The sequence below is a fragment of the Sturnus vulgaris genome, chromosome 1, assembly GCF_052056855.1.
Source record: "Sturnus vulgaris isolate bStuVul1 chromosome 1, bStuVul1.hap1, whole genome shotgun sequence".
NCBI classification, from domain to species: domain Eukaryota; kingdom Metazoa; phylum Chordata; class Aves; order Passeriformes; family Sturnidae; genus Sturnus; species Sturnus vulgaris.
In genome coordinates, this window is record NC_142243.1 from 29158523 (window position 1) to 29302701 (window position 144179).

General features: G+C 38.9%; 4 protein-coding genes across 14 annotated transcripts in view; 3 read left to right on the forward strand and 1 right to left on the reverse strand.

Moving 5' to 3' along the window:
• Window positions 1–7191: 7191 nt before the first annotated feature.
• Window positions 7192–26152, forward strand: LRRC72 (leucine rich repeat containing 72). 6 transcript variants are annotated; one of them, XM_014894408.2, is made up of 9 exons: window positions 7192–8339; window positions 9834–9907; window positions 13144–13213; window positions 15266–15347; window positions 16588–16701; window positions 20900–20989; window positions 22918–23082; window positions 24286–24313; window positions 25774–26152. In XM_014894408.2, exons 1-9 carry the CDS (start codon window positions 8310–8312, stop codon window positions 25937–25939), a joined length of 819 nt encoding a protein of 272 aa, XP_014749894.1. In that variant the 5' UTR covers window positions 7192–8309; the 3' UTR covers window positions 25940–26152. The 6 variants fall into 6 exon arrangements, with proteins under 6 accessions (XP_014749894.1, XP_088018698.1, XP_088018678.1 ...); XM_088162552.1 differs by lacking the exon at window positions 7192–8339 and adding an exon at window positions 8728–9029 and having other exon boundaries at window positions 22921–23082; XM_088162545.1 differs by lacking the exon at window positions 7192–8339 and adding an exon at window positions 8735–9029.
• Window positions 26153–26200: 48 nt separating this feature from the next.
• ANKMY2 (ankyrin repeat and MYND domain containing 2) lies at window positions 26201–51339 on the reverse strand. Of its 4 annotated transcripts, none has more exons than XM_014894402.2 (11): window positions 51165–51339; window positions 47934–47998; window positions 39511–39649; window positions 37646–37744; window positions 35430–35590; window positions 34087–34301; window positions 32828–32963; window positions 31033–31161; window positions 30475–30616; window positions 28127–28346; window positions 26201–26457 (listed from the first exon to the last, which is right to left on the reverse strand). In XM_014894402.2, the coding sequence occupies exons 1-11, from the start codon at window positions 51229–51231 to the stop codon at window positions 26406–26408; spliced, it is 1425 nt and encodes a 474-aa protein (XP_014749888.1). In that variant the 5' UTR covers window positions 51232–51339; the 3' UTR covers window positions 26201–26405. The 4 variants fall into 4 exon arrangements, with proteins under 4 accessions (XP_014749888.1, XP_014749890.1, XP_014749889.1 ...); XM_014894404.2 differs by having other exon boundaries at window positions 28116–28346; XM_014894403.2 differs by having other exon boundaries at window positions 28089–28346.
• A 238-nt stretch (window positions 51340–51577) lies between these two features.
• BZW2 (basic leucine zipper and W2 domains 2) lies at window positions 51578–108559 on the forward strand. Of its 3 annotated transcripts, XM_088162529.1 has the most exons (13): window positions 62858–62912; window positions 64893–64943; window positions 71473–71537; window positions 77664–77840; window positions 78909–79012; window positions 82144–82209; window positions 88742–88877; window positions 92790–92899; window positions 94723–94893; window positions 95282–95428; window positions 99534–99672; window positions 106330–106452; window positions 108103–108559. In XM_088162529.1, the coding sequence occupies exons 2-13, from the start codon at window positions 64918–64920 to the stop codon at window positions 108129–108131; spliced, it is 1293 nt and encodes a 430-aa protein (XP_088018655.1). In that variant the 5' UTR covers window positions 62858–62912; window positions 64893–64917; the 3' UTR covers window positions 108132–108559. The 3 variants fall into 3 exon arrangements, with proteins under 3 accessions (XP_014749891.1, XP_014749892.1, XP_088018655.1); XM_014894405.2 differs by lacking the exons at window positions 62858–62912; window positions 64893–64943 and adding an exon at window positions 51578–51703; XM_014894406.2 differs by lacking the exons at window positions 62858–62912; window positions 64893–64943 and adding an exon at window positions 53309–53371.
• Window positions 108560–126708: 18149 nt separating this feature from the next.
• Window positions 126709–144179, forward strand: part of TSPAN13 (tetraspanin 13) — a 17477-nt gene continuing 6 nt past the window's right edge. Inside the window, exons 1-6 of the mRNA XM_014894401.2 lie at window positions 126709–126903; window positions 138637–138804; window positions 139841–139921; window positions 140758–140871; window positions 141212–141322; window positions 142467–144179. The exon at window positions 142467–144179 is cut by the window's right edge and continues 6 nt beyond it. Coding sequence (XP_014749887.1) covers window positions 126841–126903; window positions 138637–138804; window positions 139841–139921; window positions 140758–140871; window positions 141212–141322; window positions 142467–142541 — 612 coding nt within the window. The 5' untranslated portion in view covers window positions 126709–126840 and the 3' untranslated portion in view covers window positions 142542–144179. The remainder of the gene's footprint in view (window positions 126904–138636; window positions 138805–139840; window positions 139922–140757; window positions 140872–141211; window positions 141323–142466) is intronic.

Below are 144179 nucleotides of genomic sequence, written 5' to 3' on the forward strand. Positions count from 1 at the left end.
ATCCTTGTGATACAAAATAACATGGGCTATACAACATAAGTGATAATGGATCGCTGATGAAAATGTATTGCTGAGAGTCAGGGAATAATGAGAAGCTGCACAATTAAGAATTTTAAAGCCCAGCAGTGAAGTTCTGAAGGCCATCAGAGCACTGAAGATAGAGATGTCACACTGTGTGCTATCAGGAAGGCTGCAAAGGCACTTTTCCATGCTGGCTGTTCTGTGAGGGCCATGAGGTCTGACAGCCTTGATGAGGGAGATGAGGATGCTTTGAGGTCATGGAACACCCATTTATTTTACCATGGGTGCCAGTTACAAATATTAATTTGTATAATTTTTGAAATGTGAGAATTCTGCAGAACTGCTTTCTACCTTTGTTGACACTGTTTCCAAAACATTAATTGGGGCTCCTTTGGTTCTTTCAGGCAGTATGAGAAAAGATCACAGAAAATTGTTCAGGATGTACTGTTTAATTTTAGCACACACATTGTATGCCAGAGTTGTTTATGTATGTGGTTAGCACAGCAACAGAGAGGGGGAAAAAAGAATCAAAACCCCAACAAAAACCTCAAACCAGAAAGTCAGTTGCAATGAATGGCAGTTCAGCTTGTTCTTATTTGTAGTGGATTTTTTTGCTGGTAATTATTTTGGAAAAACCCAGTCTTTAACTACAATTCCATCTACTCTGGACTTAAATATTCAGCACTGCTTACTAGTGACCTAACTTTAGCACTAAAATGCGTTGTGTTACTGGCAGTTAATAATGTTCTAATAGTATATGGTTTTTCCTGTTCTGAGAGTTAAGATGATACTGTGTAAAATGCTTGCAGATATATATCCAACTCAAGCAAATTCCCAGCAGAGCACTGAAGATACAGGAAATCCTGTAGAAAACTATCAGAGTATAGACTAGGCAATATTTTATTCCTGCCCCATTGAACAAAGTATTTTAAACATGTGAAATTATTTTTTTCAAATGAGCATTTTTGAAATCTGAAAGTTCTGCTATTACAATTCTCCTTTCCATTCTGAAGTTACATGTTTCCTGGATCTCTAGGACTTTCTAAAAATGTTCTGTTTTAACAAAACAATATATTTGGGTAGCGTTCTTTAGGTAAAAATCTTATCACCTTGAATGAGCTAAAATAACAAGAGTCAATGCTGTGGCTGTGTGTGTGTGTGTGTGTGTGTGTGTGTGTGCACACGTGACTAGAATTCTTTTTATTGCATGAGACATATACTTTTTAATGGAGAGATATTCCTAATCCTCAATCCACACAAAACAAGGAGCTCCCTTGTATCAATAACCTTTAACTAACAGCAAACCTTCTGGTCCCTCAAGGCAAATAATCAGGTAGCTCTGGCACCTGCAGCTACTGTAAACATTCATCTAAGAAGGAATCAAGCTAGGCTAGCAAGAGCCTGGGGAAATATAAATACAGTAATTGCATTAAAAATACTTCAGCTGGTGCTTAGAGATTGTGCAATCATGAATAACTACTCTTTTCTAATAAAACAAACCCCTAGAACTCAGGGGTTTAAAAGTTAGCCTACTGTGGGGCTGGAGCAATTATCAGATACACTTAGGAGAGGAGGCGTAATATGGATTAAAGCCATGTTCATACACCAAACTATTTGAAGGTAGAAAAAAAGTCTAAGATAACAATTCCTTTTAAGGTCTGCTGGCAACTTTACAGAACACATCTAGCACATTAAAAAAAAAAACATAGATTTTTCTGTAGAAGTGGAAACGGGCTCTATCCATATGTGACTTTATAACTCATGCCAGTCTTTTTAAAAAGAAATTAAAAATTCATGCTGACAGACAAAAAGTAAAATTCTCAAAGGTACCAGTGTACTTAGAATTCCAATTCTCTAAATGTTCTTTATAATTAATGTTTTTTCAGCAATTCCTCTATGCTTAACAAGTTTCCAAGGGGTCCATACTGGATTCAAATTGTGTTCTGCTACACAGACTCTTACTTGCTCAATTTCCCTACCACTTTTACAGAAATACTCTCAATATTTTTCTTCCCAGTGCAGTTTTGCAAACTTAAATATGTATCTTTGTTAGTCATGGGCCTAAAAAATGCCAATACATATCAATATACACACCATACCCTTAGCATCATTACACAAAATCACTGTAAAAAATAAGAATATGGGCAAAAGAAAATTTTAATCAAAATTTATTAAACTGTTCCTCTGTGACAGGGAAATTATCATGCCTACCAGATGTAGAAAAACGTCTGAAATCAGTAACCATTGTTGGAGTTTGTGAAAATCTTGAAGTTCATGGAACTGCTCTTCAAGCATCTCTTCCAGCTTTTCACCATTCAATGTTACCTGCTCCCATCTTCTCCAACATGAATGCAAGAAAGAAGGAACAAAATCAGAAACGGTTGTGAAACATAATTATGGTATTTTCATTGTGCTGCTAATTGACAAAAATAGGAAAAATTTATGAATGTGGTTACATGAACTTAAGAGGAAATCGGTGGACTTGATCTAGAAGATCTGTTCCAAGTCTAGATCCTATTTTCTGTGCCAGACACTGCAATAGGGGCTTTTGCCATGTACAAACATTTAAGAGACAAATGAGAATTAATCCATTACTTGCCTTTGATGCACTGCTCTGGTGTCCAGAAGTCATTTGACCCTAACGTTTTTACTAGGTTTAGCTACATTTTCGTAGCTTTAGCTTAGGTACAGTACTGAGTATATGGCAAGAATTATAGAATAAGAACAGTAGTAGTAACACAGTGTGTAAGTAATTCATTCACACTGTTCAGGTCAGTAGAACTTTGATAGACTAAACAACAGTTACAGGATACCAAAATATCAAATCATTGAGAAAGATGAGTCAGAGTTTCTCCCAAGGCAAAATTCATGAAGAATCAATTTCAGTGCCAGGTAGCCAAGAGACATAATGTAACCCATATTTAGATTAGGATGTATTATCAGTATTATAAATAAAGATTTTTTTAATAATTCAGATAATAATTTTAAGAGCCCTGGTATTAAGATTGCACTCCTTTTCCCTTGAATGAATGTACATGCAAGTTCTTACATGTATAAGTTCAAACTCTTCTTCAGACTTTGGTTTTATTTTGCATTGCATATAATCATTTTTATGTATTTAATATTACAGTATCAATTCAGCATAGGACATGTATTATCTCTGGCATTAACTGACAAATTATTACACTTGTTATTGGGAATGCTTATGCTCTCTGAGCACTTTCTCTAAACCCTCCTGGCTCCATAGAGAGTGTTTAGGGGTTGGCAATGGATATGGACCCTCCAGCTCCCAAGGAAATTGATTCAGAATTGCTTTTATACATCTCTGTGTGGTACAGTCTTGCACCATATCAGCACAGTCTCACTGTCAACATATTAAAAAGACAGAATAGTGAAAGTTTACATCTGATAGTTACATTGGCAGATATCACTATTAAATATTATTTGAAAATGAAAAGTTAAGGGCTTTTTTCAATATCTGCAGGTTACAAAACAGCTCACTGACAGAGAAATCTCTGAATTAACAGGGACACTGGATCAATCATCAGTAAGAACAGTATTGACTTCTACTCGCAGATAGCTCTGCAGAAATTCTTCTAGAAAACAGTTATTACTTAAAGGTTAAGGTAGTCAACTTTGTTAGAAAGCAATATTAAAAGTTTTAAACATGCATAATATGTATTTTTATGAAAAATACCGTGAATATTAGTGTGTATATATATATTAGAATAGCTATAAGCCATTGTGGAAGTGCATATACAACATTTTGAAAGATTAGGATGTAAATTTCTGAGACTAGAGTAATGGGATCATTTGCCATATGGATGTTGTTTGCAGAATGTTGTTTACATACCCATGAAAGAGCTGCAGCAGACAATAATTTCTTTCCTGACTGTTGGTCAGACTTGGAAGCCAAACTGCAGGAACACTCCAGCATGCAGAATGGCCAGGGAACAAAGTTTAGAGTTGGCTATATTGAAATGAAAGATATGTCCAAATTGTGTTGATAGAAAAATAAGACAGAGTATTTTTAAAACTGTTGGACCTCCTTTCAGCAGGTTTGTCATATTAGTGGTGGTGGTCTTTATTCTCTAGAGTAGTATTCAGTTGTCAAGTCAGAGTGAATCTGGATTCAAACAAGGTGATTCATCCATATGATGCAGTCTGCTGGGACAATTTTGCTATAGGCTGCATCTGGACTGTTTTATCTTCTTTCCTTTCACTCACCATTGTGTACAGTATATTAATTTATATTATGCATAATACTAGAAAAATTAAATAATCGTTCCCAGGCAGCAGCCTAGCCATTCCAGTTAATCATTACCTTAAAACTGAAAATAGTCTGAACTGTTTAGATATAGGATCAACACTGTATTATTTATTTAAAAAAAAACTAACAACCACCTCCCAAAATTCTGCTCCTGAACCTGCTAAAGGGTTGCTGGGATGTTATCAGTGCCATCAGCAAGATTAATAGCATGAGTGAGAGAAGTGATTCAAATTCCACAATACTTTAGACAGCTCTGAGTATTTGAAACATCTGCACAGGACTTGCAGCTACTGGACTTATGAGAGAACTGCACTCTTCTGGAGCAATAGCTGGAATGCAGGTGGGATATCCTACTGATCTTTCCTCAGGCTTCTGGCTGATAACATATTTCCGGTTACAAGACAAAAAAAGGAAATATGCATTTATCTGCAATATTTTGCATTTCACTTTCCAGCTGAAATGTATTTAATAACCTCAAAAACAAGTTAATTGCACTAATTTTTATGTATCATTAGTATAACATAAGTAATTTTACATTCATCCCAGATAGTGCTTTTGTTCTTTGATGGATGTTCTATAAGTAGCAGAACTGCACAAACATGTGAGATGGAAAATAATTCTGTAGTTGAATCTACTTTGTTTGGGGGGGTTGGACTAGATGACCTCCAGAAATCCATTCCAATGTAAATTAAGTGAGTCTATAAAATATAGATGCAGTTTTTAAAAATACCCTTGTGGAAAAGCCATTCAGCACAGTACCTAATATCACAGGCAAAGAATAACTGTATTCTGAAGATTATAAACTTTGGTGATTAAAAATATCACATATTAGGCATTGGTTTTAGTATATTACATCTTTCACAGCCATTGAACAACAGGTTAAGTCACAAAGACCTATTGTGCTATTGGTTTTTCAGTAAAGTACTGTTAAAATCATTGGGAAATAAAACAATGGCAGAATGATTCAGCAAATCATTATTGTCCAAGTGTCAGTAGCTAGACTGTGATAAAACTCTTCCACAGAAGAGTTTTCCCCAGAGATGCTGAAGCATGTGAGTGACGGAACAACAAGAAACAGAGACATGTTACACTTTACATCAGGTTTAATCTGAATTTTATTGTCCCTAGAAAATCGGCTTTTCTATAATGTGGTCTCTAAAGCAATACAATTACAATCTCCTATATCCTTGATGTGTGGCTGAATCATGGACATACCAGGAGGCCTCTGAAGTAGAGGAGAAAAGGTGTCACTTCCCAAGGCACCTGTAGCCTGATGATGAATCAGTAACTTCCTGTTCTGCCCTATCACCTTTGTCAGTAAAAGCACATCTGTCTGTGCTTTCCCCTATTTCTGTGTCCTGTTATCATATACTATAAGGTCACGTTGTCTTGTTGCAACTGCTTATCCATGCATAATATCCATTAAGTATTTTTACTATACAAATATGAGAAGTTTTTTCAAAAATATGTATAGCAAGTCAGTAATTATTCTGAATAACTCAGAGGAAAAATGATCATTTGTTCACTTATGGACAGCAATTCAGGAATAGTAATAAATAAGCGATAGGCTACCTATTTTGGAAAAAAATCCAATACCAAGAGAGTGTAAAATATGGTGACAGTTCAGTCTGAATAAAAAAATATTAATTTTCTGCCCAAGTTTCTTTAAACTCATTGGAGATTTTAAGCATCAGCTTGTAAATGCAGAAAGAAATAGATATTAACTTAAATTAATTTGAGACAGTCTCTATTTAATCATACAGATTAAGTCTGTAGCTACCAGTTGCTAATAGAGACAAGCCCTTCAAAACCCCAAAACATATTAAAAAAAACCCTCCCTCACCTCCTGTACATCACATCTCTGTGAGGGAATATAACAAAAAAATGCCTTCCAGAGGTTCTCTCTCTCTCTCTCTCTCCCCCATACTCAATTACTGAATTTTCTTGTCCTATCATGTTAATTGGACTAGTTGAAATTCACTTTTATTATTAAACATGACTTTAATAACTACTTTGCCCTTCACAATTCTAAACTGGTAGCTCTATCTTGTTGATTGAAAACACTGAACTTGAATGTAGAATGAAAAAATACAGAATTCGGTACCAGTTTCTTCTTCTCCATTACAGTTCCTCTTTTCATGATTTTAAATACCCTAGAGATATTTTTAGAAGCTAAAATTAGGGATTAAAGGAATTTCTCTTGTCAGTTTTAGATCTTTAACATGTCTAGTTTTCTTATTTGAGGTCTCTGTTTATTTAAAGCTACCTTGCTGAAATGGAAGCCACCCACAGAATTTTTTCCATGAAAATTAGATATTTGCAATATAATATTTGTACTGTAGTTCCATTCCTCCATCATACACACTACATCTAGCTTCAGTGGTCTGAACAAGCAAAGGCATGCACATAATTAATTCCATGAGGGACAGCTTATTCATATATTTGCACACACAACTCTTGTTCTTTGTATATCAGTTACACATAATTTACAATGACTATTTCTGCTAACTTGAGTACTCCACGTAAATTAAATTCTAAATAAAGCTCCAAGTTTTCAGACATATTTTTGTTGTAGCTTGATCAAACATTTTCTATTGTCCTACTTGAGCATGAGTGCGTGCACACACACACACTGGAAATGGCTTTTTCTATTCTTTAGCTTGTGCTATGCAGTAAAATGGTTATAAAAATAGCAACATGGCAACAGTTGCTTGCACATGTGGATGTCATAAACATTTTGTGTTCCTTTACAACCAAACTCAATCCAAAGCACTGTCGCAGCAGTGGGCCCACTCCAGGAGCCAGCACGGGGCTCTCAGGCACCAAGGTGATTTGCAAGTTGCAAGGGAGTAATACATACGGTGTGAATTAGCTGTAAATTAAATGCACAAGTGTTTTCTTTATAAGTGACATGTATTTCGGTGGAATTTCTTCACAGAAAGGGTGATTAGGCACTGGAATGGACTACCCAGGGAGATGGTGGAGTCTCAATCCCTGAAGGTTTTTAAGGAAAGACAGGATGTGGTACTTAGTGCTGTGGTCTAGTGGGCATAGTGGGTTTTGGTCATTGGTTGGACTCAGTGATCTGAGAGATCTGTTCCAACCTAATTAATTCTGTGATTTTGTGATATACATACATGGCCATAGGACCCATGCTTAAGAAACTACAGGAATATAGTTAAAAACAACAACAACAGCAACAACAAAGCAAACAAGCACACTTTTTTCTGGGTTGTGAGTGAATATGATCCAAGAGACAGCCCAGAGGTATCAGAGGTCTCTCCCAGTTCCCTTTAGCCATTGCCCACCGGGGTCTTTCGCTGGCCGACCCAGGATCCCTCCCCGAGTCCTGGCTCCAGGTGTGGGTACCCCTCGCTCGCCACTGAGCTCCTTCCCCAGCACGAAGCCCTGTCTTGAATCACGCCCAGGCTGGGGCTCCCATTTCAGTGTTACACCATTCCTACTTTGTCCAGTTTTGGGACTGTCAGTTCAGGAAGGACGCCGAGGTGCAAGTGAGGTGGTGAAGGGTCTGGAGCACAAGTCCGATGAGAAGTTACTGAAGTAGCTGTGGATGTTTAGCATGGAGGAAAGGAGGCTCACAGGACAACTTACTGCTCTCTACACTGCCTGAAAGGAGGCTGTGGCCAGGTGGGGGTCAGGCTCTTCTCCCAGGCAACCAGCGACAGGACCACAGGACACAGAATCAAACTGTGCCAGAGGAAGAAATAATTTCTTCACAAAAACGGCGATTAGACATTGGAATGAGCTGCCCGGGGAGGAGGCGGAGTCACCGTCCTTGGAGATGTTTAAGGAAAGACTGGATGTGGCACTCAGTGGCGTGATTTAGTTGAGGTGGTGGTGATCAGTCATAGATTGGACTTGATGATCCCAGAAGTACTTTCTTAAACTGACTCGGTGATTATAAGGGCGCGCTGGGGACACTGACCCCGAAAGCCCAGCCCGGCCCGGGCCGTGTCTCGCGATCCCGCCCTGCGGCCGCCCACAGCGGGGCTCTAAGATGGCGGCGGCCGCCACGGCCGGCGGGCAGGTGAGCGGGCGCGGCCCCTCCTGTCCCCTCGGCCCGCCCCGGCCGCTCCCCGCCCCGCTCCGGCCCGGCCCCAGCGGCCCGAGCCTCGTCCCCTCGCTGTGGTCGGCACGGCCACCGCACCCCGAGGCGAGGCGGGCTCCGTACTCTCGCGGCGGAAGGCTCGGCTCCCCCGCCCGGCCCAGGGGCTGCAGCGAGCGGCTCGGATCCTCCGAGAGAGCCGGAGCAGGCCTTGCTGTCGTTCCTAGGCAGCAGCTGAGCACGCCTGAGCCGTGCGGACCCCGCCGGGGCCGACAGGAACGGGGCTCCAGGGTGGGGAGAGGATGAGATCTCGCATGCGAAATGCGAATGTTTGAGCACAGCCTTCCTGACTGTGACACCCGGGATTGGTGCTCTCTGCCGTAGGTGTGCCTTCCCCGCCGTCACTTCGGCACTCCCCATCGGTGTGTCCCGCTGTGCCGGGCCTGACATCCGCACACTCAGGGTGTCTCACAGCTGCTTTTCTCCAGAATTCTCTTGGTCATCCGTGGGCAGATTTTGCACGTGTAGAAACAAAACGATGGCCATTTATGGCAGATCTTTCCCCTACCCGACAGCTGCAGCTGACAGCTGGCCGTGCCGAATTCTGGGCAAATGGCAGGGCCCACACAGCCGCTGTGGAACAAGAGGCCTGCGAGTGCCTGCCTGCCTCTGGTCAGTGTGCCACAGGTCCCACACATTGGCAAGTTATTTTGTGTAGCTTTAGTACACCCAGAACACGCTGGAGTGGTTGTGCAGCCAATACAGGCCACTCTCAACGTGCCTGTCAATGCTTCCAAGCCATTTTGTACTTGTAAAGTTGTATCAACTTTAAATAATAGTGATCATAATGATGTTGGTCACAATAGCTCATGTATTAAACCCATTTTTTCTGATACACAGTTTTTATCAACCACTAGTAAGAGAGATCCATCATTCTTATATTAATGGGTTTTGTTGCTTTTGCAAGTTATCACACATCAGTAATGTACTCTGAAAATAAAAATCATGTCTGCATTTTTTAATGTTAAATTTACAAGCAGAGTTTTCTAGATGCATAGTTTTAAAAGGTCATGTGCACAGTTTTAAAGTAAAGCTGCATAAAATAAAGTTGCATTACAGTACAGTAAGCAGTTTCCTTATTTCTGCTAAGTACTGGTTAACTGAGCTGAGTGAGAAGCCCATTCTCCAGTTAGCATGTTAATTTCTCACTTCGTGTCTACCAATTACCATTCTCCACTGGAAAAGAAAATTAGTGTAGCCAAATCACCACAGTATTCTTATCAATTTAAAATAGAGACTGGAATTTTGATACTTCTTTATCTCTCTTTGACTACGTTACAGTTTGCAAGGTGCTGTGATACATGTATTAATTTTGGTCTGCACATTACTTTAAGCACAGAGTTCACATATGTTACAATGTAATGAATCCATAGTGATGCAGCATATTATACTGACAAAGGTACTGTATACTGTCAGGCAATAGAAAACCAGCTGAAGATCTGTGGCTATAGGAGCAATGTGGATGTCGTAGCACTGTATCTGGCTAGACAGTAAGTAAAATATTTCTTGTTTTGACTTTTACCAAAAGTAGAGCACACAGTAAATTGTAATCTTTCATAGTGCTTTCTGTATCAGGAACTCTCTGAACACCATTTATATGTGAAATACCAGTAAATCGTATTCTTACATTATCTATACATATTGTGAATGAAGTGGTGAAGGTGCACTGACACACAGCAGCGCTGAGCTCACAGCTAACAGCCTCATCCCTAGATGCACAGTCTGTCTCCAGCAATCCAGAGTTGCTTGAGGGTCTGTGAATTCACAGAGTTGTACATTAATTTCTGCCATGGGGAGCAGAGGAATGAGACCTGATGGGCTGATCCCTGCCTGTTCTAACAGGCTTGTAAGGCTGGGTGGAAGGAGTATCAAGAAGGCAAATGAAAGAACACGGGGCCTGCCCAGTCTAAGAACTGCCAAATTTCTGACCTCCCTGAAGAAATGTGTTACTGCAATGGCAAAACTCACTGGTACCACCTTTGAGATTACCTGCATCTGTACTGCTAAGAACTGAAGGAAGGGCAGGGCAACATGAAGTGAATACAAGCACAAGAATACTTATTTCATGCAGGCATTACTGATGAGAGAGCTGATCTCCTCTGAGAGTTTTATGAAACAGCTTGAGATGTAGGGCAGATGAGGAGATGACATGCTCAGTGAAGGAAGGCAAAGCTTTCATGAACCTGTGGGTGATCTAGGTTGATAGAGGTGTATGTTGTAATATGAACATGCTGAGAGGCTGCCATAGAGGGATGGATACATGACAGGACATACTTCAAAGTTTTGGGAAAGCATGCTTTGAATTTCTGGCCAGGGCACAATTCCAAGTGTTGCATACCTGTCTGCAGCCTCACAACTGCATCCACTGCTCACATGGTTGATAGCATATAGAAAAACTAACATAGTTTAATACTTCAGGGACAAGGTTTTCAAGGTCTCTTGGTCCAATGAGTAGTGCTCACTAATATGTTTAAATTCCTTATCACATCTCCTAATTTACACTGAGAAAGTATTTTATGTTTTGTGAAGTAAAACATATAGTTACTGTCAATTTTTTAAAAAAATTGCATTTTAGAAAGAAGAAAAAAGGTAAAATTTAAGTCAGAAGTTTAAATAATGAGAAAATTACAAGGTGCATACTTACTAAACAATACAATTATTATACCACACATGTAAAGAATTAAGACTGTGCATACAGTCTTAATTCGCATATTTTCTATTTTTAAATGCTTAAATGTGTGCCCTCACTGACTTTCAAGTATTTTTTTTTTTGGTATAGAATAAAAAAAATGGCAGATACAGGAGTGATCTGTCTTCCCATTAAACGATTTTGGTAAAGATGGTGCAAGATGGATTCTTTAATGATTGGATAGAAGTGAATTCCTTTTATTCTGTATCAGTTTATATGAACTTGAACCTCAGCCAAGCTCAGTATCAGATCATGCCTCCTTTACTGTTGGTTTGACATATTTTTCTGCTAGCTGAAATAAGGAAATGAAAAAAAAATAATTAAAGTCAATCAAATAGAAGGGAGTGAGTTTATATTTTTAAACCACTGCTATTAAACAATGTATTTTGGACACTGAAGCTGTCATCCCTGGAAAACTGATTAACTTAGCAGTAGGTAGAAAAATAGTGCTGCAGGCCAAAATGGATCCGTTTAAAAAAGACATACAGAGTCTGGAAATATCTAGAAAAGGACAGGCTCTTTTAAAATGTTAGAAGAATTAAGCTCTACCTGGGGCAAATTAAATGCCTTAATATGAAAAAAAACAAAAACCAAAATCAAAAAACCAACAGATTGAGGCTTGGAGATAGTCAAGATGAGGCTGTTACTAGACAGGGAGTAAAGCCAATTAAATGTGAAGCTGTAAACTGGTTATAGAGTGGCAGTGACCAAGAATATAAGAAATTTTGGCTTTGCTACCTGAAATGTAGTTCAGGGATGCACAGAAGAATTAGATAGGAGCTCTGTATGTCCTGTCAACAGCCATCTGCTTGTCCCTGCTACTTGCAGTAATGTCATTTTCTGTTATTTGTGACAGTAGACGTTAAGCTGCAGGGTTAGTTTTTATGGCTTATCTGAGGAAGCCAAATAAACAGTTTAAAGTGACAACATGAGAGGATAATCTGATTTTCAGTAATACAAGGGACTAAAAGTACAGCACCTTAACTTTGTAGGGTTTGCTCTTGACAGACTTTTCATTTGCGAAAGCAAGATGAGAAAAGGCATCCACCCTCCCTTTGTCTGTACCTGGAGGGTGTGTTGGAAAAATAACAACCCAACAAATAAAAAGACAACATGGAAAGATAGAGACCAGACTTCACAGTTGGAAAACAAACACACCTTTAGCCTGGTGATGTGAGGTTAATTTTTATTGGTCCTGTTACTTTCTGAAACACTGGCCTTCATCTTGCAACACATTAAAATCCACAGGGAAATTTTTATTATGGCAATTAAAGAATGTAAAAGTAATCTATAATTTTTCTAGTGGAAATTAAGAACATTTATTTATAGCAATGAAATAAAGAAGAGCAATTAGTTAAAGTCACTTGGCAGCTCACTAATATTTTGGTGATGGTCAGTAGGTAATTTTTTATTTATAGTACACTAGCAAGCTCAAAGTGCTAGATACACAATGAAACATAAAAACATACTAATGTGTGGGAGATCATTTCAACCTCAGTGGATGTGCTAAGTTTCTATGATAATAGGACAGGAGTGGAAAAAAGGCAAAATATTTCACAATATACGCTAATATGAAAAATAATAAAAAATGCACAGTGCTGTGCTTGATATCTGTCTTCTGTTGGCTTCTCTGGCACTGTGGCTGGACCATTCCTGCTGCACCTTCAAAGGAGTTTTGCTTTTAGCTTCATGTCCCCAGGGTGCCAAACTTCTCGTCCTGTGTTCTGAGCAGGATTTCTACACACTGCAAAGTACATGTCACTCAGACTCATAACTCATGCTGTTATGGAAAAGCAATTAATGTATCACCTATTTTGTTCCTGTTTCTTTACCACCTGCTGCCTTGTTATGTTTGCAGGTGTGCAGGGTGCTTACACTGTCTCTGCCATCTTTTCTTTGTGTCTTTCTCTGCTATATATTCTAAGGAAGTGTGCCTTTCTAGTTCTTGTGTATCATTTATGGAAAATTAAAATATTCATAGAATTAGTAAGCACACAATGTTAAGAAATTTGTTAATCTTTTCTTTTCTTCCACCAGAGGACTAAGAAGTATTCCAAGTCTATCACAGTTCCGCAGATTAAGATATTTGTGGATTAACAACAATAAGGTAATAAGATATTCCTTTAAAGAGCAGAACAATGCTCAATCTATACTCCCCGATTATTATTTTATGTTTTTGTCTAGCATAAAGTATTATGTAATTGTCAAACAAATAAATTATTCTTAATTTCCAGGCTAATTTAACTGTCAAATCTAACAGATTTGAAGAAAGCTTTTTTAAAAATTTACATTACAGAGTATAAGCTAGTGTATTTTCCTTTAGATTCACATCAGATTTATTAATTTTGTTTATTTAAGAAGATGAGGTTTTGTTCTAATTCCTGAGCTCCCAGTGTAACTAGAGCAGACAGTTTTTGGAACAGACTGAGGGGTGATGTGAATGTAGGACAGGATTGCAGGAAATGCATCGCTCTTCTTTTACATCCTTGCAGAAATGTATAGTTTATTTCCTGGCAGGCTGTGGTCGAGGTGAGGCTCCTTTTTGATGTCAAGCACACAAGAGTGACATAAAACTCTGTGAAATGAGCTTCTCCCTGTGCACAGGAAGCAGCACTGCAGTTCTAGGGATGACAGGGTAGGAATATTTTACTGTACAGTAGTTTTGCATGATTTTCACAGTGAGCCCAAATTGTTAAATCTCCAGAATTGCTTGCTTAGCTACATAAGTAGATCTGTGAGCAGCAGAAAAAATAAATTTACATTTCCTGTCACTTCAGAGCACATGTATATCTGCTGCCCCAGGCCAGCATCAGTTATATGGCACCTTATGTCCAATTCATCAAAAGATCTCTACTTTACTGACTATTGAAAAGAGCTAATGTATAGATATATTAAAATGTTGAAATAAAATCACAGATATAATAAGGCTTTTCCTCACATAGCTAAATGCCATTAAAAAAAGAAGGAATGGCTGTTGACTAAGCAGAACTGATCTTGCTGATCAAAAAAGAGAAATAAATTGGAGTTTTGCACAACTCTCACTTTTCTACCTAAGCAATAACAAAGAACATTATTTTGTTGCTCTATCTAACTTGTGTGGAAAGGTCACTCAGTGGCTTTTCATAGGAAAAGTCTCACTTAAATGCCTCAATAGGAGGAGCATATTTTTCTGTACTCAATAATTTTATCAGAAAAAAAGAAAACTTTGGATGATTCTGAAAACAAAACTTGCCACAAAATAGGGAAAACCACTGTACAGGGGAGTGAAAAAACTTCTGTCTTACGCTCTTCCTTCCAGCTTTCAGATACTGTTAATGCATGGAGCAAAGCCCATTTATTTTGGAGTCAGTGGAAAAATTCAAGGACTGAAATAATTCCTTTCCTAACAAATTACTTTTCATCACGGAATTCAAAGAGTCAGGAATGAAATTCTGTTTGTCGTTCTCATTTTAACTGTAGGGTACAAACTTCACCATTAGTACTCCCAGTTTCCGTGACTATCAAGGTCAGCTTGCTATCCCACTGCAGATCCTTTGCCTTGCACTGGAGTCTAAAGTGTATTGGAATTGAGCTTCTCAAAACAAGAAGGTGTGATTCCATAGGGACTGAAGATAACTCTTTATTGGGAATGCACCCATACACGTGCTGATATTTTTTTCTGTAACTCTAATTGATTCTCTAAATATGATTAGATGACATTTCTGGTAAATTAGAACAAATTTGTACTCTTTGAACCTACTGGTGAAAATATAATTTCAGAACAAGATGCTGTGTTTATTCCAATGATATATTTCAGGAATATTCTTAAACCAACATCGAATTATTATGCTCTTCAAGGGTCTTTTCTTAATAAAAATGATTTCAAATATGAAAAGAAGTAAGAGAAAATGTAGAGACCAGTCATCCAAGGAATTATGTTTCCAAATACAGCGTTAAATCTGTGGTTCCAAAAATTAGTTAAGGCTGTACTGCTTGTATTTGATTTGCAATTAGTATTTCTAATGAATGCTCAACTGTCAAGAGAATCCTTAAACCAAGAGTCTTAAACAGAAATATAAGAAACTACCTGTGGTTAAACAGTTTTCTAGAGGCCACATTTATAATTCTCCAACACTGCATTCAGAGTGACGTATAACAGTTTGCCTAACTCTAATTTCAGATCCAAGATTTAAACTTCTTGATCAAAAACTATTACTTGACTGAACTCTATCTCAACAATAATGAGCTGACAGATATATCAGGTACCAATCTTCCCTTTTTAGGTTGAGCTGAGGCCTATGCTTTCTTTTTTCTGTATTGGCATTCAAATTTATAAAACTGGATGACAGCACGTAACTTATTGGTAGAAAGCTCCCATGTATGCATAATTAATATACATTAATTATTAGATATTAAATTTTTCCAGCATACTTGAGTGGCAATAAGGTGATGTGTTCATTCTGGTCTAAGGGATGAAATGTAATTCACTTTATGTCAGGAAATTGTGAAATATTTTTGATCTTATGTGACCATATTTAATGCTGAGAATTTATAACCAAAAGTATTTTGCAAAGTTACTGCCAAACTTGTTTTATTTTAAAAATGCATGTCTTATACTTCAATTTTAGTTTTGCTTGCCCTTGTAGATTAAAATGGCTTTACCAGACTTGTGAATTTGTGAATGAACAGGCCAAAGCATAACACATTTCTAAATATTTTAGACATTTTAAATGTTAATATTTTATTTTTTCTGTCCCTATAAAATGCTGAGATGAGAAATGGTGTTGATTAGTTTCCGTGACATTTCAAGCAAACTTTATCTTTGAAAGACATAAAAAGACACAACTGTTGTTGGATACAACAGACAATACAGATGATAACAAAATATGGGTAAACAGAAAGGTATCATTAATAGAGAAATTTGGATAAAATACTGTATATAATTTAGAAAATGAGATTTCTAATCTTGATGTTGTGTGAGGGTGTGAACACAGTCTGGATCAAAATAATACTTTGTAATACCTTTTTAATACATCAATAATTACTTGACATGGAACTATTTTCTAAGGAATTCACTATTTATTACTTGTGAGACAAAGGTAGTATTAGGGATATACTATTGTTTGTGAGGCAAAAGTGATACTAGGTCAAAGGAAGTGAATTAACCAAACATTACAGGATTATGGTAGAAATGAAGGGAGGTAGAAGAGAAGTTGCAGTTGAGGCTGATTGGTTGATGCAAGGGTGATGTGGACAAATGGAAAAAACTGGAATGAAAAAATTTAGGCATGTGTTTAAAGGATGTGACTAAAAAGGTGAAAAGGATATTGAAATATCTTTCATTTATAGTTTTAATTAACATCTCATGCAATATGTTACCAAAAGACAGGCATAGATAGATAACTAACTAAAATACCAAATTCAGTGTACAACACAGCAAAATAATGTTCTAATAAAAGCAGCTACGGTGAAAATGATTAATTATTTTTCATTTTATTTCAGGTGCTCTGAAACACTTATGCTCATTACAGATTCTGTTTCTTCACAACAACGAGTTAAAAAAACTTGGCAAAACAGTGAAGGAATTGAAAGGAATGATAAGCTTGCAGACTCTAAGTAATCCCTTATTTTTATTTTGCAGAACAACAAGTAGTAGCTTTTTAGTTTCTTATCAGGACATTTCTTGTCTATTTCTGCATCATTTGCCAATAGCTTTTGAAGCTAATTAGCAATTTCAGCCAAATTTGACAGAAGAAAGAGATCTATAAGACATGAAAATTCCACTAAGAGTACCTCAACTGAGGAAAAACTGCTAAGTGAGTTCAGAAGTTAACTTTTTGGCTGCTGGCTAGCCAGTAGCTTGGATGAGTAGCTTGGAGGGTGTCTAAGCAGTTTACAGCTGCCTCTTTGTAATGGAACACAGGAGTATGGTGAGATTATCATAGAGGTGAAAGAGTTGGAAAATGGCTGTTATTGCTCTTGAGAGTGAGAGTGATAGATTATAGAACCCAAATTCCTGCCTCATTAATTCTCTTGCTTATAGAACTTCCTTTCTGCATCTTTTTGGCAGACTGTGGATTTCTAGAGTCTAGGAATAAATGTACTTTAGGTATTATTCATAACAATAGCTGTTAAGGAGCATACTTTCTGATACACTGGCTGAAGATAAAAATAGCACCATCTCTGAAATTTCAAATGAAATGATACAAAACAGTGTTGGTGCCACTAAGTTACAATGTAAGAAGTAGCCCCCAGGGAAGGTAGGATTATGTGCTATTAAGATATTGAAAGTGAAAATATAAGCAGTCTTTTTCCATGATTCCTAAAAGAATGTCAACATAGGTCATGCTAAATGCTTAGTACTTGGAGAAGACAGTAAACAAGTTTTGTGCCTTGGTGACATGGTAAAGGTGGTGAATGTCAGAATCTTACCAGGCTATCAAAGCTCCTTAAGCATTCAGAAAACTGAATGTCTGATTGTGGGAAAGGAAAATATGAATGAAAAATTAAACTTTTAATTGAACTTGACCCTGGACTAAAACTAAGAAAAACAAATCAAGTGTTTAGGAAGACAACATGCCAGCCTAACTATTGAAATTATTTTCATTATATGCAAGAAAGAAAAATTAGTCCATTTAAGAATGCAGTTGTTTGAAGTGATTAGGCAGCATCTGGAGAGACATCCTATGTATGAATGGTGCAGTCACTTGAGTTTAATGTTAGCTCTAAAAATTAATAAGGAGCTTCAACAAGCACAGAAAGTTCGTTGTACTTGTTGCAACCGTCTGTGGGAAATACATAGGAGATAGTTAAAGTGCTGCTGAGTTATCATAAATGGCAGTTTAAAAGGCACAGTGAAAATTTGATGTAAATTGGACAGGCTACCACCATAGAAAAGGAAATGTTTGAAAGAACAATCAAACAATATATATAATATAGTGATCTACCATAATTAAAAAAAAAAATAGTTGTTTAGTTCAAAGATTTTTACAAAAGTAAATAGTAATCAGTGAAAGAAGCTTAACAACCTAATAACCATAACTTTAAAGTCATTTCTTCTTGACCTTTGCAGTCATGAAAAAAATTGTCAATGTGTTTGCTTCAAGATTTCATAATAATGAATTCTCTAATTAACAGGTCTCTATGGGTTTAATAAAATGCCTTGTCATATTTGAAGTAAATTAAATCAGTAAATTAACAAAATTTATTTAAAAAGTCATATCCTATATATTGTATTACTATATAATTTATCTGCCTTCTTGCAATATTAATAAATATTAAATGGGTCCAGAATTTGCACTGTGTAGCTTTGAAAAGAGCTGTGCCCATAACTCACTTTTATAAAACAAAACCAGTGAGACTTCTCACTGTTATAACGTAGATCTTTTTTATTGCCAATCCTAATTAAAAAAAAAATTACTTGCTAGCCATCAGTAGAGCTCCTGGATGCTTAACAACATTTTATTATTTTGTAGCTCTTGGAGACAATAGAACAATATTAAAACACACTATTATTGTTCAATTCAGGAGTAGCATCGAGCTGCCAAAATGTTGCATTTCTCTTCCTGAAGGCTCTCTCGTGATTTTAGCCACTGCCCTGCACTGGATGTGTAGCATACCATCCTTCATCAGGTGTCTAGGGAAGACACTCAGCTTCAAAAGATTTACTGCACATGCTGCTTACAACTGCCTTTTGGGAGATTCAGAGTGTTTCTTTATGGGCTCACCTTGTGCTCACATCTCCCTTTTGGAATCCAAGATTTTAGTTACGTACTCTGTAAATTGCCTCAACTGATTTATTGTCCGCAGCTGATTTATTGTCCTGCTCAGAAAACTCAGACCTCAGAAAACTCTCTTGTTCACTATGTTTCTGCCCCATGTGGCAGAGGCACACTGTTTTCCTATACTCCAAATAGAGAAAACAGACAAAACTGTGGAGGAAGAAAGCATTATCCTAATTTGTAGAACTAAAATTGCATGACCTTGACAAGAAAGTAGATAGCTCAGCCAGGAATTGATCCCAGATGTTTTGTAAAACAAAACCATCTTGATCTGTACAATGGTTGAATTTATTGTAAAAATGAGTAGTAGAAAAATGTACATTCTCTAAAACAAACCTACAAATCAGTGTTGTTGAGCAGGGATGTAGTCCAAGCAGCATCCAGATTCACAACTGTTTAATATCAGACCTGGTTTGTGCCTTGGAAAAATCTCTCTTGAACCTTTATTCTGTTCCACTACCAAACATACCTGCTTTTAGAGAGCTTTCAGAAACATTTTTCTCTTTGGAGTGCTATAGTATATTTTCTGGACTCAAGAACAGACTTAACGGGTATATACATAATATTCCTTCTGATTAACACTTTCTAGGAAAAATTTGTTCAGTTAAAATAGAACTTTCTTTTGCTGCCACCTTGTGGGTGTCTTACTAATTTTAAGTGCAGCGATTTAAAAAGAGTTGTTAAAGAATTAAAATAAAAAGTTATCCTCTGAATGCATGAACAGGTGTTTTCTATGTAGGAGAGGACAAATGCTCATTCTAGCCTTGAAGTTGCATCTTCAAAATACCTGCTAAATCAAGCACTGAGCCCTCACGGGAGTCATTTTTGTCCTGAAGAACATGAAATTGCATCTTGTAGTTTACAAATCTGTGTGGAATATTTTCAGACTTTTTTCTTCTACTATCTCTTACTTGCTTCTGTAATACCATCTTCCTCTCTCTAACTGCTAAAATGACGTAATTATTTTACCCTAGAACAAGTATTAGCCACAGTAGACAGTAGTTGTAAAAATTACTAATTTAAGATTTTTTCCCCTGCTCTGGTCTCAAGGTGACAGCCTCCTGATTATTTATACTGTCTTAGAGGAACAGCATTTGTGTAAGGAGATAAAAAGCATTATTATGTTTTTTATTTAGAAAAGTGTTATAGAAAAGAGTAATAAACATTTTTTTATTGGCTCATCTGTGAGTAAGCCAGTTTCTATTTTAATCAGCCTCTGGTATCCCTGTCACTAAACAAACTAATTTGGCTAGGCTAACGTTCCACACCTGGCAAAGCAGCAGCACAGGGTTGATACCTGTCTCTGTGTTGCACAGGTTTGGTTATACAGGTAATGTGAACATGAACATAAACATTTCAGCCAAGTTGCTAATGGGCTTTTGGAGCTTGGTATCTCCAGTCTCAAGGAAAGCAACTGGGACCCAGGTCCTTAGGAGTTTAGGCCCTCTGAAAGATTTTTCTCTTACATTTCTTGAGTTTTCAAACTCATCATCTTTCAAAATATCAGAAGGCTGTGTATTTGCATTTCATATTGTATCTGTGGGATATAGCCTTTTATCAGCTCTGATAAAGTCTTAGGTGTCCTAAAGCTCATCTGATATTAATAACTCCATCCTCCTACAAATTTTGTGTCTTACATTTAAGCTGTCACACCTTAAAGACCATTGCTATTTAAAATAGGCATTGCCTAACAATACATAAGAAAATCAAAGCAAACACTTATGTTTTTTTTCTGTAGATCTTAAAAAATAAACAAAAACTAAAGGTTTGGAGTGCATGATGACACCTTTACTCAGTTCTTGCCTGTGGTATTTTGCACACTCTGCAGTAAGTCAGTTCCATGTTTAGATGAGTAACTTCACGTGTGTAAAGAGACTACTTTGTTTACCCAGCCGAAGAACAATTTGAATTTGGTATTTTGTACAAAACCTATGGCTCCTAGTCACCTTTAATTTTCCTGCCTTGCAAAGTTGTTGTTTTGCTGGGCTTGGGTTTTTGTAACATTGTTTTTCTTTTCTGTGTACGTTTTGCAGGCCTATTCCAAAACCCTCTGGCATATGATCCAGACTACCGGCTTTATGTGATATACTTTCTTCCTTCAGTTCAGCTCCTTGACAGGAAGTGTAAGGATTGCTTTCCTCTCTCACAAAGCATTGACAGTTGCTTTTCATTCTAACCAGTTTGGAAAAATAGGTGAAATTATCATATCTGTTCTTTTACATACATTTGTTGATAGAGAAAGAGAACTAATGAACAAGATACCTGTTTTCTGTAAGATTTATAAAGCAAAAAGAGTTTACGTGGTATAAACACTTTGTCAAATGTTTTTGATTTATTTTTCTTTTAAAACTGTGTTGGTTTTTCTTGTGTCTTGGTCTATTTGGGCAAAGATAAAAGCTTGTGCTTAGAAACATGTGCCTACCTCAGTGCATTCAGACTGTATATTCACATGGGTGAGTGGGCTTACTTAGGTTTAGATAATAACCTGAGCTATCTACATATTTATGTACATTTTAAGTATATATATACATATTTCTTGATAAAGTAAATGCAGACCGAGGTTTTGAATATAATAAATATTCACAAATTATCAAGAGATCTTTCACAACTTGTCTACTGTAAATTCTACAGAAAAAAAATTGTCTTAAGAATAGTCAGATTTTAAATCAGTGAATCTATAAACATGCCACAGTGCACCCAGAAAATCACCTTTGGTGATTTTTGTCTCTGGTATTTGGAGAACTGTGTGACTGACACAGTTCTGAACTGAAAATTACTGGAGAGTAATGAGAGTAGCTGATTCCTACCTCAGCTCTGTAAGAAAGTAGCAAGGAAAAACCAGCACCTTTTTGGAAGGGGACTGAGCAAGGCAGATGCAAGACATCTGCAGATGCTGGGAAGCTTGTGCAGCTGCCGTGAAGGAAAGCTGGTGGATAGGCCCCAGCAGGTGCCAGAGGTTGATGAGGAGTTGCTGGATCTGACCAGATGCCCATTTGCTCACACAGTCATTTTGCACAGGTACCTCCACTCTCCTGAGCACTTGTTCTTGTGTTACACTTGTGCTTAACACATCTGTCAGGCTGTTACTAAATATCACTTTTTGACTGGGGAGTGATGACTGAAGCTTAATGTGCTGAAAAATACGTGTTGCATTTACATGTCTAGAAACACTTCCATAAAACTTCCTGGATTTCATCTCCTAAATACAGTTCTACTGTACTCAGTCCTGGATTAAGATTTGAGGCAGTAATTTGTATCAAGCTATATCCTGGACTTTCTATTTAGTGAACTATTTCTCTAAAACATTACAAAGCTTTTTCACCATCTGTAGAACATTACCAGCATAGTCCTGGCTGTCTCCTTCACACAAGACATGTGCTCATGTTCCGTTACCTTCAGGCATGACTACTGCAGTTCCTTCCTAATTAGTCCTCTAGACACCATGACTCCAAAACTTCCCTGAACTGAACATGCTTCTGCCAGTTTCTTGTTCTAAAAATTTAGCTGACTTCTGTTCCATAGCTGAAGTACTAAATTAGTAATAGGTTCATAAAATTGAAGCTACCATCCCCAATTTAACAGTCTCAAACTATTTGTTCAAAAATTAGTTATTTCTCTTGAAGTGCAAAACAGGAAAACACTAAACTTTTCTATTGATTGCACTCTTAGGGTTTTCTCTGTAATTGACCAATGGGAATTGAATTGGCCTTAAACCAATTGACTTGTTTTTGCTATTAATAAAGACACTTCCAAATATTTACTGGCTTTTGCAAGAGATCTCATTTAAGCAGCATGGAAAGTCTTGCTTTCTAGCATCTTCATTTAAAACTTCTGATCCTACTGCACTCAGAAGAAAATACTTTATTGTACAGGGCTTCACCCTAAAGCCTTAGAAAGTATCCTACATGTTCCCATTTTGAACTGCCATGAAATTGTGTAATAAACATCATTATTGTTAAAAACTGCAGAGAAAAATATATGAATCAACTTTTGTATGCTGCCTTTTCAACTGATAGAAATAAAATTAAATTTTTTATATTCCTTTTAACAGTAGTTACACAAAGAGAAAGGGAGTTAGCGCTTCATCTCTATAACCCCAAAAGGACTTGGGTGATGCAGTCAATAGGTTTTGGGAGGAGAGTGGATACATCCCTGGAGACTATGGCAGGATCTAGCAGATGCACTCAACCAGCCAGAAGACCAATAATGACCTCAGGTATTTATAATACTCAAAGGAAGACATACATTTTTAGGTAATTTGAATTAGAAACTTTTTTTTTCACTCATCTGATAAAACATTATTGGTTTTAGTAATAAATTATAAATGCATCAAGAACTCAGCTGGTTTGCTTCATAAAGTAAATAGTTGTAGCAGCAGCAGGCAACATATGAATCCTACTGAGAGTATTGTGGCAGGTAAATTCTAGTCACACCCCATAGTTACAGAATTACATAGTTAAAGATAGCTGAAACATTTTTTGTCAATATTAGTCTTGTGTTTAGTTTTACTTATATTTAAAACATCTCAATACACTTCTGACTCTCAGTGCTCAGCATAATAGAGTTTTGATGCCCTCTAGTGCTTTTACAAGATAATCACCTGAGGAAAATATTTTCTTCTAATGTTCTAAATTTTATGAATCATGTCTGGTTTTGTAAGCAGATTCATCTTTACGCTTTCTAAGCTGAGAAAATTTTAATCATGTCTTATAATAGCATATAAAGCAATTTCTAGAGTTCTTAAAACATTCAGATCTGGAAGACAGCATGATCCTGGCACAAGAAAGTAGGCAAATACCACCTGAGACCATGAGACTTGTATCACAATCCAGAACCAACTTCAAAATCCCACACAATCTTGTCAGCTTTTTCGATGTTTCAAAAATAAAAAATCACCACTCTGCATAGATAACTGAAATTGTAGCATTTTAAATAGTGTGGATGGAAGTTTGCAAAGTAATCAAATTCCTGCAAGTTTTTTAAAATGTACGTATCACAATAGTAAAACTGGAAGCACCGCATTTAACAATGATTTTGAAGAGGTTGGGAAAAGGAGGAGAGTTTAAGCATATGTAATAATTTGTTTTGCTGATGATTATGAAAGAAGGCAGACAGCTGTCTTTGTCCCTACCCTGCAACCATACACATACACAGTGGCATCGTTTTCTGTGAAAGAAAAAAAAAGCCAGGGTGTATGTCTATAGGAAATAAAATACAAGAAACTTAAACCTACATACACTTAAAACCCAGCAAATACTTGCTTCGGTAGTAATTTAATAAAATGTTATCTTAAACATTTCAAATCACACAAGTTTTCAATAATTTGAACAAGCAATTTAGGATCAGAATAGCGATCAATTCTCAGCTACTCAAATTGCTGTACAGCCACTAATGTCATAACTTGAACTTTCTGTTATAGGTCATGAATTTGGAAATAACACAAATAAGTAAGTAATGTTTTCAGTGTCTTCTTCCTTTTGCATCTCTGAAGCATTTAAGTTCCTCTTCCTATGCCTAAAAAATACCCTAACTAGAGAAAATGTCCAGTAAAAATGAGCTTTTGAAGCCATTTCAGGTCTTTGTATTCAATGTAGCTGCAACTCTACACTAGGTTTGTTGTCTAAAATTTAGTATTGAAAGGTATTCCACATTTGGAAATGGGCAGATAAAAATGCCATTTATTTGTAAGATCAAACACTGATCACTAGAAAAAGCATGCTCAAAGTATTAGAGCATCAGAATAACTGTTGTGTATTATGTCCCAGAAAACGTTCTCCTGACTGGCTGTTCAAAAATACACTCTCTGGAAAATATTATGATTTGTAGAATGAAACTTTTTTAGTCTGTACATGCTATTACTTTTATTCTGTTCAGTTTAAAATCATAGAAATAAATGTAAAACTTTTATCTCTGTGTCTGGATTGAGACAGGAGAAAGGTTGGATTTTAATGTAATGACATTTCAGATGCAAAATTTTTAAGAGTAGATTTACAAACTTTGGGTATCAGGCTTGACTTTTTAGCTTTACACATGAAAAGATCTGAAAAATGCATTGAAGGAAATAAGGAGAGCCTACTTATAATATCTTTAACAGTACTCTGAGCACAGCTCTTTAAATATCAAGCTAATTTATGTTGAAAAATAAATTCTTACCTGCCTTCAGAGCAGTTAGCTGTCCTCATTGACAGAATGGATGCACAGCTGCCTCAAGTCTTATTATGTAAATGCTGAGGCTTTTGCAAGGTGATAAAAGTGCATTATACTCAGTGGAGATAGTCCTGTGGCTAATATGAGGTGTATTACTACAGGGACATCTTTAAGAAATAAGTTCTTACAAGAGAAAGTTTTAATACTCTGTGTGAGTTGGAAGGTTTTGGTTCCTTGTCAGTGTTGCTTTGATGTTTTGAATCTGCTGCTTTTCTCTCCCAGACTGCAGCTGTGGCAGGATACATGAACACAAGTCCACAATGATCTGGACTCAGAGATTGGAGAATGGAGATTTGCCTATGGGCTAGTTAAGAGATCCACAGTAGAATAAATGTGCATTTCCATTAACGGGTACCAAATCACTTGAATCATGTCCATTGAATCAGTGTTAAAAGTATACAACTATAACTTTTGTAGGAGAAAAAACTGAAAACAAAGAAACATTTTTAAATACTATGTTTTTTAAATAATTTATCATGATTTTTTCAAATAGAATCCCATTATTCTGACCTCTTCTCATTTTGTTTTGCTTTCCTAAATTTGGTAGAAGAAAACCTTCCAAAAATTTTAAATTTTTAAATCCTCCTTCTTAGTGTCATCATCACTGCTACTTTCACTTTCCAGAGAGTGTGTGTTGTAAATTAGTTCTGGAGTGGTTTGGAAATGTTCAGTTAATTGACTTGCTTTGTTCTTTTTGCAGAGTACCATTTGAGAACCCCGAAGATGCAGTTTTAGTAAGGGCAATGACAAGATCTCTAATGGAATTTTCCTCTCTGGACTGGAACAAAGTAGCCACCTGTCAAGAAAGACGGCTTGAAAACAAAGCAGAAGAGCCCTTTCAGAAGCTGACAGTCCAGTTTAGATGAGAAAAACATTTTCTCTCTCTAATGTTTACCCCATAAGTAGGTTAACAGCTCAGTAAAACAAGTACACAACAACACACATCTAATTAAGCGAATTTCCAGAAAAAAAAGTTAGTGTAACATTTCTTTTATCATATGTAGTATAGAGAGTGAAGAAATTAAGATAACAAATGATAAATAGTGGCAATGTTATAATAAAAGTTGTTTGAAATGCAATTCTTACCATAATTTTGTTATCCGAAAGTATTAAACCTTTTAGGAAACTAAGGATAAATACTTTTATTTCTTATAATACACTTCCTCACATATTTCTCCTTCCATTCTGTCAACCCTTAAAGTCAATGATGCTTTCTAAACGTATCAAAGCCCTTCTTTCAGGTTGTAGCTTGTCTTCTGAGTTCCTTCCTTCTCTCCTAAGTTAGCACAGAGCCACAGGACAGTCTGTGTTGGCAGGATCTCTGGAGCTTATTTAGTCCAACCTTCCTGTTGGAAGCAGGTCGGAGATGAGGTTGTCCGGTGGCCTGTCAGGGGAAATCAAAGATTTCCAATGAGCAAGGCAGCACTACTGAGAGAATGAAAGCAGGATTGGTGCTGGGAATTTTAGCAGACTTCCAAAACCCTGACTCTTTTGCCCTGAAGAGATGGCATTTTCAGAGAATCCTTGAAGAGCAAGACAACCCTGGGAGCCCCAAACGCTATGAATGGAACAGGCAGGCAGCAGCACTTCTAGTATTCCTAGATCTCAGAGTGGAAGGTGACTACAGATCTGAGTTCCAGGCAGGCATCTCTTGCTTGCCAATTGTCATGAAATTAAACTTGTATACTCAAACTACAGGAGACCCTGCATGTCACATGAGAAATTCACCGTGTTACAGACGCAGGAAACAGAATTACCACATAGCCCCCTTCTTTTAAAAAAATTCCCTTTATTCTTCACAACACACTAATCCTTGAAATTTAAACACAGGTACATTCCCTGCACAGGTGCATTTATGTATCCTCACCCCTACAGTTTTCAGAATAGTAAACAAAAACTTTCAACATATTAAAGAGTAAAAAATTTAATAGTGTTTTCCCTCTGTTTTGAGGATGGTCCTTACTCCTCTAATTAGAAGAATACTGCCATGTTTAAAACACCAATGATTCAGCTGACAATAAGACAGGCTCCAATTTTGCCATCCTTATGCAGCAAGTGGTATTTTCATTTGTGGCATTCCCACTGATTTCATGAGACACAGAAATAAATCTGAGTGAAAAACAAAATTGCTATTTTCTAGATCTGGTATTTAGCTGAAAGCCAATGTAAAATCCCAGTTGTATCAATGCACACACGAATTTTCTCATCTAATTCACTGTGACCAGTTCAGCATGAAAAATATTAAGCATTTTTTGTTTATGAAATAATTCATAACCAACATCCCACTGTGTTCTAAGGCATCTCTACCTGAAAAATGATTTAGAATGCATTATTCTTGTCAGTCAAAATATCTTCAGATGTTCTGATCTTCCCTTCATTAGACTTTGGAATATTTCTGACCAAACCAATAGTGAAATACACATTTCACCATCAGCTTGAGACACCTGAAACAACAGTTTCATTTACTACAATCGCCGCAAAATATACATTATTGTTGGGCTCTCACTAGTCAAAAATATTTACAGTAATGTCATGAAAAGTTGAGAGTTCAGATGATTATCTTCAGAAACTTAATTGCTATTGAATTCCTTCAGATAAAGCTTCATAAAGTGCTGAAAAAAAGGCAGTTTAACAGTTGGCCTTCCAGTGTTTTTAACTACAGGTTTTTTGTATTTGCAGAAAAAAAATTAATTATGATTAAAATAAGTTTTAAGTTTGGAAAACATGAATAATCCAAATCAAATGCTGTTCATTTTTCACTAAGTGGTTCATTAACCACAGAAATTCAGAGTTTCACTAGGTTTATTATTGGTATACATACAGATGGATCTATGCCACTAATTTTTAGCAGATAATAAATACCTATCTTGACAATTTACAACAAAACCTGGAGTATTTATAGACAAAGTAGCCAGTATTCTCTCTCTTGATGAACAGAGACACTCTGTCTTAAAAGAAAATCTTTCACAAGCCATGCTCCATAAGACATGGTCAGCATAAAAAATTCTTTAGTACCCTTGAGAACTCTCAGTCCCTTCCTACCCTCTTCTTACTCCTCAGAATCTTGAATTTTTTGAGGATCAATGTCATCTAAAGCGGTTTCACTTTCCGGTGGACTTTCAGGTTGCAGGGCTAGTGCCTCCATCTCTTTGGAAAATTCAGGTTCTTCTGTTCCATCAGTAGGATGATTTGGATCCACTTCTTTTGTAGGATCTGGACCAGAATCTGACTGTTGTTCACTTGTAGAACTACCCTCTACTAGCTGCATTTCATCTAAACAAAAGAGAAATCACAATTAATAAACACTGAACTCCTTTGCAAGCAAATATTTTTATTGTTGAAGAACAATAACACTAGGATACTTTGCATCAACTACAGAAGTAATTAATTTAGAAAATCTTCATTTAAAAAAAACCCAAAACACTAAAGCTTTGCTTAAGTTGGTATAAGGTTACACTGGAACTAATCTTATACAAAGCTCTCATTAATTTTTCTTCCATTTTTGCCAGACTTTTTTTTTATAAGAAAGAAGAGCAGAGTAGGACACTACAGTTATTTTAACTTTCAATTCAAACATGCTTTATTGACACTATTCTTATCACCAGCTTTTCAAAGAATAGCTGAGTACAGGTGGGGTTTGTTTTAAATCAAAAAGGCATGGACATGACTACATAGGAAGTATTTCTGCATAAAACAGACTGAAGAAATTATGTGCTTAAAAACAATGAACTTTGGTTGAAATGAGGAATTCTAAAATTTGTAACTTGACTGCATGGAACAGAATCAGCTATTTCACGTTTACTCTTCAAATAATGTTTTCTGAGAAAAAAAAAGTTGTTAAATAACTTTTTTCCCCTGATTCTACCAAGTATGGCTTGCATGCTAGGAATTCTGAAAAGAAGGAGGGGAAACCCTAATTGGGAGCAGCAGTTAAATCTTGGTTTCTTGTTCTCTGTTGTGATTGATAGCCAGCCAAAAACAGTCACAGCTAGCTAGCCACAGCCCTGCCAAGGTCTCAGGTGGCAGTGAGCTAACAGCCTTCAGCTCAGGCTGAAGTGTGAACTTCCTTGACACTCACCCTTGTACAGTGGAAATGCTTCAACTCTTGGGTTTGCTTGTAGTTGCAGCTGTCACATTTGTTTTTTTAGTTATTACTTTCTTGATGTACAGGATTTGTAGGGGTATTACTAACTTTCTGATATGAAATGCTCTGATACAACACCATTCACAAGATGACCTGAAGCTCAGATGACTTCAGTGTCTTGCTAGCAGTGCATAAACTGATAAGGTCTATAGTGTGCTGGCCGTGTACCTGAATCAGTTAATGGAGATTAATATGTAGATAGTGGAGTAGAAACATAACAAAAAATGTCAATTTCCCTTTTAAGCAGGGAGGGAGAAGAGGCATCCATCAAGATCCTGCCCTTCCCTCTGAAAAGGACAACACCTGGCCACTGACTCCTTCAGGAAATATGAACCTGCAAGGGCGTGTGCTTGGCACCAGTGTGAGGCATCACTGCTCACAGCTCATTGTTTTGTTGTACTGGTATGCAATATATCCAGGGATTTCTAACATCCTTGCCTCCAACTTCCAGTCATCCTGATCCCATGTAACAGCAGCTCTTGTAACAGGATCCACAGAGGAAACTGTTGAAAACTTCAATTATTACTGATTTATATCCTGCTATTTTAAGCTGAAGTGAACAACATTACCATTGTAAGGCAACCATGATTTGTGCAGTGCACTTCTGCAATCCTTAAAACAAAGGAAGGGAAATCCAGTAAGTTGTAAAAGAGAAAAAGTGATTTCATCCCCTACTTTCCTATTATTTCACTTGGAGAAACATGGGAAGGGGCAATACAGCGTTTATTCAGTTATGTTTTAATTACTTGCTTTTTAAAGGGAGAAAACCACCGTGAGCAGTTTAAAGGCTACAGCTTGCTTTCTGCACGTTCAAAGCACACAACACAATTAACTTGATACTGTGATTATGAAGAGAAGTATTATGGGAGATTTAACATCAACATTAACCTTTGCAACTGGAAGGAGCAGGCTGCTTGCTTATTATCCGACTTGTCCTAACACCTCCAACAAAACATAGAGCAGCATTAAAGTTCTACACCAGCTTGATTAAAGATCTGGATTTTGAAACAGTGCAGTGTAAATCAGAATGCTTTCATTGTAGAAATCTGTGTAACTGCATCATTAAAAAACACATTTGGAAACCATACAGCATTTGTAAATTCAAAGGCCAGAATCCCACCAAACTCAGCTTTGCTGTTACGTTTCATCAAAGATTTTTCTCCCGACCTTAGCTGTTACAAGTTTTAAGACCTGTGAAATCGCTCTTTGTGATGCAGTTGACACAGCATTGGTTTCAGCAAGGGAACAGATTCTAACCTTTCTTTTGCTTCTTTTCTTGTTTCCTTTTTTCTTTGGCAGCTTCTAGTTCTTGTTTCTCGTGAATTTCCTTCAGAGTCTTGCAGACTTTTTTGTGGGTAAACCAGTGTATTTTCTGGCAGTTCTGGTCACAGTACATCACCTGAAAGTTACCAGAGTTATCCATTCATTTTCATGTACTAAAAGAATAGACAATTTCCTTGAGTTTCCTACTGCAGCAAGTTAAATGTCTATGCATAGCACTTAATGGCATTTTAAAGCAATTTGTAAGGTCATATGGAGTGATTCTAATCTATATAAGAATCTATAAAGAACAGTTTTTTAATTAACTCTAAAAATACAGATACTTTACTCTTTTTTTTCATTCTTAAGTGTACACACTTGGAAATCCAAGTACTCCTTCCTACTTGTGAATTTCAGGCACCTTTCCCAGAAGTAGAAACATCTTGAACATCTTCAGTGCAGGCATGCCTGCCATTCTTCCTAAGTCTACACAGTAAATAGGGAAGCATTTAAAGCCCTCAGCACCTCAGTGAAACTATTTTCTTTGATTCTTACCATTTTACATACTGAGCATCTTTTGTCTGCTCCCTTTCCCCCACAAGTTGTACAGAATTCAGCATCCACAAAACCCACTTGGCCAGTAATCGCTTGTGTAAGCACAGAAAAAGCTGTGGGGTCAGAGCCCTGAAAGACAAGAGGTGGTAACAAGATTAAAACCCAGCACCGTTGCAGAGAGGGACGTGCAAGGGAAGACCAGAAACAATTAACACAAGTGTCCGTCTCACTGAAGCTGCTGCAGCAGTAAAATCACAAAACCAAATCACAGAACTTCAACTAACATGCAGAACTTAAGATTTATCCTTAGATAAACTTTTGTGTATGAAGTTAACTTAAGCCCTGAGTTTCTGTAGTATTTTCCACTATAAGTTATTAATAAACTCCAGGTTCTTTACATCTGTAGATCCTATGCAGCAGATTTTTGAAGCTCAGTCTCTGTGCTGGCTCAGTGCACGCAGGTGCTATAGACCAAATGGTCAGAACTCGACATTTTCTATATTTAGATGTTGTTTGCAGCATCCTTCCCACGCAATGCAAACAGTAAGGTTTAGGTAACCATACATTAAAATTATTCTTTTGGACAATGATATAAATATTTGGAAAAAAAATGCAAAGTTGTTCTGGCTGTAAGTAATTCCTTAAACTGTTAGACTACCATGGAATATGGACAACTGTAACTACTACAACACTGAGATGTCCAGACTAAATCCAAGTAATTGTGCAATGACAAAGCTCAAAGGCTTCCACATAAATAAAAATTGTATCATCTCCTCCTTTCCAGTTCTGCATAATAGACAGAAATCTAATGGAATAAACTGTCATTGCTTTAAAGGCAGAAAAGACTACAGGCTCTCCTGAAAATGTTTACTCTAAAGCAAGTTGTAATGCATCACAGTGGCTTATGTTTTCACACTGTGTTTATCTTCCTGGCTTAGACAAACAGTAGAGATTGCACTAAGCCTCAGGACATTTTAGCAGACCTGGAGCCACTTAAGATGGAGGCTATATTTAATTGGCTCTGAATAATCCAAACACGTCACAGGGTTGTTCCAATTCCCCAGTGTTTGTGTGTACAACATCTTGCTCTCAGAGACCAGAGGGAACGTGCTTAAAAAAGAACAGCCACTCTTGTGTAAAATTTATTATGAAGCAATAAATAGTCCAGAAATGAAGACTGTGTTAGCAAATTCATAAGAGGACAACTGAGGTTAGATTTTTAACTTGTAATTTTGATTTCCTAATTTAGATATAAATTTTGCTGCACATTGCTTCATCTTGCCTCTCCCTCTCTGTGATTAAAGACACCTCAGAGAACGTTTCTCTTTTTTCTACCATCAGATGTTACCAACTTCTTCTGTACAATAGAACAAATGAATGCATTAAATCTAGAAAATTATTCAATCTTAAACTGAATTTAGACATTGTGAAAACAGAGCGCAAATTAATTTTCATTTTTGTCCGAATCTACCATTTCAGTAAGTGAACTGGCATGGAAAAACTGAACAGACATCCCAGAGGAGGAAAAGAAAGCTCAGAGATAGGAAAAAATGGCATCAGTTTTCTTTAAAAGCTGAGGTGTTCAAGCATTTGTTATGCGCACATGAAAAAAACACGAGTTGAAGTATTTTAGAGCACTTTCCTGCAATATGTAAAATCCAGCTCCAGAGTTTAGGGACATCAAAACCCTTTGCTTAATATAATATGCTGCAGAAGCTGAGGACAGAAAGATGCCTCAATGTTGATCTACTATGCAAGTTACTGAGAAAGGATTTTCTTGACAGGAAAAACTTACTATTTCAACAGGAGCAATACTTCTCACAAGCTGCTGGAGCAACGTAGCTTCACAGTAAGGAAACTTCCGGATACTTTCTCGAATTAGCTTCTCTTGATACACAGGGAAACCATCTTTATCTCTCCCTTTCAAGAGGCTAAATTTTATGCATGTAAAATAAGAAATCACTTGGTAAATCTTCAAGAACAAACACATACAGCATGCTATACTGTCGCCTTTCAGATTATAGAGAAGAATTCATAGTAATTTGGCAACTTCCTATGTTAAGTCCATATGTTAAAATGCAAATGAAAGTGTTTTTTTCTAAAGCACTATCATTATGAAATAAACAATATATAAATGTATGCTCTGAAACCAGGACTTACTAATTCAGCCACAGAGAAAAAGAATCTGTAAGTAAACGATCTACTATCTACATCTGACTAAAATATCAAAATGCTTTGTGCTGTTTAAAAATGATCATTATAATAATAAACACTGATACATGAACCATACCTTAAAACACCATTCCTCTTTATTATGTTTAATAACATGTTACAGTCCTTACATCTCTTTGGCTACTATTTTTTTACATGATGACTGATGAACTATTCAATGTCATTATGTAAAAGCTGACTTTGTAATTTATTTTCAGTCTCACAGAGGATTTCAGTAAAAATCTACAGAGGTGTAAGGAGAGCATGATCCTTCTAAAAGCCAGGTCACTTTGATATGTAAGATCCGGCAGTTGGTTTGTAACTCAGTAGATTTTGAAGATCTGTCTAAGTGATTTATAAGTCTAAGTCTCATCCAGAGTCTATGGGATTTGCAGTTCTCACTTGCTTAAGTGTTTTTGAAAAAAAAATCTCACCCTGTATGACTGCTGGAGAGTAAAATGGCACAAAAAATGTTCCCAGATGAACCATATTGGACACCGAGAAATTCTTTCTTCAAGCTTATCACTCTCCTTTTTTTCCATCACATATTGCTGTCTGCTGCTCCATGGCATATATGTAAATGCCAAGTTCTAATCAGTTCCAGCAAGAGCTGAAATTCTAGGAATGTTTCCTTTGTACCTTAGAAAGGACAATGTCACTTCAAACACAGAAAAAAGGGAGTGGGTACCACCCTGAAGTAAATGCAGCTGGGATTATTCAACAAGTTATTTGTCATAGCCTTCATCCAAGCCAATCCAATCTATTCCTTCAGTTGTCTTTTTCCTGGTATCTGCAATGCCAGGGCATGCACGTGCTTTCAGACCTCTCTGTAGAAAAACTCACCTTTTGATAAATCCATCTAGTTTATCCTCTCGCTCTTTTAAAAATGTAATACATTTCTGGAAGATGCAACTGATGTAGTGCATTTTCATAGCAAGAACTTCATTCATGTCTTTCTGCTTCATGCATTTCTCACAGATGAGATCCAGAACCCTGTAACATTTCTGCAGTGCTTCTACTTCGGCCAACAGAGGGTTCTCTTTCACCAGCAACACGATCTAGGATAAAGATTGAAGAAAATGTAATCCAGTTAAGATTTGTGCATTGGCATTAAAGCTTATATAGCTCATAGTAGCTAAATTTCAGTGGAGTTTCTAATCTTCTTCTACTTCCTTCTTATGCAGTCTTCTCTTTCTTTTTCCAGTCATTATTTAGCAGTATTATTCAGTATACTGTAATTCACAGTTCCCATACAAGAAAGCATGTAAAACTAAGACTGGTATTAAAAATAGCAAGTTTGATTTTTTTTTAGAATAAGAACTGGAACAATAAAAGCTACTCCTAAAGAAAGTTATAGAAACTACCATACACTATTCTAAAATCTCTTTTTCAACGTTAAAATAAACGGGACTTGTATGATTTCAGCAGTTTCACAGAACACATCAACATCACATAATCGTGGAGTACTTCCTGTAGCCTAGTAAAGCACTGACTAAAATGTTCTAACAGGAAACTGTACGCTCTACTCACTCAGTTACCTGCCACTGGTGCACTACTGTCTCTGTGTACTGCAGATACCTGGCTGGAAACTCTTAACAAATTCTGGACTTTGATTGGCAAGCCCAAGGAATTTGTATTTGGATTTAGGTGTATTCTTTTCTCTGAACTACACTGGAAGAGCAAACCATAAGACATTATTGTTCAGCAATATCCTGGGAAGTAAAAAAAAACATCCTCTTTCACATACTTTCAGAAACAGCAGCAGTGGTAGATGTTACTGCAGCAAACCAGTGAAGAAGGTAAGAAGATAGATGCTGAGAAAAGCACTGAGAGAACAATGAGATTTTGTTGAGACAGGAAATTGTTCTATGTTTCCACCTCAAGTGGGGCTGAGAAATAAAGCCAAAAAAGACAGCTATTTATGGTTACTGATAAAAGACATTAGAATCTCTCCACTTAAAGGTGTTAGTTCAAGATTCTGGTGCATACAAACACTGAAATAATTTTTTAATCACTTCTAAACATTGAGCCTGATTCTTCCTCATTTTCAGAAGTAGTTCAATTAGCAGATAATGCTTTTGATCTCAATTGAACTTGCAGAAGAGCCAAATGCTTTCCAACACAAGGAACAGCTCCCACACCAACAAACACATACAATTTACAACAAACACATACAATAACTCCACCTTAACAGGATGCATGTTGGTAGTAGTAATAATTTTATGCAGAGGCCCAGCTAATTTTACTGGCAGTTTTGGTTCTTTGTCTAAGCCTTGTGGTTTAGTATAGTAATCCAGCCTTTCACGTGGAAAGAAGTTGTTGATGACAGTCACACAGTCATGTTGACCTAAAGGCACAGAAGAAAAAAATCACCAGTGAAATAGTAACAAAAAAACCAAACCTAAACCCAAATCTAATATAAACAATACAAGTGAGAATTACCCACATGCAAAGGAGCCTTTTTTGCACTGCAAAGAGGCAACTCTAGTCATTCTCTTGTGCGTAGCTTTAATCTTCAGTGTTATTAACTTACCGACTCCCAGCAGGGAATGCCCTCATGAAAATTCATTTTTAATATCCTGTCCGCTTCCTGCATCCTCTTTCCCTGGTAAGCTACAACTAAGAATAGTTATTTCTCCCTCAAATTATACTATTCTAGTAGTCACATACTGGTGTCATAATTTTGGAAGATAAGATTTTTCCATTTTGTACTTTTAAAATTAATAACATTTGCATTGAGACTTGTAAGTTTTCAGACCAGAAGCAGATATTTCTGTATTAACCTAGGTGGGAGAAGTTATAAGAACAGAACATGCTTAAAGTTTACCAAAAATAAAAGGACTGTAATGAAAGTAACAAGATGAGAAGTTACACCCTCTTCTTGTTTTTGACATCTGACAATACAATGGATTACTTGACTAAAGGGAAAGTAAAACTTATCTTTTCTAGTTCAGGACCACATTATTTAAATTGATTGATTTGTCTTGGCACTAATCCTATAATCAGAAGAAGACACAGCCAACCAAATTTCAGCATTTAAAATCCTCCACTGTTTTAGAAGAGACAGCTCTGAGCTAATAGAGCGCAGTATAAGACAAATGATAGGGGAAGAAATATCCTCACTTCCCACACAGGCAGATGAATTAATGTTGATTGGACAAAGAATAAAAAAAGGAACAGGAATAGATTGCAATGTGCAGACTTTGACAGAGTAGTGTATCTCAGTATGCCTGAAAATATTTATGCTACCTTGGTGATGTGATGAGATTTTAAACAAAAATTCTCAAAAATTACGTTGGAGATAATATTCCCCATTCACTCCATACAGCATCACATTGGAAAAGACTCTCCAAATCCAAAGGATAATTAATAGGAATCAACTTTTCTCATACATTAAGTGAATAGTTAAGGTACTGCTGCTCAAACCTCAGGTGAGCAATGTCAGCCTTTTCTTCCTTAAAACAGCAGAATGAGATAAAATGGAACCTGAAACTTAGCACTAAATCACTATTCAAAGAAGTAAATCTACATGGCAAGGTTGGCTTTTATTCAGAACACCAAAAGGACTTGAAAGGGAATTCTCAAGCATTTAAACACCATTAGAGGGTTGTGTTTGAAAGAAAATCCAGGTCCTCATTTTTGGTTTTTGGGAAGCAATAGCTGTGCCATTGAAAATGACTCCACCGAACCTCATAATATTTTATCAATTCTCCTTGCTAGAGAAAAAGTGGAACATTAAGTCAGGAACTTAGTATTGTCAAGGAGGGTAAAAACTTTAAAAAGGGTTTATAAAAACAAACAAAAAAAGACCAAAAAAAAAGAGAAACACAACAACAGCAAAAAAGCCTGTTGCATGTTTTGCCACGGATAATTCTGCATGCTGGAATGACAAATCTTTCTTATTCTAGTGACCTGAACTTGGTCAGTAAGTGGTGACTACCTCAGAAGAGGTGCCAAGACTTCTCCCTCTCCCAGAAGCTGGAGAAGGGCAGGGAGTGGCTCACTGCCAGCACACAGCTGCAACACCCAGCTGAGTTCCTGACTCCTGGCACTACAGTCGTCCTTTCCCACAAGGGAAGCTCCAATCAGCACTTGGGGCTACACTTCGGACCCCTCCAGTGTAACCAACTTCCTCTTACTATTTCCAAAGTAGTGACATTGCAAAAACTAACACACTTGGACAGTAGCACCTGTTCTCACAGGTAAGATCATCTGTGTTTTTAGGAACTCAAACATGGGAATGGAACACAGATTGACTCTTACATTATGAGATGCGGAAAACAAAGCTCAACAATGTGTCAGTTCAGAACAAGTCATTAAATAATGTTTCTGTAACAAAAAGCATCAGAATCTAACTTTACTTCTTTAGGAGTTTAGGAAATTATAATAATTTTCATCTTACCCACAAAAGCAGCCATCTGAGCTGCTGTCCTTCCCACAGAGTTGACAACATCAGTTTCTGCTCCAGCCTCTAACATCATCCAGGTGATTTCTTTATTTCCTGAATTTGCAGGAAAGATAGAGGGAATGAACAAAGAGAAATCAGAACTTGTAATTCTCTATGCTTCAGAAAAAGATGTACTGAATTTCTTGAAGTCCAGAACAACACTAAGGAAAATGAATGTTCTTAATGTTGCTATTTTAAGCATGGATTAAGAGAAAGGCATGTGCTTATTTAGAGTTCCAGCTGGTGTAAATCTGCTCTCTGTAAGGCACAATCAGCTTCCCATGGAGCTTATGGGAGTCATACCCATGTAGCTACACTAGAGCTTGGTCCCTCTGGAAAGCAGGATAGAGGGAAATTCTATTAATCTAGTTTAACAGTTCAGCTACATTCACTTTTCTAAGAAGAAAAACACATTCAGGACTATGATGTAGCAGGAACACAGTGAACAGAACAGATTGTTCCTTTCTCCACAGTGGGAACTGGGTGTTCAGACTGGGCTAAATACCAAGTAAAATGAAGCTAAAATTTGATGGGAAGATTAGATGACTTAATTGGTGCCCTTCAGAAGCTAAAAAAGGACACTTGTCACCACTCCTGCTGGTTTTGCTTTCAAAGGTATTCTTACTTTAACAGTTTTTGTGCTGATGCTAAGTACAGAAAAGTGAATACAAAAAGGGGATGGTGGATGAAAATCAGTGTTTAAAAACAAAGTCACTGCGTCAGTAGTACTCGTGTACCTTTTGTGCTCACAGATAACTGATCCTAAGCTTTCACACCCAGGATGACAGGTTAAAAGCTCAGCTATGAGAAAATGGTAAAAATCCAGCATTTTCCATAAAGCTGTAGTCATTTAACAGCCTTTAAGAGTTCTCATCTATTTTCTGCAGCTGTGATATTGCTCAATGTCACAGAACACTGGAATTTCCAAAATCTTTTTACCAAAGTTGTAGCTGAAAAATAATCTGATGATCTAGTTAAGGTTGTTAAGGTTTATATACACATATAAGCCTTTTTTTAAATACTTACAATGAAAGAAGGCAGTTTAAACTCTACCTGCTAAGAAACCTGATTCCTCTAGAATCTCATTTTTGGGAAGACATAAGTAGCCTAGTAAAGAAGATATTTAAAATAACCTAATATTCCCGAATTGAATCCTTTCCCCAGAAGGAACAAGGTTTTAATGTAGTGTCTTTTTCTCACTCAAGGAAATTACTGTTCCTGCCATCAGGGAAAAAGAATAGCAAGAGGAAAGCTGCAAACCATCATTTGAGACAGGAGAAGATATATACAGCTATAAGCACTCTCATGAAAGAAGAATGTAAGAGAAGAGTGAAAATTATTGTGGGAAAACATGTTTCTAAAACTTACTAAATGCATTTTTTAAAGTCCACACGATAGTTGCAAAAATAATGTAGGAGAAAGAAAATTTGAAAAATATTGGATTGAGAAGTCTCAAAGATTACCAAAAGCTACTGGTGCAGCATCGTTTTCAGTGTAACACAGTCTAAGTAAACAGAATGTATCCAACTGCACAACAAAACTGTCCCAGGGAAGTGAATGTCAAGATCTCTAACAAACAGGACAAAGTAGGTACAGGACAAGTAGACTGTATGTCTCAAAATGCTGAACACAATCAATTTTTATATGAGCCTGAACAGAGGATTTTACTGGTCATGACATAGTTGCATGGTTCACATAAATAACAGCAAACCTGAATAATAAAAGCATATCAACACTTTTAAATTATTAACTTATGGCAAATTGTACCCACTGATGTAACAAAAATCAATAAAACTTGTCTGAGTTTAGTAAGAAGTTACCTGAAAGTCCAGCAAACATCAAGGCAGTGTATCCATGCTCATGTTCATTGCAGTTTACATCAGCTCCGTGTCTCAAGAGCAATCTGCACATGTCCACCTTCCCTTTGTAAGCTGCGTGCATCAGAGGGGTCATGCCATGCTGCCAAAAGAAAGGAGAAGCAAGTAGCATAAAAAAAAATGTTACATCTCTTGATCTTCATACCACTGATCATTTTTGCTTGGCCATACATATTCAGTATAACTACCAAAGACTGACATAGTAATTTATTTACAAAAAAACCTCATAAAATCTTGATGAAAAGATATGGTTACTAACATGCAGCAGATTTCCATGTCAGTTTTCTGATTATACTGAGCTATAGATTTGAAAACAGAGCAGTGTTGAACAAAAGAAAACCATTCACAGTCCATTTATCATTATCCTTTTATGTAAGACATTAGTGTTGAAGACAACTAATGTTTCTGCTAGTTGGAAAAGCTTAGTTTAGAAAACTTGTTAGCTTCCTGCTCATTCTTTTCTTCCCTGCTGTGGCTTATATGATAAGCAGCAAGAGAGTTAGAAAAGGGCTGCTGTTGTTTTAAACATTACAAAGATTTGCAGGCTCTGAAATCCATCTTGCTCATTTTTAGTTATGATTTCTGGTAATTTTCTCTCTGGCCATTCTCTCCCACTTCTCCACCTTTTTGGCATTGTGTCCATGACACAGAGGTCTGAAAGCCCTCAGAGACACACAGCTCTTGTCAGACTTTTACAAACCTGGCTGCTTTGACCAACTGCCCCAAAAGGATTCACTTCAGCATGGGAGGAACTAAGATGTGATTATAAATGTAAAGCTGGGCAAAAGCCAAAGGAAATTTTCAGAACTAGGGTGAACTGTTAGTGCAGGCTCTCTCCCTCTGCATTTTCAGAATATAGTATATTTTTTCCAATATGCTGCTTATTTTCACTTAACATCAGGTCAGGATTCATGTTATCAGCCAAGACACTTTAATTGCCTAAGAACACCCTCCAACACTGCATACCAGGAAGAGTGCTTTAGTTTGTCCCTAAAAAAAAAACCAAAAAACAAAAAAGGCATTCTATTCCTTTCTTTGCCAGCCAAGGCTGTGTGCTTGAGTACATTCATGTATACCATTACTGCAGCTCTGTAAATGCCTGGTAATGTGATAATCTGAAATAATGTAATTGTCAGTTTGAGCCTTCACGTAATTTCTTGTTTCAATTTGTGACTGAATGAAACTCAAGTAAGTTTAATTTATCAGCATAATTTTCAAAAAAATTTCTAAAGGTGAGGGAAACTGCAAAAGTTAAAAGTATAATAACTTTAAGGTATTACAGTTTCATTACTCTCCATCCTAACTGGAAATAATAAAAAGTGCTTACTTGATGAATTTTATTTTAGTAACCTACATATTTGGGTAAACTGCAATACAAACTGGCAGTGAAGAAACAAAATGCCTAAAAACTTCACTTCATGAATATGAAACAGACTGTCTTTGCTAGATTTCATTTGGGGTGTCACAAGAGTTGAATTAAGACTTTCTGTCCTATTATATACAATATATTTTATTATATTATATTTCATAGTGTTACATCCAAAGCAATTTTACAGGCCAGTCCCAGTCTGGAGTCACAGCAGGGATTTGTCTCCTTTAGCAGCACAGAAAGGTACTGCAGTAAGGGAATATAAACACAGCACAGTTTTTGATGAGAGAAAGAATTTTTAGAAAACAATGACTTTTAAGTTTGGTTATATCTTGAAAGCCAGTTCTTTCAATTAAGATCTGAAGATTATATGACAAAGTAAAGAACTGGGTTTGTTTTATCCTCTCCTCCCAGAAAACTGTTTTTAAAATCCTTTGATTAGATTTTGGAAGTGTCAGGCTGTGGTGTGGATCAAAAAAACATATCAGGCAGAAAATGTGTGGACAGTTGCCATAAAATTGGATTTAAAGTCACACTAATATCAGTTTTTCACGTTCACAGCAAACAAAAGATGGTCAGGCTAGACACAAGTTTATCTGGAAATGCTTGGTATCCTGTATTATGTCCCTACACCAAAACTGGCTTGACTGGAAATACTTTTCTCACAGGTATTTTCTCATCTCTGTTTTCTCACAGATGGCATTTGGATTGTCAATACAACGAACTTAAAAGACAAAACTTGCAGATGGTTTATTAAGAATTCAGATGAAACAAATTTTTGTTCCACTATGAAACATCAGATGAAGGATCCATTTTCTAGCAGTGACCATGCAACCTTCTTCTGACCAAAAAAATCGAGCTTTTTAATCTTATTGTTCAGGACAAAAATGAATCCTTTCCAGGTGGTTTTTTGCAGGTATGCTACATGGTAACATCTCTTCTCTTCTACAGGGCTGTAAGTATTCCCTGTATGTCTACCATACAACAGAAATAGAGTTTGCAGTGCCTCTAAAAATTACCTGGCACTTCTCTTGAATGGGTTCTCCAGCTCACCAACCGACAAGGCCTCCCTAGCACAACAGGGCTCTTGGCACAGCCAGCCTGGCCATTACAGACCATCCTTCCCAGTTCCTCATGTTGAAAATAACCCAAAAGCAGACTGAGGAATGGGATTCCCACAACTGCTGCCACGGTGGGGAAGTCAAGTGATGAAAAAAACCCTAAAAAGTGAACTCTGGGGTCAGTGGAGGGGCAGGCAGATGAGTACCAGAACCAGGGAGGGGCTGGACTCCACCACCAGACACAGAGGAAGAAGAAAGCAGGTCAATGTCTCTTCAACGTCCAGCTGAGGTGTGCTTGAATGGGATGAATAAAAACAAATTTATAAAGATAAAAAGCTAGAAAAGCAACCTTCTGCCTCCTAGGAGCTACAAAGGAAGCTTCCAACAAAACTCCTGCTCAACCTTCATCAGCCAGAGGAGCGGGGAAACACAGGACAGCTACAGAACAAGAAATGGGAGAAAGAAAGAAACAAAAAATACACAAACTATCTCCCACTCCAGTGACATGTGCATATTTGCCACAAAACCTCTCCGTTTTGTGAACATTTAAACATTCATGCTGACTGCTAAGAACACAGACATCACACGTGTATTGTTTTGTGGATAGCATGATGACAATTCACCACAGAAATAGCCACATAAACCTGTGTTTCTCGAGTGAAAAGTGCAATGCAAGTGCTCCCAACATTCCTATGCTCACTTCCCCCTTCTTCTCAGCCTTGTCAAGATGTGGCATACAGGCTGGATCACACAGGAGCAGGTCCTCAGCAGATACTGGGGTACACTAAGACATTGCACATGTGAGTACCAGATATTTAAATGGAGTGGGAAAAATCCAAAAAAGGAAAAGAGCTGTCACAACCCTAGCTGAAAAACTGCATAGACATTTACATGCCAGCAATACTAAAGCATTCATGTCTCCCTTTCCCAGCTCATTTTCCAATGAGGAACACAGCCCAACATTAACACAGAAAGAGTGTCTTATTTTACCCGTTAGATTCAGGCAACATTTCAAGTCATAAAATTATAAACAAAACACGTAATTCTAAGTTTGGCTTTTACTTGAGACAGTATTTGGGACATTAGTAAAAATTATATAAAAAGAAGAGGTGCTACAAGGCAGAAATACTTGTTGATGTATATCTTCAAAATCAACTCTCTGGTACTGAATGCTGCTAATCTAGAAATACAACTTGACTCTTTCCTGGATGAAAGCCTTTAGAAATTTCACCCTTCAAGCTTTTGCATAAGATTGCCCTTACACATCTTAAATTTCCTAAAAGCAGCATTTGGAAGCAGGTCAACAGTAACATGCACAAATAATTTTAGCTGTAGCTAAGTATGGACTAATTAGAATACGAAATACTAATCAGTAAGTGTCAATCACAGCTATAGCTCTCCTTTATAGTCACATCCTGCTCAGCTGCTGGTTTCACATATGTAACACATTAGATTCCTCTGATGATCTTTCAGTTCATCTGCAGTGATGAAAAGTTAAAGCCTACATCAATCAGCAACCTGAATTGAAACCAGATAATTCTTACTAGCAGTGGAATTTTCTTTGGTTTGTGCATTTTTAAGTACTATGCAAAAAAAATCAAAAGACAAAACTCTTCCTCTCAACAAAGGCCAAAGATGTGGGCATTTTCTGCTAGCAGAGGATATTCATACTAGAATAGCAAGATCTATTACCCGAAGAACCCTCCATTGAACATACTCAGTATGAGTGAAGTTACACACATCTCAGCCATGAATAAGCAGGCTGCTGCTGTAATGCCCAGGAAGTGCTTGGTTCTGTAGCACAGAGAAGGGGACTGTTTTTAAATGATGTATTACGGAACTGAGCAGTTGAATTACCAAACTAGAGGAAAGTAGTAATGCCACTAATGCCAGATGATAGTTCTGTATGTAAGAAGATTATGAACAACCTTACAGTTATTTTAAATAGAGAAAAATCATGTACTTTTTAGGTCAAGTCTATTAGCTTAATCTGCAGAAAATAGGGCATATAGTAACTACAGTGCTCCTTTGCAACCTTAACTACCAATAGGACCAAAGGAAACTTCCACAGCTGGAAAGCCTTCCTTGAGCCTGCCTTTCTATAACAATCTGAAATATTTCAGCCACATGCTGCAGATGAAGCTCAAGTCAACAAAGTGCTGACAAAGTCATACTATTTACAAGCTCTGCACTCTCAGGGGAAAGAAAAGTCCTGAACACTTTCTCCCTGTCCTGGGGTACAATGCAAAAATGTGTATTCTATCACCACGTGCTGAAATGTGGGAGGGGTGGTGATCCTTATCTCTGTGGGAGATATCCTCTGCTGATGTGCCATCTGATAAGATGGGGGGATGATCATCGTTGTCTATTCACAACCCATCCTTCCTCCAGAAGATATATTCTGTTAATGGGCCATTAAGTCCTATTGTGTGACTGATAAGATTACATCACCCCATTGGGAGATGCTCCAGCCAGGGAGAGGAGCCAAGCCTTTCCTACCTAGATAAAAAACTGGGGTTTGGGACACGAAGACAGACCTTTCCACTGGATCCCAGAGGAAAGTCAGGCTTTTTCCACATCATCGCTGGATCTTCAGAGGAAAACTGCACCTTCTACAGGAGCACTGCTTCAACTGAACCACATCCGTCATCCAGGAGGACTGCAGCCACCATTTATACGGACTGCTACCAACACCCTGACTGACAGGGTGTCAGGTTGTATTTCTGACTCTATCGGTGGTTTTTCTTTTGTATTATTGCATGTATTTTATTTTTTCTCTTTTTTCCTATTAAATTGTATTACTGACTTAGAGTCTCTCACTGGTTTTGCTTTCAAACCAATACACTCCCATACTAAATTTCCAAATTCACAACCACTCCATTTAAAATGGGACAAAAAATTACTAAGCAGTGTGCATTTAAGTTAAATATATTTGTGTTTATTTTACATCCATTTCTATAGCCAATGTATTTGTCCTAATGTTTGAGGACACCTGAATTTAAATGTCCCTGAAGTTTTAAAATTGTAAAACCTTTAAGGACCAGTGCATTTCTTTGTTTTCATAAAGACAGTGATTAAGCCTAAATATTCTTCCTTTCTTCGTCTACCTAAATCCACAAAGAAACAATAAAACAATTAATTTGCTCAGAAAGGGTGCTGAGAAAAAACGGGACTGAATCTCCTGGATATCTCCAACCTTCTGGAAGATGGGCATCTGGGAAACTCACAGGAGTGAAGGGATCCTACTCTGTGCTGACACACCCAGCAGAGCTTGGCAGACAGCAGGCGGTTAAGGGTATGAGGGAGTCTTGGAACAAGGGCAGGAAAAGCAAGCACACTTAGAGGAATAATTTTTTATTTTGAAATATACGTACCAACAGCAGAATCGATGCCGAAATACTGCATCTAGCTCATATATACGTTTTTAAAGTAAGAAGCCAAAACAGTTGGAAAGAATTTGAAGAGCCACTGTTATAGCTCACTTGCTGCAGAAACATAACTTTAGGCAAGATACTTAAAAGGTCACTGCATGTGGAAGATCTTAAAATGTGACTTGGTCCTCATCTAAAGGTACATAACTGATTGTTAGTAGTTTTTAATCTACAAGAAAGTGGATCCAAGCAGTTAGAATATACGGTAAAACAAAAAATGAAAGGAACAGATTATGTGTTTTTTTTTTTTTTTTTAATTAGGAAGTGCACTATATACCAGTCTGTTGCTGGATGCTGTGAGTTCTTCAGCCTCAAATTATCGAATTGTGATTGCATGCTTGCTGTACCACAGCTAGAAGACAGAATTACATTAAACTTATTTTATTAATAAGTAAGGAAGCCCTGAAGATGGAATACTTAGGTATTGAAGTGGGAGCTCAATTCAGTTAGGAACTCATTTCCATTCTTAAAGATTTTTTTACACGAGAGAATCCACAGAATAAAAGAAGTAACTGTAGTAATATAAATGAGTAATATAAATGTGAGTTTCAGATAAGCAGCTAAGGCAACAGAGAAAAAAAATAAGACCTGATGTACTGAGAGCAGTCTCCAGATGTGGCAACAAGTAACAGATGAGGCTGATGTTTAACTGGGATTTCACACACTCTTACTCGTATATAGATATTAGAGTAACACATTGGAGCAAAAATGGGTTATGAAAGAAAAATTGTAAAGCTGACATAGCTGATGGATTTAAAAAACCTAACCAAACCTGAACACTCTCCTGTTTAATATGCATGATTACACATCATTCTTGGGGATAAAAAGGAGTCTGCAAGAAGTCCATTGCATAAACTTTTAAAGTTTTATGAGCCTTATGTATATTTAGTCAGATGTGAGCCTTAGGCAAATACTGTTAATACTATTTTTACAGCAATAGCCTGAGGCACAACTTGGATATGGTTTCTTTGAATAAGCTGCATACTTTCAACATTAATCCTGGATGTCGCACTAATACTGCAGCAAGGCTGCCATCATTCAGCACGACTTCACTTAAGGAAAACCTTTTGATGTCCATACAGTAAAGCACACTTGCAAGCATACTTATATTGTGTCTTGGGTTCCTAAAGTTCACTGTAAAGATGTTTTACAGAAACTTGTTGAAATTCATATGACAGAAATTCAAGTTTAGTATTTGACTTAAGAACAATCCAAAAATGGATCTGTTGGCAGAAAAAAAAGGCTAGCAATACCCCATGAAGCTATCTGGAAAAAAAGAAGTGGCAATTTTTCTCCATTCAGCATTCATGAGACCACATCTACAGTAAACCCTGTGCCATTTTGAGCCTTCCAGTGCAACAAAGACATGGATAAACTGTACCAAAATCAATGGAGTACCACCACTACACGGTAGGAACCTGAGCACAGTGAAGAGATGCTGCAGGAGCTTGGCTCGCTCAGCCTGGAGAAGAAATGGCTTTGGGGGGACCCAACAGCAGCCTGCCCGAGCTGACAGGGAGATCATTGAGAAGACAAACTCTTCACTTACGGTGGTAGGAGGGCAAGAGATACTGAGCCTAAGCTGAGGTTCAGACATAAGTGAAACACTTTTTCACCAAAATCACAGTAAGAGAGTAGAACAAGTTGCCCAGAAATATTGTGCAGTCTCCATCCTTAGAGATTTATAAGGCCAGAACAGATCAAAACTCAGAGCAATCTCGTCTGACCCTGGAGCTGAAACTGCTTTGAGCCAGAGGCTGAACTAAACACACCACCAGAATTTCCCAGTGATTCCTATGAAATTATAAAGCTGTGAAAAAAACACAAATTAACATTTAAATTGATAAATTACACATGGATTTAACATGCACGATGAGGAATTAGTTTTGCTTGTGTGTTACATTTCATATTAATGTTGCATGCTTTAGAAAAACATTGTAACAAGAAGAAGAAACAGGAACATCACATAACGTTCCTTTCTCCATAAACTTATTCCCATCTTCAGGTAGCACTTCAGGATTTAATCTTCTACATGTTTACCACACCCACCTGCATAAAAGGCTGTGTTTCATTTCTGATTGAGCTACTCACCTTCCAAGTATGTTTATGGTTTGGCAAAGACAGGGCTTTAGGCAATGCTGTGTCTGCCACACAGGGACTAAGCAGAGGGACTACTGCTTGTGAAGGTGACAAGAAGTCAAAGAGCACCCTCACCTGTTTTGCTGCAGTGTTTATCTTTCCTTACAAAGCTCATGCTGGAACTTGAGACAAAATACAATGCAGTTCTTTAAGTAACATTAATCCTTAAACTTTCTTAAAAAAAACAGTAAGAGCTCTTCAAAGGTTCATTATTCAGCTGCAGGCTGGAAAAAACCTGAGAGTAACTCTGATTTTCAGGGCTATAGCAATTGCTGATAGAACAATGTTATTTAACAACATGAAGGCCTTCACACCTAGCACTGTCCTTATTAAACTCAGCATAAAGCTTGCACAGTTTTGCAGTACCTCATCCAGGCAATTGACACGGACATTCTTGCTCCCCAGTAGCCTTCCAGCCTCCTCGGTGTTTCCTTTGATTAAAAATAAAAAGACACAAGGAAAAGGGAGTGAGAAATAGAGTAAACTGAGAATCTGGAGGAAAACGGTAATTTCCATTTCTCATTAGAATCAAAACCTTTGTATGTAAATTGCTTGGGATGTAGATTAACCACCAGTGAAGTAACTGCACTTAGTGAAGAAGCTTAGCAGTTATATTCTAAAAGCCAAAAGGCAAGAACTCACAACATCAAAGAGCAGTTGGAAAGCATGAACTACAAGTAAACATCCATTTTTTGTTAAGTAACTGACCTACACATAGAGGAATGGGACACTCACATGTCTCATCATAAACAGCACATGAACAGCTCCTAATGAGCATAATGATACTGAGCATTTTAACACATTTTGCTCTTTTGGAGCATCTTTTGTCTAAAAGATCTTTCTACATTCTCAAAAAAAAAGAAGTTACCTCACTTCAAGGACTTTTTGTTTTGAATGAAACATACTTTATCATTTATTCACATAATTTTTCCTGTTTCAATTTGAAATTTGCAACATATCACATTCTGAGGAGTGGAATGAATTTGCTATTGGTAATAGAGAACAGAGATAGAAAGGACAAAGACCCAGGTAGCTTGATCATTGACATTTCTAAAAATTGCCAAACGCATAAGTAGACTAAAGTCTGAAAAAAAATGTGCCAGGAAAAACAGGCTACATCTATTTTTCAATTCTACTGTCCTACTGTTTTTCAATTTCTTACCAAAATCCTTTTGGCTAAGCCACAGGTATAAGAACCTGATATAAAGCCCATTGGAAAACTATTCAGATATTGCCCATGCAGCTTCTACAGGCACAAATAGAAATAAAAGAACATTCCAAGAGTCTGAGTTTGGAGAATTTATTGCAAATGAACATAAACTTCTAATTTCTGATTCAATCATAAGCAAAGCTCTTTCAGCAGTGATGTGCTTAATAAAAATAAGCATGCATCCCTTATATTAATGATTTTCATGTTTATCTCCACTCTTTCAGAAGGAGGTAGCCATCCAGCAATTTTTCAGCAAAACAGCTCTTGCAACTTCAGTTTTGGCTAAAAATCCCATTAAAGTACTGAAAATAATTTATTTTCACAAGGCTTTTTCATGTGGTTTAACTATACTACAGGGGCTTTAACCATTTCTCTTTTAATTCATTAATTTAAGGAAAAAAAGACAATCACCTGAGTCATCTCACACACTTGATAAAGACCCCTGACTGACAGTCAGGAACCATCCACTACTTTACTCCCCCAGACATATATATATTCTAAACATGTTTTTAAGAACTGGAGATCAGTTCTCAGAAGAATATGCCAGCCAAAGAACAAACATCAGTAAGAGAAAATTTTCAAGCAGCGATCTTCAAGTAAATTTTAATACAAGAACAGCAAGTTGCATTTACAAACTCAGAGCTCTGTATGACAAAATATTTAAGGGTTTTTAACAAGACACTAAACTGATGTAAGTTAGACCTGTAGAATTGGCCAGAGCTAAAAGTTGGAGCCAGTCTCCTCATAGTGGTAGCATGGGAGGAAGCCAAGAGGTAACAAGCAGCAGCTGAACACTATGAACACAGTAAAGCAAAAAGATTGCCCAGAACAACTGTACAGCCCTCCTCCTTGGAAGTTTTCAAGACCTGATGGGATAAAGCCCTGAGCAATCACATTTGACCTCACAGCTGACGTGTTTTGAGCAGGACGCTGGCCTAGAGACCTCCTGAGGCCTCTTCCAACCTGAATTATCCCGTGACCCTAATCAGAAGCATTAGGTAAGTTAGACAGAGGTGTCTGCAAGACTAAGGTCTGAAACTCTTATTAAAGTGAGTAAATCAAACTGGCTGTGGTCCACAGTAAATTCACTGCTGACTGTACTATGCTTGTGTCTCTGACGCTCAGGAACATTTTAATACAACTGAGAGTGAACTACCAAAATGTAGTAGAACTTTCATGGGTTCAAATTGCCTGGAAACTACATATAGAAGTGTATGGAACACAAAGTGTTTCTAGTTTACCTCCAACTAATGAATGTTGCTCATGATTTTCAAAATACCAGTCAGAGGGTAACTAGAAATTCACATTGCTGGACCAGGAAACCCAAATGACAGAAAGTTCCCCTGGCAACAAGCTTTCGTGCCAGATAGTGTGATGAAACTGTGACACTGACATGAAATGCAAAATCATAGAATGGGTCAGGTTAGAAGGTACCACAATAGTCTGGTTATCTGGTCCAACCTTCCTGTTCAAGCAGGCTCATCCTAGAGCACATGGCAGAGAACTGCATCCAGACAGCTCTCGAGTATCTTCAGTGTCGGAGACTCCACAACTTCTCTGGTTAATCTGCTCCTATGCATGGTCAACTGCACAGCAAAGAAGTTCTTCCTCTTATTCAGGTGGAATTTTCTGTGCATCAGTTTCTACCCATTGCCCCGTGTCCTGTTGCTTGACACCACTGGGAAGAGCCTGGCTCCATCATCTTGACACCCTTCCTTCAGGCCTTGACCCCCTCTCCTGTCTCTAACAGGACAGTACAAGATGGTACAAGCGATAGCAAAATAGAACATCATAAGGGATAAGAGGTGCACAACATCCCAAACAAGCTCAAGTTCTCGACACGTGAGAATAACGTGTCTGCAAAGATGCCCTGGTCTGGCAACAGCACGTGGGGAAAAGATTACAGCACGCGAGAAGATTGGATTATCTCCAAGAAAATTTTTTTCTTTTTGGCAGTGGACATTAACAGCAATAATTCGGCAAATATCAAGAGACATTATCAGTAAAATGCAAGCTTTCCTTGGCAGTTAGACCCGCCCAGTTGAGCTTCCCCAGCTCGACTGCACCGCAACGGGGCCCCCACTGCACTCGCTGGGTGCCGTGGGCCTGCCCGAGAGGAAAGTAAACCACGGGAACGGTAAACCACTCTCCCCGGCAGGGACAAGGGCGACGGCCCGAAGGTGGGGCGGGAAGGCGGGCGGCCCTCAGCGCCGGGACGTGAGGAGGGCGGCCGGGGCCGAGGGGAGTCGGCGGCGAGCGGCCGCTAACGGCGCCTCACCCACCGCCCCCAACGTGCGAGGACACGAAATCCCTCCCGGGGCACGACCAGCGGGGCCCGTGGGAGCTGCGGCCCGGGGCCGCGAGCGCCGAGGGCCGGGAGGGCTCACCTGTGGCGATCACTGCCAGCAAGTCCTTCTCCTCCGCGCTCAAGTCACCTTTCCTGGGGGGAGCCATCGCGGCCCCCGCGCACGGTAAGGCGGGATCAGCCCGGGACGGCTCCAGCAGCACCCCCAGCCGCGGCACCGCCCCCACCCGCTCCTCGCGGAGCCTTCCGCCCGCAGCCCCGCCCTGCCGGGGCCGGCCGTGGGGCGAACCATTCCTGCCCAGGGATGGGGGCCTCTGCATGCCAGACTCTCGTCCTCCGCCAGCTTCCCAGCCTCTGCTGTCGGAGAGAAGGAGTCCCTCTGCTCTGCCCCTTATTTTCAAGTTCAGAAATGCATTACTCTTTTCTTTTGTCTCCCATTTTTGGTTCTCTCCGCGGCTCCTTCGTTCGTCCCCCCCGGGGCGGTGCCGGGAGTGGTGCGGGCGGGCGGAGGCGCCGGTGTGTCAATGTGTCCGTCCTTCACTCCTCCATTGTCTCCCGCCGTCGCTGGTGCCGTCGCGCTCGCTCGCCCTCCCCGCCCCGGACCGCGCAACCACCGGACAGGTGCGGCCGGGACGGGGAGAGCGCCGGGCGGGAGCTGTGCTGGAGCCCCGCCGGAGCCCCGCGGCCGCGCTGCCCAGGCGACCGCGGCTGCTGTGGGGCAGCTCCAGGCGGGCGGGCGGGCGCGGCGGCCATGGCGGGGCAGGGCGGGCGGCGTCGTCACAGCCCCGGTGTCGGTGCTGGAGCCTGGGTTCGGAAATGCCGCCGTTCGCGGGTGTGCGGAGTACCGGCGGCGCCGGGTCCGCGGTGGGAGGGCGGCGGTGCGGGCTCATGTGCACGCCGGCCCTTCCCTCCGTGCTCCTGGTTTCCTGCCTTTTTATGGCATCGGTTGGTTGGGTGGTTGGGCTTTTTGTTGTTTTATTTTTTGCAGGCAGGAAGAGCGTTTTGTTCGGCTAAAGCAGCCGAATGGAGCCGTGGTTGTGCCACGGCATCGTGTCTCCAGGAGGAAGCGGACACTGAAATGGCTCGGGAGGGGAAGGAACGCGCTCGGGGTGTTCAGAGCGGTGCCTTTTGTTGGCGCCTTTCTAAAATTAAACTGTTGGTGGAAAAATAATCTTTGTTACAGATCCAACTTTCCACTATTCCAGCGGAAGCTCGGTAGGCGCAGGGACGATCCTGCAGATTGCCTCCAGGAGACAGAGACTGAGTTTTAACATCCTTGATTTTTGCCTGTGTTTATACCAGAGAAAAGAGCAGAACCCTGGTACTTGGTGCTGACTTTTACCGTCCTTTGCCCTACTCTTCGATGTATATTTTTTGTACCCTTTCTTTTAAGGAACCATTTTTTTCTTGCAACTAATTATGGAAGGCATGGCTTTATCAGCAAACCGAATTTTTCCTTTCCTTAGTGCTTGCAGGTCATCTCACGTTTACTTACTGAAATTTCTCTTTCTAATACTTACCATGTTCTCTATTTGATATTGTTGATGGCTTGTTGACTGACTCAGAAATGGTGAAGTCTGTAATAGAAGAGAACGCTCTCTGAATATAGTATATCTTCGTAAATATTTGGGTAAAAAAACCAGAACGTGATACATTTTTTTTAAAAACTAAGCAGCCAAACTGTGTATGTTTCCATGATTTTAAAAATCATGGAAATACTGGGGTGTGCCACGATCTAGTTTTACTTGCATCAACAAGTGTAAATAAAAGAGATTGGTTTGGACTTCAAATTATAATAGATTCGCTTGACTTTTTTTGTGGGAAACAAAAAACGTCTTGAAAGAAATGCAGTTGAAGCACAAGTGCTTTTAATATTCTGATCCAGAAAACGATCCCCATGTAGTACTAACAGAAGTATGTCACTGGCTCAACCATGAAGGCTGAAATTAGGGTTTAAGTGGTCTTTTGTTGGTTCACTGCAGGGTGTGAATTTTACCTGCTGTGAACAAAATTTTTGATACTACAGTGCCCTGATAATCTCTGTGGCACTATTAAATGAGAAGAGCCTTCAAGCTTCCTTTTGCATTAAAAAAAACCACCAACCCAAAACCTGCTGTGCATTCAGCACACAAAAGTATGGATATTACATTCATTTTATTTAATATGAGAATATCATTATTGCCATCCCACCCTTGTTCGCAGAGTGAACAGGCACACGCAGTTTTTCCTTGGCAGCCTCACTGGATCTCACTTGGTGACTAAGGCTACAGGAGTGCTCCATCTGCATGGGTAATAAAATACTTTCAGTGCTAGTTAAAACATGTTTCTCACTCTTACCTGGCTTCTGTGTGACCTTCGATCCTGTATTATCCAGACATTTCACAATCCTCAGTTTATCCTCGTGAGATTGTGATGAAGTGGCATTGCCTCCATTTTATGAACATCACTTGTTGCCTCCATGCTTCAAATTATTTTTTTTTCAAGGCAGTGTAGGGAGTCGGTGTGAGGGCAGGGAACTGCAACATGAAAATGTTGGTTCTGTGCTTTTGTGTCTTGTCTCTTAGTGCATTTTCTTTTATCTGCTGTTTCTGTTTGTTTCACATATTTAAGATGTGTGTATTACTGCTTGGTAATAAATAATCTATATTTAAGGTATTCTAGAGGGAATAGGAAATGTTAACCTCGCTGTGACTCAGAATATTTTTTAGATTTTAAATCAAATGGTTGTATTAAAAATTTCCTATTTCCTCATCAGCTGATACATCTGATACTTGTGATTTGTGAAGCAGGAACCAGTAGTGACATTTTTCCCCAGTGGCTTGCTGGTTTTACTGCATTGAGGTGTGCTCATGGGGATTTGTGATAGCTATTATTACCAATGTATAGGTGATCCTAAGTGCCTGTGTGCAATTGTCAGAGTAAGATTCATGCAAGAAGATAACAAGGATTTCTTTAATTAAGTAGCATTCATTTTGGGAAAATGTACAGAGCAGTAACCATTTTCTTGGGTCAACTTGAGTAGAAGAGACTGCCCTATGCCTTAGAGAGTGCACCATGAAACTCTCAGTCTTTGGACATGAAAGGGAAGGAAAGGAAATGAGTTGGTTTCACTGTTTTCTCTCAAATGACCTACCTTCACTTTTGTCTTGGAGGGTTGCCTGAATTCTGGGTATGTACTCTGCAGAGGTCAAAGATCCCATAGTCTCTTTCAGTGCCTGGGCCTGGCAGGATCAGAAACCTGTCTGACCCACTACATTTTGTCTAGGGGGAATATAAAATAATGGGTCAAACAAGTATGCATAGTTATGACTTATTTCCTAGCTCCCATCTCACTGGTTCAGCTAGGGATTTCCTCAGCAAGAAGTGATGTCTTTGTGTTTACCTTTATATTTGACAGCCTAAAGTAGGCTGGTAGGCTTTTTAAATTTAGGTAAATTGTATGTATGCAGCATCCCATGATTATAACTTTCATGACTGCTTGAAAGAAGACCACTTCTTTCCTGTTTTTGAACCTTCTGCTTCATGGTTATTTTCAAACCCCAGCTCCTAGTTCCTGTTTTGGGAGCCGATGAGGAATTGGTTCCTGTTCAGCCTTGACCTGCAATCATGCCTTGACAGACCTGTGGTGTCCCCTGCCATTGTCTTTTTGCCAAGCTGAAGTCTTAGGTGTATCGAGTCATTTCTATGTAAAATCCATTTCTTGTTGTTGCCAAGTGTGTTTTTGTAAATTAGCTCTGTCCTCCTGCATGCCCTGGGCAATAGGAAATCTCCTTCAAATGGAGCAGACAGACCCCCACTGAGTTTCGGTCCTGCTGTCTCCAATCCTTGTAATTATATCCTGGCCAAAGTTAAGAGGATCTAATAGGATTATTCATTTAGATCAATTCAAGTTCATGCAAGTTCAAGGAGTTTTTATTGCTGGAAACATCCTCTGTGTTTTCCTCTCAGATCTCACAAATAGTAATATGTGGATAAATTGCTTCCGCCCCCAGTTGATTGGCATTGTATAACTCTTTGACTTCTTTAAGTGTTTTTATTTTATTGTAAGGGATGTTTTTTCAACTTTCATCTGTTTCTGGATCTCAGGGCAGCCACTTGGTCTTTGTTATGATCTGTCAACGTTGCTAAGGCCTGTTTTGTACCAGAGGGTAGTTTATAAAACCACAGAAAAATAACTGAAACTGGCAAGCACTGATTCATGTTTTTGAACACAATTGGTGTATCCACAATAGCTACACACAAACTATTCCTGTAGTTAAAATGCTAATCTGAGACCTCAATAGAGATCTCCACCTGCTACCAATTCCTTGTGAGACCTTGCACAAAGTTAGACTTGGTCTACACTTTGAACTTTAGGAGTAAGTCCCAGGACTTGACTCTAGCTGTATCCAAGGTCTGGCAAGATGAGGCTTATGCTTCTTTTATCTTCTCATGAATCCTGACTTGAAGGATTCTTACATGCATGGGGCATAAGGACACCAAAATATTTTCCAAAAGGTTGATCCAGACTATAGGATGAGCCCGGTTTAGGTGAGCAGTGTTCTCCGGCAGGAAATACAGGTCAGAGCAGTGTGAAAGGTACCAGTTTGGGGCTTGAACGACTGTGTAATGGTAAGGAACTCCTGTCTGGGTTTATAGTCTGAATTAATTTGGTGTTGGTTTGTTCCAAGACTTGACCTGATTGAACAGAGCCAGCTTTGATGGTTTTGCACCTAAAATATATCCAGAATAGCAGTCACCTATAGAATTTTCTTCTAAGAAAACTGTTTACAAGTTTATGTGTGTATGTTGCAAAGCGCATTTTTGAGCTTATGCTTTTATTTTTGTGCGTCTTTAACTGCTAATCATGCCAGGGCCACCTTCCCACAGGGAATGATGATTAACAGAGCAAAGAAGAAATTTTGAGGTGCTCAGGTATGGTGATGATGATCATGGACAATGTAAGTGCCTTAGATGAAATGTGCATTTATACTACCTGGTTAAAAGCTTCCTTTGAAAAAGTCAGCATTGCTTTCACAAGAAAATCAGATATGTGTGCCTCGTTCTTCTTTTATATACCCAGCATAGGAAAAAAATAAGTTACTCTTTTGCAGCCTGAGTTCACATTCTCTTACTTGTTTGTTCTAGGTGATTCTGATATGAGCAGCTTGCTCAGACAATACATGTTTTGTGCTTTTCATATGTAGCTTTAAGTCACTGTGGTTTTATTGGATTAAAAGAAATCTAAGCTTTAAACAAATTGTTTCATGCCTATGAATTCCATATAGGCAGATACTTGCATTTTTTGGAAGAGAAGGCATACAAGCAGCTTTTTGCTGTTAAAGACTGAGACGTGTTTAGACAGCAGAGCAATATGTGTCAGAGAATGACCTTTGCAAAACTAAGTTCTTTCCCACTTAAGCTTTGCAGGTGGTAGCAATAAACCAGTAATGCATTAGTACAGCTTCTGTAAGTGTTGGTTCTCAATAGCTTTTCAGATGGCTGTTCCTAAAATAAATTCAAAATTTCAGAGATGTAAAGCACCTAAAATTACATAAAGCTGCAAGGGAAATATAGCTGTGTGTAGAAGGAGATTGAAAAATCACAGCACACGTAGAATTTCTACTGTTTATGGGATTCATGAGTGCAGTACTGGGAAAAACAGTGTTAGCAGCATTTAGTCAGTGACAATCAATCCTTTTTTTGCTGAAGAATGGTGGAAGCACTTGGGTTAAACATTTAATTAGATCTAATTAGTGAGTAATTTTTTTTGACCTCCAGACAGGATTATTTAAACTCTGCTTACAGTCATGTGCAGATATATGTACCACTTTGTAGGCTTAAGGTTATTGTTTAGGACAGAGGAATTAGATCATGCATTGAATGGATGTGTGCTGTTAAATTCAGATTGCTTTGAGACATCATCTTTTATTCCTCGTCTTATTTTCTGTCCTCATTCCTCCTGTGCAAATTCAAGAATTCCTACATCTGTGTTGCTCATAAGGCAGTAGGCTGTCACCCACATCTATCTCTCTGCCTGAGCTTACAGGTGAAGTAATTCCATTTTGATATTTTATGAGCAATAAATCACCTGTGAACTGCCACGGTTACCCATTAAACTGTAGATTTGATTTCTGAAACGGTTTCTTTTTCTGTGTGATCCAGTGTTGATTAAAAATGGCTCTTCCCCTCAACTGCAACAGTACTTATATGTTAAAGTAGTAACTATCTGTTGAAAGATAAATAAAATACTCAAGGATAACTCAGAGGTAAAACTGGGGTGTGAGAGCAAAATTGACAAATGAAAAATATCTATTTTTTCTCCCTAGAGAGAAGTCTGTGGAGTGCAATAATACTCTGCCATGCCTGAAAACCCCTTTGAACTTGCCATACCATAGTTCTTAAATGTAGCTGTCGACCTTGTAATAGACTGCAAAAGTCAAAATAAAAAGCCAAACAGAGTCTAGTACCCACGTGCAGTGGTGTGGTGGCCATTTTACTGCACTGTGGTGTTCTTTGCCATTGCATGCTCTACAGCAGAGGGAAGAATGAAACACTTGAGTTTCAGAGTTTAACAGATTTGGTCTTCTGTCAAGTGTGGTTGTATAGTGCAAGCACAATAGAGGGAACTCAATATGTTTGTAACAGGTTGCTGGTAAAACTTCTGGCTTGGATTGCTTTTTGTGATGGGGATGGTTATATCCAAGTGTGGCAGCTCATGTAGATCAGATTGCAAGACTGTTCTCCATTTTTAGATACATTTTTGGTGGCTAAACTGGTTTTAGTAAGTCTTCCTCGTGTGCCGTATAAAACAAATAATCAATGTTGAGTTACTTGTTTTAGTTTTTAAATTACAGCAAATCAGGAAAATACTTCCAAGAAGTAAATCAGTAGTAGTTCCTACTTTGTCTGTGAGAGCTTTTAGTTGCTGTACGTCTAAGTGATTTTAAAATTAGAAATGTTTGTTTTTTCTGCTAAAGAAACTATAGAGTGAATTTTAAAATGCATTGAGTCCTTTATACGTATGTATGTTTTGGCATTTTGTATAAGGATTTGCTCTGCAAAATCTGAGCTATTCTTAGGTTTGATGGAGAAGTTTGGTGTAGAGATCACTTACAGTTTTTCCAGAGTCGTAGTGGCAGACAAAGATTACTGCTTTTATTCAGCCTGTAAGATGATGGATTACTGCTAGTGAGAATTAAGACTGAGGACAGACAGGTCAGGCAAAGGAAATGCTAAACACAGTCTGGGACAGAGGTTGGCCAGGGACATTGGAAGGAAGCATCTTCTGTGATGTCTTGAATCTCAACGAATTACACCCTTCTACAATTCCTTCAGCTACTGCAAGCAGAACAATTAAATACGGTTTTTGGGGTTGTACTTGCTTGTAATAACTACTGTCTCGTGTTTTCCTTAGATGTGTTTTCATGCAGAAAAGAAGTCTAAGCAGTTCAATGGTTTGTAATTTGCAAGCTAAAGTGATCCTTTCATTTTAGGTTTTGTTTCCATAAATAAAATCCTCTAGTTCTCTAGAAATGTTTTTAAGAGGGAAGATATATTCAGTGCATTCAAGTTACACATTAGTAATTTTCTTCTGATAAGACACAGGGCTGAAATCTTGGGAAGGTGCTACTGAGCATTAGGTAAAGGGCTAGTCATTTATTTTCACTACCATTTCATGCCTTGAGCAACAGAAAATTACAAAAACAAAGTATGTTATTTCTTTTAAATGCTTGAGGGGAAGTCGGCCCTTTAGAAGAGGGGATGATGAGTTTCCTTTCAATCTACAACTTTGTGTGCACCAATATTGATGTAAGTTTGGTTTGAGTCTGATTGCTGTTTTTTATCGTGTCTGCATCTTTCTGAAGCCTGTGTTAAGTCTCTTTTGTATTAGGTCTGCTTTGACTGTATTTTCCTTAATGTGTGGTTTCGTGTGACTGTGACCTGAGGATCCCAAAAATCATCAGCCAGTGCTATGAAAACCTGGTGTTGTGCTTTTGCATACCATATTCTGCCAAGATGTTTGTGGGTTTCTTTCTCTACATTTTGTATGATAAGAGGCTCCAGTCAGTGTGCCTCCAGGGACATGTGAATCCTTGGCTCTGCCCATCAGTCTCCACTCCCTTCCCAGCATGAGGAAACACCTACCTCTATCCTCAAGCACATGCATGAGGTCTTTTGCCAAGTTTTGACTTTGGCTATCTTCTTTTGTGGGGCCTTGTTAAAAGCCTTCTTGAATTAGAAGAAGGATGCACATAATTCTCTAGAAGGGCCAAGGAAAGGGCTTTATTTTGTCAATTGTTTTATTCCTGTTAAATTGTTTATTGGTGTATGCTGAAAAATGCCATTTTCCCAATGTACTCTACCATTAGTATGTCAATTTGCATTGCTGTTGTGCCTCCAAGATTCTTCATGCTGACAGTGGCCTGGTTGGTTGGTGATTCACACTGCTGAATGGTGAAGGCATCAGGCTCTCGGGTCTCTCCTGTGAAGAAGTTTTCGAGTTCTTGAGCTTTTATCTGTGAGTGGTGGTACCCAGCTCACTGAAGCCAAGTATGTCAAGCCAAAGCATTTTATGGTAGCCTGTTTGATGCTAGGATTGGTTTAGTATCTTAGTGCCCTCCCTAAGCTGTATTTTGTTGAGGTGTAGGAAGGTCTCATGCTTTCCCCATTTTCCTTTGTCCTGTCAGTTTAAACAATTGTTGACCTTTTTAGTGGGTATTGGCTGTACAAAAACAGTGTTACGGTATAAGGAGACACCATAAAGTCTTTTGAAGGTGAGGGAGAGCAAGATCTTTGTGATAGGGACAAGAACTGAAGTCGTGTTCCCTATTTATTGTTTTCGACATACTTGTTAAATTTTTTTATTGTAATCCCAAAATAAATTACTTAATTTATGTTGAAAACTAGGCTACTAAATTACTGAGAAAAGTGCCTTAATTCATGTTCCTAACACTTGGTTAGTAAAGGTTCATATAAACATATTTTTATCTGAAATATCAACTTTGTTTTTGAAGCATTTTCAAGAATAGAAAAAAAACCCAGTTATTGCAAAGCCCCCATTGAGAGTCATGTTGAGTATCTGCTCTCTTCTGTTTTAGAATTGAAAAAAAATTAGTTTCGGTTGTCACTTCTACTTTTGCATTTTTTCCCTCCCTTAGCAAAGAACATATGCTAGCTTTACTAGTTATTCAGCTCTACAGAGTGTATCCAGCTATGCAAAGCAACGTTTGAGGTGGGTTACAAATGCATTGGTTTGCATGGCCTTCACTGACTTGGAGAGTTTGGCTGTATCCAATGACTGAACAGCTCTGCATTCTAGGATTTAGCTAGGTTAACTGCAGTGTCTTTCTGAAGCCTCAGAGGGACCAGCCAAGCCTTTCATTGTGGTTTCTAAGTCCAGCAAAAAAAAAAAAATCCTTTAGCTGTGTCATTAGTAAACCTTTTACATTTTTCATAGTTTGCATCTTCATAGGAAATGAGTTGTAGAAATCTAATGTAGCTTTTACTGGTGTTTTTGCTCTGTTGTACATATGTATATATGCATACACCTACAGATACACATTCCATGGAACCCTTATTAGGTTATCTGCAGAAATAGGCTGTTGATATTGGTCTTTCCAGTGCGTGAACAGTGATGCTGTAAACAAGAAAATAGATTTCCCTATTAATAGTGTCAAATATCATTGTTCTGAGCTGACGTTAACATAGGCCAAACAACCACAAAGTGGATGCATGGTTTCTCTGAAGGAAGCAAGGCTGTCTGGCATAGTGATGCTTTATGCCCTTTAAAAAAGATACTAAACATGTTCTGCTTAGAAATCCATAACTGCATTAATGCTTGGCTTCAGAAACTGGGTTGGGAGTGGGTGGATGGCTGTGGTCTGATGCTGAGATGATGCTCTCAGCATACTTGTGGTATGCTGGATTTTGAAACTTCTTAACCAACGATGAAAGTTCTCTGAATTATTTCAGAGAGATCAACAGGCAGGTCTACTGAATTAATTATAGAACTGAATAGTATAGAAATTGTAATTGCCTTATTGTTAATTTTGGGTGAATAACTAAATTCCTAATTCTGCTGGAGGTGTTTATAGGTATCACTGAGCTATAGACTTTCACACAGATGGCCAATCTGCAGGTGTGAAGTTTGATCTGGTTCAGATACCTAAAAAGTGCCTTAAATCTGAAGATGTGAAGCTGTTCACCCATTTCACTCTAAGATGGGCAAGCAGAATATTTTATATAAGAAGCTATTTTCTGGAAATGTTTCTCCTTATGGTGAAAATAGACATGAATTGCAGGGTCAGACTAGGAGTCATCATTCATTTTTAAAGGCAAGTCAAATGCACCCCATATTTGGGTTCTGACAGTTGGCTGTTTAGTCAGGAAAAGTCGGTAGGGGTTTTGACTTAGCTGATTGCCTTCTAAAATGATTGACAGGGAAACAGGGAGTGGTCCTCACAACCAGTAGTATCAATTAAATTGCTGGGTTTTGCATTGAACTGATCTGACTGACAGCTCTCTGTGCTTCCATTACCAGTGTGTGGGCACAAAGCACTGCAGTGTATTCGGCACGGCCTGCTGCCTCTGTGGTGGAGTGGGGTAAAATATTATATACCTGCTCTGATCTACATCTGGGTGAAAGAGATGTCTCAATAACTTCTAGTAGCTTCTTGTAATGTGATTAAGCTGTTAGGAAATGACACTTATACTGGAAAATAAATACAAAATAGTGACTCAACAGGCTAGTTGCTCTAGCATAGAAGTTTTTTTTCTACCTTGAGTGATTTATATTGTTGCTTTATTTGACTTCCTTTTGTGGCAGTGTTTCTTAGTTCTGAGATTTTGGCCACCTGTATATATAAATGTATTTTTGAGAACCGAGTTTACATCTGATTGCAATTATCAAAATTGCATATAATTACCACTTTCTGAGAAGCAAAACTTGAGAAGCACTCGTAATAGCCATTGCTTGCAGTGCTGTTTGTAGATAGACTGTGAATTCTTTGGGTTTGGTTTGATGTATTTCAAAGTCTCCTGAATATCGATTACCATCCAAGACATATTCTTGGTTTTATGCATTTATATTTTCAGATAAGTCTTGCGTTCAATGTCATTTATATTTAGATCCAGGATGGAAGAAGATTAAGAAAAGCAGTAAGTGTCAAAATTGAGAGAAGATGCAATGCTCTGAGAATTTTCAAGACTGTGTCTGTGCGTGGTATTCCGAAATAAGGGAATTTTGCAGTGCATGATTGCTTGGCATTTGAGCTTGGGGTTACCAAACCAAAACTGATCTCTCAGTTTTGATATGTGAATAGTGTCAGAGTCCAGTACTCTATGATCAGCATCTTTTTGATATTCCACATGTGGAGAGTATGATGTTTAATGTCTGATTTCCCCACCTGAAGATAGTTGATATTACGTGGGATTTCTGATTTAGTAGAGTAATACAAATTATACTGAGAATGTCAGACAATTGTAAATGACATTTAACAAAGTAAAGTCGTTGCAATACACAATTCAATCACAATACCAATGTGTTTACCATTACCAGTCTTGACAATATTCTCTCTGGGCACCCCCAGATTTTGGGAAGAAATACATAGATTGAATCACAGTATGTCTCAAAGATTTCTGCTCTCCGAAGAAAACTGGTTTAAATGTTTTCCCTTATATTACAAAAAACAGTAAAATCCTCCTGCAAAATTAGTAATATAACAAGCTGACCCAGGATAGTCCTCTTGGGATTTTTGTTTACTTTTCCTCCTAACCTGACCTTACTCAGGTGTCCCCCTGCTCTCAGTGCTGTTGTCCTAATACTCTCCGGTGGAGCATGCTGTCATGGGTGAGTAATGCTTGTCTTGTGTGTTTGTAGATTTAAGAGACCGCCTTCTCATACCAAAGCTTGGCTTACTGGGAGAAATTTGCCTTGGGTCTATAGTCTCATCTCTGGAAGTGGCCTGTAGTGTTGGTAGGTGAGAAAAGAAAAACAAAGAGAAAAAAAACCCCGACAACAACAATATAGATAGAAGGGGGTGCTACATTTCTCTTTCATGTCCTGTCAGACTCACAGCAAATTTCAAGCTTAGAAGGTTGTATCATTCATGTGTTTAATGGCCCTTGATAGACTCTTCTTGCATGAATTAATCTAAGAGCTTTCAGGTTTCCACACGGAGGTGAAGAAATTTTGTTCTGGAGTGAGTCTGAGAGTGCTGGTATGGGAGCTGACAAGCAGTGGATAGGAAAGCAAGTGTTTGCTCAGTTGGTAATAGCTATTTTTCTGACTCACCTGGCATAACAGTTGATTGTGTAGGCACCCCATGGGTGACCTTTATTTCTTTTTTTCCACAACACGTAACTTGGATGTGAATCAGTATCTATTGCTATGGGATTATCTTAGCTTGGTCTGAGAGTGGTTGTGTCCACCATTGCCTAGAAAATAACTGTTTGCAGGTTGAAGCAGTCCAAGCATTGACTGCTTCTATTCCCCACTCCAGGAATTTATTTACCCAAAACTAGTGTGTTCTGTCAAAATGTTCACCTACTCTGAGGAAGAAGAAGCAGCTGCAGGGAATATGGGACTACTTTTGGGATGCAGAGTGACACCAGTCAGTTATAGACTACTTTTTTTGTCCAAGAGAATACTGCAAACAGCATAATCAGTGTTAGCTGGTATTTTTGGAATACTAGATATGGTGCAAAGTGTTGTATGTTTTCACTGCTGGCCTTTTGTGCCAGAAAGATCATAATTAAGATATCTGGAAGCTGATTCTTTTTCCCTCAGGTAAAAAAAACATGCATTATCTTGGTGAACTCCTTGCAATGCTTTTAAGAAATAATTAGAGAGTTCTGAATTGAAGCTTGCTTTAATGCTTAAAGCTGTTGTTATGTTAAAATCAAGGTGTTCGCCAGTTGCAGGTGTGTAGGAGGTACTGGCTATTAATTAATACATCCCTCCTCCCATTACTATATTTAGTTCATGAAATAATGAACTGCTAGCATCTGGGGAGCATTGCTTTCTGGAGAATGCGCAGATTGTATTTATTTATTTTTATATTTAACATTAGCCCCTTAGTTGATCGGTTTTCTCAAGTGCTGCAGTGCTGTGTCCTGGAGGCACTAGTGATGTCCAGTGCTTTTGCTGCTTCTCGGAGCTTTGTGGTAGCAAGAAGAATGGAGGAGATACATCTGATTTTATTGTTGATACTGAAATTGCATGAGTAGGGTCAACATTGTAAAAATTTCCAGTAGGCTGATACATTAAAAAAACAGAAGCAGGATGGACTTGAACAGAGGAGTGGTACCCTACATGAGAAAGCTGTTCTTCCTGCCTTCTTTACTGAGCTGTTACTGTGTTGTCTTGTGTCTTAACAAGCTTTGTTTCTGGGAATGAAGCCTCTCTAGCCTCTCTATTTTTTTTAACATGTTTTCTTCCCAATACCTGTATTTATTGGTTTATTAGAGACCTGATTCAAGGGAACCCTATAAAGTAACTCCATTAATAATTTCTTGCAAATGTACTGTGAAAAGTGGCTACTGCAGTTCTCCCCAAAACATTAGTGAAGGATTGAGCTAAATTGCTTCAGTACCTTTAGGGTTGTGTTTTTGCAGAATTTCAGTTACACCATTTTTCCTATAACAAAATCATCTCTGTGGCAATTGCTAAGACAGTTAAATTTTTCAGGATGATCAGGACATCCAATATTTCCAAATTCGAGAACCCTGTTTTAGCATTTACACAGTCCATTGAAAGTGATGTCTTGTGTGAGGAAGAAATTTGGTTAGCTTTGGAAGAATTCTGTCTTTCTTCCACTTGTTTTCTCAGTTCACCTGACCCCAATCTCTGCCTGATGCTTTGGCTTTCCCTGTTGGCAAGGTAAGCGAGTTTGGAGTTGGTATTTTACCTTAAGATGAATGTTAATTTGATATTAATTGATCTGTAGCAATACAGCATCTCCATTATTGCAGCCTATTCCAGTTAAGAGTACAGCACCTAAGAGAGCTCTCAACGGTGAGAAAACCTCCTGCTAATACCTTGTTCTTAAAGAATTACATCTAATTCCTCTTCTTTAGTTGCTGAAAGAAATCTTGTTACTGAAAGACAATGTATTTTGTGTGTCAACCTGAGTGTGTGATTTAATTTACTTAACTTGTATTTCTACCTGTCAATTATTAGGAATTTTTTACCCTTTTCTTTCATTGACTCTACCGTGTCACACACATTTTTATATGGTTCCTGGTGACAGAGAAGTCCATTGTCTCGGTGCTCAGTTTACGGTTGTCTTGACACTGTGAAGAGCATTGAAAGTGCTTCAGTAGTGTTACTCATCTGAGACGCTTAGGTAGAAATTCCTGTCTAAGAACCTAAGAAATACCTGCTGTCCTGAAATAAGTGCAGTGAGGTGGATCTCTAATGCAGTGTGTGATTGTACATTCATTGGTGGCAGTGGGAACTGAAGTTTTTCTGACTGTTTTTCAAGAAACATCTTCCTGTGCATCCCAGTTTAGTTTTTAGGTGATGTGATTTATGGTGCAGACTTCGGTGAGTCTGTCTTCTCATTTTTTCTGGGTTTATAATGTCCTTAAGTGCCATCTTCATGTTTACCAAGTCCATCTACATGTGTTTTAAATACTTCCAGTGACAGTAAATCTACTGCTTCCCTGGGCAGCCTATTCCAATGCTTCACAATGCTTTCAGTGAAGAAAATTCAATTTGAACCTGTCCTGATGTAGCATGAGGCCGTTTCCTGTTGTCTTGCCGCTCATGACTTGGGCGAGACCATCCCCACCTATCTCCGGCCTCCTTTCAGGTGGCTGCAGAGAGCAGTAAGGTCTTCCCTTCCCCCTCCTCCTTCTCCAGGATAACTCTTCACAAGCTGCATGCCCAGTTTGTTCCTGGAGAATCTGGCATGAGCAGAAGTTTTTATTTATTATTTAACATGTGGTAAGTTTTATTTAATTCAGGTATTTGTTTCTACTTGCTGCAGAATTAAATCAATTCCTTTTGTTTCTTCTCTTTGTTTTCTCCCTCCCACTAGGCATGCTAATAAGGGACAAATACTTTTATTGAAGTAGATACACTTTTTACTGTGGACCAATACTGTTCTGTGATTAAAAAATAAACATTTCAAAAACATTTAAGTGCCTTGAGAGCTTCTGGAAGGCTATTTAGGGAAAGACAGGGCATGTGGTTCGGCAATATTCGTATTTCATGTAAACATTAAAACCCCATGTTGATTGTATTTACCCTGCAGATTCTTATGTTACTCTTTTGTCCCTGCACATTGCCATTGAGGCTATAAAATCAGGGAAAGTATTTTAATGTGCAAGAACCTAGCTCTGGCTTTATTGTTCCTAATAACCAGAACCTTTGGGTTAAAGGTTTCATAAATATGGCAGCTGTGCTGGTGCCTCTGTGGCAAGTCTGCAGGATAAACCTGGTTGCCAGTGCTGCACTTCCTGGTGATTTGTGCCATAGCTGAATTTACACACCTCCAGCTTATTAGTCACTTCTTTAAAAAATCCCTGTTTTACGAACAAAGGGCATGGTGTCCCAGTGGGAAGTGGGAAGCCGGATGAGGATTTGTTGAGGACCTGTGTCTGCATTGCATCTGCTCTGTCTTCTTGTCCCCTTACATTGCTCTGTTCCTCTCTACTGGTAATGATTTATAAATTTTCCACCTACAGGTTTTGTTAGCTCATGATCTAGCTGTCTGCTGCTTTTCAGAGAGAAGAGACAGCTGCTGGCTGCATGCTGACATGTTTCCTCCCTGGCAAAAGTAGAAGGGCAGCTCTTCCTCTATGCTGCTCAAGTTCAGTAATTTGCATTTAATGTAACTTCTTGGCTTGCTGCTGGAAGTGGTGGAAAACCCTCCTTACCCCAAGCCTGGAAGTGTAATTGTGAGTGAAGGAAAACACCCAATAACATTGCTAGATAAAAAAGAGCCAGTAAAGCCTTTTAATGTCTTGGGGGAAAAAAAAGATTGCCTTTGATATGTTTCCTTCATAGCAATTCTACCTATCTATGCTTCAATTTTATTTGCCTTTGTGATGAGTGCCCCTGTCTTACATGATATATCAGCAAGGGGAAGGAGATGGAAATAATTCCTGCCAAGCATCTGTTCCTGTGAAAGCTGGTGGTGCTGTGTTGGTGGTGTTCTGGCAGTTCTCTCCGTCACCCTGTCAGTCAAACGCCATCGGCGCCAGTCCCCACAGCAGCAGCAGCAGCATGCTGGGGAGCAGTGCTGCTTGACCCCCCCCCCTCAATCCAGTGGGCTGCCCAGAGGGTCACTGCCTGCTCTGGGAGCTGGATTTTGTACCCTGCACGCACACAGCCATAAAATCTTGATAGTTTTTATTCAAACGTCATTCTTTTTCTTATGTTGTCTGGCACTGGTTCCCTGCTCTCTGTAACTAGGGCAGTGAAGTTTTGCTGCTGTGAAGCAACTGTTCCCAGATTCATCTGAGTATGTTAATGTTTGAAGAATCTCAGATGATTCTGATATTTTGGTCAAAAGAAGTGTAAAATGATGCTTATAAAAATAGTGTTGCTTTGAATAAAGGTTTTCAGTATTTTTTTTTTTCAATTTGAGCAAAATGTTTCCAAGAACAAATAGGAGAAACTTCAGCCTTACCAAGGCTTTAAATAATTCAGGAGTTAATCATCATAAGAATTTCCCTGTGGTGTGGATAAAAAATTGCATTTTTCTAACTTAAGCAAGTTCATACTTGCTGAAGCAGTGAAGAAACTTCTACTTCGTCTGTTGCAGGTTTTATAAATTAATTTTATTAATTAATGCTGGATTTATTAATTAAAACTATTACTATTTTTATTATGTGAGAAGGATTGTTTTATCAGAGTAACTGCTGTATAGTATATATCTGGATATCTACAATTCTAGATGTTCCTCAGTTTTATTTTAACTGTTTAGGGTCTTTAGCATAAAAATGAGGCGCAACTGTAGAGAAGGCTTAGCTCCTGGACTTCAAGCAGTCTCAGGAGAATGTGCCAATTCACCAATTTATGAATTTTTAAAGTATGAATCTGTTTTATACAAGCCTGTTAACAAGAGTGGGAGTGGAATTTGGTAACTTTAAAGTCATGCATTTTTAAATTTTTCTGATTAATTTTGTAGCTGCAAGTTAGTAACTAGCAGGCTTAGACATTTTGTGGTTTGTATGGAAAATGAGCACATTGTGGAGAGCAGTGCCAGGTTCTGTACTGCTCTGACATCTGCTTGAGTACTGAGCAGTAAATTGAGAGGAAAGCTTCTATTGCTGAGCCTTTCCCATCTTCTGGTGGAGAGCAGAGTCTGTGAAAGGAGTGAGCTGTCATTTCCGTGTCTCTTGCTTGCTTGCTTTCCTGCTGACAATTCATATGAATCCTGGAGGATGTTGGGCTGGAAAATACAAGTTTGACTGGTGATTTGGGTTTTGTTTTGGAGGCTATTCCCTTCTTATCCATATCTATCTTTAAGATCCTTGCTCCACTGAAACCATTATGACTTCTCTAGCTGCCATTTCAAAATTGGCTGTTGGCTTTGAGTTGCCCAGGTGCTGTACCTTTCAAAATGGAGAATAAATGTAATAGTTCAAGATCTTAAGTGATTTCAAGGTTTTACAGCTATCTGACACGAGAGGCAGGCTGCACTCTCTGATGCGAATGTTCTGTTTATATGCTGCCACCCTGAATTTTCAACCTTCAGCCACCACTTTCATGCTGTCGTTGGTTTCTTCTTGATTTAAAAAAAAAAAAAAGTTTCTGCATTGCATTCACTTTTGTAAATTTTAAACTATTATCCAGGCATCTGTTGTGGTAACAACAGCACTTCAGAATCTCATTTTCAGGAGCTGATGCCATTCTGGATTGTTGTATAGATCACTGGGTTGGTTTTGCTCAGTCTCAGGATGCTGTTTCTTAATGGAGGATCCTGGGCCAGTGCTTGAGGCAGTTCCTTATAAACCCTAGACTAGAGCAGATTAAAGCACAGTATATTTAAAGCTAAACATAGAAGAAGGCATATCCTGTGTTCCTGGTAATTAAAGAGTCTCTTCTATTGCACTGAACCTCTAGTCATTAAATCTGCCACAAGGTGTGAGTCCTTCTTTAAGTGCTTTTTTAAAACGTCTTTTTCCCAGCTGTCTTAAGGGACATAGTTTAGTTCACAGGCAGCAGTTAAAATCCATAGTCAAGCTTCAAGCGCATGCAAGTTTTTTTTGCAGTTTAAAAATATACTGCATCCAAGGAAAGAAGTCTGGTGCTAGAAATTTAGCATTTCTATCTTTTATAGAAACCGGGAAACTGTACCAGAATGCTGAGTTGAAGGCTTTTGTGCGTTCCTTAAGGAAGTGGGCACTGTGGACCCCAGCCTGACAGCATGTTTGTGCTCTGGAAGAGCTGTGAAAAGTGGATTCTTACAGTTCTTACCTGCTCTGTGGCTCACTTGACACTTTCTTTACAAGTCAAAAATACTTAAGTGAATGTTGTAGCTCATTCTCTTTACAAATAACTGAAGGTCAGAAAGACAAAGCAGGTAAGTGTCGAATCTAGCCAGTCACTGCTGGAGGCTGGGTTGTTGCTTATCCCTGTAGACTGCTAGATTATCTGGCTAATTAACTTGCAGAGAACCTCCTGTTCCTCTAACACCGAGCTGTCTCATCGGGGAAAGAGCCTTTTGAGCTCTGCTGTGAAGGCACTCTTGGATCCTACAGCACTTTGTAAGATCCTAGTTTGCCATGTTTACCTCTCTTTGTAGATGAGCAGAACTTTTTTCCAGAAGGCTGTTAAGTGTTGCAGTCTTTCAAAATGCTCCTTGGTCTAAAGCCTTGGTCAACTGCAGCTTTAAATCTCAGTAATGTGTGTGAATGTCAGATGAACTGCTTTTTGTGTATTTGTGTTTTTGTGACTTACAGGAAGCAAACCCAGTCTTGACTCTGAACTTTACTGGCTATTTCCAGTTCATGTGTCTGGATGCAAAGTTTTTGACTGTGGATAAGTAGTGAACCTAGACTAGAAAGAAGTGGTTTGCCAAGTAAAGCTTCTGAAATGCTACCAAAATGGCCAGCTAGGGATGCTGCCACTAGAAATCTGGTGAATGAGAATATGTTGTATAGCTGGAGCATTGTTAAATGAGCTTTCAGGGCTAGAAAAAGCACTACTTGGATAGTAACGTGTGATTGATGGCTTCTTTCTCAGCCATGGAGCTTGAGTTTATTTTCATTTGTGGTAGGAAGCATGTTTGGCAAATCTGTGTACTTCTAAACTAGACCTGCAGAGTCCACAATGAAGAAATAAAAATCATGCAGATTTCCATAAAACTGAAGTTACTAGAAGAACATGCTCAAAGACTTGCTTGAGAAGACTTAATTTTGGACAAGCTACTCATATGTAACAGTGACCTAATGGCCTGAAGGGTGAGAAGTAGGTGTCCTCTAAGTCTCAGGGCTGGCACTCGCTGTGGGCAAGACAGGGTGATGACCTTTGGTGATTCCTATGTGCTGCAAAGCTTCCTTTTAATTGCTGCTGTGTGCATTCAGCTCTTGGTTTAGCTGCTCTTTGTGTAGGCTGTATTTTGTGCGATGAAACTGGTTATATTCAAAGCTTAAAAATAGTTTGTTTTCTTTAGATAAAATGACATTAATATATTATCACTTCCCGATTTTTTTGACATTGTTGAGATATGCTGTAAAGGTCTGAAATAATACAAGCCCAGTATTTTTTGCTATTGTATGATGTGCCATGTAGGTCCTTAACTCTGTATTTATGCTCAAAGTTGATGGGGTGAGGGATTTGTTTATCTTCTGTTATTTTTTACAACACCCACATGCTTTTCAGAACTAAAAGTTGCTAAGATACAGTGATGCTTGTCAGAAATGTTTAATTGGAATTTGATGGTTAAAGCACTGTCTTTATGGTTAGGCCACAAAATCTTATCTTGAGCTGGACGGTGTGTAACCCTGGGCATTGGTCTGCCTGGTGACTGTGCCAGAGGGTGAGACCTGTGCCATGCTGAGACTCACCAGGATGGTTCCCAGTCCTCTGCCTTAGTGGCTTCTGTGCCCCCAGCATCCCCATGAGCTGCATGGGCAGTGGTGCTGTACCCCTGCCCCAGGAGTAAAGGCAGTGACTTCATCACCTTCCTGTTCAGTTTTGAATCTTCATGGTTTTTTACGGAGATGCCAACAGCCAGGTTTTAAGAGAAACACATCTCGTTGAAGTTATCCTTGGATTGTGGTGCTCTTCATCTTAAAGATAATTTGAATTACTCTTGGAGGATGTGTTTACAACTTTCTTTACCTTTCATATGTTGGAATTTTGCTACACAGAGTCTTTATTTTGCCTTTAGATTAAATTGTTGCTGTAAATGCTAGAGTATAAATATTTTTCTCTTTTTTTCTTTCTCCAGAAATTTTATGAATAAGAATCAGAAGCCGGTGCTAACAGGCCAGAGGTTCAAAACTAGGAAGAGGGGTAAGTTGCATTACATTTTTTGCTTTATTTTCTTCTTTGTTAAAATGACTAGAAACAGAGGAGGTGGTATAGTTGGAAGTTGAGCTAAAGGATTTTTCTCCCCTTCTCTTCAGCCATGTTAAGATTGAAGATATTACTTATAATTAAGCTCTATGAATTCTGTTATTTTCACTATATACCCTAGAACTTTATTTAAAATTTGAGTTTATTAGCTAAGAAGTCCTGTGGAGGCTTCAGTTAAAGATTAGATGCTAAATGGATTTATAGTATATTTACATATGATAGAGAAAACTTGTTAGATGCTTGGTTTGGGTGTTTCTTAAAATTTCCTTTTCAACTAAGGAAACAAAATATGAGCTTTTATTTAAAGGCTGTATAAAGAAATTACCTGAGCTTTTTTTGGTTTGATTTGCATTTTTACTTCTCTGACTCAAATCAATGCCATGTCTATAAGTGAACCTTTCATATCTAAAAAGGAATTTTCTCACCTTCCTTCTCCATGAGATGGTCAGATCATCTCACTGGCCCTGCTTTCAGGTCAGAAGGAGGTCAGAAAATTCCTTTTTCACAAATATTTATTTCTCCTGTGTTAGTGTAGTCTTTTTTTAAAATTGTTAAAACAATTATGTGAGTCCCAATTTACTCGTTGTGATACTGATTTTCTGTAAACATGACCAACACTTTGTTTCATTAAGTACAGTAGAGCATTGATTTTTAAAGGAAGCGGAGTGGTGCTGACTGTACTGACCATCCAGGTATTCTGGCACAGCAGGTGTTATCCTAACCTGCTCGATCATACTTTACTCAGAATTCATTTGTTGCAGTTCAGGTGGCTGTGATGAGTGGCCAACGGTTTGAGGCAGAGAGACAAAATATATGTAATTATTAATTTATCCCCTTCCTGCTCCCCTACCAAAAAACCAAAACCTAAAGTCTGGTTTGTGAAAAGAAGTGGTGGTCTAATAGATTATTACAGCAGAGACAGGTGGGGTTCCAATCTATCATGAAACAGACTTTTTTCGTCTTGACTTTCCAGTTTTTGATCAAAAGCTAACACCTTATCTAGATGTCTTGTGAGGAAAAAATGTAAATACGAGCATTTTCTTAGTGTGGATGAGAGAAAGAAAGAGTTGGTAACCTTTCTCAGAAAATTTCAAATTCTGTCACAAGTTGAAGAGCTGAATGATGAACGTCTAGAGATCTAGCAGGATCATGAAGCTTAGGTAGGAATTGCCAAATAGTTTGGTTTCAGTCGTGTTAAAAAGCAGTGCCAGCTTTCTCTCGTCTTTCCTCCCTTGCACCCAGAACTTCGTCCATTTGTTTCACTAGTACAGTCTCTTAAATGCAAAATGTCTTTCCTATGGTGCACATACAACATTTTTAAGGATGGCTAATTAAAAAAAAGAAACCAGTATTGTTTGTAATTAAATATCATGGTGCTCCAGTAATTAGCGGGGTTAAGTTTCTATCAGCATAGTCAAGAGCATTATGCAGTGGGAACTACACTCTGCATTAACTCATAACCATATAGGTGTATTCAGAGGAGTGAAATTAAAAATCCCTAAAGAAATCCATCTGTCAGATCAGCCAGTAAAAGCACTCAGAATGCACATTGCTGCCTTGATCCCATGTATTTTTCTCTCTTTCTCTCTCATTGAGGTTTTCAGCTTATGTTTTCCACTGAGTTTGGCATAATGTGTCATAATACATATTTGGTCTTTGACTCCTATTTAATGCAAGAAATAATTAGAATAAATAAAGATATTTGATTTGCAATTCTGTGCCAATCCACTGGATTTCAGTTTACAGTGATTGGAAGTAGCCCTAGGTAACTCACTGACTACATGGAAGAATGAGAAGACATGGGGGGTGGTCTGAAAGATTGGGTGGGATTTTTCTTTTGAGATAGGTTACTTAAATGGGATTGTGGTTACTAAGTGGCTTTAATATAGAAATTTTAACATGCAAACACTTTTTTACTCAAAGCATAAAATCTCTTCTTCAAAAGTGGTGTCATCCTGGTTGCCTTAATGTTACAATATCCTGCTTAGAAATTTGTAGATACTTGGCTCTTTCTAGAGGCAGTGTTTAAGGAAGAGAAATGGCTTCCAAGTATATTTATTGCCTTAGGTTTCCATATACTTCTGTATCACAGCAATGTCACAGGTTGTTAGGTCTTTGACTTAAGACTAAACAATACTATTAGGGCTTTTTTTATGCTGAGTTTCAATATATTGGGGAGTCCTGAAATGTCACCCAGGTAGGACAGAGTGCAGTAGCTGCGGTTTTGACCATGACATTTCAGTTTTTGGAGACTGTACTGTGGTGTATAACAGGCAGACAGGTAGGGTCTGAAACATGCACATGCTGGGACAGTGAGCTGCTTGTTTTACCCATTTTGTGTCCCATGATACTCCTTTTTCCTTTCTGCAGATCCCTGGAGCAATGCCATCTCAGCAAGGTGTGACAAGATGCAGTCAGGCATCTGATAAAATTATTTGCATATGTGAACTCTTATCACTGGTCAGCTAGCTGCAACTAATCTCAGGCTGTGAACAACTTCTGAGCTTTCAGAGAGCAAAAAAAGTATAATAGAATATTTTCCAATTTAAAGTTTGAAAGTACACTTAGTATATAAAATATCTTTGAAACAACTGTGAAGGAGGAGCTTGTACATCTCACTCTTTCTAGTTATTTTGATTAACCAAATGAAAGAAATAAGTGTTGCATGCAGCATATATAGAGGCAGACATTCAAATCACTTTAAAAAGATTTGAAGGAAGAAAAATGAAGCTGTTAAGGGAAGAACCTTCCAAGGAAAGTAGGCATTTCACAGTTCCTATCAATCTAGGCAAATAAAATAGTTTGGTTAGTTCTTGCTATAATCTGTACCTGTTGAATATTCCCTTTTCGGTGAGGGTCAGCAGTAGTTGGTGTCTGGCCAGTATTTATGTTTATGGAGATTAGAAAATTACCTAATAAAAGTCAATATTAACACCTTTATGTTACCTTGTTTGGCCCCTCTTCTTACTTCATGCTATCTTTTTTCTTCCACAGAATTAAAGTTGTGGGCCTTCTGTTGAAGCGATAAAATTACTTAAGGATAGAGCCAGGAACATACTTTGTGATTTTCTTAGAAGCAAAAGATAGGAAATAAGGATCTGGGAACATGCTGAAAATGAAAAGCTGTGTATAGCACTGCTGCAGTGGGTATTGTGTGCATCACATCTGCAAGCTGCACCTGCCTCTGCTAGCCTGTGACTGGAGCTGTGCTTGTTTAGTAATTGTGCACTTGACAGCTCAAGAGACTGTCACCCCTTGTTGGTGATGGCTTCTTACTCACCCTCTTGTACTACATCAGCATATTCCTCTTCATTACATTAGCTTGGTAGGAAAATGTTTCAATAAAATTTTAAGTTGTTTTTCATGCAATAAATACACCTCCTGTTCCTTTGTAAATTTTTAGGTTGTGATAGACAAGAAAATAGTAGATTACTACAGATGAGAGAAGGACTTCTGGGGCAGGGGAAGAATCTATTTAAAATAACTAAGAAATATTAATCATGGTATTTGTGTTTGTACTGAGCACTGTGTACCCCTGATACCAAGTATATAATATCTTCCAGTTTAGATGGGAGCATCTTAAATTTTAGGCAAAATACATTTGAAAAAGTAAAACAAGTGGGTTTTTTTAATCTTTGAGACAAAAGTCTATGCTCTTGCTTGTTGATGTGTCATCAAGCTTTTATTTTTTTACTCTTCAAATAATACATAATTATTTGGCAATCCAAAAGAGAATAATTATAATCAGATGCTTGTTTATGGGTGGAACTGTGTTTCTTGTGCACAAGTAAAACTGTCTGAAGCACACATACTGAAGTACTTATTTCAGTAAAAGACTGTTTTGTTTGGGGGGTTGGGCGTCTGGTTTGTTCTTTGTTTTGGGTTGGTTTTTGTACTTCGAGTTGGAGGAGAGCTGCAACTGAGTGTTTGGTAACAGGTCTGGTGGCTCAGATGAGATTCCAGTAGTATGGTGCTCTGTGGGCATTTCCCTGGATCAGAGGCATGTACTTCTGTTCCCCTCTCAACCTTCTGGTTTGTCCCTGTTGGCTGTGCCCTGCAGAAAGCAGAGGCGGTTCCTCAAAATACAGACTCCAGGTTTTCATCACAGCCAAAACTGAGGTACATGGCTGTGAGCCTGGGCATCTCCAAAGTCTGGTGTGAAGTAAAAGCCTGGGAAGAAGTCATTTGCAGTCCAGAGAAGGGGCATATTGAGTAGTGTATTGGGTGGTGAGAGCGTGGTAGTGGAGAATCTAGGTTGGCCCTATGTTTGTGTGCATCACTTAAGGATGAGCCAGAGCTGGGAGCAGATAGTTGCATGAGCATATATATGGGTGTCCATGGAGTTGTCTCAGTTTTGGTCTGAGGAGATCAGATTTAGGGCATGGGGAAGCAATCCATGTGGAGATGGATAGTAGACTTAGTAAGTCACGAAAAGCTAGGCATAGCAGGGGATTTCTGGAAAATAAGGAGATGCTGCAATTTTCTAGTGCTTAGTGCTTGAGAGACAGGCCTTGAACTGCAGCTGTCTGTGTGCTGCCAGGCTCCTTGGAATGACAAGTGGAGTAGTCCCCTGAACTTCCCAGTGGCCTGGGACACTGAGTGGAAGGGACTGCTTTATGCCTTCCAGGTACAGTTGCTATGGGAGAAGGGGATGCATTGGAAGTGGAGGAGAATGTGCAAATGATATACTGAAGGTGCTAGAATAAGCTCAGCCTGGGTACATGCAGCAGAGGAGAGAGAGCTTTTCTGTATGAGAAATAGAAAAGCTATCAAAAGTAGGAATTGTATGTAGAATAGTTATTTAATTGTCATGAAAGTACTTGGCAGGAGGGAAGAGATTAGGGAAGAGAGGCTGTTGAAAAGCAAGGTCTCTTGTTTAAGGCCTGGGATGAAAAGCTGCACTATGAGTAGCAGGGAACGGAAGCCTGCAGCCAGAGGATGCATAAAGGCCACAACCTCTTGTCACAAAAAGCCTGCAAGAGTTGCAGCTGGCTTGTTTCAGACTGTGTTAGCACATGTTCAGACAGAAATTTAACCAAGCCTCATTTGTCTTAGTAAATAAAAATCTCTAGATTGATCCTCTGGATATAATATTTTCCACTTTTTCAAGAACTTTTATCAGTTTTTGTGTCGGCAGTTAACAACCTTGGGTTTGAGTGCACAGAACAGCTTGCAGTTTTGTTTCTGAAGTTCAAAGTTATTTTAACAGTAACAGGAATTTCGTTTGTGCCCTAATATAAAGCCAGGGCAAGTTTTCTTGAGAAGCTTCAGGTGGCCATGGCAGGCTGGTAACTGCATGTGCAAAAAGGCAGCAGGAGGTATGGATAAATCTACATAAGTCTTTTCTGGAGGTTGCAATTGTTTCTGCTGTGACTGATGACCTTGACACAGGGACACTGTCTGGGGGTCAGGCTGACCTTAATTGAATTCAACAAGGGACAGCTGTAGAAAATGCAGTGTAAGTGCTGTGTTCCTAGTGCTGCTTAGGTCTGTGAATATAGAAGAAATTCTTGGTTATATTGTGTTGCCTTAAATGTTTGTTCAAAAATTAGTTTTATTAATAACTCAATCTCCTTTTTTCTTGAAGACTCATCTTTTTGAAAACAGTTACGTGACCATAGTTATTGGAAGAAAAATAGCAAGAGATGAAAAGTGAAATGTTCACACAGTGAGATTATGTATTCAGCGCTTGGCATTCCCTTTATTCTGCTCTCAGATTCAGCAATGCACAGTGTCACACACATGGGGATAATATCCTCAGCAAGTGAAGAGTATGAAGTTTGAAAACAGTTTCAATAGTTGCTTTTCCTCTATTTATTTATTCCCATATGTTTGTGTTTGTTTTGGTGTTAGAAGATGAGGAGGAGAGGGGAAGCAAGGGTAAACACTGCAGAATTTCCAGAAATTATACAAGCCAAACAAACTTTTTATCTGATCTGTGTTGATCAGAATGAGAAGAGTATATTAGATGCCATGGTCCTTTCCGTTACTGACTGATACAGGATTTTAACAGGTTTAAAAACTGACACTCTCTCTCGTTCTCCTTCCTTCTCTCTGTTTCAGATGAAAAGGAGAAATTTGAACCCACAGTCTTCAGGGATACAATTGTCCAAGGCCTCAATGAAGCTGGGAATGACCTGGAGGCCATAGCCAAGTTTCTGGATGCAGCAGGCTCACGACTTGATTATCGCCGCTATGCTGACACACTCTTTGATATTTTGGTAGCTGGCAGCATGTTAGGTAACCTGCAGAGTATCTGACAGAGAATTTTGATGATCAGCCTTGCTTGCTTCTTTTAAGATGCTATCTTCCTCCACAGTGGAAATTATAACCTGTATTACAATTTCACTGCTTGCATCTTGTATCCTAGCACTGTTTGTTGTTTGTTGTGCGGTAACACCTCGGTACTTTCTGGATACTGCTCTGAGAAGCCTTCAGTCTGAGCTAAACCAGCATATAATTGCAACAGCAGAGAGAATGAGAGAGATGCTAACTAGCAGAAATAGAAGGATTTATTAGCATAAAAAGCTGCACTACAGGTTAAAAGCTGCTGCAAATCTTGCTTTGTAGATATTGCAACAAAAGGCAGCTCAGGGAAGTGAAGGCTAATGAGGCATGCTTTGTGGATGTTCATGGGACATTTCTACCAGGTATCAGTGGCAGCTTCTGGCAAAAACATACTTTTCACTTTCCTCTTTATTTTGAGTAAGTTAGGGTCATGTTGCTTTGACTCCTGCTTCCTGCTCTTTGGTATGTAGGAAGATAAGATATTTTTGTAAGACTTGAGGTAATGCGGGAAACAACAGCTAGTGGAAATACCTAGGAAAAAAACTCAACAAAATAAGCCAGTGTTTTGAATGTTTACATGAGCCTGGTAAGCATTAGAGTTTAGCAGGATGTTCCAAGTACTCAGATTACGAACACAGTGCTAATACTTTTCTCTTTGGGAAGGATTTACATTATTATGGTGTTTAAAGTAAGCGTTAAAATAATGTGTATGGGTTGTGCTCCAAACCAGACTTATTTGATGACCCTCAGTGCTCTCAAGACCAGCTGAGATTCTTTAGACTGAACTAAATCACTGAGTCCTGTGAGGACCATGTGATCTACCATGCAGCATCTCAGCCAGGTGTCCCTTCTGTCAGGTGCCACCACATTATAGCAAAGCGTTTGGTCTGTCTCTGTTTCTCCCTCTGCCCTGCTGACTGTTATTGTGGCCTTTTGCCACAGTGATATTAATGTAAGACTTACTAAATCTTACGTTCTTTAAAGTAATAAATAATTCCTTTTTTTTCTCCTTTCTTATAGCTCCTGGAGGCACACGCATAGATGACAATGACAAGACCAAGATGACCAGCCACTGTGTATTTTTTGCAGATGAAGATCATGATGCCATCCGAAATTATGCTCAGGTCAGTAAAGGCATAGCTGATTACTGTTTTCCATTTATGTGTCCAAAGAGATTATAGTGGAACATCTGCACACTGTCTAGGCTGCACTAGGCTAGCTATAGACCAATTGAAAATCCAGTTAATCATTAATCTGCCCTAACATACACATTTTAGGTAAGAAAATAGGATGTCTAAGATTAATCTGATTTCAGTTGGCAATGGATTCTTTACAGAATGCAGTCTTGCTTATCACAGTCTAACTGGTTGAATCTGTTTCTAGACACCACCCTTTTAATTTTGTTGACCTGTTCTGTGTGCAGACTGAAATATTTATATGAGCATATTTTGAGAAACACATGAACTATATCAGAAATTCGGCTTTTATAAGCAATGGTGTGACCAGCAGGACCAGGGAAGTGTACATCTCCCTGTACTCACATTGGTGAGGCCACACTGTAAATCCTGTGTTCGGTTTTGGGGCCCTTACTACAAGAAAGACATTGAGGTGCTGCAGAGTGTCCAGAGAAGGGCAGTGGAGCTGGAGAAGGTCTGGAGCACAAGCCCTGTGAGGAGCAGCTGAGGGAGCTGGTGGTGTTTAGCCTGGAGAAAAGGAGGCTCAAGGGTGACCTTATTGCTCACTACAACTGACTGAAAGGAGGCTGTAGCCAGGTGGGGGTCAGGCTCTTCTCCCACATAACAAGTGACAGGATGAGAGGAGATGGCCTCAAGTTGTGCCAGGTGAGGTTTAGGTGGATATTAGGAAAAATATATTCACTGAAAGAGTTGTCAAATGTTGTAGTAGACTGCCTAGGGAAATGGTGGAGTCACCAGTCTTGAAGATATTTAAGAGATCTGTAGACATGGTAGCCTAGGGCCATGGTTTACTGATGCTTGGCACTGCTGGGTTAACAGTTGGACTCTGGTCTTAAAGGTTTTTTTCCAACCTAAAAAATTATATAAAGTGCACGAATAACAAAAAAATATAAAGCTCACACCTCCAACCTTTAGTTGCATAACTAGTTAGGAGTTGGGTGTATATTTTAAGAGCTTTCATTTCTCCTACATATGTGATGTATAATTTCTTCTTGCAGGAATAAGGCTTGCATAAATAGGCCTATGTGAAATTAATACAAAAAACCAGTGAACCCTAAGACATTCTTGAAAAGAAGCTAACTTTGCATAACTCCTTAATGGAAGGTAGTAATTACATGAGAAAGTACAGTAAGAATTCTGTGGAAAGTTCAAAGCCACCATGCAATTCAGGATACCAGTAGGATTGAATAAAAATACAATACCCTTGCAATGCTCATGTGTCAAAACTCTGTTGTTAATTATGTAGGTATTTACCTTTGTAAATTGCTGGATATTATTGAAATGCTGGAGACAGCGATTAAAAGCATAAAAGCTGCTGTCCCTACTAATGTGTCTAGGGTTATAAGTTCCTGAAAAGGTGTATGGTTAATTTAAAGAGTGCTGGGATCAAGATCTGCATTGGTCAAAAATGTTTGCTTAATATCAGAAAGCTCCTTTAAAAAACATCCTTAATAGCCTAAATTAGTGAAATACACTTATTTTTGGAAAGGGAGTCAATATTTCTTATGCGTCAGCTTTATCATCTCTTAAAAACAGGGTATTCTGCTTCAGGAAAATCTCTGTTGTCAGTGAAGGCATTGATTCTGTCTTCTTGAATTTTAATATTTTAATAATCTCTTGAACAAAATTTGGCAGTACCAGTCCTCTAAGGAGAAATTAAAAGTGAAAGACTGCATATTGAACAATGGAAAGGGAGGCTTCGCTTCAGAATTTGAAGGAGTGGAATTTTCAATGGATTCTCTACACTTCAAACCTAAAGCCACCAAAATAAATCAACGTTTTGTAATTAATGCCTGAAGAGATGTCCTTTTATTGACCTTGTCATTTTTTCATGCATAATGAAAAATAGGGCTCTTACTGTATTCTGAAAATGTAGAGTTAGTCTAAAATAGTATTTAGGTCTTTTTTTATCTAGAAGATACCTAGAAGATAATTTCTTACTCCATCTCTCAAATGAATTAGTAATGTGACTGGGTTTTTTTTTTGTGGATTTAGTTATGGAAACAGTTAAAAGTGAAAAGTCTTCAAGTCAAAAGACTGAAGTTAGTATTGATATTTTAGCAGATTATTTGCATATGAAGTCATGCTTCTGTCATTTACAGAGACTTAAAAAAATATGCTGAATTTTGTTTGGAAATATTAACAAGAATCTTACATTTTCATCTAATATCTTATTTTTTTAGGATTCTGTGTGACTCTACTTCTCAGCATGTCCACACTTGATTGCCCACATTTTCTGATCCAAAATACTACCAGTTAGGATGTTTGGATGTATTTTATATTCTGGAAAGTGAATTGAAGCTTTCCAAACCTAATTTCCCTTCCTCCCCCATCCAGTGTGGCAATAATGTCATTTGTTCCCCACATAAACCTTTTTACCTGTGACAGTGAGTCATATGCTCTGTGCCTTTGTACAGCAGTATGAGCGATGATTTGTTTATTTAATTTCTTATCTCTTCCTTCTTCACCCTGAATGAACTCTGCACCTGTGCTGCTTCTGGTTTCATAATCTGTGGTTGCATGATGGGAAACAAATGGTCAAAACTGGAGAACAAGTGGTTCCAATAACATAATTGTTGTAGAAGCTTTGGCAAATGTTCTTCCTCTTTCTCTGACAGTAGTGCGTTTTGTTGTAAACATTTGTTAGTTGATTTGCCAAGATATTGCACCTATTGAAGATGCCCAGCATCCTGACTGCCTCACTCCATCAGCCTACAGCTGAGAGCTTCCCCAGTGCTGCATTACTGGGGGAAGGGTGCAGTTACTCTCCTTCTCCTCCTCTCCCTTGCTTTTTATCTATGGATAGGGTGAAAAGTAGAGAAGGAAAACAATTTTGAGAAATATGAAAATATTCAAACTGCAATAAATTCTCTGATTCAATCATTGCTCTATGAAACAAGAATCACAAAAATGAGAGGAGGGTGTTTCATGTCCTCCATGTGGCAGACAACACTAGAGAAATACCAATCTGCAAGCTGCTTATTTCACTTTACTTTTTTTTGTAAAGAAAGATGGCTGTAATTGTTGCACTTTTTAAGTTAATCTGTGTTTATTTTTAGGTCTTCAATAAACTTATCAGGAGATACAAATACCTGGAGAAAGCATTTGAAGATGAAATCAAAAAGGTAATGTTGATGGCAATCTTTTCTGGTATGCTAATATTTTTTATTGTATTTCTAACATAATTACATATGTATAGATGTGGTGCTGTTAGATTTTATTTAGCTCTACTGGAAAAGAGGATGGAATCTACAGAAGGCAGCTTTACTCTGCAAATCCAGCTCTGTGGGAATACGGCAGGAAACACTTGCTGTAGAGTATTTCTGAATTAATGATTCCTTTGATTGCTCTGACCAAACTCACTTCCTTATTCCAGACTTTTTTGTGCAGAAGTTTGATACACTTTGGAATATACCTCTTAATGAGAAGTGGTATTACTGTATTGCAAATAGAACATTACTGTTTTTTTCCAAAAAATAAATGCAAATCTGCTATGCAGAATGTCTCTTGATGTATGAGTATTAAACCACTCTTGCACTGTGGAATGAATCCTAACTGCAATTTTTTTTGTATTTGAGGCCACAGATATGTGTAAGAGAAAATGCTCACCAGTGGCAGAATGCTCAGGATTTGCCTGTCAGACTGTAGTGGCTATTTGTGGATACTGTTTTGTTTTGTGATACTTAATTCTAAGGAGACAGGAGAAGCCAGGGTAAAAATGTTTGAAAAAACAACATAGAGATTTATTTTGTCTATTTTGAGTTCCTTGTAATAGATGTAAATATCTTTTTCTAACTCCCTGAATAAGTAATAAATACTGTCCTGTAACTTAATAGGCATGCTGGTAGTGGCAAAACCTGTTCCATGACTAAAGTATCATGTTTATTAGACATAAAAATGTGTTTTCATATTATTTAAATATTAGAAAGGTTGCTGCAAGGGTCAGCTGAGGGCACATTTGGAGCTTGATACTTCACCAGCACTTCTTGTGCCTGAATTAATTTGGCTCTGATTTATACATTCTTGCTCATACAGGAAATTATTTTTACCCTTGTGGCCAGCATGCCTATCAACTGATGCTGATTACTCAGTACATCATTCTAAAGACCTAAATTTACCTCTATCCCCACACAAATCTAATGTTCCTGCTGTTAATTACTGTAATCACTGACATGAGAAGCGCTGACTCACAGCATTCAAGTTTCAGAGAGTGCTCAGCATATTAAGCAAATGCCATGTCAATTCAAGCCGCCTCTGCTCATTTCTGTAACTTGCTTGGCTTTGCATCCTCTTAAGCTTCCAAAAATTCACTTTGCATTCTCAGTGACAAGATGAGGCTATGGTTAAAAAATAATAATTTAACTCTTAGTAAAGGATAAAGTGCCTCTGATGTGAAGTTTAGCCACATGCCAGCTTGAGAGCAAGCAGTCATTTGAGACGCAGTGTGACTAGAGCCAAGCTACTCATTGAAAGCCTTTGGAAACATCCTAGCTATGCCAGTGTGGGATCAGAGCAAGCTTGTTCATCTTGCAGACTGCAAACTTCACTTTTATGTACATGCTTTTTGGATAGTTTTCAGTGTCAGACTACGTCTTGTATGACAAATCATGAGATGAGGTTTGCAGTGGTACTCACCCGTGGGAAATCTTTCCATTTGCCCATCCATCACCACCCATGGTGCTGGTGTGAATCTTGGTTTGCATTCTCTTCCTCTGTTAATCCAGTTTTTAGAGACCTGGAAACTAGGAAGCTGGTTGTGAGGGTGTTTGTGCCTGTGTATTGCACCTCCAAGTGCCATTGCCCTTAAAACCCATGGTGACTACTTGTAGGTGCCTTTTGCTTACCTTCTCCCTCCCCCTGCTTGTGTGAACCCACAAAGTGGCTGTTCTCTCATTTACAAGACTGCAGGGTTTTTAACCACTTAATCCTTTAATCCCTGCATGCTGTAATTTGTGCAGGAGTGGCTGCCCATGGAGGTCCAGAAGATAGATACATTTGTATTTCCAGAAAGTGTTTCTGCTGGAACAGAGACTGCTGCAGTTAGTGAGTTAGTTATATATCAGTTTGATATGCAAGAGTGACTCGTTGATGGTTTTTTTGTGCATCATTGTTCCAGCAATGAAAGTGATGTTTCTGTCAGACTCATTAGGCAGATACAGCATTTGGGGGGAAATAAGCTCTTCTCCCAGAAAAAGGTATGCCAAAAAAAACCAAGGCAGTACCAGTAGTTTCACTCCAAAGAAGCCAATGGTGTCTGTGGGGCTTTTCTTTCTGGAGAGATTATCTTAGATAGCAATATTTGCACAAGTATTTGCTTTGTCTTTTAGATCACAGCTTTGTCATTAGGATGTTATTTTTTTACCATCTTTCTGCTTTTTGTCTGCTTCTAGCTTTCAGTTGTTTTATTTCTTAACTCACTCTCCTCAATATTGCCAGTTTGCATAAGCAAAACATATATAAAGTTTTACATCTAAATTATTTTGTGCAAGCAATTTCAACAGAAGACAAAGGTGTTTAGATTGCTCACTTGCTGTGTTTTGATGTAGACAGCTTAAGTTGCTATGAGCATGGGCCCATGTACTGGCATAGGCCCATGACATTTGGCAATAATTTCAGTAAAATTCCAAGTTCCAAACTTGTGTTCATCTTTTTCTACATATGTATTACCATGGATGAAGAATGCAGTTATTATCTATTTAGTATGTTTGCATGGTTATTAATTTTCTATAAAAAAATTTAATATCAAAATTGGGATAAACTACAGATAAATTTATTTTTCCTTAACAGTGTTAAATATTACTGAGTCATGAGAGGACGTCTGAAGTGCTGGGAGATGTTGTGATGTTGCTATTATGTGTTCCTATTTTCCTAATGAAAGAACAGTAAATTAAGCTAGGAATTAGGAAATAAGAGGAGAATAACATTCTGAGATTGAATAGGGAATAAGCAGAAATGCTTTAAGTCAGCTAAATGAAAGGCAAGACTCAGCAGATATCTGTTGCTATATTAGCTGCCTTCTCCATTGCTGACAATTCAGTGCTGTCTGCAGATGTGACAAACTGTCAGCAACGGACCAGTTCAGATAATGAAGGCATAAAAAGACACCATGCTCCCTGTGTGGGTAGAGTTCCTTAATTTTCACCATTTAAGATTTCCAGGTGACAAAAGGTGATCAGAAGCACTTGTTTTTCTTGTGTGCTTTTTAATGTTGCATGCATGTGTTTACTTGTGCACATCTTCTATGCCCAGAAATTGTGCTTAAGAGACTTTAATGACAAAAACAACGTGGAACATCACATTAAGTCTGGTCTTGTCCTTATTAGGTATTCTGAACTTTTGCTTGTATAGTTGGGACTTCTTACAGATCTCACAGAAATACAAAATTATGAGCCAGAGCTGCCCTTTTCATGCCTGGAATCAGTTTGTATCTAAGGAAGGCAGTAATATATGTGCTTGGCTTACAGCAGGAAAGCATTAGCTTAGAGAATGTTCTGTGGGTGGATGGGAACTATTCTGAAATGTCTTGGACGTTTTGTGACTTTCCTACTGAAGTTTGTAATTGTGATGGTAAAAGAATAGTGCTTAAATTAATCAGCAGTAAAAATCTGAAGTAATAACTTTGAACTGAAATATGGATTCTGATTCGTGTTTTTAGAATGGGTTAAGGTTTTGGGTTTTCCTATCACCCAGTCACCCCCTAAATTATGTTTCACAATTTTTGGAAAGTACAGAATATTATCCTTAAACAGCAGAAAAGGACAAGTCTAGGTTTGAGCTGTTTTTGAAAAATAATAGTAAAACAAAAATTAGATTAGTAGTGCCAACAGTACTTTAAGTAGCATGGGATGTGTAGAAGATGAGAGCTCTGTTTAAAACATGCTGCAGTGGGATGCAGTTCAAGAACACCAGAAACCACATCAATGCTAAGAGACTTGCAAGGAGTGTGTTCCAGAGGAAGGGGAAGAAGATGAGACTGCAAACTCCACAGATGTGGTTTCAGACCTTCCAAAACATTTGAACAAATACAGATTTCTCAGAATTAGAGTTCATAAATTTTTTGGGTATCCTTCTCATAAAATCTGTCTCTGTCTTGGGCTGCAGCTGTAACTTTGCCTTTGCAGCTGGGTTCTTGCTTTCCTGGCTCAAATTTGACATGAATGGGTATAACTGTTAGTGATCTACACGTTACTGATAAAAGGATGGAGGTTGGAGCTAAGAAGTATATAAAAACCTGGTCTGTTATGTTAAAGTATTCAGTGTGACCACTTTCTAATCAAAATCCTTATCTAGTGCTTATATAGAAGCAGAAGAAAAAGTATTTAAGTGGGGTACACAGAAATCTGAAGCCATTTCCTCTTTGTTAACAGTCTCAGTACTTCCAGTAAAGAGGTCTAATTCTGGGGTTTTTTTTCTTGTGCAGATCTCATTTTAGTACAGTATTATTGATAAAGCTTGTATTAAGAAACCTTTAAATCCACAGGCTTCCAGTTTACACTAGGATTATATTGAAATTCTGTAAAAATGTTCTGTTTTCCATTAAATGTGGCCCTGGAGTTCCTTTCCCTACACCATTATACACACCAGTTAGTTGCTGCATTTGGAAATACAGCACACCATTTGTTTCTCATTCATATATTTAGAAATAATAACTCCATTCTTCTGCATCCCAAATTTTCATACATTTTGTGGTTGAGTCATAGTTTGCTGAAATAAAATTACACCTTGAGATTTGGTAGTTTCATAATTGCTCTTTTAAGCTAAAAGTGTATGGCTGAGGCCCACTGAAAAAAAATCTGAGTGATTTGTCTGTGGCTGAGTCATTCAGGCCTATGTAAGCTGTAATTTAAAGCTGATGTTATTATGTAAGTACTAGCGTATGAATGAGGTTTTTTTAGTTCTCTTCACAGATGCAGAGCAGAACTATTCATAAAACACTGCATGAGATTTAATAACTTAATTAGTTACCTGTATTTTTAAAACATCGCTGCATTCAGGAAGCTTTACAGTTGTTGATAAGCTAGTTATATATCTCAGAAAAGATCTCTCACTGTCCATGGTAACAAACAAGTACAAGAACATGTGTAATATTCTGTCCCTTTGTTTGGGTAGAATCTGGTAATTAAGAAATACCCTTAATGTGGAAACCTGGTGGGAATTTTCTATCAAAACAGACTGTTTTGCTGTAACTGCATTTGTTGCTCATTTAGAAAAGAAAAAGGGTGTCCTGACACCCTTGACAGCAGGTGGTCATGACACCTTTTTGGAGGAGTGCCATTTTTTCTTCCTTATGAAGAAGAAAATGAGAATTCTTTTGAACTCTGGAAAATTGTATCTGCAGTACTTTTCCTTTTTCCCTTCTTCTGTGGTGGCTGTGAATTTGTAAGCTAGCATCTGGTGGAATCAGCAGCTTTTTGCATTGAATGAAACTGTCCTTTATTGTCTCCCCTCTTTTTTTCCCCCATCACCCATATTGTGATCACTAACAAAACATTATTGTTAACAGCAATGCCATTGAAAAAAAATCTAATTTTGCGTGATGTTTTTTTCTGATGTAAAGCAAAAAGAGCATAATGTGCTTCATCAATATGCTCTCAAGTCAATAATTTTAACATAGGAAATTAAGATTTTAAAAATATCCTTAATTGCTATTTTTAGAATTATAAGGTGTATATGTATTTCAGATCTTCCAAGATGATGAGATTTGTAATTTTTTTCTCCAGCTATTTGTTTTCTCTTGTATTTAGTACTGGAAATGGCAAGGTCTTAAATCAGCCTGTATTTCTATCTGTCCTTTGTCAGCTTTATGAATAGTGTCTGAACTTGAAATATAATTCTTATTTTAGCCAGTGAAAAATCTGTTGTGATTGTGCTGTGTTCCCTTCCCTAAAAGAATACCAAGATATTTTCCCATCCTTTTATTGTTGGCATGAGCAATAATTTTCGAAAGCTAGAAAACAAACTGCAAGTCTGTGTGGCTTAGCTAGAAGTGTGAAGATGTGAATAGGCAGGCTTCTGTCTGTGATTGTGTAATTTCTGTGTCTCAAACCTGTGGCAAGTACTTTTATCTTTACATATATACACACATATATTTGGAGAAGACAGGTGGTTTATACCTGACTAAGGCTATATTCCCCACACAATCACAGAATCATGGAATGGTTTGTGTTGGAAGGGACCTTAAAGACCATCTAGTTCCAAACCCCCTGCCATGGGCAGGGACACATTTTACTAGACCAAGTTACTCAGAGCTCCATCCAACCTGTCCTTGAACACTGCCAGGAATGGGGCATCTACAGCTTCTCTGGCAACCTATCCCAGAGCCTTGCCAGCCTCACACTAAAAATTTCTAATATCTAATCTAAACCAGCTTTCTTTCAGTTTGAAGCCATTCCCCCTTTTCTGTCAGTACTTGCTCTTGTCTGTAGTCTCTCTACATCTTTTTTGTAGGCTTCTTTCAGGCACTGTCTTGTGTTCTTAGAGAAAGTGAAATTACAAGGGATCAGTGAAATGACACTGTCACGCTTCTGGATAGATTTTGATATGATTGCTATAATTTGCATTGAGACTTCTCAAGAAATAAGAAATTAAACTGTTAATTTATGCCTGTTGTCTACCTATGCCTCAAATATATACTTTTTTTCCTTGTCTGGCCTGCAGCTCCTGTTGTTTCTTAAAGCCTTTACTGAGACGGAGCAGACAAAGCTGGCAATGCTTTCTGGCATCCTCTTAGCCAATGGGACTCTTCCTGCTACAATTTTAACAAGCCTCTTCACTGACAATATAGTCAAAGAAGGTAATTTTCCATATCTTTTTTTCTTATCTTAGCTTTTTTACAGGAGATGCATTTTATTGCAACGTATTATATATGTTGCAATAAAATGAAAGTTGGAAACTCGTGACTGTACAACAGAAATCAGTATTTTAAAGCAGAAGCATATACAGACAGCAGTGCCCAGCATACTTTGTGAAATTTTGTAAGAGGCCAATCAGACAGAAAAAAGCTGCATAACAAAAACAAACCCCAAAGGATTTATGATTTTTTTGAAAGTCATACTTGTGTGTGCAAAATTGTATAATTTATGTATTATTGCAGTACTATAAAGGTGTGAAGTATAATATCTATTCCTGAGATCTACTGGCATTTCTTCAAGTGTTGGTAGTATCCTGTGAGTGAGAAGTGAGACAAAGATCCCATGCAGGCCAGTGGGATATTGTAGAAGAAAAAATCAGTCTCTCATTTTGCCTTTATAGTACTAGTGATGAGTGACTGATAAACTTGGTCATGAATTCGTGTTTCTTATATGATGAGTAAATGACTTCTTTCAGTTTTAAGGTACAATGCCTTTTTGAAATTACTTTTTTTTAAGGATTTTTGTTATATATTTATGGCCATCTACCTTGAAGTTCTGATTTTGCAACTGCTTGCTCAACAATTTCTTTCTCTGGCTGTTCTGAATACCTGGCATGATTGCAAATGTACTGGTAGTGTTGAGCAGTTTTCATGACTTTTTTTGGTTTTGTTAAGGAGTTATATATCAGATAAAATGTATTCTAATTTTAATTTTAAAAAAGTTATTCTAACTTCATGTTCTCATTTGCAGCGTGCTAACCACTACATTTGTTTTCTAAATGCTGCAGAAAGAAAAGCCACAGCTGCAGTTTTGCTCTGTCATCACTCACAGCTTTTGGAATCAGAATTAAACTAGGAAAAATCTCAAACAAAAGCACTAATCCATGTTTTTAGGGTGATTGTCTGCAGTGTGTTTAAGTGAAAGTCTTCCTAGTTATGCAAAAAAGAGAGACATTGGAAAACCCCAATTTTTAAAAATCATGGAAATGGTTGTATTTTAAATTCAGCATTTTAAAAATACATTTCTTATTTGCATTATGAACTTATGTTTCTAGGAGCCCGAACTTTTGTCAGAGCTTTCATATACTTTTAGTTCTTGTTTTATATATACTAAAAATGCATTCATGACAGAATTTGAGGAAATATTGTTCAGTCAGTATTGTGGGGTAGATATTTTATGTGAGAATAATTGAAGATGCAAAGATAGTTTAAAAATGGGGAACAAAGCAAGTAGATCATACATGAATAAATTCAATGATTTCTTTGATTTACAAAAAAAACAGTGCTGCAGGCAGGTGAGGTTAAAAATACATGAGGAAGCAATTAGGTGAGCTGAGGGAGTTGTTGAGCAGCATGGGACTTGTAACATTGGCTGAGAAATGGCTGAAAGGGAGATAAGGGTAGATTGTGTGGACAGATCTGTCAAGTTTGAGCACAAATTTAATTTATTTTTAAATTACCGTATTTCAGTGTTTTCATTACTGTTATATGTAGACAGAAAACAAAATATTCTTTTGTGGATTGCTGACATACTTATAGTAGAGACAGAGAAAGGTCTAGGTTGTGGTGTGGGATCTCTTCAAGGTTAAGTGTACACTTCTTGTCCCCTGTGCTGGCAAAGTTATGCAAATATATAGAGCAGCTAATGGGGTTAGTCAATAAAATAAATGGCTGAAATTACTTTCTGCAAATAAGGGGGGAAAAGAATGAAGCAAACCAAATAAAAAGAGCTATTTAAAGGAAAAAAGTGACAGCACATGCACAGAGTAGAGGAACTGGCCAGTGATAAATTTGGGCTGTAAATGAGAAGTAAGTTTCAAAATGTGGGTAGTGAAGCCCTAGAACAGCCTCCCTCTGTCGTGGTGTAATCCCAGCCAATAGTAAAGCCCTACACAGCTGCTTGCTCACTCCTACACCAGCAGGATTGAATGGGAAGGGTAAAATCTGGAGAACCCTTGGGTTGAGATAAAGACAGTTTAATGGGGAAAGCAAAAATAGCACGCACAAAGAAAGCAAAACAAGGAAATTAGTTCACTGCTTCCCATGGGCAGATGTTCAGCCACTTCCAGGAGAGCAGGGTGCTATCACATGTAACAGGTATTTAGGAAGACACTTAAAATGTTTCCTTCTTGCTTCTTCTCCCCACTTCATATACTGAGCATGATGTCATATGGTCTGGAATATCCCTGTGGTCAGTTGGTGTCAACTGTCCCAACTGTGTCTCCTCCCAGCTTCCTTGCCAGCAGGGCAGTTGGAAAAGCAGAAAAGGTCTTGGCTCTTAGAAAGCCCTGCTCAGCAATAACAAAAATGTATCCGTATTATCAACCCTGTGTTCAGCATAAATCCAAAATAAAGCCCCATACAACCACTGTGAAAAAATAAACTTTACCCCAGCTGAAAACAGCACACTCTCTAATGCTGATACTAGCACAAAACTTACTTTGTTTTAAGCTGAAACTAGAAAAAATGTGTAGGATATGTGTATTGGGACAATGCTTGGTAACAGAGACCATTTCATTCAATTTTGGTATTGATCACATAAGAACATAAATATGCTAAGTGTTTGTAGTGGAAGTTATGCCTAAGTCACCTACTGGTTCACCAAGCTTTGTGAGTCTTGGTTAGTCAGCTTGGAGCACTTAGGATTGCTGCATCTTGTCCAACATGTAAGACAAGCCCAAAGAAGTATTTGCTGACCTCTCTTGGCATGGCATTGTGCATCCCTGGTTCCATATTTCTCTAAGGATTGTGTCTTACGACTAAGCTCCTGAAATAAGCTTGCCAAAACTGCCATAACAGTTGAGATGTGTAAACATTGCTAGTGAACTTTACAGTGGTCTGGGCATAGTCTCTTCTGTTCTTGTTTGGTGACTCATTTAGTCAAAGTATCCTAGAAATAATAATAACAATAATAATATCTATAAAGGTTCCTTCTCACCAATAGGTCCCATTAGCTCTAAGAGCTTCTGGACTGTCTGGAGATGAGACAGAAAACTACAGTGGCCAGCTGTGGCATAGAATTGTGCTTTTCATTATGCATTACCACTATCACTGCCTTCAGTAGCCCTGATGTTGGTATGAGAGTAGTGTGGAGAATCATAACTAACTTACAGGCAGCCTTCATCAAGGATGAGCTCCATCTCTGAGACCTTTCAGCTTCCTTCAGCTCCCTGCAGGAGAGAATCTGGAGCAGTCGTGGGTGGTGGTGCAGCTCTAGGAAATAGGAGGTGTGGGCTTAATGGTTTATTAACTCCCCTGGGAAATCCACAGCTAGTGGAGGTAGACTTCATTTGATTTAATACACAAAATACTAATTTGTGCCTCAAGGAAGGATTTTTTTTCACTTAAAAATAGTATTTCTGCCCAGTACAACTGGCTACTAAATGCCTCTTAGAAGGACATAGTACTATCAGTCACCTTGAAGTTGTGAAGTTATTTAACCCTATTCCAGGATTTGCTAAAAAAAACCATTTGAAGATACGTTTTTTTAGATCTTGTTCCTGATTATCATTTGTTTTGTGCTAATAGTTTCCTGTTGGTTTTTTATGCATAATTTTTCTTTTTGCATTGTACTCAGTCTGTGAATTTGGAATGTAGGAAAAATAATTGCAAAGAAAATCTTTGAATAACTTAATGGAGATGGGCAGAAAAGATTTTCAAGCAATCTAGCATAATTCAGAAAACTAATTTTGCATTAAAGAAAAAATAGGCGTTTCAGCACTATGTGTTTGTTTCTGTCATAAATGTATTTTCATTCCACAGTCTTGTAACTTTTTTGTAACCTTGAACTTCTTATAATCAACTGTAATTTATGTTGAAAATTGCTGAAACATCTTTTGTGCTTTTCTCTAATAGGGATTGCAGCCTCTTTTGCTGTAAAGCTTTTTAAAGCATGGATGGCAGAGAAAGATGCCAATTCTGTTACCTCTGCTTTAAGAAAAGCCAACCTCGATAAGAGATTGCTAGTAAGTACAATATATTTTCAATAATCTTTATCTCTCCCAGGGAAAAAGAAGGAAATGAAATGCAGATGGTAGTTTGCTGTAAGCATGTTAACTCCCCCTCAGACTCTGTTAGCGTCTCTAAAATGTTTTTAAACACAGCAATATTGTTATGGCTGTAGCATTGATACAGGTTCAGGAATATTAAGTATCACATGGTTTTACATTCTGTCTCTTTTTTTTCCTTCAGTCAGATGCCTTCTGAGAGACTGTATATATGGGGCTTAGGAATTATATAAATAGGGTTTTTTTCTAACCACGGCTAGCAAAACATACCAGCAAATGAGGATGATTCGAAGCTATGTTTCTTTAAGTATGTTTTCTTTTTGTAAGTAATATATGAAGTATAAGGAATTTTGATTAGAATGTAAGTTTCTGAAGCAGCAGTGTTTAAATAGTGTAGTGAATGAATAGTAAGCTTATTTTCTGCAGCAGTAGCCATCTAGGTAGCATAAATGGTCCTGCAGTGGTGACAGCAGACTTAGAAGGTGCAGTGCAGAAAGGCTTTCAGCCTTAGGACTCAAAACCTGTGTTCTGGATTTGTAGCAAGGTATTCAAAGAATATATGAATATGTAGCAATTTCGTGTGCCTTTTTCTCCTAGTGTTTTTCTGAAGATCATTTGGGTTTTTTTTAATCCTCAGAAGGATTGCTGCTGCAATAATCCAGTCAAATACTTGCTGTGTAGCACTGCCCAGAGACTTTGTAGTATTTCCTGTTTCTACCTCAATTATATATAATTAAGCAAGTATCTTTCAGAAGTGAAGCAGCCTCCCACGCCCCTCCATCTCTTCAATTTGTACTTGATTTTAAATGTCCAAGTCATAAATAATTTGCCATTAAGCTGGGAAATGGGATAATTACACTGTTTATTGAGGAGGGGGGGTGAGGAAGAAAACTGCATCTTTTTTCTATTACAAGCTTGACTGACTTAAACTTTCAGCTGTTGACTCTCATTACTCTTCTCTACTAAACAACTGTAAAGTATCAGATGATATTGCCTAGCATATATGCCCTCATGAAAGTTTCTTCTTAATCGCATGAGGCAGTAAGTAAATAGATGGAAAGTCTCCAGCTTTTGTTAAAAAGAGGTGCTATCCATGCCACAGATCATTGTTAAGGCACCAAGAATGGATTGGTAAGCAAATGCTATTGAATGCTTTCCAAGATGGGGCATTTTCTAGAGTGTTTTATAAGAATAATTTTAACTTTTCTAAGTAGCTGGACTTTCATAAATTGACAATGTTTTTTAATTGGAATGCCTACAGGAGTTAATGTTAACAGTACATAGTGGATTTTGTGATTTTTTGTTACATGATGCATTAGTGGTGGGCCAGGGTGCCTGTCCCACTTATGTATTGTTGAATGTATTTTACTTAAGAGATAAATGTGTGGATGTGCTGGGAGGGTGTGATAAATGTGCTTTGCCTTAAATGGCTTTACCATCTATTCCTTTGTACTTTCACCACGAGAATCTTGGAATCTGGAAAAAGTATGGTTCCTCTTAGGACTGTTTTGAGCAACGTGTTGGGCTCATGGCTATTCATAGGTACATGCACTTCACATGGAGTGGGTGTTAGCTTATTTGTGTAACTGGACATCATCTTTTCCCTCCACTACAGTGAAACACTGCTATATGAATGAAGTGTTGACTTTTCCAGTGTGGATACAAGCAGTGTTCTAAGTGAAGTAACAGGTTATTCCCACTGTTGATTCTTAAAAAATGTTCTTTCCGTTCTGTCAAGAGTCATAGTTGGTTATTAACAGAGAGCATTCCTGTCTTTTTAGGAACTATTTCCAGCCAACCGGCAGAATGTGGACCATTTTGCCAAGTATTTTACTGAAGCAGGTCTAAAAGAACTCTCAGATTTCCTTAGAGTTCAGCAGTCACTGGGGACTCGTAAAGAACTTCAAAAAGAACTACAAGAACGTCTCTCTCAGGAATGCCCAATTAAGGAGGTAAAGGTGGTTTTTTACAACTTTCTGTTTATGTAATCATAATCAAAGACTTAAGTCAACATTAGATAGAGAGGAACAGATTTCTTCTGTTTTTTTTTAAACTATTTTAATTTATTCATCAGCTCACTCTATGACTCTTAAAGCAGGCAAGTATCCTCTGGATTTCCAAGTGTAGTTATCTTTTGGATGGGGGAGTTCTCCTTCATTTATCCTTGAGAATGTATTTCCTTTAACTGCATTAACTGTTGTATTGGAAGGGAGGGACAAAATCTTGTTCTAATTTTGTTTCTTAATGCTTCTACATCATACTGTTGTAAATGACTGTAAGTATTTGGAAAGTCAGCATTGTTTCTGGTTCATTGGAAATGTCCCTTATTTCCTTCTCCAGGTAGTGCTTTATGTAAAAGAGGAAATGAAAAGAAATGAGCTGCCAGAGCCAGCAGTGATTGGTCTCCTTTGGACCTGTGTCATGAATGCTGTGGAATGGAACAAGAAAGAAGAGCTGGTTGCAGAGCAGGCCCTCAAACATCTAAAGGTGTGTGCGTGGGTGAAGAGCAGAAGAAAGCTGTGAATTCACAGAATACATTCTCTGGCTGTCAAGTTTTTAACTGTTTGAATCCAGGAGATTCAGATTTCTGAAGGCTGATGCTGAGCATACCAAGTGTTGTGTATAGTCTGACTTCAGTCAAATGGATGCAAAACTGAGGCAGTTCAGCTCATAGAGTGCCCTGAGTCCCGCAGTGCCAGGGCAAGCCAAGGTGGTCACAGCCTGGGCACCTCTTCCTTGTGCTTTCCCAGGGTGCCAGGTCCCTGAGAGGCTCCTTGCACTGGGGCAGGGCTAAGCAACTGTTGGGACTCTGCCTGCTCAGACCTGACTAGTAAACCTTACTAATTAGCCTACAGGAACTGCCTTTGCAATTTGCCAGAAGCAAAGACATTTGGGAGCATGGTGGGGCATGTGCAGAGGGATGGATAGATCCAGGCAGGAATGCTGAGGCCAAAATCTGTGAATCAGTTGTTGCTGATGTTGGCTGTGGTAGCTGGATATTCGGTGACTTGTCAAGTGATAAGCCAAGAGCTGGCTTGGGACTGTGTACAGTGTGGTTACTCTCTGATCCAACTACTGTCCTTGAGGATGAGGGAACTGAATACATAAAAAGACAGACTGCAATATTTCAGTAGCACCATTGCATGTTGGTACCAAAACTCTAAAGACCTTGGTATAGAAAAGAAACAGTAAACCAATGCAGAGGCATCAATCACTGCCATCATTGGTGTTCCTCATCTAAGCCTGAAGTAATTGTGCAGTGCTGGACACTGGATCTGAGAGCAGAGGCTTTTCAGCACACTTAGTCCTTTTAAGCAGGTAATCTATGACTAGGAGAATGCTCCCTCATAGCTAGGGCTTCAGAGCTTTGCCTTGGAACAGAAGCAATCTGGGCTTTATTCTTTATGATAAAATAGATCTTTCTTCATATTGTATGTCTCTCCATACTTGGGTGTGCCTGTGTTGGTTTAGCTCCTACTGCTGCTGTCCTTTTGTCTGAATTTGGTTTCTCAATCAGTAATCCTAGAAATGCAGTCGCTTGGGATGTTGTGTAGTCTTTGATGGTAAGACTGAATGCCTTCAAGTTTGCTCAAGTGGCTCAAATAGCAGGGGAAAGACAAGATAGTTTCCAGAAGGAGGAGAGACATTGTTTTTCTTATTCTTTTGATGTAAAATTTGATTATCTCTCTTTGAGTTGTAACAAAATATCCATTGAGAATTACTGTCTAGTACTGTAGGGCAAATTAACAAACACTTGCTGGAATATTTGAACTCTGGGAAAAGAGAGACATAGCTGGCTTTGTACAAATCCTGTTGACTGGATGTTTAGTCCTACACATCTCACTGACTCAATCCATTAGCTATGTATGTATCCCCAGCAAATTAGGTAAGGCATCTTGTCCCTATAAGATAGGCATCTTTATAGGTACATTCACTTTCTAAAAACAGGAAAATTTGTATGGGGTATTTACTATTTGCACTCGGGTAGGATTTTAATAGAAGCAATAGAAATAGAAATTTAGACTTCAATATCTGCTTCTTTACAGTTCAGTCTTCAAAAATGAAACAGCATTTTTCACATCCTTCCTCTTAGGATAGGTGGAGACAGATCTTGGATCCTTCTCTTAGGGCTCTCAGTGTATGAACCAGCTCCAGAAAGTGGATTAACAGTGTTAGGATGATACAGAGCTCAGTGCTGTGCCCTCCTGTGTGTCAGTGTCCCAGGAAACAGTCAGGGAGTTGCTTTGACCTGGTGCTGTGATTGGGATGTATATAAATACATACTTGATGTGTGACTTACCAGATGGTGGGATTTATTCAAAGTATGGCTCTAGCTGACAGGTAACTTTCCCAAAGCATATTGTCCAGAGCTTTGACATCTGGGTACCAGTCTCTAACTTACCAGATTCTTTCAGTAAGTTGTACACAAGGCACCCCTGAAAAGATGTGTCAAAACACAGAGTATTGACCTAGTTTACAGATCTTAAAAAGCATTGCTGGATGGGTGGCTACCTAATGGCAGGGTTGAGGCGGGCATCCATGAAGCAGCGTACTCAGGCAGTGCAGTAAAAGTCATGTGTGCCATCCATATGGCAGGACCAGCAGGAGCTGACCTCAGGAGGAGACAGGGCAAGCTGTTCAACCCTGGATCTCACAGAATAAGCTCCTAATTGTCCCAGTAACCTCACTGTGACACTGGGGCCTAGTGCCTCTGCCTCCTTCAGTGCAGAGAAGAGTTCTCTGGGTGAGGAGAATCTTCCAGACGATTCTCACTGGAGGCAAGGCTCTGGTGAGCTTCACAGCAGCAGGGTGGGTGCTGACCCCCTCCCCACTCCCTAACATGACACAAATGGGAAATAATGCCACTTGCTCAGCCAGCAATGTGAAGAAAGTTCCTTGGTCAATTAGACATTTGTGAAACTCGTAACTGTGAGCCTGTACCAGTTGAGAAGTGAGGGAGGAATGTGAAGGGAATAAAGTCAGATTGGCAAAATGAAGACAATTTACTTTCAAACTGAAAATGTAGGATTTTTATTAGAAGTTATTAATGTTTATAGACAGCAGCACTTCACAAACATGTGGATGGAGGTGAGTTCTGCTGAGGGTATTAAACCAATTGCACTGTATATTGTCCTGCCTCCCTGCAATTTGCCTAGTTACCAGCTTGATGCTACAAAGGCTAAAAAGGGAAAAAGAGCTACTCACAGCCTTTTTCAGTGCTGTTACCAAAGTACTGAGGTTGTTTCCAAAGATAGGGCTATACCTGCCAGGAGTGGAAAAACTTGGCCTCTGGTATTAGCTCCATCTAGCCATTTTAAGGGAGTTTCTTCCCAAAGAATTAAATACCATCAGCCTGCTAAGCTGCTCGTTGCTATTGTGATTTCGTGCTCTCTTAAATAGCTGATAATTATTGAAAAACACTCTTTGGAACAACCTTTCAAATTTCAGTTTAATTTCATGTGTTTTAGTAATTATTTCCATGGATCATATTGAGTAAACCCCTCAGGATTTATCCTCTTGCAGAGAGGTGCTGAACTTTTAAACATGCCCATCAGTCCTGTGGGTGATTTGTCACCTGAGACCAGCAGCAGCCCTGGTCACTCAGACCAGAGCTCTGTGATATCAGGCTGTTGCAAATCCAGCTGGAGAATGCCGAATGGAGGTTACTGAAAACTTGGAAGAAAGACTGAGCTGATGAGTGCAAGAGCAAAAGAAATAGTAATATGCAATGTATATTTGACTAGGGTCTCTGAAGATCAGAGGCAATTTAACGTCATCTCTGAAAAATGCTCTTAATATTACCTTAAATTTAAGATTGCAGTCGTAGCTGAACTCATCACAGGCTAAGATGACAGGAAATTGGAGAGATATGGATATAAACACTAGCTTTTAAGGAAAGATATGGTCCTTCAGTGTAATTTTTAGTTTTAAGATCTGAAATAAGAGGGGGAAATTGCACAACAAGTAAGTTTTTGCTGTATTTTTTGTTATCAACTCCAGGAAGAGACGATGAAATGTACTACTACTGTCTTGTCATAGAAACTTTAGCAGTTAATACTGTGCTTGGAAAATGTTGCTGTTTACCAAAGGATGTCACGATATTCTTGATAGTGGTAATGAGAAAAAATAAGGACTCTTGATCAGAGTTAACTTGGAATTAGTTTACTTTATTTCAGTTTCCTGGGACTTCTAAAACCCCTGTGAAATTGGAGCCTTCTTTTCATGTATTTCATCATGGAGTGTCTTATGTTATGAACATCTGTAAAGCATCACTCCTGAATGAACAGAATGCTGCATTGTGAAATGTGTGACAGAAGTAATGCCAGATTATGGGCTTTATAAATTGATTTTACAAAATTCAGTAACTGAGTGGTACTAAATTTTAGTTTACAGCATGCAAGACATGCTACAAAAAAACATGGATATTTGTGTATATGCATTTTATGTGTTTTAGAAAATGCAGTGTGCAAGTAAATCTAAGGTTTCAGTGAAACATTTTCAAGGATGAAATTAATGATGTTTATTCTAAAAACGTTGATTTATTTTTAAATATGCTGACATGAATTTTGGTTTTTCCCTCTCTTCCTTTCAGCAATATGCCCCCTTGCTTGCTGTGTTCAGCACTCAAGGCCAGTCAGAGTTGATCCTACTCCAGAAGGTGCAGGAGTACTGTTATGACAACATCCACTTCATGAAAGCCTTTCAGAAGATAGTGGTACTCTTTTATAAAGGTAAAAGCGTATAATCCACTGTTGTGTTCTGTGCTTGGATTCTCAGTGTCAACCACTCTCCTGTGATGTTTCACCACGTAGTGCATATGAGAGGGCTGTGTTGGTGTTGAATTCTGGAATACTTTGTGCTTTGATAGTTCAAAGGAGTGTGTGGCAGCAGGAAAAGCCAAAACAAGCCCTTCTCTTCCTCTGTTGCTTTCATCCCATATTCAAGGAGCATGAGCAGGATCAAGCACTGTCCAGTCATTTCAAGCGCAGTTTAGTCCTTGTATAAAACCAGTTCTAGGAAGACATTTCTATAAACTTCTGGCACATTTCAAAAGTAGATCAGAGCTTGATTTTAAGAAACCTTGAAAGTGCAAACCCTCTTAGCAGGAAGATTTTTCAGGGGTTTGTAGTTGGAGGTTTTTTTCTCACTTTCTACCAGAAGGAGCTTTTCTTATTCTTCTTTTCCTGCCAATTTTTTGCAGGTGCTATAGTTTTGATGGATTTCATTTTTATTGTGAAATTGACTTCTTCACAAGTTTATTCTGATCAGGTTGTCATAGAGACTAATGGTCTTGCACCGCGTGTGATGGGTGGGTGCCAAACAGTTTGTTCTGACGTTCTTGCTATAAATAGTTGGAGGAGAAAAATCAGTAGGAGTAGGATCCTAATGTTGATCTTTGTTCACCCTGTTGAGTCCAGGTACATGTTCCAGGCAAATGAGTTCCAACTGTTAAAATAATTTCATGGTTTCAGAAGCCAGAAGGAAGTGAGTCATGTGGATTTATTTCTATCCTTCTTTCAATATAGCGTGGCCTCAATGATAAATGAAAAAGCAATGCACCTTGTCCTTCTGCCCTCAAATTCTACAATTTGTAAATACTGTTAATGACCATAGAACAACTTTGAAGCTGCAGCAATCACTTGATTCAATTTTCTTTGGGAAAGTACATTTGCTTCGGACATGGTGAATGAGAGGCGTAATTGCTGTACACTCAGAGCATAACTGATGGTCAAACCAGAAATAGTCTTGTGTAGGATTGCCTTCAGAATTTTTGTAGATTCATTACTGTGTTAGCCTGCAAGAGCAACCTTGACATTCCAAAGCATTTAAAAATGAAAAAGAAAATAAATCACTTAATTGTATATTAAACTTAACGTGCTTGAAGAACCCAGTTCCCACCTACTCTGCTCACCCACCTGCTCTTGTTCTGACTCTGGAGATTACTTGGGCAGGCTGAGAAGGTTTCAGCCTCGGCACTACAGGTGCCACAGTAATGTTGAGGATTCACGTGAGGTCTAGAGGGGTGTGTGGTCTGTCCAATATGTGCCGTGCCTGTACTCCTGCTTGGAATATCTGGGGCAGGCATGCTGCAGCACCTGCCTCTGCCATCTGACGCAGTCATGCGGCAGCACGGCTGCCAGCCCTTCCTGGCCCTGTTTGGGCTGAAGCTGCATGACAGACCTGCTGCATGTTGGCAAATGTTTGCCTGACCTTACAGCCTTACAGCCATAGGGTCCTTCTGGGTGCTGGATGCAGGGAGCATCAGCTCCGTCTAGTTTTCGCAGTTTTGGAGTTAAACTGTGTCCATTAGGTGAGGACATGCTACTTTGTCAACCAGGGAAGATTCTGGGAGCATTAGGCCTTCAATTCCTCGTTCTTCTACACGACTATTGAGCTTTAATGGCTCGTGGTGTGGCTTGTGCAGTGCCTTGCTGCCTGCCTCTTTGTTTCAGTGCTGGTAGATTTCACCCTCTCCTCCCCAGTTCATATCTATCCGCTAAAAACAAGCCACCAAGTCTTCTTAGAGACATACACTTTATTTAGGTAACTTCCCAATGACAGTCTATCTTTTGTTTCCTAATCGCTGAGGAAAAAAGCCCCCTAAAGCTGTGTTAGTGGTGAGGGAACAGCAGACAGCCTTGTTCCACTTTCTATTGTTCTTAAATGTAACATGCACGAGATCTGGAGAGGTTTCAGGGTCCCTAATCAACTTCATCTAGTGACAAAAAAAGGTATCTGAATATCTGTGAATGGGCAGATAAAAATGCAGCTTTGTACCAGCATGAATGTGGACACTTTGTTGCTTGTTACTCATTATGAGGGAGTGCTTCCTGGGCATAAAAATAGTCAGCAGTGATGATAGGCACCTAATGCCAGTCAGGCTTTGACTAATTTAGGTCTATGACTACTCTCATCAGCATGTCCAACATCTTGCATCTCAATGCTTTCCATATTTCCATCATGAAATAGCCCTTGGATTACTTTCCTGTGAATTACCTGGAAATACCTAAACATGTTAACAGCTGGAGCTCATTAGCACCTAGAAGATCTTGAAAGTCTGTGGTGTTGATTTTTTTATTTATTACTCTGTCTCTAAACAAGAAGGAGCATCTGTTTTTTCCCCAATGTAAACCCAAGCCCTGTTTTCCCTTAAGTAGCAGCAGCTTCTTACTGGCTTGTAGGTATAATTTACAAAAGCAGATCCATAGCTGATTAAAACTTGTTGACAACATTATTACTCTTCTACCCTTGTGTTCCTGAGTATGGAGAAAAATAAGCTGTCCAGGTCTATACTGATCCCTGACTATGATGTTGCTTCTCTGGTTTTCACTTAAATCTAGTATAGTTGTTAATCTGACAGCTGCATTTTGACTAAGATCTAAAAGCCAATTGCAAAATAAGAATTGCTGAATTCTGAGTGGCACTCAGTAAGTTTGCTTGTTTCCATGCTTGCATTTTAAGATGTATGTTGTTTGTTAGTTTCTTCTGTGTTGTAGTTGGTAAAATAAGCACTGTTGTTACTGGAATGCTATGGAATATGATATAGATCATATTCACCTGTTGATCTCCTTTGTTTTAGTTTGTCTATCCTTGAAATTTCAAATATGAAATCTTGACACTGTTGAAATTAATGATCATTCCTTTCATGAGGATCGGAATTTAATCCTGTAAACGGCAAGCACAAAGTCTCTGTGTACTTTTTCATTAGAATTCAAGACAACATTTACAAAATACAAGAAGAAATAACTGATCACAAGTACACATGAAGTAGGACTCTGGTTTGAGGCACAATTAAGCCTCAGAGATATTCTTTTGCAGTACAGAAATGCAGCAACCAAATGATGCAGACTGACAGAGATTCTCAAACTCTGCAGGAAACACTTAGAAGAATGGAACCTTCGAGTTCCACTTCATACAGGGTTTTTGTTTTTTGATGGATCACAATTATCTTTAAATATCTTCATTATTCAAGTACTTTTTGTGGTACTTGATACAAAATTTTCCTGGGAAAAACCCAAAGCAAACCAGAAGGGCCTTATCTGTAGTATGACTGACATTCCTTGCATTGAAAGAACCCTTGCCTGAAGGCTCTGTTCTCCCAGCTGAGTTAGCTGCAATAGAGTTGAATTTTGTTGATTGACTGACTGTGTTGGCAGCTGCCAGGGTGTGCTTTTCCCTTTACTCCCCGTGGCTATGTGGTTTGAGTTAAAAGCAGAAGTTCACTTGAACCGGGTGATTGAGTGCAAAGCTGAGACCTGAACTTCAAGTAACTTTCCAGTTAACCCCGAAGAAAAGAGACTGGGCTGTTCAGTCTCTCTGCTCTGCAGCTTCTCCCTTTCATGAGGGACGTCCCTGGAGGCTCTGGCCGTGGGTGGTTGGAGTGGCAGTTGGCTGCACCTGCAGGAAAAGCAGCTCTCTGGGGCTGACATCACCTGGGACTGCAGTGGAAGTGATGTGCACACGCCCACAAACCGCAGTGCTCAGCTTCAGCCATTAAAATATATCTATAATCAACTTTAATGAGGAATAACTATATATATACAAAATGAGTCATTCCCTTCATTCTCCTTCCATTTTCCCTTCCCACTGCTTCAAAGCAACTCAGAGGTATGATTAACTACACCCTGTCCTGCGTGATTGTTCAATTGAGCATCTTTGTGCTGGTGGGAGAATGCTATCCCTTATGAGCACTGGAGGCATGAATGTATTACACATAATATTTCTTAGAAATTAAAGGAGCGTTGCAGTTGTCCTTTTTGTAGCACAGGGCATTTTGTTCTCCTCTGTTAGGATAAGAGGTTTATTGCCATGGAGTTAAATACAGGCAAATTTTTCATCTTCCAGACTGGCGAATGTTTTAATCTTTAAGGCACACTGTGAGATTGCATGCTGCTTTTATCAGATTGGGGTTTTGGGAAGGGAGGGAGAAATTGCATTTTCCCCCTTTGGCAACAAAACCATTGAGCTTACGGGCTTCAAATAAAAAACCCAGACTTGAGTCCTATTACTTATGAACTGAGCTATGTGCCTACCTGGAGGTGCTTCCTTGTACAGTATCATAATGTGACCTGTCATGCAGCAACGGGCTTTAGCACTTCTATACAGCTGCTTCATACCTGTGAGTGTCTGCAGTGTGCTAGAGCTTGAGCTCGGGTCAGGGTTACTCTACTTGGGTTGTTTTGTTGTTTTTCTTTCTGAAATCTCTCCTGATTTTCTTTGCCTGTTCTTGTGTCTCATACCCTGAGTAATTTTGCTGATGTAGTTGCGTGAACTTCAGGGCTCTGAGGTAAATGTAATCTTCTCACATGTACTTCTACATTAAACTGCATGTTCACGAGTCCATGTGAAATGTTTTCAAGTTTGCTAAATTAAAATCCAGATTCATTAAATACTGTAATGCCTTTGAGCTGCTGCTAAGGACTACCAGCAAGTATTTAATACAACATATGTAGGACACATATTGAGAAAGTAAGAAAATTATAGCCCGAAAAATATTCCAGGCTGGAGCTTTTCAGCTCTGTTCCCAGCCGATAAGCTGGTCCAGCTCAAGGCTAGGGAGAATTTCTCCCAGGGTGATAATTTGGTCAAAATAAAAAGGAATTAACAAGATAGAACACCTGTTGTGGTGCGTGACCAGGCCCTGGGAATGGGGTGTCTTCTCTCTGAACCAATCACCTTTTCTCTACTCTTCGAATTGCAAGTCCTGCTATAAAACCAAGTGTGTTTCTGAATAAACTTGTCTCTTTCTTCCTGTCATGAAAGACGACCATGTAGCTGTGCGTCTTATTTCTGCCGCACTTAAAGGGTTAAAACCCCTTTCCACGGCTACGTTATATTCAAAACATCTTTCTTGTCTCCAGTATTTCTGTAAAGTTTATTGTGGCAGATTGTGATTTCAGGAAGATGGTGGATTTTGGCCTCTTGTAGGTTCACTAATCACAATTTATATGTACAATTTGTATGTAAAAGCCTAGAGCCAGCTCAGTCCCATTTTCCCTGTATTTTCTCAGCATTACTGTCAGCTGCAGTAAACTGCAGAAGAGGTTTTATATTGGAAAAGTGCCTGAGAGACAAGGCAAATTTCCAGTCAGATGCACTTACTAAATTCCTAGTTTTCAGGGAGATTTCATATTCAGTTACTTTTGAATGTCTTGGAATAGTTTTGATTAAGTTCAAACATATCGCTGGTTGCTTCCATCTGTTTATTATTCAACAGCATATGTGAAATGTGTCTCCTCTGTCTCATTTGATCAGATGCTTTGGGGTTTTAGTGTCATTTATTTCAGTTTGTCTTCTTCCCTTCCCTGCCACATCTGCTCTAACTTTAGGCTGAAGCAGAAGGTGATGGTCAGGGTTGGTGCCTTGGCAAGCAAATACCCAGTGGGTGGGACAGCACCAAGAAGCTCAGGGAAGCAGTGAAATACATAATTGTGTTGATTTTGAGCAGGGAGGGTAGTTTGTTCAAAGACAGAAAGAATGGAAATTTTAATGAGGTGTAGAAAGCTGTCTTTAGTCTTTTTATAGAACAAATACAGTTTGATTTTGTTGTTGTTGATGATGATGTTGTTTGTTCTTGCCTCTTGTATTACATAACTGCCAAAATGCCGTTGTGGATCCCAGATTTTGCCTCCACAGCCATCAATTACTGAGATACTTGGCTTGGCTGGATCACAGGAGCTTTGTCCTGGGGCTAGAGTTCTGTTGCTAGACCTAAATTTGCATATGTTGGTAACAATAAGTGTCCTTGCTATTTATTAGTATTTCGTTATTCTGAATTGTACTCAGCCTCACATGTCCTCACTGACAGCTATTTTGTTCCTGATGCTTGACATAAAAATGTCATCTGTGCTGTCCATCCAAGCCAATCCCTTAAAATGGGTGGTCTGAATAGTGACCTTAAAATTTATTAGCTAAAAACAATATAAGACCTTTAGGGGGAAATGATTGCAAAAAATCCCTACTGGCTGTCAGTCAGGAGGTATCTGTCACTTCAGACATCGAGAACCATGCACAATTCTGTGATACAACAGCAAGAAATAGCATGGTAACTCTTATTGTGGTAACTTCCAAGATGTGCAGGCTGATTATGTCTTTTATCCAGCAATCTTATGTGGTATATTTAAAACAGATGAATAAAGAACTCTTCTTGACAGAAGCACAATATTTGATACCTTATTTTAAGCCTAATTAATTACACATTTTATTGCATCTAGAACCCATTATATGCATCAAATAGTCTGTAGCCTAATATAGATCATGCAGAGCTTGTTCCACTGCAATCATATTAGCTTTATGCTGCCTTTAAAAAAATTTTTCTCCTCTCATGTTCAAAATCTGCTGATCTCTAAAAAATACTTTTTTTTAACAAACACTAATCTGTATTTCAGCTGATGTTCTGAGTGAAGAAGCTATCCTCAAGTGGTATAAAGAAGCACATGTTGCTAAAGGCAAAAGTGTTTTTCTTGACCAGATGAAGAAATTTGTGGAGTGGCTGCAAAACGCTGAAGAAGGTATGAGTTCATTTGAAGAACTATGGTTTCTTTCAAAACAAATTTTCTTTTTCACATTTTAGTTGTACCAGGATATGAAGTTTTCAGGACTTGAAGTACATAACAGAAGGGATGACTGTCTCGATTGTTTCCAAGCATGCCAAAGCCTAACAACACTTGCTGCCTTTTTAGTGATTATGGTGTCCCTGTGAAGTCGTTTATTCATTGGGTACCACTTGTCTATAGATAAACTCTTTTAGCTTCTGCAGAGAGGAACTCTGCACTGGTGACAGCATCAAGTGCCTTGGTGCTAACACCTGCAGGCAAACAGTTTTCTGTCTCAGTGCCTTTTTTTCTATTGTCATATTTAATGGCACATAGCATGAGCTTGCCTGTGCCCTGGCTCTTGAAACTGGCTTTAGCTGAATAGTCAGGTTAACATTATGTGATCTGTATTTGCTGCTTTAAAGTGGTTATGTAGAAGGAGATCTAGTTTCTTTAGTCCTCAACTTGTTTTTCCTCATGTTCTTGATAGGAAAATACTTCTACTGAATAAGTAAGTTATCTATTTTTATCTATGGAAAAAGAATTCCCCATCAGTTGGGAATATAAATCCATGTTAATAGATAGGGATAGAATTATTAGGGTTCATTTGCATCCATTTAATATAATTAATTTTATAAACTTGGAGGGAATATGTACTAGTGACAAAGAAGAGATAAAACTTTGCAGCAATTCACATGTTCAGATAGCAATATAAAAATGGCAGCTGCTTTCACACTTGAGATTTTGGATGGGCAAGCTTGGTCAAATTATCCTTTTTTTTTTTTTTCCCCTTTTAATTTTCTGCTTACATGCCTCGGTTGCTCTTTATTTTTATCCTTTACTGCATGTCCCCTCTGCCAGATGTCCTTAATTACAAAGTCCAGTACAAACGGAGACAAAATGTTTCTGTTAGAACACACAGACCATGTTTGCTCTCAGAAATCTGATCTATGGTGTAATATTTTTTGGCAGTGAGCCCTTTCCTGTCAGGTGAACACAGAAATGCAATATGATACAAAGTAGCTTTAGGTTACAAAACCAGCATGTGTATTCCTGCTTCTAGGTTACTGTTACTTCTTCTGCTTCTATTACTAAATGAACTACATCTTATGCTATAGAAATCATTAAAAAATTTGGTTTGTACATGTTTCATACCTCCTGTAGGGTAACACCACTTATCCTTTCTAGATAGGCCGGATGGTGATGATGATTGATATTTGCAAAGCAAATAGTTTTAAGGGTGCTTCCTGATGAGAGCAGTACAGTCTACTCATAGAGATTAGAAGAGTGAGCAAATAATGCTGATCCTTTATTAAACTCAGCTACACATTGTGTGGCTCTGTAGATGAGGACCAGAATCATTCATAGCAACGTGGTGAAAATTTTAGTGACGACAGATCTGTAAATGAAGAGCTCCACCATGGAGGGCAGCAGAGTAAACCTTCATCTCCTGAAGCTGTGTGTTTCTTTCTTGTTTGCTCTGTTCGATCTGCCAGCCTTTCCTAGGAAGTACTAGGTGTGGTGAAAATTTTCATTTTGGAAGGATATATTGTTATTTTTATAGAATTATTCACATCAGTGTCCTTGTGCAACCTACATGAAGTGTTTTACTCTCTTCTCTTCTAGAGTCGGAGTCTGAAGGGGAGGAGAACTGAGGTGGTTCCACAAAGCACAGTCTCAATCTAGGTTAATGCCAAATGCGCTTGGGAATGCCATACTGTTCAAGCAAAGAGGCTTTACTTCAGTGTCATACAGAAAACTATAGACTAGACTTTCCTTTTGTTTAGAAGAATAAAGGTTTTTAATGGAGCCCTGAGGCATTAGATGCTTTACTTGGGACTCTACCTCTGGCTCAGTGTACACTAACTTAGGCAAAGACATTCAGCAAGGAGCCATATAGAAAAAGTGAAATGAAATACTTATGGACTCCTTTTTATTAACGGTCTTTTTCAGGTACTATGGTATATGAACACTCCAATTTCTGTTTATAGAACTGTTTGGTCTGTGTTTGTAGCTCAATATTGGCTTGTGTATGTGATTTGACACCACCACATTTTTTTGAATAAATGGCTTTTATATCTTAGTTTTGTGGTACTAGTGTGTATGTAAAGTTCTGGCTTGCCAAAGTTTTTATGATTCTTCAAGTAAAAATTACACAAGAATGCCAGCAGACCATTTTCATACTCCTTCCCCAAAAAGTTAGCAGCTGTAGTTAACTGGTGTAGAGATCACTGTTAAATCTTTATTCCCATCCTTACTTTCAACTTTGGACAGATTAACCATATTCCATAAAACAAATACTGATCCATTCTGTTCCTTGATTCAAAGAAAATGTACAGGAGAAAATCTGTGGAGTCCCAGTTTTGCAGGTACAATTGATGCAAATGATATATAGAGTAATGTACTCTGCTCAGTTCAAACTACATTCAGTTATTGGTGATTGCTGAATTTTGAAAGAGAAATCGTCTCATTTTAGAAGAATTAGCTTCAAAACATGCATCACTAGAAGTCATTACATGTGAAATCTGAATTTTTTTTACATCAGGTTTAGAAAAGCCAGGTTTGTATTCTTACAGGGGAAAAGCTTGACAGGGCATAATCAATTGATGAAGTAGTGTATTTTGTCATTAGGAATGCATAAGCTAACAGATAGTACAGATTTTTCTGAGGGAAAGTTAGCACTTCATATAAACCACAGATCATATAAGTGTGTCGTGTCTCAGTGTGTATCTAGCTTTACTGTAAACAGCAGTTAGTAAGTGGAAATCAAGGACTGTTGAGTGCCAGCTTTCCATCTAGTACAGCATTTATTTTCCTAACAGGTATCAATCTTTGGAAGGGGAAGTATGGCATAGTGATGTTTCCAGTAAGTTCAAGAAGACCAGAGCCAGTCATATTAAAAAGCAGAAGTGATGCATTAGCTGCATACTTTCCATTTTCGTCCTTGTTATTACAGAAAATAAATTTGCTGCGCATGAAAACAATGCACAGAACTCTGCAGCTGTCACATCGTAGTACTGAGTCATTGATATGCAGCCATTATTGCTAAAAACATCTGAAATTCAAAATTGCTGTTTCCTGAGGTACTAATGATTATTTATTTTGGTGTACATAAACCCACATTTCTGTATAATCTTAAACTTAGGCTGATCTCGAAGGTGCCAATCTTGAGTAGTGTGCAGAGATCCCAATCCCCTTTCCCTGCAGTGAGACTGCCAGGGAGAGCCAGGCACGGCTGGCTGCGGGCTGGCTGGGCCATCTACTGGAGACACAAATCATCAGCTGCAAGAGCACTGCGAGGCCAAAGGCAGCAAATCGGGGGTGCCTGCTGCAACTGTGCCCCCAGCTCACTGCAGGTGCAAGCAAAGCTGAGTGGATCCACTGCACTGAAGTTCACGTACCTCCAAGCCAGGCACCCGAGTTGCACCTGATAATGGTTTCAGGTCCCTGCCAAGTCGAGATACTCTGTGATTGCTGACACAGTTGTCCTAGCTCCATTTATAGACATTGTGTTGGAGAGAAATGGGTGTTTTTAGAACAGGGCTGCTGGCCAAGTTGAGACTTATGATTTGGAGCAGGGTGAGGAGTTGCACTCTGGGCTGACAGGCGTTGTTCACTTTTCAGTCAGGCCATGCCCAAAACCAAAACATTTCTGCGTTTATATCATGCCTAATGCGTAGCTCCTGGAAGCCCCTCTCAGTTTGCCCTCCCCCAGGAAAATAATTAGGCACTAACAGTTTCTGAATCTAGTTTTCAGTCATTTTTCCTACTCAATCTCTGAGATCAGTTCATATGAGAATTTACATGTGTATTTTTTCATCCAGCATTTCACATATAAGCTGGTAGGTAGGGGCACATACAAATAGATCTGGTTTGCATCAGACTGAATGTCAGTACAAAAGTGTGTAATGATAAGGTTTTTCAGGAAACCTGTAGATTAGAACCTGGGCAGAGCTTTTGATGTGACTCCCTTCAGGCAAAGTGCCCTTCCCTTGAAGCCTTCAGTGAGTCTGTATTTCAATTTAAAATGTTCCCAACCCAAGGCATTTCTTCAACACAGCTCTTGAATTAGTGTTTCTCTGCTGGAGAAATCAAAGCTACATTCAGCACCAAATACATGATTTAAATATGGAATCGGATGTCTTATAAAAATAAAAATCTACTTCGTAGATAATGTGCTTCACATAATATATTGCGTTCAATTTTGAAACTGCAATCTTAATGTCAGAACTGTACATCCTTTACTTTACAATAAATTGCAATTGCAAGGGTGCACTTTAAAATGGGGATTGCTGAATTTGAAGGTGATTCTTCTATTCTGGCCTCTCCCTTCTGAAATCATGCTGAGGTTTTAACTAAGAAAGCCAATTACATTGCTTTAAAACATTCCTCTGGGGTGCAAGTGCTGTCCAGGAGAGCGACCACATCATCCTTGAGATGCAGCAGTGAGGTTTTACAGTGAGGTTGGTTAAAGCGCTGGTTATGAATCTGAAAAGGGCAGACACAGTTCCTATTTCTTGCTGCTCCAACTACCTAATTGCATTGCAGGCTTGTCTGTGTCAAGCCCTGTGCAAAGGGGGCTTGCAGCCCACTGCAGTCAGTAATCCCACAGATCACAAACCATCATGGAGCCAGTGCTTCCTGCATTGTTTTCAAGCTATCCTGCTTCACCCTTACTATGCTTTGGCTGACAGAGATTTACCCCCAAGAAGGTGATGATCTGCTCTGCCAGCATCCCCCTTTTCTGCTTGGCCAACACATCCCAAACCCAGCAGCCAGACCCATGCCAAGAGGAGTGATGGAAAACTCCCCAACCCCATCCCTGTGGCAGCTGTAGACTGGCTGAGCAAGGAAGGCATTTAACACCTAGAGAAACGAGCATCTGCCAGGTGAGATCCCCTAGGAGATCCCAGGGTGCACTCCATCACCACACTCGGGAGAGGGAGGGATACGTATGTGGTCTTGTGTGCGTGCACAATTCAGATTTTTCCACAAAAGTGGCTCTTCAAGCAATATAGAGCCATTTTTTTCAAGTCTTTAAAAGCCTTCCCTGTCCCCAGTCCATTTAGTGACAAGGTAGTGTTAAAGCCTCATAAATGGGTGGGTGTGGGACTTGTGTTTTCCTTTAATGCTGCCATAATCCACAGTTTCAGAGGCAGAGCTCTGATAGAGCAAACACCCGTCAATGAGTGAGCAGCACTGAGGGGCTGATGGGCTGGGGAGTGTTGGAGGCCCTTCCTGCCCACTCCAGCTAACGCTGGGGCTGAGGGTGTCTGGAGCAGCTCTTTGTGGGACTCCCACTCCCTGGTGCCTGAGGCAGGGCACTGACAAGCAGCTTTGGTATTTCATTAGCAGCTGGAAACAAGCTTCTTTGTGTCTGTATTTCAGTAGCACAGCTTTATTTCAGGGCAGCTTGTGCACTTCAGCAATGACAGGCCAGCACTTCAAGGCAAGCAGAAGGCAAGAGAAGGTGGCCCAGTCCCTTATGTTCACTGATGTAAGGGTGTAGGGTTGCTGAACTTTGATTTTTACTTTGAACCCTTTCCTCAAGTCGTGATCTACCAGAACCAGCCTAGAGTGGTTGCAGATGGGGCGCATATGGTCAATCAGTCGTGTCAGTTTGTCTGAACAGCATGTAGAGAATAAAGCCTGTTGCTCCCAAGCATGCCCTTAACTGAAGTAAACTGCCTGGTAATTCTAACAGGTCCCTTCTGGCATCTCAAAGGCTTTTAAACTCCTGTCATGTTCATGGACAAGAATAACTACCTTTAAAATCACATTTGCACTTAAAAACAGTGATTATCTAAAGTAAGTCTTGTGGGCTGAGACAACCCTGTCCTTTCTCAAAAAGAGCCACAAATAACATTACATGAGTTTAATTGCAGCAACCATTCAGCTCTCACTGGATTAGTGCTGGTTATTAAGAACCAAAATTAGGACAAATTACATAAGTATATATTTTCCAAAAAAGCCACATCTTTTGATTTTGAAGGGGGAAAAAAGCAAGGGTTGACTTCATCCAGTTTTCCACCAGGCTTTTGGTTTTGTTTTTTCTATGATATTTTAAGCAAAAGTTAATTCTTGCTCCTCACCAGCCACATGGGCTTTTTAGCTTCATGTAAATGGAAGCAAAATCCCAGGAGGGGAAGTTATGCCAGCACCTGCAGAAGACACGATTCAGGCAGGCGAGCACTCCTGCGCAGTACATTTAACCTATATTTGGTCCATGTCATAGAACCATTGCACTGGTGTCCTGGATGACTAAAATAGCTCACTTGCTATTTTTTCCTGGCTGGAATCTGATTAACAGCACGGTGACAGCCTCAGTTTCCCCCATGGAGGCCTGGTAGTTCATGCCACACACTAGCAGGGGCTTCAGGTGCTCCTTTCCAGTTTACCAATGTTATTCCCTGATGAGAAAGAAGTCCTGAGGTTACAAAACCTCAGGAAGTTCAGTAGGAGCTGTGCAGGTTGGAGTCCCAGCTCACCACGGCTCGCTGCTGCCCTGGAGCCCCAAAGGCCACGCTGGGAGAGCAGTGTCCTCAGTACTGATCTGAGGAGATCCGGATTAGGAGAGTGAAGGTACGTGCCTGTTTTCCCGCTGCTTGTCCCACACATGCAGGACAGAAATGCACTTGGTGTGTCAGTCATCAGCAAGCAGCACCCCACGCCTGTCTGTTCTGCAGACATGCAGGACATGTCCCTGCCCGTGGGAGAGGCATTGCTGGACTGTGTATGCCAAGGTACATCACCTCCAAGTCAGCACGAGGGAAGAGGACAGTGCTGGAGCTGCTAATGTGACACAGCTGCAGACTGACAGGTAACATTTTGGTACTTGGATCTGTCCCTCCCATGGCTGCCAGAAACTGAATTGCCTCAGCCCAAATGTGTCATACAAGAGTTCAATGTTAACAATTGCTTACTGTGTCCTACATTCACCGCAGCTTTTCTGCTGATGGTGTTGCAAGATCCAAGCACCTGCTTCCATTCTGTTCAGCACCTTCATCCCACAGGACTGCAGGGAAACTGCAAACTGCTCTGGAACCTCACCAGTCTGAACACCAAATTCCCCTGATTTGGGAACACACAAGAATAAAAAAAAGTTGATTCAATCCACAGTGAACAGAAGACTATCATGGCAACTTCATTACAAGAAGATACATTTGTTTTACAGTCTCTCAAAGTGCATCAGTTGCCTGAGATTTTTCTGTTTATTTTTCTCTGATGAAATGGGCTAACATAAGACTCTCCATATCATTACTACTTATTGCTGTGATATTTGCATACCACTGACAGCCATAAATTATGCTAGAAGAAAAAACAGTATTGTTGATGTATCCCAGGACATGATCAAAATAAGTTTTTTAGCCAGACCTGTGTTATTAAACCCACTTGTCTAGCTGGGAAAAATCAATGAGCTTTCAATTACATTTCCTTCTCCAGGTCCAAAATAGAAGCAGCAGCCTTGAAAAAAATAAAACCTACCGAGAAAAACTGATTTAAAATTTAGTTAGATTTGTATTAGTAAGACCACCCAAAAGAAAATAGAGGATATCTGTGATACTGAAGGAGATTCTAAAGGGGAATAAGAAGGCAGATAATTTACAGCTTGTGGGATAAATAGGACAGTCAGTGAAAGAAAAGGTAAAAAATTGTCACAGAATCTCTCTCTTTTACTGATGACAGAGATAGAGAAGGTGAATTTATCATGAGGCTTGCTGCCCATCCATATATCAACTCTGTTTCCTTCAGTCCCTATGATCCAGGCCCTTGGGATAACAGCAATCCTAAGACATCTTCTGAAAGAGCTTGGAGATGACACTCTACTTCTACAAACAGAAATTTTTCTGGTCTAAAGAAATGGAAGCAGTGGAAGACCTGGAACATCATACTTTTCCTATCTTTTGAAAATAAACCCCAGTTTTCTATGATTTTATGAAGACAATGGTATTCTGGGATTAATAGAAACAACTTTTTTTTCCTGCTTGTTATCACAGACTTTGTATCTTCTGCATTTTGCTTTAAGAATTTAGTGAATCCAGAAAACTGAACCTGTAAAGCTGTTCCAGAAGAACCCAATAATGCTGATTTCTAATCAAAAGGTATCTTATCCTGTACCCAGCTGATAAAGTCCTCATCTGTCTCTCATCACAGACCACACATAATTCAATAAATCCAACAAATGAAATGTCTTCTGCTCCCAGACATATCACCTCTCATTTACTGTGGTTTCTCACCTTCCTCAACCTCACAGGTTGGCCTAGATTTCCAGAAAGACTGGGAAAGCATTTTGTCACACTCAGCTACATTTCTGGACTTGCAATCAGAGCTGTCTGCTCTCCCATGCTCCTGAAGAGCCTGTGCAGAGACACAAGTCCTGCAGCCCCTCTCTTGGAGGAAGGAAAGAAGATTCCCCCCTTTCCCAGGGGCTGAGGCAGGCACCAATGCCATTGCTTCAGCCCCCTCCTGGTGTCCCTCCAGCTGGCACCCAGCCTCCCTGCCAGGGGAAGCAAAGCACACGAGCCACATCTGGCACAGTTCTGCTGCTCCTCAGGGAAATGTGCGACGAGCACTAAAATAATCACAGTAGCCACATTTGTAGGGATGCAGTCCCCAGAGATCCCAAATAGGCCAGTGGCTTGTCAGGGGAAATGCCAGCAAACACTCCGAAGACAGAAAGAGAGAGAGAGAAAGAAGTAGCAGTCCCAAGAGAAGTACAGGACACATAAAACAGGAGAGAAAGATAATTCAGAATACCTGCATCATTCAAGGTCATGTGTTGTCTTTCTTGCACCAAACAGCACTTATGTAACACTCCCATGTGCTGGCCCTCTTAGAGTCACATCAGATCCCTGTTACTGATGAGCAGAGACTCTTTTGTTTCTATTTTTTTTTCTATTTCATCTTTTAACAGCATTTTGCGCATAATCACATTCACAATTCTCTTCACTTTTTTTTTGTTGTTTCGTGGAGGTGAGTTTTAGGATTTTTATAATAACTAGGTATAATTTAATGATTTTTGTAGCATCTCTGTCATATTTATGTTATAATTTATTGGCTGTTACAGCAACTTATTTCTTTATTAAGAAACTTTCTCAAAACAGCAGCTCATAGTAATCCTCTAAACTGAAGGATTCTTCAGGCAAAATGCAGCTCAGATGATACAGGCACACATCTGGATGATTTATTTAAAATTAATAAAACTATCCGCCCTTCAACTACTAAAAAACCAAACTTTTTTATGCTTTGCCTGTGTGAAACTTCACCTTTATGCATTACTAAACTTGAGTAGGATGGATGAAATGCAAGAATCAAGTGTAGGCAAGAAGAATCAGCATGGATAAATCAAAGTCATGGATATATTTACTAAAGAAGCCCTAAAGGAACTGGTTCTCATGACCCTAAACTCCAAATGGCTTCAACAGGGTGTGGGAGAGGTCTGAAAGCTGTAAGGGCAACTGACTGAAGAGAAACACATGGTGGTGCTGATGCTTCAAAGCAGCCCTGGAGTTTTAACTTGAAGAAAGCACAGAGGAAAAGTGTGGTCTTCTGGGGAACACTAATCCTCAGAGAGGAAGTAAAAGGACAGCATCTTCCCATATCAAAGGAAAAATCCACTAGGGACAATATTAGTAGCATACATAGGAACCTAAATGTAAACTAGAGGAAAAGCACAAAAGCATGGCCTTCTACAAACATTCCAGACAGCAGAGCAACAACCTGCCAGTCTCCTGCAACAGTGGGAGGTCTGAATCATGCTGTAGATGACATTTAAGCTGGAATTTTGTTTCCATACTGAAATTCATGTTAATTTTTCTCACCAGAAGTCACTTAAAATATCAGAGATATTCTGAATTCCCAAGAGGTTTTAGTCCAGCCCATAATATGGAAGAATCCAGATACCCCTCCAAGATGAACAAGATTCTCTCATCACAGCCAGAGACATCTTCCTGTTTGGAGAAGGTGTTTGGAGACAATATCATTATATTACTGAGCCACCCCTCACCAACCACTTTTTACTGCTGTGCTAGTCTGTAATGGACAGAAATATATTCTTCAGAGGCAAAAAAAACAAGGAATCATCCAGCTCAGGAAATTAATATTAAACAGATAAAGTGATAAAGCAGTGCGAAAAAAACCTGACTGCTGAATAAAAATATCAAGTGTGCTCTACTCCCCAAATTTAGAGGTGCCTTGGTTAGTGAAGGACACATGCCTTTGACATAAGAGTGTCAATAAAATAATGAAATGAATAACTGTCTTAGTAGTTAAAGATTTACCTAGCATTTGGAGTATATACTTCAAGAGATCTTCTTTGTGCTGTCAGACCTCTGACATTTCTGTCCTTTGACTCAGAAATAGAGATGACACTTAAGGAAGACATTAAGATGCCTGTAAATGCTGGATGAGTTCTGACAGCAGACTTAGCAGGGTGAAGTGATGCTATCTCAGCCCCAACATAGGTACAGCAATGAGGAGCTGGTTAGAGACCTGAGGTCCATTCCTTTCTTTCTCAAAGAAAAACTTCTTTGCACCTGTATCTACAATTGAGACTAGAAACAAACCCCAGCCTACTGGTGCTGAGAAGAGAGCCATAAGTTTGTCTCACTTTTGTCAGCCTGCTTCTCTCATCACTTGTAATACCTGATAGCAATCTTTTATCCCTTATGCCAGCAATCCCACTGAGCAGGTGCAAGGCAGCACCACAGTGCACCCAGAGGCGCCAGTGCTCCACATCTCTCCATTCCTAACATGACTGACTGCTTGCTCTCCCTAAATCATGTCAAGAAATATTTCCTGGGGAAAAGCAGCCTTTGAGAGCACTTTATTCAGAGTATGTATTAATTTAAGGCTGTATCCTCTAAAAAGATTGGTTCTTATTTAAAATGGATTCCTACTGCTCAAACAGCCTTGTTTTCCATCAGCACCCCAGGTATTGCTTTGTCAGCTGCTGTGTCTCTCTCAGTGGCATCAACAAGGAAGCAGCACCGAGCGTCCTGCCAGCTGCCATGACTTGGGCTGCTCTAAAGAAACTGTGCCATCAAGTTTCAATACACCTCTAGGAGACAAGCCACTCCTGTGGCAACAGTCTGGCAGCTTCCCAAGCTGCCATCTCTCACCCATACATAGAAGGTGGACATAAAACACAAGATGGTGTCAAAAACGCTTTCCAACTGATACTAGGAAGTAAACTAATTATTAACTATATGACATTATACCATCATTCTGCCATCATTTAAAATTGTCTGCAGAATTAAGTTTAGATTTCCTTTTAGATTTGCTTAGATTTCAATGTACATTCTGTAAAGCACAGCAATTGCAAATACTCTATTTTAGGATTCTTCACTTACTTTCTTGAAAAAAAGTAGAACTGTATAAAACCCACTTTATTCTTCCTTCATTCCTAACTGTTTGCTCCTCTTACCCTCTTGCAGAAGGGTTCTTGATCCATGTGAAGTACACAATTAAATGGAAGTTGTATTAGCACATTGGCAGAACACTTCTCTTTGTCTGTGTAAACTGTACAGTAAAAAACAACTGCTTATAAAAAAATAAACCAAAGCTAATACGTGGCCAATTAATATAAAACCATTTTCAACTGATGGCTATCTCAATCAGCACCGACAGAAACCCACAGTTTCAAAAGGGCAAACCTTAAACTGGATTGCAGGCTGGGAAGCCAGATGGTAAAAAGAGACAAATCTTGTGATACCAAGAAGAAACTTTGATGAAAGATAAGCCATGACCTATCAGCTTTATCTTTCTTTTAGAGAAATTGTACCAAGATAATTCGACTGACAGAAAATTCCTGTGCGCTTAAGGGATTAATTACTTATTGCAGATACCAGTATCTGACTGTCAGCTTGTGTCACGTCCCTAATGCAGATGTTTGGGCACTGATAGCAAAAAGCACTGGCAGTAGACTCCTTAAGCAGCTAACTTGTGGGATAAAATAGGAAGCTAAGTTAAAATATGTAAACCCATATACTGCTTAGCTTACATAAAGCCAGAAATGCAGTTCACACCAATACAAATGGGCTGATTTTCACAGTGATATGTGTGCCACTGTACTGGAGCTGGATTTAAATAGCTCAAGAGCAGAGAATTCAAAACAGAGAATTCAGAACAAGCATGAGACTTCAGGGTTTCACTGTCAAACCCTGGGTTACCATCTGACACTTCAAGTAACAAACAAGGTTTGTTTCTTCTATTTCCGTGTTACTAGATACCCATTCTGCCGTTAGTGTCATCTGCTTGCAAGAAGACGACTGGAAAATAAAGAGCTGTTCCTATAGATGAACATACTCCTGAGCACCCTTGTTGCTTTAAATTTTTATGTGAGGACCTGGTACACTTTTAGTGCTGTCAAGGGAAAAGAACAGATGATGAAATTGCTTCCCAGCTTGTCCCCAGCTTGCACACAGATGATGGTGGTGATGCAGTAGAACTGGCTGGCAGCAGCAGGTTGTTTTCTTAACTAAAGAGCCACTGCTTTTTCTATATGTTCTTCACTCATGCTCAGAAGTGCTGAATTCACATTACTGGCAGCCCACAGCTATAGGTCTTCTGCTTGCAAGAAAAGAAAATAGGCTGCTCTAATGAGATATTTTAAAGAAAGATGACTTGCTAGAGGCATATAACATTATCACTGAACCAACTGCTTCAAAATGTATGTCAGGTGTCTAAATTAGTTATAACACTGGTTTAAGATTTGATATTAGGAAGGAAATTGGGTTCTTTAAATTTAACTTCTGAATTTTGAGCCATTTACTGTTCCTGATTTCAAGGTTTTGCTCATAACCAAACTCTCTATTTCTGAAAAGTTCTTATCTCACCAAATGAGCACAGCAGCTAACTTTACCACAGCTAAGCCACACAAATAGAGCAGGGTGACAACACTGACTCTGCTTTACAGAAACTACAGAAAGAAATAACAGATTCACCAAAACTTGGCATTCTGTCCTTCTCTTTGCCCTGTGAATTTGTTTCACTGGGGGATTGCTGATTTGGATGAAATGTCTCCATCTCTATCTCTATCTCTCTCTCTGTTCTGTTCTGTTCTTTAGCAGGATATCAAAGAAAAGTACCAGTCATGATATCACAGGGAAGAAAATTACTGTTCTGGCTCCTGGACAAATGATGTAGGAATGGCAATGGAACTGTGTTTATGTAGTCTACACAGAAGAAGGCTGGGGGTAGATCTTACTGCAGTCTTCCACTCCAGAAAGTGGAATACACTTCTAACTCCAGAAAGAGTTAGAATGAAGACAGAGTCAAACTTCTCATTCGACACAGCAAAAGAACAAGACAATGGCCACAAGTAGCAACAAGGTTAATTCTGATAATGGAAAGGTTTTCACAGTGAGAGTACTTAACCACTGGAACAAGTTGGTGTTGCCCTTGATCCTTAGAGACATACAAAATTTCACTGAATGTCTCTCTGGGAAAACTGCTTTGGCTTTCAAGCTGAATGTTGGATCAGACAGCCCCCAGGAGTCCCCTCCAACCTGTGTTTTCCATGGTTCTGTGACAGGCACAACACGGCTCATCACACAGCTCACATGCACAGGAAGAACAGTGACACAGCCAACACACACACCTGGTGATAACCACTTAGCAAATCAACTTACATCAGAACATTGGTGCTCAAATTTCCTTTGTGATGCCCAGCTTTTCTCCCCACCCTTACGCTTCCACCATACAAGGTCCTCGTCAAACCATCCTCTTTTGTTATGCTATATGCTTATAAAGGCTTAGGATTTCTACTTCTTAGAATTTCTTGGAAGTCTCCCAAGGAATCACCTGGAAGGGGATTCAGCAGATGGTATCCATTTTCCCTTGGTGGTTTCCACCAGAATGTGATAAATAGGAACTCTTCAGGATGCAATAGTAATGAGAACCCACAGCAGACATAATATAAACCCAATACAACCTTCAATTAATCTGAAAGCTATTTGCTCGCCCAGCTTACAGCTTACACACCAGTATTAGTCCATAAGCATTAAAATGTCCTGTTAATTACAGGGTTATTAACTTATATTTGTCTTTGAAGTTTGCTGGGTTTATTTCAGACCTGAAGAACAGATGTGGCAGTGGGTCAGGTACCAGCGTGTTGCCATGATCCCCTTCCCATGGAAACAAAGAATGATGCACAGTCTCCGAGAGGCTACTTTCCTCCTAGTTATCCACATCTCCAGACAGACACACAAGTGCCTTATATATAACAGGCCAAGTAAGTTTGGACTTGTCTGAAGGAAGCCCTAGAGCACCTCACTTCCAGGATCTAGAATTCTGCTTACTTCTCTTCCAGACTTAACTAAAAGCAGCCCAATTTCAGAACATTTCTGAATCCTGGTCCCAAATAGAAGGACTAGGCTTTCGGTCAAGCCTTTTATGTACTACTGTTAAAAATACCATTATACTGCTATTTTCAGTTTCCAGTCGTTTCTTTAATACACTAGATGTAACAAACTGTGATAACTGATAAAAGATTCGTGTTAATCACAAAAATATTGGGGTTTGTATAAACCAGAATACTAAGCTCTGAAGTGAAGCATGGACACTAGATAAAGGAAAATATATAATTAAATCATTCTGGTTTAAATCACTGTGTTATGTTATATTATATTATGTTATGTTATGTTATGTTATGTTATGTTATGTTATGTTCTCCAAATAAGTTGTATCGGCTACCAGCTTGCAAAATCAGACTTCCCAATAGTCCTTCCTGCCTTTGTCTGATTAATGCTGCCTGTCTCAAGGACCAGACTTCCAGAACTTCTCTGGTGGTTATCTACAAGGATCAGATGGTTATCTGTGACTGATTATCACCCAGAGACTTTGTGAATTTGTGTAAGGATGTTTATTCGACCACCACTGCTTACCTGGCAAAATTATGACAGCAAAAAAACAAAAATTATTGACTACAACGAGAGACCATACTATAAGAAGAGGCTGCAAACCAAGGCTTGATGGAGCATGGAGTGGGTGGTGACCCCTCACATTCCCCAGCAGTGCTTGCTCTGTCTATATCAAATAAAGCAATCTAAATTTTGCTGAATATCGAGACTTTTGTTTCTCATTTATAACAAAACTCTCTTATCCTAATCCTCTATCAGCTTAATTTAGAATGGATTTTAAATGTGATGAAAGACAATTCTTACAGTTAAGATCTTAGAAATCCCAAGACATGGCTTCTGAACTTATAAGTATTTGCCTCTTTTACTATTTTTAGCAGGCTGGCCTCGGAAGTACATTTTCCCTCTAAAGTCTGTGTCCTGGGGCTATTTTAGTTCTTAGTTTTGTTGTTTTGCATATTTTTCCCCTCACCTGTCTACAAACTTTAGAGGGACAAACTTCACCAAGCCTAACTTCTCTGGCAAGCACTATTCATGAGACAATTCAAAAGATGTGGGCATCAACTGAGTTAACAAGGAGACATGCTATTGTTGCACTCCAACGTTATTTTACACCACTGAATAGTATATCTGGTGGGAATGATAAAGAATGGCTCGAAAAGCAAACAGCTACTCCATCCAGGACAACAATTTTGCACTTGCCTGTAGTGCTTCTGCTTGAGTAAGTCTCCCTTCTAGGTAGTTTCCTAATAGCAATTTAACTTCTCGGGCTCAATCCAAGAGCTTTATGTCACTTGGATTTTGGTCAGAAAGTTTGTCAAAGAATACATTCATTATCTGTCTCTCCAAGAGCAAAGATGAACAAACCATTATTTCCTTTGTAACCACTAGTTAGATTTATAAAATTGAACAGGAGCTATTTCTTTGTGCTTTTGGAGGAGCTAATTTCTGACCTAGTTGTGGGTTGCTCTAGCCACAGTACTTAAGCGGCCTATTTTCCTGCCCTAATTTTCCTTTCTCTATCTACAATGCTCCACTTCATCAAAGAAATAAATAAAAATCCCAAGCAGTTTTGTACAATTTTTTTTCTCCGCAGAGAAGATTCTCCAATCCAAAAAACAAAGACAAATTTATTCTACATGCCAGGCTCGTCTCTCCACCGTGTCTGGCTCGTAATGAACATTAACAAGAAACAGCACCACAACACCTTGTGTGTCAGCCTGTAAGACAGCAAAGATCCATGCAACAGCTCCTCCTACTCATGCTATTCCTCACTGCCTAGTGCCAGAAAGGGCTTCTTTAAGGCTGGCAATGGGATGGCACAAGTGCAATAGCGCTGCTGGGAACTGGTTTTGTTCCAGGAAGCAGGGAGAATTTCATGACTGCAAGCAAACACCACGGCACAGCCAATTCATTACTAACACCTCAGGAAATAACTGGGGTACGTCCACAGGATATTTGCGCTGAATTTGAGAGAGAGAAAAAAAATCTCGATTGTTACAGCAGATAACATTTTAATTGATTCCATATGCTCAGTCATAGGTTACTGACAACTAAGGTGACTAACATGACTCAATAACTGAGGCAGTTCAGGTGACTGAGATGACTCAGATTTTCCTGCCCAGTGACACAAGAAATAACTGGACATTGGAAACTCTGCATCTGTGGAGACACATGATTGATGATAAACGGCATTTTACCTCACAGACTTTGCTGACAGATTGTATGGTTGTCATCAAACTTCAGTCATACTTAACTGGCATGGGAAAGTGCTTTAATGGTCAACTGCCAAGGAAGGATATGTACTTTATTTACTCCAAGTAAACCCAGCTGAACCCCTGTCTTGTTGTGTGTATACACTATTCACCTCAAGACTAACATCTAAATATGTCAACTGTACACAATAAATACTACTCCTGGAAACACCTGGCTTTCTTAAACCCTGTTTCCCCCCCCTCCCTGATTTTGATGTGCATGAGAGACTTTATACAAATGAGGGAAAGAAAAATTACTTTAGAAGACAAAGAGTGAAATGAAATACCTAAAGTGCTGTAAATGACTTATTGTAAACCTGGGAAAAATAAAGTGATAAAAATCAATTTCTGCAAACAATGTTTCACTCACAACATTTTAGGCACTTCATAATAGTAGAGAGTAACAAAAAAAGTCACATTGTCTTAATTTTAAGACAATAGTATACACTTTAGGAGAACTTTGTACATACTTGAGCCTTCACTTTAATTTGCGCCTCAGAAATGAAACAGACCTTTAGATTTCAGGCACATAATAAGTAACAGAAACCAGCGTACCCGCGTGAGGCCACAGCCTATAGAAACAGAGCAGATTGGCCTATGAGCTGAGTTTTCATTTAGTGTGTTTCAGTAAAAGGCTTCAGGCAGCAATCCTCCAGAAAACAATCCAGCTGATGCGAGCTTACTGGGAAATCAAGAGTAAACGACCCAAACAGCTTCATTTTAAGCTTTTCAGACTAGTAAGAAGTGTGCCAGCATTGAGCCTGAGTAACTCTGTGTTTCCACTCCCCTCTCCCTTTGCACAAGCATTTACTTTTTGTACTGTCTTGTAAGTGCACGTCAGCAGCATTACAAGTGCCCAGGGTACTCTCCCCCCACTGCAATTTCCCATGAAAGAAAAACTAATTCATACTCTTTGTAGCTCCTCCTGCTGCCAGCACTGCCACTGAAACACACCATAGAAGGGCAGGAGAACAAAGAGTGTGCAAGGAAGCGGAGAATAAGCACCAGAAAGACAAAAAAGTGAGGAAAGAAAAGGAAAAGGCATATTCTGCTCTTGGTTATGTCCAGCAGCTCTGGATTTGTGTAACAGAATAGGAGTGCAGAATTTATCCCCTATAAAGACAAAGGCTGAGAAGACAAATACCTAGGATCCTCATTTGGACCAGGTACTTAATCTTAAAAAAAAAAAAAAAAATCAAAGTATCACTATCTATATTTTTCCTACAAAGAAGGACAGATTTCCCTCCAGTAGTCTTTTCAAAACTAGCAAGTCATTAATAAGCCATTTAAAAGAATTGAGCCAATTTAATTCTAGCCAGAATACAAGCTAAGTAGTGAAGTCTGATATGAAATGGAAACACAGACACACTCCTGACCACCATCAGAAATTACAGACATCAGCACAGCTGACTGCTGTACCACCAAAAGTGTTATTTTAAATCCAAACCATATTATTCCAAGTTTGTACTATAACTTGTGAACAAAATTGGAAAGGGGGTGGAGGAAGGAGCCCTGCTACATTTATCATAGATCTATTTACTTAATTGGAGCCTTTGAGTGCTTACATCAGCTGAACTATGTCCCAGAGTTTAGATATGAACTATGTCCCAGAGTTTACCACCCAGAGGTGGGTATGAACCATGTTGCATCACACATGGTTAGATGCCTACCTGAGCACGAAGTAGTGAACATGTAAAAGGTACTTCCCACCCACAAAAGGCTGTAGGAGATGGGTCCTTTAATAAGAAACACCAGCATTAATTAAGAAAATGGAGGTACAGCTTTTAATAATTAATAGTAAAAGAGATCTTCTAAAAAGGGGGGCAGTGGATGATCGTATTGAATAATTCAGCACTATAACCAAAGCAACAATGGCACAGTAACTTTAGATGTTAGCATTTGCAACAAAATCCAACAAAAACATTTGATATGCTGATGGCTGCTTGTGTTCAGGAAAGGGCACACATCCAAACCACACTTTTCTATCAAGTGGACAATTTCTGAAACCGGTCTTTACAATAAAACTATAAGCTGCTAGTACAATTAGCTGAAACAAGTGACTTTATAGTGGGTTTATGCTCAGCCAGAGTTGGGCCCAAAGGATCAGAAGCATGGCCCAGTCAATGAATCTGCATATCCAATATGCCAAATTAGCCACAACATTAAGTCAGTTTGTCAGAGAAAAAAAAATCTCAACATATTTTTAACACTTCCTGTCATTTCACAAGGCTCCAGCAGCAGAGATGTCAAGTTTAGAAACAACAGCAGCTGTTGAGCATTCAGATTTAATTTGTGGTCACAAAAATTGCAGAATTTGAATTTGCTGTCTGTCTAGCAGCTGAAAGGTAGATGTACATCAATAGAAAAGCAATAGGTCTTTGTTATTGCATGAAAAAAAAATGTGTATTGTATTCAATTGGAGAAGTCTAGCAAAATACCAAAGAGCATGGAAAAAAGATGCTTAAAACTAAAAGATCTGAGTGACAGACTAGGAAAGACAAAGTGTGCTGCTGTTCAATGTCTCATTGCTGGCAGGGATTATTCGCCTGCTGGGGCTTCCTTAGCAGATGAAGGCCAGCCAAATTACAGAAAAAAACCCCGCTTTCAGAATTTCTTCCCTGAACTGTTTTCATGACAAGTTCCTATTAAGAATTGTCGTGAATTCATCAGAAAATAGATGCAGTTTCCTTTGCTTACTACGAACTGATCATCTCAAGTTCTCCTGCATCAAAACCTGATAAAGTAAAAACTACTGTGCCATGTACCCTTACAGACATCCCAAGGGAGGAACAAGCACGTCCTTGTTTCTTTGTGAAGCCCAGCAAAAAAGATAAGAAACCATCTTGCACACTAATGCTGCAACACATGGCCACACTGGAATAGCTGGCAGATATTAGATCTGTTGTATTTAATATAAAGCATCATTCAGCAGGCTGCAGCCCACAGAGACTGTGAACACAGGATTTTGGATAGTTGTAGTGAACTGGGACACTATTCAAGCTAAGTATGAACATTTAATAAAAATTAGGTACTGAATAGCAGGAAACTATCAATACTGGTGGAAGGCTTTGTAAAGCAGAATAATTGTAATTGAAAATATTTAACCTTCAAACTAAGGAAATATACAAATATATAAGGAGGATATACATATACAAATATGCACAGCAGACGGATATTAGTATAAATAAATAAATATGTTAAAAATAGAACTAAGGGGACAGGAGCAGCGCTGGGTTGATGGTTGGACTTGATGCTCTCTTCCAACCTTGATGATTCTATGAAGCGCTGGTAAAATTACCAGCACTCCAAATAATTTCACGGTCTGCACAGGTAAATCCCTGGATGTTTTCCTCGGGATTACACAGGCCATGGATTACAGGGCTGCGCCGTCACCGGCGAGGCGCCGCCGCTCGTGCGGGGAACAGAACGGCGGGATCCGGGCGAGGGCGAGGCCCGGGCTCGTGTCGTCACCGCACCGGGGACCGGGGATCAGGGACCGGGGCTCGTGTCGTCACCGCACCGGGGACCAGAGACGGCGGAACGAGCTCCGCCCGCCCAGCGCGAGCCGCCGGATAGCGGGTGACGGCGCTGACGTCACCGCCCTCATTTGCATACATTTACCTTTGCGCCCCGCGGCGGCCAATCAGCGGGCGCCGCTCACCTGCTGCGGCCGCACCCGCGCGCGGCCGGGGGCGGGGCCGCGGCCTCCTGGCGGAGCGGCTGCCGCGCGGGGCGGCGGTGGCGGCGGAGCGATGGCGTGCGGGGGCTTCGCCTGCTCCAAGAACTGCCTGTGCGCCCTCAACCTGCTCTACACGGTGCGTGCCCCTCGTCTCTGAGCACCCCGCGGTGCTCTACTCGTCCTGCCGCTCCCGCCGCCGGCTGGGCTGGGGAGGCGGCGGGGTTCGCTGCGCTTCTCCCGGCGGGATGTGGCCGCGGGGTGGGGGGGTCCGCGCCGCGGCCGCTGGGCGGTCGCGCCTTCCGGCTCGGGAGGATGGGGTTGGAGGGGTGAGGAGGTGACAGCGGTTAGGCCGGGCTTTGTCACCGCGCGGACGTGGCTGCTCGGGATCAAAATCCAGGGCGGCCTGGGAGCGCTGCCCGCCCGGGGCGGCGGCTGGCTCATCTCCTGGAAGGAGCGGCCCCGGGGCCCGGCCCGCCGGTGCCCTTTTTCTCCGTCTGGAAAGGGCGCTGCACCAATCCAGGCGTGAAGCAGGGAATTTGTTATTCCTAAGCCAAGGATCAGCGCCCAGATGAGTGCAGGTCGGTCCGTGACAAGGCCCTCAGCACCCCCGGTGTTCCCTGGGATGGACCAGGGAGTTACCAAGTCGGGCTACCTGGGGCGGTGGGAACATCCGTGAGGAGGGGGGGAGAAAAGTAGGATGTTAAATAAATGACTTTGCTGGGGAGAGCTCCAGGCAGGTGCCTGGTTTTGTTCCAGCATGTCGGAGAGCTTGTTTTCAACAGAGAAGAATAAAATCTCCAATTGTGGTGTAGCTACGGGAATTTTTTCCTCGCTATCTATTTTTAAAGGGCTCAGAAATAGCAAGAAATGGGAGCAAGTGTAATGGCTTCCTCTCACAGTGCATCTGGAGAGGTAGAATGTCCTCTAATGTTTCAAATTAACAACTGTGCTTGAGAGTGACTTCTAGCAGACTGAAATTGGGGTCAGTCCGTGCTTGTGGGCAGTTGTATCTATGCTTTCCTGAAAGCACTGCCTGATCTCGGCTGAAGGCAGGACAGGAGAATCAAGCAGGTCTAACACTGTTCATCAGAACAAACAGTATCTGGCAGTAACTGGACCTGATGGTGCTCACCAGGATGGAGCACAAAGGGATGTGGGAGCACCTGTGCTGAAGCCAGGAGTTGGTTGATACTACATTCCTGGGTGTACGAGGTGACCCAACCCCTTCTTTCCTCAGAAAAGAGAAGAGAAACCTTTATATAGGTGAGGCTGCACTATTACTTGGTCTCCATCCTTAGAGGAGCTTGAGGAGTGAAATATGTCCCTGAAATATGCTTAGGCAGCCCAGCCTACCGTGAAAGTCAGCCTGGATCCCTGTGATGCCTTGTGTTGTTGGGCTACACCCAGCCAGAACAAAGGGGAACAGATAGCTGCTTGATATCTGTAGCTGAAGATAAGTTTAATGTGTGTAGAGTGCCACGGTGGAGCTAAGTTAGAATCATAAAATAGCTCGGGTTGAAAGGGACTCCAGAAGATCATTGTGGTCAACTTTTCATAGGATTTCCCTGTCCCAGAATGTGGGTTATGGGTGCATTATCCCATTCCAATTTAACTTTTCAGTTAATGCAAGACTTCTTTTGTTATTATTGCTACTATTCCTTGAGTGACAGAAGAGTGAGAGAAATCTGGATCATTCTCAGATGGATGCACAAATCTTATTGTGATGTCATGTGGACAGCAGGTGTTTTTTTTCTAAAGACTCCATCATTTATTTCTGCAGTCATATAGCCATATATTAACCAGATGTAATGAGTCTGGCAGGTCTTTTGGACATAGCTGGCCTCAGCAAGGGTGGGTTGAACTTTTGAACTTCTGTAATTCTGTCTGTGGTACCTGTACAGCGTATTTACAACCTTAATATCTGATGTCTCCCTGAGTAGACTTTACTTTGTGGGTGTCACTTGGTCTTCTGTCACTTGTCCTATACAGAACATACGTTTTTGCTGAAAGGAAGGAATGACGTCTTTAAATTATAGTTACAATAATATCCAATTGTTAGTATTGTTTGTTAATTATAGACAAGTTACAAGACTTAATGCTTTTAAATCCATAGTTGGAGAAATAACATGGTGCTTAGTTGGCCTGGTAGAGTTGATCTAGTAAAACGTGTGGGCTTCTCTGTTCCTTGTTTAGACAGAAACCTGAAATACAAGAGTTGGAGCATCACAGTGAATGATGGACATATTTTCTCCCAGCTGGAAAAAAATACAGAAGACAATCAGGGCAATAACTTAATTATAATCTCTTTAAAATAGTGTTGATTCACTAGTAAGTGATGAGAAGGGAGTAGTGGTAGTAAGAAGGGATAGGTAACACTTGGATGTTTTTGTTGCCTGCGCTGATGTATCTATATGACATGAATTAACCCTGAAAACTGTATATTGGAGGTTTCAGTTTATATTCTGCTTTTCATTAAAACACTTCAAGATAAAATATTATATTGGACCTTAATTTATTTTTTAGTACTGCCTTTTTTGAGTTTTTGTTGTAGTACACCGAGAAAAATATATGTTCTGACATTAATAAATCAGTTACTGGTTTAAGGCAAGAAACCAGAAACCCAGTAACCTAATTGCTCACTTTAATGTTCATTTCAGATGTTACTTTGCTGATGACTTTTGGTTTTTTTCCTGACTAAGTTAGTGTCCTTAGGCTCTGATTCTATTTTTCAATCTATTTTGTATGAGTAATTCTAGCGTCTGTGCTGAGTCTTGCTGACTTCAGTATGATTCCTTATGTGTAGAGGAAGAGTAGAAAAAAATAATTGAGACTATTTATTGACTCTGGGTATATGATGATGTAAATTGTCAGAATAAACCTTACGTGGAAGAACTGAATACAAGATCCTTTAAAATACTAATTTTGGGTATCTGGCCTATTTAGTTTTTATTTAGTCAGTCATATTTGTATTTCCCATCAAATGGCAAATCCATACAAACTGTTTAAAGTGCCTGTCCACAGAATTAATTCAAATTCATGGATGCGTTTGTAGCTTAAAACTTAAGCTTCCAAGGAGGTCTTCAATGTTTGTGTTGAAGTGCAAACAGTCAATATCTTTGTTCGAATCTGATTTTTGGAAAGGGAAGTTCCTAACTAGTGGCGAAAGGCTGAAGTGGTAGGTGAGCCATGAGATTAGATATTCAGATTAAAAAAAATACTGACAGTTCATTTGGGTGGTGCGTGCTGGTTTTGTCACCCAAGCAGCTAATTAATTATTGCTGCAGCAGGAAACAAGAAATGTTTGTTGGCAGCATGTAAACATCTCACATTTTGATGAGCAGGCTTTCTGTTTTTCTTACACCTAGAACAGCCATTGGATTTCAATTAAAATATACAGTACCTTTTCCATTAGGAGTGTGCATATTTTTTAGTAGCACAAAGCTTATTCCATAAAAGCTTCCATATTTACTTGTTACAATAGAAAGTACCATATCAAAATAATTCACTTTTTATATTACCTTGTTCTCTGAACCTCTTTTTTTCATTGCCTATTAAGTGACTTGGGTTTTGCATCCATTTTCAAAGCATTGTGTTCGAAAGAGTTTTTTGAGCTTCTTTTTTTTTTCCTACCACTGTTTCTTGTTCTCTGGATGCTGTAATTACTGAAGGTGCATTTGAGCTTTCTGCCCTCTTTATCAAATTTGCTTTCCCTGTATTATAGAAATATGAAAAGATAAGTATAGAAATTCTCAGATTCGAACAGTGTGTGCTTGGTGTCATAGAATGATTTGGGTTGGAAGTGACCTTCAAAATTATGATAGTCCAACCCCTCTGCCATGGAAAGGGACACCTACCACTAGACCAGGTTGTTCAAAGCCTGATCCAGTCTGGCCTTGAAGCCTTGAATATTTTAAGAGGGTTTTTAATTACTAAAGTATTTTATAATCATGTTTATCATACTTTGAGAGTTCCTGATGCAGTAGAATGTTGCACCTTCCATGCAAATCTGTCTGCTTTATCTTTTTGCTGCATAGGGGAAACCTGGTGTTAGATGCAGGGTGAACATCTGGATTTTCCTCAGGACAGGGAATGTGGCTTCGTGTTCTCTGATATTTCCTGACTGGTGTAGTGGCTACACAGAACCAAGTACAAGCAGACAGGAGTAAGAGAAGCACAGTTCTTGTGTCAAGTGGCAATTTCTTTCACATTGGTGAGTGAGCCTGTGATCTCTGAGTGCACCTCCATTTTAGTTTGTCTTAAGTTCATTTTCAGCTGTAGGAAGTAAATAACCCACCGCTTGCCCTGTCTGACAGGCTCTGGTCAGCATTTAGGTGTGCAGCATCAAGAGTTTGCCCCAGCAGCAGCCTGTTCTGTGCTGATCTCCCTCATTGTCATGACTGGATGGTCAGCAAATGGGACAGGTTGCCTTGGAGCCATTTCTGTTCTCAAGGACATTTTGAAGATGGCAGTATAACCTGGGCTGTCTAATCTTGACATGTAAATAAAATTGGTACAGAGGCTCCAAGGTATTAGTCAAGGAAGGTAATGTTGGTCATGTCAGTCTTGTGGCCTTTTTGTTGTCATTGGCATTTTGGAAAGGTTTCTATGCTCACGCTTGAGAAGACAGAAGAGTACAACAAAAGTACAGATAGATATTTAAAGATACTTTCCCATCACTTGGAAAGGCCCTTGGCTATACTGCGTATCAGTTTATAGCCAAAGTGGCAGCCGTTTGTGGTGGTGGCTCAGAATTGAGGCGTGTGCCGGGTCCATAGACCAGCCAGGAGCAAGTTTTGGTTTTTCATTGTCTTGTGCAGAGCACACGGTGGCGTTTGGAGCTAAGAAGGCAGCCTGTCCTTAGGGAAAGAGAATGACAGAATGACAGAGCACAGAGGAGGAGGGTATATGGAACATGGTGTGTTTGACACTGCTGATCTTTTCAGCCATCCTGGTGTGCAGGTGGGCACTTTAAAACTAGCACAATTACTGAGAACCCTTTTGAATGCCCTATAGAAGCTATGTAGCTTGCATCATTAGTTGTGGGATTTTGTACTCTCGTTTTTGTGTTGAAGGAGATAAGATGTGTGGAAGAAGGATCTGTGGGCTCACCAGGCTTTCTGAAAACATTTCAGAACCTCTTAAAAAACAATGAGCAAACACACGAGTAAAAGTAAACATTTTAGAGCATAATTGTTCCTGCTGCACAGCAGAAAGTTTCCATTTCCAAAGACCAGAGAGTGTTAAGCAGGGGGGGTTACATCTAGCTGACATTTTAGTGTGTAAGTAGTTTGTTACATGGCCGGTAAAGTGAAGAACTCTTTATAAGGCCTGAAACTGAAAGAACAGGCTTTTGTGATAGGGGTCAGGAATGCTGCCTTTTACATGAATTGCTTGTTCCAGACTATGTCTCAAGGCTGTTCAGTAATCAGTAAAGTAAAGAGCACTGATCACTCTTCATTTAAGTAAGTCATGTAAAGGTGGAAGATTTTGCTTTCTGCTAGAAATCCTTTGGAGGTACCCAGAGCTTTCCTTTGTTCTCAGTAAAGCTGAAGTAGTACTGTGCTTACAGGTTGAGTAGCTTACAGCTGTGATAGAAACCAATTTAGTTTCATTTTGACTTGCTAAAGGTTATGGTTACACTACTATGTACTGCCAGCTGTTTTAATGTGGTGTTTTTAAATGAAGTGCCAGGAATCAGAATTGTGTTTTAGATTCTCTATGGCTGTGCAGAAATGGTTGCCCAACTTGAAGGGGAAAGTGGTGGAAACCTCTGCCTTCAGTATGTATGCCATTTGACATTTAAATTTTAAAGCACCCTTAAAAAGTAGTAGAATATGAACTTACATGCAGAGGGAGAGGTTAGAGAGGATGTATTTAATCATTTGTGTAATCTCTCTGGTTTTAGTTCCTGTTCCATATTCACCCTGACAGCTATTCTGTAAATATTTCCCTTGCTGATATGAGTATAAATGCTGTATAATCTCTTTACCTGGGAATGGTGAGTCAGTACTTCATGAAATTTAAATTCTGAAATGTAGTTTTTACCAACTCCTGTTTGTACTGACGAGGTAAGGAAGTAGTGGGAATGCCAATTTCTACGTATGACTTCCTTCCTCGTCAGTAGTCCAAGCTAGTTGAAATACCAGAAAGTTGCCAGTTAGTTGAGACAGCAGATTTGCTGGTGGCTTGCTGTTGTAAGAAGGAAGTGGTTTTAGCATTTGAATTGTTTCTCATGGCATTGTGTAGAGAAATAGTTTGTTGGTATCTTTGTTTCTATTTTGTAATGTAGACTGTAAACTTCCACATAAGTACGGAAGGGGCACTTGTGCAGAGAGATGTGTTTTTTCCAGTACAGGAACGAGGGAAATGAGCAGCTATGGGGCTGCAAGTGAACTTGGATTTAAGAAGAGAGCAAATTAGGAGATTTGTTAGAGAAACTGTTATTTTTGGAACATCTCTGAAGTTCAAATGTGTATATATATGTGTATAAAAAAAAAGGGAAGTCATCTAAACTGGAGTCTTATCTCTTCCACTGATCTTGAACTGAAATCTTCCCTAAAATTTTTCCTATACAGACACTAGCATTGGAGTAATGTTTTTTCTACTGATAATATGCTTGATTTTTCTTTTTCCATTTTTTTACTTTAAAGTAGAAATGCTCTTCTCTTGTAGGGAAGACCACTGATCTTCACTTAGAATTTGTGCTACATAAAGGTTTGTTCTGGTAAAGCATTTACTTAAAGTCAAAATTACTACCTTATCTATTGAATTATGCTAAGCTTGTATTTCTCTGTGTGTCTTTTAAGTAAGGTAGCTAGAGCTTGAATTGGTGAAGATAATATATAGTAAATGAAGATATTAAATACAAAATACTGTCACCCTCCACATGTATGCACTTTCTGTGGCTTTATATTGTTTTTTCTGGTTTGTGGACAGTATGTGCTTATAGCATCATTCTGTACACAAATTACTCCAGTTTGAGGTTATTATAAATTCTTTGCTCGTAATGCTTGTTGGCTTTTATGTGAACATGCCTTAAGTGAGTGTGACCTTTTAAATCACTTCTGAGAACAAGACTTGTACTCGTGTTTTTGAAGCCGTGTAAGTACTTCTGAAGAATCATTTGTTGGCCTTTTATTGAGAGACTTTCTAACTGCTTGTAATAAGGTGTTTTGCTGATAGACGGTTTAGAAGCTATGTAGTGAGCTAGATGGTGCAGAAGAGTCCTTGCTCAGTGCTAAATCCACCTCTTATTTACCTGTTAAAATTTTGATTTTTGGTGTGGAGAGAGTGGCATGGTCAAAATGCTGTCTATGGTGTGTGGGAGTGTTGGTTGGAAGGTGTTTTTGGGGCTCATCAGTCCAGGCACCTGCTCAGAGCAGGATTAGGAATAACAACAGCTTGCTTTCTGTGGCTTAGTCTGTGGAGTCTTGGAAAACCCTGAGGACAAAGATCATCATCAAACCACCTTGCAGATGTGTTTTCTAATGTCTAGTCTGAACCTCCTAAACTGTTACTTGTGATATCCAGAAGAGTTTGCCTCCATGTTTATGTAATGTGCCTTCAGCTTCAGTTATTCTGTGATTACCCCATGCAGCCTCTTTGTCATACTAAACAAGCCCAGATTCATCACCTCTTCTCAAGGCTCCATGCTGTTTTACTGACTCATACCAGGTTCTCAAATTCCTTTCCGCCTGGGGGACTTGAAATAGAACACAGTATTTGAGCTTCAGTCTCACCAGCATTGTGTTTCCTTTGATTGCAATCCTCTTGGCTTTCCCTGTTTGCAGTGAGAGCTGACTCCTGGCTTGTATTCAACCCGACAAACAGTTTGATCTGCATATCTGTCCAGTAAGGCTGTTGTTCAACTGGTCTGATCCCAGGCTCCACAGAAGCACCCAGGAGCACAATTTTTTACTTTGCAAGGTTCCTAAGGTTGGCTTATTCCTCAAGTTTATCAAGGTATATCTGAGTTAAATCTCTTTTTGGGGAGTCAGCCATTCTTCCTTGTTTAGTATCATCCACAGATTTTCTGAGAATTCATTTTGTGTATATTCAGAAGAATATGCTGTGAAGATATTGATGATACTGGATGATATTTACTCCAGTATCAGCCTTTTTGGTTACCTGCTACCAGCAGGATGCTTAGCCATCAATTACTGCTCTTCAAAGTTCAGCAGTCTGGCCTGTGGACATTCAGTCTAACAGGTCATTTCTCCAACCCTCCTATGGGAAACTGGATTAGCTCTAATCACTAAAAACTGGACTGTGTTTCAGATATTTCTGGTAAATATACCAAACAAATATTTGAAGCGTTACTAACCAAAGCTAGCTTTGGTAAGTAAATTCATATAGGTAAAATGAAGTTTCACAGATAATTCAGTCTTCCAAGGATGACGCTGTTTACTTTGGGAGACTTCTGCTGCTGTGAAATATGGTCTCAGTTGAATAAAATGCAACATTCAGAAGCTCAGTAGAGAGTCCTTCTTCCTTTATTTAACAGAAATACATGGCCTTTTTGCATGTGGTAAAACTTGTATGTTTGGAATGTACATGTTACTCATTTAAGTGGTTAGGGTCACTAATTTTGTTTCAAGTACATTATACTATAGCGCCATAGCAGCTTCAGTTTTAGAAATATTTCATTTAAATTCTTTAATCTTAAAACATTGGAATAAGCACTTTTGAGTGGTCATTTCTAGTGGCTAAACAGTGCCTAGCACTATGAGCCTTGCACTGTTTTACAGACTTGTAGAAACTCTTCTCCAAAACAACCTAAGTTACTTTTCCTTTTTGAAGTAGTGTTTTACTTTAGTTTTTTGCATTATGGCACTAAAAATATATATCCTCTCATTCATATAGTCTGTGCCAAACCTGAAGGAATAACCATAATTTTGTCTTCCAGTAAACATGTGGAAGAGACAGAAACTTAATATGAAATCAGTTTCTGGAGTGGTTAATCTCCATTTCAGTTTTGAAACCGTAAATTTTCCACAATTTCAAGTGGCAAGAAAGGAGTGGCCAGTAATTATTTTGATCCAGATCATGAATCTGCCTGACTGGATACAGCATTTTCACATAGTTTGTCAGCCAGAGCCCAGGAGCATGGATCTGTGATCATGCTAAATCTCCAGTTGCTTTAAGGAATTGGGCCATGGACAACTTTGTCAAGTGAAAGAAAATAGACCCTTGGTGTTATGTAGGTAACACTTGAAAACTTGAATGTGGTCAAATGTGAAGCTAAACTATTTTATGTTATTTCCTGAATATCTGGAGTTCAGTAATGGGTTTAAAATCCAGAGAAGCTTTTTTTTTTCCCTCCACATGATTTAAAACCAGGGCTGTTCTAGATTCTACATGTGTCTATTTCCACCAGAAAAACTTTTTGTGCCAGGGTGTCAGGACATGTCTAGTGTCATGCAACTAATTTTATGCATGTATCATCAGATTAATGTAAGATGAGATCAGTAATGGCAGCAAGAAGCAACTGGTACCCTGCACCTCATGGACTGTGTTTATCCAGTAGGTCTTAGAGGCACAGATTTTGTCTCTTGTTTTGATTTCAGTATTTTAAGAACCAACTAATTTCGTCTAATTCTTTTGGAGCTCTTATGAACTGAGCAAAGAGCTGAAAAAACACACATTTTGATATCTTGGAGGCAGATTGATAGAAGATTTGCCCTCCTACAGAAAAAGATTGGTGAAAATCATGAGGAACAAAGTTTAATCTGCTCTTTTTTTGTGAAATAAATAGAATTTGTCATTGCTTGTGAGAATTATTTTTTTTAAAGACATATGTAGTGGCAGTGTGACTTCAGTGCTTAGAAGCTGATGCTGACGCATGGGATGTCAGACAACACTTTTTGTCTGATTGGAAATTGGGCTGTGGGGTTTCTTTTGCTTCTGGTACTAACATTCCAGTGGAATGAGACAGTGAAATTAAGGGAATGGGCACAGATCAGAACAGGTAGGTTTTGCAATAAACTGATTAGCAAGGCTAATATTTAATGTATCGGTATCAGGAAGTTTGTAGCCTTGTGCAGCATCGATTCAGAAAATTTGTCTTTGTTAGAGCCAAGGTGTTTTATTTTAATTTATTTCTTCAGTCCTCTGTAATTTTGATTCACGACACCTTGGCCTGTTTTTTTTTGGTTTTAAGTAAGTGTGGTAATTCAGGCTTTTTAAAGAGAAACAAAGAGAAAAGTGAAATCATCCTAAAACTCTGCTGGTATTGAACAATTCCTTTGAATTTTATATAGTTTTTGTCTCTTTATGTGTTAAGAGAGAAGTGTAGGTATGACAAATATCCTGCTTTTGTTCTTGTGGGCTCTTAAATTTCTTGTGTGGATTACTGGTTTTTGGTAAAAAGTTTTTTTAGATGTATTCCTGTGTGAACAAAAAAAAAATCCACCTGCTGTGTTTCGATCTTGATGAGCATCTCTAGTTGTTTTACTAGCTTTCTTTTTGTTATCCTAGATTTCCATGTTTCAAGAGCTGCATTACATATGTTAGTCCTCTAAAATGTACTTAAATGGAAAAAATATACAGATGTATTTACCATTGAAATTAACAAGAATTCCCAGCTGTAGGGGAATTCTAAAGTGACAAGTTGGAAATTACCTTTTTTTTAATCCTTCCTGCCTCTGGGTAAGCAGTAAAATGTCATGGGAATGTTCCTTGTTTGGATGGAAATGGTGAGCAAGTGTCAGTGCTTGCTCTATACCTGTTATTAAGCTAAGCCAAGTAGTTGGACTAGACTAAGTGACTACTGTTTTATATTGTAGGTTTGGATTTTTTTTGAAATAGCTATAAAGCTGGGTATTTTTTGGTGAGATCAGAGTTTTGGAAAGTTAAAACATGCATGTTGAATTGATGTCATTTAACATAGAATGTAATGAGCAATGTTACACATAGGTCTGTTTCACCAGAGAGTCTTGGGCATCTTGTGCCTTGGACATCTGGGTTGGCTTTGTCTGCTGCTTCCCTCCTGCTGGACTTCATTACAGATTTCTCTTCAGCTTTTCATGTTGAAATTTCTTTTTTTCTTGGGGTTGTGTTTTTTGGTGTGGAAACAGGAAAGGCTGGAGCTTCCTGCCCATATAAACAATAAATCTCTGTGAAGTAACTGGGACAGATTCCTGCCTGCCTTCCCTGAATATCATGTTTAAAAGGAAGGAAACAGCATAAGTGTTCTGGGTATTGAAATAGGATTCCCTTAATAGTAGAGCTGTTTTCTTGAAGAAATATGCATAGGAGACAGGATGCCCTTATTGTTTTACTGCATAACATCCTTGACATTTAGTTCCGAAATGTCCGAAATTTTCGTGTGCCTGCATTAACTGTTGTGTTACATCATCAAGTATATAGAAACTTCTTCAATGAATTAATACAGCTGATTACAGTAAGTTTTGGCAAAGTATCCTTTTTTATACATTCAGAACTGTGCAGCTGTATATTCTATTTTTTAAATATACTGCCACAGTTTCACAAAACATCCAAAATTTTCATTCTTTTTCCACTCTGAATTAAAGCTGATGATTTTAGCTTATTTGTCAATTGCATTGCGATCTACAGTTTAGTGCCTCTAGTCAGTCACTGATAGTACAACGTGGCTTTACTTATAGGTAGGTTAAGTTGTAACAGTTCCACATTGACAGTGTGGAAGAATATGTGTGCCTGAAAACATCTGGAACTGAAGTTACCTATATAATGTTGTGGAGGATTGGTTTGTTTAGGATTATGTTTCTTCTCTTTGCACCAGAAAGAAAAATTGTACCTTTCTAAAAACAACTTTGATGTAAAAAAATTATCTGTGCGTGGGAGCCTATTTTAATATGCAGTCTAACTTTGTGTTTTCTCTTCCCTCCAGCTGGTGAGCCTGCTGCTGATTGGAATTGCAGCATGGGGAATTGGCTTCGGCCTCATCTCTAGTTTCAAAGTTGTTGGAGTGGTAATTGCAGTAGGAGTCTTCCTCTTCTTTATTGCCTTAGTTGGATTGATTGGTGCAGTGAAACATCATCAAGTATTGCTATTCTTCGTATCCTTCTGATGCATTGCATTGATTGCAGCGTGGTTGGAGCCATGTAAACAACCTCTGTCAGCTGAGACGGCTGGGGGAAGTGCTTCAGAAACAGAACAGAAATTCACAATCCTACTTTGGTCAAGTGCAGTCTAAATTAGACTTCCTTCCCATTTAACTTTATTTCAGTTTCCTTTTTTCTCTCCATTGTTTGTGCTCTGAAGATAGAAGTATTCACATCTCCTTTTAAAAATTAGACTATTTAATTCTTTGAGAGCTTTTTATGATAGCTCACTGTGTCACAGGTGCCTCTTAATGTGTGCTCAGCCCTACACGGAGCTAAAGTAGGTAAACTATTAATGTTTAACTTCTGTGGTCTGTGAATAAGAACTGACCTCAACTTGACAAACAGCTTAATTTTGTGAAGTATCTGCCTCTGAACACAACATGCAGTAAAGTACTCCTCAACTTTTAAAACCTGATCTTTAGTATCAAAGTTTATTATTTGTTTTATACCATCTTCAGATGCAGTAGTCTGAAAGTGTGTGAAGCTGTGTTCCAAGAGCAAGTCTTACCTTTTTTTATTTTTAATATACACTAATGTTATTTTTTAAAAATTAATTACAGGACTCTGCTATTTTAAAAATGTAATCTGAATATGCAATACCCAGAAAAATATTTTCTGTACTACTTAATTTAAGTAACGTATATGGAAATTACATGAGTCCCTAAAGCTGGAGAAAATGGCTGAAGATTTTTCTCAAAGATCCTTTTCTTAACCTCTCTGCTCATGTTTTCTTGCTAGGCAAGAAATACTTAACCTGGAAATACCTACTATGTGTAGTAGTAGCCAAAAAGACATAATACACTGTGATTGGGTTTTGGGAACATTATTTAGGTCAGGTTTTCCCATCCAGTCAGAATTTGTTTCCGTAGTTGTTTTGTTTTAAAGGACTTTACTGTTACCCAGTGAAATAAGGAATACCATTAGATATATATGTTATAAAAGCAAAATTAATTTGAGAGTATATCCTTAACTATTGATTGTTTCCAGTACATGATTATTCTTCTGCTAGTCTTTATTGTCCAGTTTTCTGTCTCCTGTGCCTGTTTGGCATTAAATGAGGAACAGCAGGTAAGAAAAGTTTCCTGACTTCTCGGTTAATCTATAGCATAACACTATAAATATGTATGTACAGAGGCACATGTATTTGTATATGGTCCCCCAAAAAATGGGGAGAACATATTTTAAGAAAATCAACATTGTGCTGTTTATTAAAGACTAGACCTTGGTCAGTGCTTAGCTTTGGTTGCTAGAAAGAAATACATTTGGGACCTAAAATGACCTTTTTTTTTTTTTTTAATTTTAATTTTTAATTTTTAGTTAATTTTAATTTAAGCTTCCTTTCTAGATTTATGGTCACAGGTGTAGCAACATGATATCTTGAATATATCTCATGTTCAGCAATATCAGATAAACTGATGAAAGAGACAATAATCATGGTGTAAATTTGATAAAGTCACTTAATTGTTTTTGTGTAATTGGAAAGGTCATAACTACATTAAGCAGTTATATGTGAAAGTAAAACAGTCTTCCATGTGGTGTGGAGACCAGTTCTTAAAGTGAGTAGGGGTACAGTGACTAAATAATCAGTTTTTGCATGTGATGGTGCTTTTTGTGTATAGCCTGGGCAGAGTCGTATGCCCCTTTACTAGTGATCTTGTTGGGTTTAGCAAAAACAAAGGAAGTAAAGGAATTATACCTGTGAATTTGCTGCTGTTAGGTGCTGTTCTTTCAGTGGACAGCAGCCTCTTTGGACACCCCAGTAATTCTTTAATATATTTATATTCTCCTGTTAAGCATCAAGATCTGAAGGCTTTAGTTAGGGCATTATCAAGTTGATTTTGTATATTGGCTTGTAGTGTAAAACAGTTCGATTAATGTAATGTGTGTTTGCTTATGGCTTCTAGAGTGAACTTCTAGAGGTGGGATGGACTAACACCAACAGTGCAAGATCAGATATTGAAAGAAATCTGAATTGTTGTGGATTCAGAGTTTTTTATTCCAATGGGACCTGCGCCGCTGTAAGTTCTTCAAGTGTGAGAAACCATAACTTTTTCACACTGTGTTTGTTCAAAAATGTACAACTGTTTTCACAGTTACAGAAAGCAGCATTTTAACAGATGTGTAATGTAGTGGTTACAGTTATACTAAGTTCTTCTCTTAACTTAGCAGAAAGACAATTACAGGGCACCCTGCAAAGTTTGTACTCCACTGTCATTTATATATACTTGCTCTCTTGTAGTCTTTTAAAACTGCTGGAGTTTTGTCCGTGGGTAGCAGTCTTTTCTATAGCAAACTAGATGCTTTCAAACAACAAAGTGTCATCAGCAAATGGAAAGCAATTCTCTGTATCTGCTACAGGATTGTCTTAGAACTCTCCACTGTAGACCATGTGCACCGATAATGGAGGAATATGCTGGAATGGTGCTGAGATTTGTCGGAGGGATAGGACTCTTCTTCAGTTTCACAGAGGTGAGTGGATGGTTGGAAAATTAAGTGCTTTTTTCCCATTTTTAAAGTTTTGTTTTGTGAAACAAAATTTTAGGGGTTTTATTACAGGATACTTCAGTCTAGTCTCAGGAGTCAAATAATTAATTAGGCCAAAATTTTTAAAACTATGAGCTTGCTTAAGTCTGTCAGAAGGAATACTTTTCTTGCAACTTTGTTATTTAGACAAGACACCTCAGCATTAAAATATGGTGCTGTAAAGTTTAAGCTTTTCAGAATATTAGCTTTTCAATTGTACCATTCTCCAACAGTAATAAAAAGAGTGCTGTTGCTTTACCTTGTTTCCTCTTCTTCCCACTTATTCCTCCCTCTAGCACACATAAAGTCTTTGAGGTTTGGGGTTTTTTTGGTGCCACCTGTAGTGCAAAGATATGGTTGCATGAGGAGTGAACCATTTTAAACAGTAGGTTAAAATTAAAAAGGTCTTTAGGCTCTTTGCTTTAGTGCCATGATAATGCATAACTTGCTTTATTGATCGGAGTATAAAATCCTCAGAGCAAGTCTTTTCTAATCCCAGAGCTGAGCATGTGAAAATGTTCTTCGTGCTGCTTAGTGGTGTTTTTAGAAGGTTTGTACATACAACAGCAACGAGAGAGATCCAGCAACTTAAACAGAATCATGCTGACCTGAGCCATCTCAGCTAAAAATGTGAAGGTGCTGGGAGGGAAGGGAGGTAATTGGGAGGAATAGCAAGATTTGAAAATGCACAAGAATAGCTGTATAGTTAAGTGGTAATGGTAAAATGGAACAATTTGGAGAATTTTTTTATCATTATACTTAAAGCAGCTTTATGAGTATTTATCATTTGGGAAGAGGAGAAGAATAATTTAACTTTCGTTATAACCATGGAAATTTTTTATTGCATTGTGAGCATTTTATTTTGTTTTTCTATCTGTTGCTAGAGTATGATTTTTCTCAGAGAGAGAGGGTGCATTCTTTTTTCTAATCAAGATGGAGTGTGGTTGTACAATTATAGCAACAGTAAAATATCCTAAACTTGTATACTGGAAATTCATTGTCATAATTTTATGTTTAAAACAAATTTTGTAAAACTAGAAGATGGGGTGGAGACCTTCTGCTTAATAATATCTTTGATTTTTATTTTCAGATTCTGGGAGTCTGGCTGACTTACAGATACAGGAACCAAAAGGATCCCCGTGCAAACCCTAGTGCATTTATTTGATAAGTTTATAAAGGACTAAGTCTTCTCTCTGCACCCTCTACTTAAAAATACTGATTCTCCATAGTTTGGTATTTCTTCATAATAGGTATTCTACGTCTACCCAAAATAAAACTCAAGTTCTATAAGAAATGTGTAGTTTTCATATTTAATTTTTACTATTTTTCTTCTAAGAATCTCTATCTTAAAGTAGATGGGTGCATTCAGTAGCTGGGCAAAGTTGAACTGCTGGTTAAGACTTTATTAATTGATATGGTGAACTCTGTACAATGGGTTTTATAGCACTACTGGATTATCTGGTGTAAAGAAAAAAACAAAAAAACCAGAGGTATTTTCTGCTGTATTCATGGATTACAAAAATTCACATGAATTCTCATTAAAATGATAAAAATTTATGGTGGATGGTTGGGTATGATTTACTTAGGTTTTAGGATGTACTCTAGTAAACTATTTTGTCTCCCACTTTCCTGTTAAAATAAAAATAGAAGCTAGAGATGTTATTTTCTATAGTGCACATAAGTGTATGTTAATGACTACTGTAGTCTTCACCCCTCCCCTTCCCTGTTTGTTTTGGTTTTCTTGTAGCTTTAGAATTTTGTTGAGAATAAAAACAATGTTAATGAATACTGTCATTATGAGAACAATGAATGAAGAAAACCAGGAGAATGTAATCTGCAGCTGATTAACTTGAAACTTTTTTCCCTTGACAAGCGAATGAGGTTTGGTATTTGCACAATCAGTGTCTGTCATCTCTGATGTAAGAAACTTGATGTCTGGAAAGTTGTTGTGCAGCTATTTTTTTTAGATGGTGTAAAGTCATTGTTGTAATAACTCAGCAGTGTATATTTCTGTGTCATCCAGATAACAGTCTTGATTTCATGAGAGATTGAATGATGTGTAAAAAAAAGAAAGAAAAACAGCAACAAAAAATGGTTTCCAGTAGTTTGTTTTCTGAAAACAAAGAATTCAAGTTAGAATGGTACATTATCCATGTAGAAAGTATTGTCTGAGCTGAAGGAAAACATGGTCCCTCTTGCTGCCCTCTTACTTTAAAATAAGTGGTGCATCAGCTGAAACAGCTGACATCTAAACACCCAAGGTGCACACTGTTCCATTTGTTTCTAATCATACTGAATTGCAGATCTGCACTGCATCTTTTCTTCATTCATTCTTCACTCGCTGCTGCTGGCAGGGTAGGCAGTTGCTATAGCCTGAAAGACAAGTCTACAGGAAGACAAGGGGAAGAATATTAAGACCCTCTGCTGAGGAATACAACACCTGAGCAAGGTGGAAAGGAAGTCTGGAGGCAGACAGAAGTAGATTCTCATACAGTCGCCCTTTACTAGAGAGATCACTCCTTACACTTGCAGAGGAGGCAAAAAGAAGTTGACACATATGCCCGTCTAAGCACATTCAGACTTTCATGGGCTGAGTGCTCCTAAAGAAGAAATTATCTTGAGATTTTGAAGGGGAAGAGCAGAATCTGAAAGCAGAGCTATGTCAAGAACTTGCTATAGAACTGCTTCCCTTCAGCTGTAGCTGAGTTTTCAGCATCTGTGATCAGCATCTTCTCTTGGAGCTGCTCTGGGAGCTGCTGTTGTGCCTGCTGCAGTCCAATAAAATGTACACAGTGCTTTTCTT

Excerpts from the sequence above, each read along its gene's own strand:
- ANKMY2 (XM_014894402.2), bottom strand. The coding sequence starts at position 51,231 with ATGGCTCCCCCCAGGAAAGGTGACTTGAGCGCGGAGGAGAAGGACTTG. Across the intron at positions 37,745-39,510 it reads GATGTTTGCTGGACTTTCAG|GAAATAAAGAAATCACCTGG; the intron begins GTAACTTCTTAC and ends CTGCAAATTCAG. Across the intron at positions 31,162-32,827 it reads GTATTGCTCCTGTTGAAATA|GGCTCTGACCCCACAGCTTT; the intron begins GTAAGTTTTTCC and ends CTTGTCTTTCAG.
- BZW2 (XM_088162529.1), top strand. The coding sequence starts at position 64,918 with ATGCTTTGGCTTTCCCTGTTGGCAAG. Across the intron at positions 82,210-88,741 it reads TTGAAGATGAAATCAAAAAG|CTCCTGTTGTTTCTTAAAGC; the intron begins GTAATGTTGATG and ends TCTGGCCTGCAG. Across the intron at positions 92,900-94,722 it reads ACCTCGATAAGAGATTGCTA|GAACTATTTCCAGCCAACCG; the intron begins GTAAGTACAATA and ends CTGTCTTTTTAG.
- LRRC72 (XM_088162545.1), top strand. The coding sequence starts at position 8,970 with ATGGCAGGGCCCACACAGCCGCTGTGGAACAAGAGGCCTGCGAGTGCC. Across the intron at positions 13,214-15,265 it reads TGTGGATTAACAACAATAAG|ATCCAAGATTTAAACTTCTT; the intron begins GTAATAAGATAT and ends CTCTAATTTCAG. Across the intron at positions 23,083-24,285 it reads AAGACCAATAATGACCTCAG|GTCATGAATTTGGAAATAAC; the intron begins GTATTTATAATA and ends TTTCTGTTATAG.